Raw genomic sequence first — 144,179 nt, 5'->3', positions numbered from 1 at the left:
TCTTTTCTAAGAGCTACATAGTACTCCATTGTGTAGATGTACCAAAGTTTCTTTAACCAGTCATCTGTTCTTGGGCATTCAGGTTTCTTCCAGTTTCTGGCTATTGTAAAGAGGGCTGCAATGAACAAACAAGTGCAGATGTCACTTCGACTATACATTTTTGCCTCTCTGGGATATATTCCCAGGAGTGGTATTGCTGGGTCAAATGGGAGCTCAATTTCTAATTTTTTGAGAATCGTCCATATGGTTTTCCAGAAGGGCTGAACCAGTCGACATTCCCACCAACAGTGAAGGAGTGTCCCTTTCTCGCCACATCCACGCCAGCATCGGTTGCTTTTGTTCTTTTGAATTTGGGCCAGTCTCTGAGGTGTGAGATGGTATCTCATTGTGGTTTTGATCTGCATCTCCCTGATGATTAATGATGTAGAGCATTTTCTCATGTGCTTTTTTGCCATTCGGATTTCTTCTTTGAGAAAGTTTCTGTTCATTTCATTGCCCCATTTTTGGATGGGGTTGGATGTTTTCTTCTTGTGGAGTTTAACCAGTATTTTGTATATCCTGGATATCAACCCCTTGTCAGATGTGTATTCGGTGAATATCCTTTCCCATTCTGTAGACTGTCTTTGTATTTTGGTCACTGTTTCTTTGGAGGTGCAGAAGCTTCTTAGTTTAAGATAGTCCCATTTATCTATCTCTGTTTTCACTTGCTCGGCCAGTGGCGTGGCATTTTTGAAGATACCATTAGCTTCAATGTCATGGAGGGTTTTGCCAACTTTATCTTCAATGTACCTTATGGTTTCTGGTCTGATGTTGAGGTCTTTAATCCATTTTGATCTTACTTTTGTACATGGTGTTAGGCAGAGTTCTGAGCCTATTTTTTTGCATGTAGCCGTCCAGTGATGCCAACACAATTTATTAAAGAGGCTTTCCTTACTCCACTTCACATTACTTGCACCTTTATCAAAGATTAGATGAGCATATGATTGAGGAGAGATGTCAGTGTATTCAACCCTGTTCCATTGGTCTGCAGTTCTGCCTTTGTTCCAGTACCATGCTGTTTTAATTATTACTGCTTTGTAGTACAGTTTGAAGTTCGGGAGGTTGATTCCTCCCATTTTCTTTTTCCCAAGAATTGCTTTAGCTATTCGTGGGGGCTTATTGTTCCATATAAATTTCAAGAGTGTTTGCTCCATTTCTTTGAAGAATGTCATGGGTATCCTTATAGGGATTGCATTGAATTTATACAATGCTTTCGGTAGTATTGCCATTTTGACAATGTTAAGTCTCCCGACCCATGAGCAGGGGATATCTTTCCATTTCCTCATGTCCTCTTTTATTTCCTGAAGTAGCGTTTTGTAGTTTTCTTTGTACAGGTCCTTTACTTCCTTAGTTAAGCTGATTCCTAGGTACTTGATTTTCTGGGGCACAATTGTGAATGGGATTGTTTTTTTCATGTTGCTTTCTTCTCTCTCACTGTTTGCGTATAGGAAAGCCATGGACTTTTGGGTATTGATTTTATAACCTGCAACTTTACTATACGAGTCTATTGTTTCTAAGAGTTTTTTGGTGGAAGATATTGGGTTCTCTAAGTAGAGTATCATATCATCTGCGAATAGTGAGAGCTTGATTTCTTCCTTTCCTACCTGAATGCCCTTAATATCTTTTTCCTGCCTAATCGCTATTGCAAGTACTTCCAGTACTATATTGAACAGCAGTGGAGAGAGTGGGCATCCCTGTCTCGTCCCTGATCTTAGAGGGAAGGCTCTCAGTTTTTCCCCATTGAGGATGATGCTTGCTGTAGGCTTGTGGTAGATGGCTTTAATTATGTTGAGGAAGGTCCCCTCTATACCCATTTTGGCTAGGGTTTTCATCATAAAGGGGTGCTGGATCTTATCAAATGCTTTCTCTGCATCTATTGATATGATCATATGCTTTTTATCTTTTCTTTTGTTGATATGGTGGATTATGTTGATTGATTTCCGAATGTTGAACCATCCTTGCATCCCTGGGATGAATCCTACTTGGTCATGGTGTATGATCTTTTTGATGAGTAGTTGGATTCTATTTGCTAGTAGTTTGTTGAGGATCTTTGCATCTGTGTTCATCAGGGATATCGGCCTGTAATTCTCTTTCTTTGTGGTATCTCTGTCTGCTTTTGGTATCAGTGTGATATTTGCTTCGTAGAAACTGTTTGGAAGTGTTTTTGATATTTCAATTTCGTGGAAAAGCTTAAAGAGTATTGGGAGTAAGTCCTCTTTAAAGATTTGGAAGAATTCACTAGTGAATCCATCCGGGCCAGGACTTTTGTGCTTGGGGAGACTTTTTATTACCATTTCAATTTCCTTGATGGTGATAGGTCTGTTCAGGTATTCCAGGTCTTCTTGGTTCAGCCTTGGGAGTCTGTAGGAGTCTAGGAATTTATCCATTTCCTCGAGGTTTTGATGTTCCGTGGCATAAAGCTTCTCAAAGTACTCCCTGAGGATCCTCTGAATTTCTGTGGTTTCTGTTGTAATGACCCCCTTTTCATTTCTGATTCGGTTTATTAGGGTTTTCTCTCTCCCTTTCTTTGTGAGTTTTGCTAGAGGCTTATCGATCTTGTTAATTTTCTCAAAGAACCAGCTCTTGGTTTCATTGATCTTTCGGATTGTTTTTTGGGTTTCCATCTCGTTGATCTCTGCTCTGAGTTTTATTATTTCCTTTCTCCTGTTCGGGTTGTGCTCCTTTTTTTGGTCCTTCTCCAAGCTCTTAAGCTGTGACGTTAGGTTACTTATGTGTGCTCGCTCCTCCTTCCTGAGGAATGCTTGTAGAGCTATAAACTTTCCTCTTAACACAGCCTTTGCTGTGTCCCATAAGTTTTGGTAACTCGTGTTCTCATTTTCATTCGTTTCTAGGAATCTTTTGATTTCCTCTTTGATTTCCTGCCTAATCCACTCGTTGTTCAATAGTGCACTGTTTAATTTCCAGGTGTTTGATTTAGTTTTCTGTTTTTGTGTGTGATTTACTTCTAATTTCAGCGCATTATGGTCTGAGAAGATTGTTGATACAATCTCTACCTTCTTAATTTTATGGAGGCATGTTTTGTGGCTCAGCATGTGGTCTATCTTGGAGAATGTTCCATGTACGCTTGAGAAGAATGTGTATTCAGCTTTTTGTGGATGAAGTGTCCTGTATATATCTACTAAGTCCCTTTCTTCCATTGTTTCCCTCAACTGAAGTATGTCCTTGCTAAGCTTGAGTCTGGTTGATCTATCAAGAGGTGACAAAGCAGTGTTGAAGTCTCCCACTAGTATTGTGTTGCTATTGATGTCTTTTTCCAAATCTATGAGTAGTTGTTTTAAGTACTTTGCTGGTCTCTCATTAGGTGCATATACATTTATTATTGTAAGTTCTTCCTGTTGTACAGATCCTCTGATCAATAAGTAATGGCCTTCACTGTCTCTTATGACCTTCCTCACTCTGAAATCAATGTGGTCTGATATAAGGATGGCTACCCCAGCTTTTTTATGGGAGCTGTTTGCCTGTAGGATTGTTTTCCAGCCTTTGACTCTGAGTCTGTGTTTGCTTTGACTATTGAGATGCGTTTCTTGCAGGCAGCAGAATGTTGGGTTCAATTTTCTAATCCATCCTGCCACTCTATGTCTTTTAATTGGTGCGTTTAGCCCATTGACATTGAGAGAGATTATTGTTATGGGATTTTGTCCCATTGTTATGTTAAAATTGGGTGTATTTGAGGGGCCTTTCTTGCCTTAAAGTAGCCCATTTAGTTGTTCTTGTAACCATGGTTTTGAGTCTATGAAGTTCCTGAGCTGTTGTTTGTCTGTGAAACTGTGTGTTGTTCCTTCTATTATGAATGAGAGTCTTGCTGGGAAAAGTATTTTGGGGGAGGCATTTATTTCATTGAGTTTTTTTACTATGTCCCACCACTGTTTTCGGGCCATGAGGGTTTCATCAGAAAAATCAGCTGTGAATTTTAAGGATGCTCCTTTGTAAGAGATTTCTTTCTTCGATCTTGCTGCTTTCAGAATTTTGTCTCTGTCTAAGGTTTTGGTCATTTTGATCAGAATGTGTCTTGGGGTATTTTTATTCGGATTTCTTCTAGCTGGTACCCTTCGGGCCTCCTGAATGTGGTCACAAGTTTTCTTCAGCTCTGGAAATGTTGTAGCAATGATGTCTTTGACAGTTTCTTCTTCATCGAGGTTTTCTTCCTGTCCCTCTGGGACTCCAATAATTCTTATGTTACCCCTCTTGGCTTCATCACGATCTTCTCTTGCCATCTGTTCCCGAATTGTGAGTCTCTTTTCCATTTTCTGCTCTTTTCGGGAGAGTCTCTGAACTTCATCTTCGAGCTCACTGATTCTGTTCTCAGCCGCTGTTACTCTGCTGCTGAGGCCTTCCACTGAGCTTTTCAATTCGCCTACGAGATTTTTCAGGTCTGACATTTCTGATTGCATTTTCCTCATTTCTGCCTTTAGATCCTCTTGTCTTCTATTGGCATTGCTTTCCATTGTTTCTTTTAATTCCCTAAGCATCCTAAGTAGCTCCCTTCTGAATTCCTTGTCAGAGAGGTTGTCTAACACTACAGTACTGTTGGTGTCATCTGGGCTAGACTCTTCAATATGAATGTTTGGTGGACTTCTGCGTTGCTTTACCATTGTGAGAGGTGTGGTTTAGTCCTTCACGTTCAGTGTTACTATTCTGCTTGATATGCAGTGTGAGTTAAGATAGGCTTATGAGTTATTGGCAACTGTATTTCTAGTGGCTGAGCTAAAATAGAGAAGTTTCCATCTAAGAAGTTAGCTTATGGTTCCTATGGCATATGTAGTGGGAAAATATTTCGCGGCCGCGTTAGCGGCCGCGGCTCCGGAAAGAGTCCCTGGCACTGGGCGAGGAGTTGGGAATGTCTCCTGTTTGGAATTGGAGCCGTTCAGCTTTGTTGCCCAGAGCTGGGCCTCTGTGCCCGTCCCACGCGGCTCAGGGGTTGAAAACCGGCTGTCTCGGGGCTGTTTCTAGCTGCGCGTGCCCAGAGAGGAACCCAGGCCCTTGGGGGCGGGCTGTACCTGTTGGAATTGGAGCCGTTCAGCTTTGTTGCCCAGAGCTGGGCCTCTGTGCCCGTCCCACGCGGCTCAGGGGTTGAAAACCGGCTGTCTCGGGGCTGTTTCTAGCTGCGCGTGCCCAGAGAGGAACCCAGGCCCTTGGGGGCGGGCTGTACCTGTTGGAATTGGAGCCGTTCAGCTTTGTTGCCCAGAGCTGGGCCTCTGTGCCCGTCCCACGCGGCTCAGGGGTTGAAAACCGGCTGTCTCGGGGCTGTTTCTAGCTGCGCGTGCCCAGAGAGGAACCCAGGCCCTTGGGGGCGGGCTGTACCTGTTGGAATTGGAGCCGTTCAGCTTTGTTGCCCAGAGCTGGGCCTCTGTGCCCGTCCCACGCGGCTCAGGGGTTGAAAACCCGCTTGTGGAAGCTCTTGGTCACCCGGATTCCATCTGTAGTAGGCGAACTCACAGCATTTTAAATATAAATGATTTTTTTCTCTTAAAGACAAATTTACTTGCAATTTAGAAGTGATTCAACACTATCCGGAGGAAGTATGATGGTTGGAGTGGGGGAAAATAAACCTTATCTAACACTGAACTCAATGGGAGTCAGGGGATATGCGGTGTTGTCCCAGAACTCCTGATAATTCACTGTGTCAAATATTCACATGTTGCTTCCCCAATTTCATCATCTCCATAGATGAGCGTTGGATGATTCTGGATAATTCCCTTTATCTCTGAAAACTCCCCAAATTTCTTATGTTTATTTTAAGCAGGTTCTTGTCCTCCTGCACAGCGGTAGGGCGTTTGCCTTGCACGCAGCCAACATGGCCGACCCGAGTTCGATTCCTCCTTCCCTCTCGGAGAGCCCGGCAAGCTACCGAGTATTCGATATGCCAGACACAGTAACAACAAAGTCTCCAATGGAGACTTTACTGGGCCCGCTCGAGCCTTTTATTTTAAGCAAATTTTCCCTCCAAACATTGTCAGGAGGGACCAATTCATGTACTAGCTACATGCTAAGACCACACAGTTCTTGGGAACTAAGCAGGGCATATTAAAGACATCCAGTAAAGATTTTTTTTTTTTGCTTTTTGGGTCACACCCGGCAATGCACAGGGGTTACTCCAGGCTCTGTGCTCAGGAATTACCCTTGGCGATGCTCAGGGGACAATATGGGATGCTGGGAATCGAACCTGGGTTGGCCGCGTGTAAGGCAGACACCCTACCTGCTGTGCTATTGCTCCAGCCCCTCAGTAAAGATTTTTGGATGTATGGCTGGGAAGTATTCTCATTGGTGCTGAGATTAGAAATTAAAAAAAAGCCCTAGGATTCCCTTGTTATTTATTTATTCATTTATTTATTTTTGATTCCTTTGTTTTAAAATTCATGAGAAACAGACTGGTCCCTGATGTAGTCCCTATTTGCTCTCAATGAAACAAACATCTCTGAATGCAGCAGTTATGTGTACCTAGGTTGAGAACTCAATATGACAAATGACCTGGCACCTGAGCTGCACAGGAGGAAGAGAGTGGTGTGAAACACCTTCCTTCAAGAGTGTTGAAGAAGTTGTTAAGAGGATGAAGAACCTCCGGCTCTGGGCACATCTTTTTGACTCCACCATTCTTCCTGCACTAACATATGCCTCAGAGATCTGGGACCTACAAAAACAGGACGAGAACGCTATTTGAATATACCAAAGTGGAATTGAAAGAGCTCTGCTTGGAGTATCACACTTCACTCAAATGAGAGAAGGAATCCGGAGTTCTGACCTCCGTCAACGATCGAAGATCAGGAATGCTGCCTTGTTTGCCAAAGCATCAAAATCAGATGGGCCAGACACGTAATGTTATTTGGAGACGACTGCTGGACTACAGCCATTTACCGACTGGATTCTGTGGGATGTCCAAAGAATCCCTGGTCGCCCACCTATGATATGGTTGGACTTCTTTGTTAAGATCCTGAACGAACAGTTTGATGCTCTTCGTGTTCTTGGAGCAAGCAGATGCCACTGGTCTATACTAGCACACGAAAGGGATAAATAGAGATGTTACTTGTGCTCGCTCGAGCAAATCAATGAAACAGTGGGACGACAAGTGATTACAAGTGATTGTTTTAAAGGGGAGATTCCCTGATTGACCTTGGTCTCAGAATATAGTGAAGAGAAGGAAAGAAAGAGTGGAGGGAAGGGGGAGAAGAGAACATAGAGGAGATGCAATGGAGGCCAGGCCAGGGGAATCAGTTACAAAGATGGTGTTATAAAGGTAAAGGTAAAGGCCCTCCCGTTGATCGTCGATTTGCTCGAGCGGGCCCAGTAACGTCTCCATTGGAGACTTTGTTGTTACTGTGTCTGGCATATCCAATACTCTCGGTAGCTTGCCGGGCTCTCCGATAGCACAAAGATGGTGTTAAGGAATGATAAAGTCAAATATCCAAACCAGAGTCTACAACACTGAAATCTAGTGATCCAAACTTTACCAACCAAACTTAGGTGCCTGTCAAGAGGGCAGACTTGGGGGGAGGGGAAATAGGGGAGGATATGAGAGGGATAGTTGGAACCTTGGTGGAGGGAAGTGACACTGGTGGTGCAATAGGTCTTGCAATATTGTATGGCTGAAACTAAACTATGAGTAATTTTGTAATCATGGTGCTTTAATTAAAAAACGTGAAAAAAACCCAAATAGCACCCCTAAGATTCCAGAAAAAAGGAAAATAATTGTAATGCAGAGTGACAAACATTTGTTATAGTTATGAGGAACTTTCAAGTGGATTTCTTTTTTTTTTCTCCCTAAATTTTTATTAGTGAAATACCATGAGGTACAGTTGTAGACTTACAAATTTTTGTGCTTGGGTTTCAGTTATACAATGATCGAATACCCATCCCTCCACCAGTGCCCATTCTCCACCACCACCAGTTCCAGTATCCCTCCCACCCCCTTCCCCCTACCTCCCATCCCACCCTACCACTGTGGCAGGGCATTCCCTTTTGTTATCTCTCTCCTTTTGAGTGCTGTAGTTTGCGAAAGAGGCATTGAGTGGCAATCTTGTTCGGACTATAGTCTTTTCTCATCACGCATTTCCCATCCTGAGAGGAACCTCCCAACACCCTTTATTTGGTGCTCCCTTCTCTATCTGAACTGCCTTTTCCCCTAGCATGTGCGGTTGTCCTCAAAGCCATGGAGTACTTATCTTGGCTATTCTTGGGTGTTAGTCTCCTATTTTGTTACTTTATGTTCCCCAGATGAATGCAATCTTTCTATGTCTATCCCTCTCTTTCTGACTCATTTCTCAAGTGGATTTCTTGAGGAGTGTGTGTGTGTGTGTGTGTGTGTGTGTGTGTGTGTGTGTTATAAGAGAAAGGGAGGAAAGGGGAAGTTATTATAGAAGAGGTGAACTTTATTCTGGAGAAATTAAAGCAGGTAATCTCAGATAAAAGGGCCCCCAAATCACGGAAGGCAATAAGCAACTCAACATGACTGAACGCATGGCTGGTGGGATGAGACATGGTTTGGATCCCATGGGGCTAACTAGCAAAAATTATGACGGTTAGACCCTCTTGTGACAAATGTGAGTTAAAGGGTTTTTAATGTTGAATTAGGTCAAATTGTTCAGCAGAGTGATCCTTTCCAGCTATCAATGCCATAGTATTCCTTTTTCTGTTCTAACTGCATTTCCACCCCATCTTTGTGGCAAGCTTTCTATCATGGACCAGTCCTCCTGTTTCTACTGTCTTTGGGTATCAGTCTCATACTATGTATTTTTATATTCGCAAATGAGTGTAATCATTCTATGTCTGTCCTTCTCCCTCTGAGTTACTTAGGTCAGCATGATACTTTCCATGTCTATCCACGTATAAACAAATTTTATGACTTCATTTTTCCTACTGGCTGTGTAGAATTCCACTGTGTAGATATACCATAGTTTCTTTATCCAGTCATTTGTTGTTGTGTACTTGGGTTGTTTCCAGATTCTGGCTATTGTGAGTAGAGCTGCAACGAACATAGGGTGCAGATGACTTTTCTGCATTGAGATTTTGGGCCTCTAAGATATATTCTCAGGAGTAGAATTGCTGAGTCATACGGAAGCTCAGTTTCTAGTTTTTTGAGGAGTGTTTATATTGTTTTCCGAAAGACTGGATCAGTCAGCATTCCCACCAGCAGTGAACGGGAGTCCCTTATTCCCCATATCTACAACCGAGTGCTGAAAGGAGATAAAGTGATACACACAATACTCCTTCGGTAACAGTATTGCAAATCACAGTGCCTGAAAAGAAAAAAAAGGAAAGAGAGCTAGAGAGATAAAAGTGACTGCCATAGAGGCAGGCTAGGAAGGGGGAGAGGTAGTAAGGGTGGGAAACTAGGAACATTGGTGGTGGGACATGTTCTCTGGTGAATGGATGAGTGTTGGAATATTACATGACTGAAACCCAATCATGAACAACTTTGTAACTGTGTATCTCAAGATGATAAAATATAATATTATAATAAAAATAGTGAAGAAAAAGACACAACCACCACAATCCTCCCCTCACCCTCCCCATCGCTTGTTACCCTTGTACTGCAAAAACGATGAACAACAGCAACATGAAACAAACGAACAAACACAAACATAGGGTTGTTGCTGTTGTTAACTCACTAATGGTGGAGGGGAATCTTTTTCCTCTTGTAGCCCAGATAAGGAGGTCATTTTGGGGTCATGTCAGAACAGAACATTGAAAAGTGACCAAGAGCTGTCTCTTTAGAAAAAGCTAGATTCAAATTTAGAAGCTCCAAAGGATTAAGGAGCTTCATGAAATGAGATTACCAAGTTCTGTTGGTACAGGTACATGTTTTATTGCCTTTTTTGTGAAGTTGAGACTAAGAAGAAAATGAATGAAAGTATCAAATATTCTAAAGCATGTGTGAATTAAGTTGATGAAAGGTAAAATTTCTTTCATGGGTTAGTGTCAATTGTTAAAAAAATAAGCTTTGCTAGCAGGTTTTTGAATACTTAAATGCCCCAAAACGCATGGCCCAAGTGACAAAAGACATTTTTTAAAATCTGAATGCAATGACATCTTAAAACGGTTTCTTTTGTTATATTTAGACTTGCTTGTCAAAAATTATTCTCCATATACAATTTATTCTCTGTTTATTCAGTGTTACTGTATAGCAGTGCTTATATAAAACAAGACAGCATACCTTTAAGTTCTAAACTGTGATTATTGGACAAGAATCTTGACAATGCCAGACTAATCTCTTCTGATTGGTGCTGTATTGATAGGAGTTGACAACATAAACCCACATTGGAATATTCTAATCTATCATTGGTGTAAGATACATTTTACCTTGGGCTTTATGGGAAGGGAATCCACTTGCATCTGTATTTCAAAGTGAATTTTTCTAGGGGCATGAGTGTCCCAACTAGACACCCTCTGTTTATGAAGTGGGGTCACAACTGGAAACTAGAAATAAAAGAAATATTTCTATAGAGCACTCTGTTCTTCAGTTCTGAGCCACATTTACCGTTGCCGTCTTTGAAATCTTTCCTTGTATTCTGCTTCACAACTTGATCTCATCACACGGAAAAAATATTTACAAAAGGACTCTCACAAGAACAATATAATTTTTCTGCTAAAAGTCCTTTGTTTTCTGGAAATGAAAGAAATCAAATATAATTGAGTAGACAATGTTCTGTCAGTTCTTACCTATAGAATTTGATCTGCAGACCTGTAGGATCTATGGGAATAAAGAAATGGTGGTGGTTTCATTCATCTCACAAGAGTGAGAAAATTTATTATGTAAGGTATGTAATTAAATAGGTATTAACACTGATATCTGGGGTCTGGAGAAATAGTCCAGTGGGTAAGGTGCTTGCCTTGCACGCAGCCGATCTGAGTTCTATCATGACACCTTAAATACTCTCCAGAGCACTTTAGGGCTCAGGAGTGATCCCAGAGTGCAGGGCCAGGGGTAAGCTCTGAGCACAAAAGGGTGTGTTACTCAAACCAATAAAAAGGAACTGGTATCCGGATGATTTTGAACAAAACATTTAATTGGTATCTCGTTGATCTTGAATAAATATTTAACATTATCAAAATTAGTTACTTTAAGTAGGAGTAACAATAGTAGTGTTGGTCATCTGTTGACTACTTTTACTTGCCAGGAAATGATGTGCACATAAAAATATGTGATTGGGGGCTGGAGTGATAGAACAGTGGGTGAGGCATTTGCCTTGCACGCAGCTGACCTGGGTTTGATTCCCAGCATCCCATATGGTCCCCTGAGCACCGCCAGGAGTAATTTCTGAGTGCAGAGCCAGAAGTAACCCCTGTGCATCACAAGGTATGACCCAAAAAGCAAAAAAAAAAAAAAGTGATTGACTTAGACTTTCAGTTATCATGAGAACTGTTTCTAGAAAGCTTCTATAAACATCAAATTCACTGTCACTGTCCTCCAGTCGTTCATCGATTTGCTCAAGTGGGCCCAGTAACATCTCCATCGTGAGACTTGTTGTTACTGTGTTTGGCATATTGAATACGTCACATGAATACATCACATGCAGCTTGCCAAGCTTTGCCGTGCAGGCGAGATACTCTCAGTAGCTTGCTGGGGTCTCTGAGAGGGGCGGAGGAATCGAAGCCAGCTCAGCCAGGCCAGCCGCGTGCAAGGCAAACCCTCTACCCCTGTGCTATCGTTCTAGCCCAACGTCAAATTAGCAAATATTAAACTTTGCTACTAGGGGAAGTACAGGATACATCCTGTGATTCTCTGGTGACTTAACTTTCATCAACAGATCAGTAATATCCATGTTTCATGTTTCTGCTAAAAACTTGTTTAATATATATTGTTGATTCATCAACATCTGTTCGATATGGTAAGAAAAAACGAAAAATTTTTGTAGAAAGGAGAATTGTAAAAGACAACACTGTACAAAGCAAAATTGTCACTGTGGTGGGATTAGGCAGAGAGAAAGATGGTATCTGAGTCAGGGAAACAGATGACACTGTTCAGTTTTCCTGCTCTCACTTAGGCTTTGGAGATACTTTGTCCTGATGTGTTGTGATTTTCAGTAGGCCCGGTCTGAAATGGCTCTATGAAGACTGTCTTGGCTTCTGTGTGTAGAATGGAAACGTCCAAGTATTTCCCTGTGCTTTGTGGAGGTACATGGACAGTAACTGAGATGCCTAGCAGATAGTACTCACTACCGGAATGGGTCTTCTGACTTGATGAATTAGGAACAAGGGGTTCAGGATAACTTCCTGCAGTTGAAATGAAACAGGAGTCCTAAGTATAGAGCACTAAATAGGGCCCGTCCCATGAAAGGGCCTGGTAGGTCTGATACAGCTGAGAAAAGGTATCCTCGACTCTTAATTGTTTGATCTCACTTCAAAAAAGAATCATCTGGCATTTCACTGGCTTTTCACTGGCTTCTAAAACTAAGGTTTCCAGAGCGGAGTGTTGGGGAAGAGATGGAAAAATAGTTAGGAGGAAAAGACTTTGAGTGGAGATCCTCACTCATTCACAGGAGTCCCAAGTTAGTTCTTACCTTAAAGCAAACAAGTTTTAGAATGATTTCTGTTCACCTGGAAAAGGGATGATAAAGCAAACGTCAAAAGCTCGGCCTCTAGGATTTACCCTGCTGTTAACTTTGGAGGCTGGACCCACTCTTTTGTAATCCCCCAAGGGCCAAGTGATGTAAAAAAACGCAAGGTTCGTACAAATGGAGAGGACGGAAAGGAAGACTATTGATTTATTACATCAGGAATGTGTTAAATTGTACCCTCGTGGCCTAAGAGAGTCAATACATCTTCCAAAGCAGTTTATTTATTGGCCAGGAACCTATAATAAAGAACATGGGATCATAAGATGTCAGTACTGGAGCAGGTGTTTTATTTATTAATTTTTTAGGTTAATTTTATTTGTATGCTTGGGCCACACCTGGTGATACTCAGGGGTTACTCGTGTCTCTGCACTTAGGAATTTCTCCTGACGGTGCTTGGGGACCACATGGAATGCGTGGGATTAAACCTGGGTCAGGTGTGTGCCAGGCAACCATCCTACCCACTGTACTCTCTCTCCAGCCCTGAAGCAGGTGTTTTGAGTGCATGCTTGGAATCATGTAACTAACTGTATTTTTTGTGGTATACTTTGTGTGTGTGTGTGTGTGTGTGTGTGTGTGTGTGTGTGTGTGTTTTACTGGAGACTATACCTAGGGCCTGAAACAGTAGAGTCAGGGGTGTGTCCTCTATTGCTGAGTCAGACCCTTGTTTCGGGTGTAGCAAAGTCTTTTAAATTTACTTTTTGCTTATTGGGCCACTCCGCCCCTCTTGGAGAGCCCGGCAAGCTACCGAGAGGATCTCGCCCGCACGGCAAAGCCTGGCAAGCTCCCCATGATGTATTCAATATGCCAAACACAGTAACAACAACTCTCACAAAGGAGACGTTACTGGGCCCGCTCGAGCAAATCGATGAATAACGGGAGGACAGTGCTACAGAGCTACAGTACATTGGGCCACACCCAGAGATGCTCAGGTATTACTCCTGTCTCTGCACTCAGAGATCAGTCCTGGCAGTGCTTGGGGAACCATAAGGTACGCCGGAAATGGAACCTGGATCGGTGGTGTGCAAGGCAAATGAGCTACCCACTGTTCGGCCCCATCAATATAGCAAACTCTTAACACACTATAGAAAGCATATACTCAAGCCATGAGTAATTGCTCAGAGTAATGGAGTTGCTTGCTTATTTCCAGAGCAGGAGTTGATTCAGGTTCCCTGGCATCAAGGCCAATGCTTGTCTGGTTTTTCTTCGTCAGAGTTCCTAAAACAAATAACAATGATTTTAGGATAACTTTGGTTTGTTCTTTCTGCCTAAGCTTAGGTTTATTGGGTTATTCTCATCACAGTGCTCCCATTCCTTTGTGTTTACTTGTAACCTCTTTTTTTTGTGCTCGGATTCCCTAACTGGCCAGTTACCTTTATCTCCTAATCAGCCTCTGTTAACTTGTAAATATTGCTTTTTCTCTTCTCATTAAGTCTTCTGCAGAGTTAATTCAGAGCAATGTTCTTTTTTTGTGTAGACACAGAAAGACAGTTAATGCTATGCTTTTGTAAATTGGCAGTTAATTGACTCTGAATGATATTCACTCCTGGGCATCTGTTCTCTTAACTTAAGCCTCAGTTGCCCTTACTTCCTAGAACCCCAAAAGCAGGGTTTCCATGAGGGACTTGGATGGACCCCGGGCAAGCTGTGAGCTACCCTGGCATCGAAATGGGCCAGGGCAAAGTACCATAATACTTAACTATAAAGTTAAGAGCATGGTCGTGAACAAATTCTGTCAAGATTCAAAAAGGAACAGCTGTATTAGGACCCTGCTAGGATTAGGAAAGACTAATCTGGTTTGAGCACTATAGTCTGAGATCAATAGTGATATGTCCCCAGGAGAGCCACCTTCCAAGCCTGATGTATCTCTTACTGTGTCCATACAAAATAACTAATACTAAGAAATAGAATTAAGATGTTAATTAAGATGTTATTTAAATTATTGGACTAAGGAGAGGAGAAACACCCCGAAGTGATATTCTGCCCTTGAGTGGAAGAACATTTTTCATATGTTAATTGTGCAACAGGGTGGGGTGTGGAGTCCATTCCCAATGCGGGGAGTTGGAGAGAGACTAGAGAGAGACCTAGGTGGTGAGTGGGAGCATGGAGAGATGAGTGGGAGAGACAGGAGAGGACAGGAATGAGGGGCAGTGTGAGACTAGAAGGGGGAGCTTAGTGAGATTGGAACAGGCCCTTGGGGAGAATGGAATAAATGGCAACTGATCACCAACCGGGAGCTGGTTTTTATAGTCTCTGAGTCTTGGCCGCTGATGGGATTACATGGTGCCAGGGGGCCAGTTGGTGGGTGTGACCCCCTGCCTACTGGAATTTGGAGGATCTGGGTGGAGAATGCTCGGCCCCGATCCGAGTTGGCTTGGAGATCTCGGCCCCGGAACCCGCGTGGCTTTGTCCCTCTGCCAGTACCTTCATGTTTGCGGAGAGTGGTCTCAGCATGGTGGTGGCTGGTCCTGGAGGTCTTCGGCTGCCGGAGCCCTGGTCGGGGCGGGGAGGAAAGCTCAACCCACTCCCCTCCAAGGGGCCCCGGTGAGGACAGCCAGGCGTGGGGGCAGGAGACTGCACTGTTCTCTTCCGGGAGCTGGTTTTTATAGTCTCTGACATCTTATTATGACATCTTATTATCTCATTCCTACTTTGGACAAACTGGCAGCTTACCGAATGTTGCCTGCCCACACGGCAGAGTCTGGCAAACTCCCCCTGGCGTACCCAATATGCCAAATACCAGTAACAATGATGGGTCTCATTCTCCTAAAGAGCCTTGAATATAATCTCAGGGCTAGGACGAAGGAGACGTTACTGGGGCCTGCTTGAGGCAATCGACGACTAACAGGATGATTTGTGATTTGTGATTTGTGAATTTGTGATCACCAACCAGCCTGGTGGCCCTTGTTTCCTTTTCATCCGCTCATGACCTTGGCCATCCCGGGTGGGGAAGCGGCTCAAGACCACCAAACGCAGTCAGTGAGAGAGAGCCATGGGGTTTTCCTTAGCCACCTGGAGATTACACAAATGATCATACATCTTGGGACAAAAAACTTATTCCACAGTTGTGTAGCACTGTATACTTGTAACTGCAGGATGATTGTTTTTGCCCTCCTCTCTTTCTGCTTAAAATCTTGACAGGTTGATTTTTACAGCACACAGCAGCAAAGAAGAAAACCCGCTGGGAGGCTCCACAGCTCCCGGAGAATGCTCCAGATCCCAAACAGAGCCGAGATCACCGGGAAGTCCCAGATGGGGTAGGTGCCGCATCCCGCCTTCTCCAGACAGAACCCTGGTGACCATGAGCCTCTACCAGCATAGCTCGGGCATGCGGGAACCAGGACTTTTATTCCAAACCGTGTGGCCACTTATGCGGCCATGCGACATCTCCTTATATACAAAGTGATCAACGGAAAGTAAATCATCCAACGTTTCTCCCTGAAAATCGGACTTAACCCTTTTACATAAACCACAACACCCAAAAGGAGAGAGAGAACAAAAGGGAATGCCCTGCCACAGAGGCAGGGTGGGGTGAGGGGGTGGGGGCGGGGAGGGATACTGGGATCCATGGTGGTGGGAAATGGTTACTGGTGGAGGGACGGGTATTCAAAATAAATAAATAAATAAATAAAATTAAAAAAATATTGACAGGTTAATATCTATGCTGATCTATTTTTTTTTAGGGTAAAAGCTATAATGAGGTATATAAAACTTGTCCCCGTCAGCAGTGTTTCTTAGCCTGGACTTGAACACCACTAGTAGAAATGCAGAATCCTCACCTCGGAGTTTGATAGTCTGAGTTTAGCAGAATCTGCTGCATCTTGATTCACTGAACTAGCCTGATTACTTGAAGTTAGATCTAAGGTTTTGGTGGAATGAGCATGGAAAGAGATGAGAAAGTCACAAATCTTCCTGGACGGGTAATTCAAGAGAGAGAACATTCTGGTAAATCATCACATTCCTGAATGTTGTATATTTTTATTACCAGGTATAGTTTTGTATGCTGTGTGAGGGTCACTGTTTCCATTCGTTAGGTAAAAATAAATGTTTGGAGCAAAATTCCTCCACACGCGCTAGGGGAAAAGGAAGCTCAGATAGAGAAGAGAGCACCAAATAAAGGGTATTGTGAGGATCCTCGCAGGGTGGGAGAAGCATGCTGAAAGTAGACCTATAGATCAAACAAGACTGCCACTCAATGCCTCTCTTGCAAAACACAGGACCCAAAAGAAGAGAGAGAGAACAAGGGGGAATGCCCTGCCACAGAGGCAGGGTGGGATGGGGGAACGGGGGGTGGGAGGGATGCTGGGACCCGTGGTGGTGGAGGATGGGCGCTGGTGGAGGGATGGGTACTTGATCATTGTATAACTGAAACCCAAGCACAAAAATTTGTAAGTCTATAACTGTACCTCATGGTGTTTCACTAATAAAAAATTAAAATAAATAAATAAAGAAAGAACTAAATGTTTGAAACCATGAAAATAGACTTTGAAGTCCCAACACAGAGAGTGGTGAATGATACAGTAATTTAGCACACTTTGCAAGGTGCTGGAGTAGATTTTTCTAAAAGAGTGGTCTTCCCCCACAAACTGTGTGAATTAATGAGCACTTTGTAACTCTTTTTTTTTCTTTTTGGGTCACACCCAGTGATGCACAGGGGTTACTCCTGGATCCACACTCAGAAATTACCCCTGGCGGGCTGGAGCGATAGCACAGCGGTAGGGCGTTTGCCTTGCGCGCAGCCAGCCCGGCTGAGCCGGGTTACATTCCTCCGCCCCTCTCGGAGAGCCCGGCAGGCTACCGAGAGTATCTCGCCCGCACAGCAAAGCCTGGCAAGCTCCCAGTGACGTATTCAGTATGCCAAACACAGTACCAACAAAGTCTCCAATGGAGACGTTACTGGGCCCGCTTGAGCAAATCGATGAACAACGGGAGGACAGTGACCGTGACTGGTGCCCAGGGGACCATATGGGATGCTGGGAATCGAACCCAGGTTGGCTGTGTGCAAGGCAAATGCCCTACCCGCTGTGCTATTGCTCCAGCCCCAACTTTGTAACTCTTAATGACATAGAACATATTGCTTATGTTTTTACATACTTTGATTGTTGGGCTAATTTCTGAGCTGATACTTGGAAAGAAGTGCATATGAATTTTGGGGATAATTAATTATATTCTCTGCCCCACTCAATGTTCTCAACCCATCACTTGCAGTCTGTGCTGAGTCTTGCATTTTAGATAGAATCCTAGAGTGTTATATCTTGGACGAGTCTTGGTGTTCTGTGGATCAATATATAGATAATATATAAAGAGGAAAACCGGGAACAAATAAGTTTATTACAGGCAACCCAGTTTGTTAGTGGCACATATAGGAGTAGAGCACATAAAAAAATTATTATCTTTTCTAGAAACCTGCCGATAGTATATAAAAATTTCTGGAGATTCTTAGAAATATTCAACAAGGTTTTTTTTCTTTTTTTTTTTTTTGCTTTTTGGGTCACACTCGGCGATGCTCAGGGGTTACTCCTGGCTCATGCACTCAGGAATTGCTCCTGGCGGTGCTTGGGGAACCATATGCTGGCTCATGCACTCAGGAATTGCTCCTGGCGGTGCTTGGGGAACCATATGGGATGCTGGGAATCGAACCTGTGTTGGCCATGTTGGCTGTGTGCAAGGCAAACAGCCCTACCCGCTGTGCTATCGCTCCAGCCCCAGAAATATTCAACAAGGTTTTTAAGAACAGGGTTTCAATGAATACTTTGAAGGTCTGTTTGGAATAGTTTCTCATCAACTCTGGTTCTGAAAGTTATAATATCCTTTAGATCCATGTCAGGAGATTGTTATGCATGCGAACTGGTATGTTGGCTTGATTTGTTAAATTTCTAGTTATTAGAAAATAGACATCTTTTTTTCAAGGACAGGATCTCATTTTACCCATGAACATCCCAATGCCTAGAAAATGACTAGAGTAAACTTATCACTCAGGGCCTTTTTGAACTTCCGGGGTAGGTCAGCAAATAGTTTATCACATTTTCATTATCACTACTTACGTGCTATAAATTATAAGACAATCTATTGATTGCATGGCATGTCATAGAAAAATAGAATATCTGAAAAAATATGGCTTACTGCCCTTTGATATTAAGAATCTTGGGGACATTGGTGTTGGGTTTGAGGTTGGAACATTGTATGCCTGAACCAGCTCTGTTATGAACACCTTTGTAAATCAAAAGATATCTTAATTAAAAAATTGGGATAAAGTAAAACAACAAGAAATGAAATAGAAGAAATTTGATGATGTAGAGATAAGGCATAAGTGGAAAAAAATACAAAGCTCTGATAGAAAAAAAAAGAATCTAACACTTGTGAGTTTGCATTTTCTCAACTGTAAAAGAGTAGACTCAGGATATATTATTTTGTTTCCTTTCTGTAATAAAATTATGTGACCCTCACTTCCCCTTTCCCCCTATATCTCCACTCCCAAGCATAGACTTTTCATAAATAAGAATTTTAATTGAGACATTGTGATTTTGTGTATGTGTGTGTGGTGTGTGTTTTAGCTAACTACATAGACATATATATGGGAGTTAGTTTTTCAGTTCTGAAAATTAGATGCATATGGGTTTAAATGACTTTCAAATTGTCTAGGCTAATTATTATTATTATTATTATTATTATTATTATTATTGCTTGCTGAACAGTGCCAATACCACCATAAAATAAAAAAAAAGTTTTTTAGTGGCTCATAGAAAAAAAAAACAAAAGTAATTGTCCTTTAAATTACAACAAAATTTGAGGATGGTATTTGTTTAGTTTGAAAGGCACGTCATGTTTATTTATTTGGTGACCCTTAAACTTATTTCTGGGGCTGGGGTGATAGCACAGCGGTAGGATGTTTGCCTTGCACGCAGCCGGCCCGGCCAACCCAAGTTTGATTCCTCCACCCCTCTTGGAAAGCCGGCAAGCTACCGAGAGTATCTCGCCCGCACAGCAAAGCCTGGCAAGCTCCCCGTGACGTATTCGATATGCCAAACACAGTAACAACAAGTCTCACAACGGAGACGTTACTGGACCGGCTCGAACAAATCGATGAGCAACGGAGGACAGTGCTACAGTGCTAAGCTTATTTCTGTGTGTGCTGTAAACTACTGTAAATTGATGACTAGGATACTGTATTGCTTATGTGCTAAAGCTTGAAGATACTGTAACTTGCATTCAGAGTGTTGGATGTGCTTAAGATCCAGGAATTGATTTATAACTTGAGGTGAAACCATGAAACCACATGGGCTGTTGTCTGAGAATAAGTATGACCAATTGCACCTGTATTCCTCAAAGCAAATGCTACTAAAATCTCAATTCGGCATACTTTTACTCTCAGAAGTATTCAAAGGTTATTAATCATACAGTTCTCAATGGAAAGAATTTACTTAAGGGAAATTGACCACATTTTTATATATTTCTCCAAAGTTTAAGCAATAGGGGTCCCAGAGTCAGAGATGCTTAAGAGTGGGAAGAGACCACTTACTTCAACTTTCTTATTTTATAGATAAGAAAACTGAGACCCTGAGAGGTTAATGACTTGCCAAGGGCACATATCTAGTTTGAAACATACTCATAAATAAAACATGTGTCTCCTATCTCCGGTCCTGTACTTTTTCCCTCCTCATCTCTGAACTCCCTAGTGTGACCATTACTTAAATCCCGAGGTTCATCTGCCATTTATTATTTCAACTGTTCTGAGAGATATGCCCAGCATTTTACGTGCATTTAGTCATTTAATCCTCAAAATAACACTTTACCAGGAAATGAGAGAGCTGGGCTTAGGGTGGTGGTTCCTAATATGGTGAGGTCCCGTGGCCACTAAGAAATTGTCACCAGGATAGAAATTCAGGAAACTAATTTGGACCGTTCGATATAGTATTTAGGGGATTCTTAACTTTGAATTTCAGATAAGCAATGACATTTCTCATAGTACAATTAGGATGCCCCAAATTTTGCATGGAATGATTCAAATGAAAACTGATACCCTGATACCTTGGGTTTTTATTTGTTAAATAAGTCAAGCTTTTGGCTCAAAGTATCCCACAGTTTTGTATTTTTCTATGGCAGCTTTATCTCCAGGGCTTCGAGAAGTATGCTGGCGTCATCTTTCAGTTACCATTTCGTTGACCTCATCATATCTTGAAATTGAAAGAATCCTTTATCACAAGTTCACAATTTGATTTCTTGCACTTAGAATTTGATCCAAATCAGTTAGGAAGTTGGTACAGAGAAGAGATTTGATTGGGAGTCAAACGGGTAGAGTGTTTCTGGATATAGTATTTCACAGGTACTTGTCACAGGACTGAAGACAGCTGTGCAAGCAGTGTTCTAAGTCGGTGATTTCTCCCCCCAGATATAATTTCTGTTGGTTTAAGTTTTCCACCAGTTTTACTTTTCCTCCTTGTTTTCTTCAAGATAATACTTTGTGTGGTGAACTCGACGCGTGACCTCTTTGTTATTCAGCTTTACTCTTGAACCTGGAGCTGAGAGAGGCATATGTGAGAAACCTACAGACAAAGGGCTTGAAGACGGCCCTTTCACCATATCTCTGGTAGTGCGTATTCCTGAAGGTGAGGGGGTTAATTTTCTCCTGATCTCGTCTTTTCTTGTTCACTCTCTGTGGACCTCTGTACCGAGTCAGAAGCCAATGCAAACATATCCTAGGAATGCAGGGAGGTTTCTCCATTAGGAAACTTCTTTTATGTAATTCACGGTGCTTTCCCTCATGAGGTTACCTCAATAGACATAAACTGAAGCATTTGTTAATATGAAAGACCAGAACTGCTAGAGTAAACATTCAGTAATCTAATAGAAGGAAGTTATCTTAGCAAAAAGAATAAGACGACTCGTCACCAAGTACTTAATTCTAAAATATTAGAGGCATATCCTTAAAGTGGATTCCACGGGATGTCAAAAGACCGCGTGACCACCCACCTACCAGATGGTCAGACTTCTTCATCAAGATCATGAAAGATCGGTTTGAGGCTCTTCATGTTCCCAGAGCGAACAGATGCCATTGGGCTACACTAGCACGCGACAAGGACAAATGGAGACGTTACTGGTGCCCGCTTGAGCAAATCGATGACTAACGGGAAGTTAAGTGATTAAGTGATTAAGTGATCCTTAAAGTAATTTTTTTATTAAAAATTTTTTTAATAGTGAGGCATCATGAGGTACAGTTGCAGACTTACACATTTTTGTGCTCGGGTTTCAATTATACAATGATCAAACACCCATCCCTCCACCAGTGCCCATTTCCCACCACCCTGGATCCCAGTATCCCTCCCAACCCCCATCCCCCCATCCCACCCTGTCTCTGTGGCAGGACATTCCCCTTTGTTCTCTCTCTCTTATTGGGTGTTTTGGTTTGCAAAAGAGGCAATGGGTGACAATCATGTTTGGTCTAGAGTCTATGCCTTAAAGTAATTTTAAGGAAAATATTTTTCAATATTTCTTGGGAGGTACCAATACCAATCAATGTTAGGAGCATAAAACAAAGTGATAAATGCTTTATTTACACATTCGCTTACTGCTTAACACAAAGAACCTGGAAAATGAATGAATTAAAGAATTAAAGGAAGAATTAAAGGAAGTTAAAGAAAATGCCTGCATTAAAGATGAATGTGTACAGTGAGGTACTATCCAAGGCCAAGGAAAACAGGGGACAGGAGGACTGGTCAGTGGTTGGAATCTACCACAAGTGTGTGGAAAGCTGAGGGTAGGTCAGACAGAAAAGGGGCCGGTATGACAATAATAGTTGAAAAGAATCATGCTGGATGAGAACTGAGTATTGAAAGCAGGTAAAGTCAAATAATATATAAAACAAAATATGATAACATTTCAGTTTTTGTATTGTGAATCACAGTGTCCAAAAGGAGGGAGAAGGAGAGGGAAAAGAAGGAGAGGGAGAGCGAGAGCAAGGGGAAAAAGAGAGAGGGAGGAGGAGGGGGAGAAAGAAAGGGGAGAGAGAGTGGAGAGAAGGGGGGAGGGGGGAAGGGAGAGAGAGAGTTTCCCATAGAGTAGAATGGGTGGGTGGTGGGTGGGAGGGACACTGGGGATATTGGTTGTGGGAAATATACACTGGTGGAGGGATGGGTGTTGGAACACGGTATGACCGAAACCCAATCACGAGTAGCTTTGTAATGGACTATTTTATGGTGATTCAATTAAAAAAATGATTAATGTGTATAACGTGGCTAGGGTTCTTGTATTTTAAAATAACTAGGAAAATTATAAGGAAGTGTCTCGCCCGGGCCCCGCGGGCATTCGCGGCCATGCGACATCTTATTATGTCATCTTATTATCTTATTCCTACTTTGGACAAACTGGCAGGCTACCGAAGTAGCCTGCCCACACGGCAGAGTCTGGCAAACTCCCCGTGGCGTACCCAATATGCCAGATACCAGTAACAATGATGGGTCTCATTCTCCTAAAGAGCCTTGAATATAATCTCAGGGCTAGGATGAAGGAGACGTTACTGGGGCCTGCTCGAGGCAATCGACGATTAACAGGATGATTTGTGATTTATTTATTTATTTTTTGCTTTTTGGGTCACACCCAGCTATGCACAGTGGTCACTCCTGGCTCATGGACTCAGGCATTACTCCTAGCAGAGCTCGGGGGACCATATGGGACGCTGGGAACCAAACCCAGGTCGGCCGCATGCAAGGCAAATGCCCTACCCGCCATGCTATCGCTCTAGACCAGAAGGAGGTGTCTTTTAATATATCAAGAATGTTACTTTGAAGTGTTGGAATAAACTGAACAGGGCTTTATGAATAAAATGCCACAATTTTACAGAACTACCCAAAAAGTCCTGAATAAAATACTTAAATAGAAGAAGCACAGATTTCCAGTTGAGAATACAGTATACACATCGATGTTCTTTCCACTTAAAGTAAACTTGAACATTCCAACAAGACCCCCAAGAGGATTCTTTGTATAATACCACAAACTGACATAATGCATCTCTACAAACCAACAAGAAAGCTTAACAATTTAGGAGACAGCTAAAGCAAAGTACCTCATGTATGTCTGTCAGATGGTGACTGTGGAGGAAAATGGCAAATCAAACATTACAGTTCAGGTAGCTGCCAGTTGCTTCAGATTTTTAGAAGTTTGGCTTGATCGTGGCAATATTCTTGCTTTCGGACTGCTCTTGGATCCGTGTTCAGGGTTCACTCCTTGTACTTCTGAGGGGACCACGTGGTGCCAGGAATTAATCCTCTGCTGCCATCATGTAAAACTGACCATAGATTAAGATATAAATGTATGAGGAAAACTAGTGTTGACGGACAAAAAAAAGAAAGCGATGTCTTGTCGTAAACCACTCACAAAATTTAACTCAAACCGAATCAATGACAAATGTAATACTTGAAATCAAAGCCAGTAGAAAACATAGAGCAAAGTGTGATCGACAAAGTGGTAGCAACTATTTGTTGTTTTCTACACCGAAAGCATAAAGAGCAAAGATTAAACAAGTGTACTATAACAAACAAAAGCTATTACAAGTAAAGGAAGCCACCAATAAGATGAGAAGACAACTGAGATAATGGGAGAAATATTTGTAAATAATACCTATTAGGGAGATCATCGACAAAATATATACGGAAATCACACATTCAAAATAAAACTTAGTTATAAAATGAAGAGAGGAACAAAATAGATGTTCTCTCAAAGCAGGCATCCGTGTGTTGTGGGCACATATAAAGGTCAGTACCACGAATAGTCAGGAAATGCAAATGAAAACAACACTGACAAATCTCTGAGCATCTAGCAGAATTACTAGACAAATACAGTCAAGGGTGTCCGCAAAAGGGAACCATGCTAAGTGAAATGAGTCAGAAAGAGAGGGATAGACATAGAAAGATTGCATTCGTCTGGGGAACATAAAGTAACAAAATAGGAGACTAATACTCAAGAGTGGCCGAGATAAGTACCAGGAGGATTACTCCATGGCTTGAGGCCAGCCGCACACGCTAGGGGAAAAGGCAGCTCAGATAGAGAAGGGAGCACCAAATAAAGGGTGTTGGGAGGTTCCTCTCAGGATGGGAAATGCGCAATTAGAGTAGACTATAGTCTGAACAAGATTGGCACTCAATGTCTCTTTTGCAAACCACAACACTCAAAAGGAGAGAGATAACAAAAGGGAATGCCCTGCCAAAGTGGTAGGGTGGGATGGGGGGAAGAGGGGTGGGAGGGATACTGGGACTGGTGGTGGTGGAGAATGGGCACTGGTGGAGGGATGGGTATTCGATCATTGTATAATTGAAACCCAAGCACAAAAATTTGTAAGTCTACAACTGTACCTCATGGTGTCTAACTAATAAAAATTTAAAAAAAAAGGGAACCATTATGCACAGTTAGTGTCTCCCCATGTTAAACTCAGCATTAATCGCTATAGATCTGGAAACAAATGAAAAGTCCAGTTACAGGTTAATGGATAAAAGAATATGGTATATAAGCAGTGGAATATTATCCAGTAATAAAAGTGATTTACAAACAAAGTGAAGGACATCTTGAAGATTGTCACAACATGAATGAGTGTTGGGGGCATTATCCTAAGTGAAGAATGTATAAAAAAGCTGACTATTATATTATCTTACTTATAGGGAAATTTTTAAACGTACAGTCCCCAAAGAGTGGAATGGTAGTTCTGAGGGACTAGGGGTTGTGGAAAGGGGAAAATATTCATTAAATGGCACAAGTTTTCAGTTATGAGATGGGCAGGTTTGGGAGATCTAATATATAGCATGGTTATGATAATTAACAAAATTGCATATAAACTCAAAATATATTAAATATTTTCACCACAAAAATTCTAATTATTGGATGTGATGGAGGAGTTAAATAATGTTATTGTGTTAATCATTCATCAGTATGTGTATCCAAGAATCTTGTTGTAAGTCTTATACTTACACAGTATTTTATGTGAACTGTATCTCAATCACATTGAAAATATAGAAAAATATGGATTAAATATCTTGTCTTACAATGTAAAAATTTAAATACATTATACAGGCTTGAAACAAATGACAAGTTTAGGAACACTTGATGAAAATTATGAGTGTCGTATATAAAATACACACATATGGAAGTAGATAAGCAGACAAATTTGGAAAGATAGTCTCAACTATTTATAGTGATTTTTCGGAGTCAAGGATTCCTGTGGGATGGTTCCCACCATTTTTTTCCCCTTTTCTATTAAACAACTGTGATTTACAAAGCTATAGACAATTGCATTTTAGGTATATACTGTTTTCATGGCAGAGCCTGGCAAGTTACCCATGGCGTATTTGATATGCCAAAAAGAGTAACAACAAGTCTCACTATGGAGATGTTACTGGTGCCCTCTCGAGCACATCGATGAACAATGGGAGGATGGTGCAGTTCTACAGTGCTACTATTGCCATATCAATCCTGCCACAGTGTCAACTTTCCTTAATTAGTTCCCATATTCCCTTTCCACCCCCAACCTCTGCCCCATCCCCAGCTGTCAACTTGATAGGCACATTGCAAAGTTTTAGTGGTTGAAGCTTAGATCTCATATTTTTATATTTTTCTGAGTCTGTGTTTTGGATGTATGGCTATACCACTCACCCATATCACTTCTATAATTGAAGCTCTGATGCCTGTTCACCCGTTATTCCCGTTCTCTTTTCTCGCCTTTGATTCTTTCCTTCTTTGCCCTTATCCTCTAAAAACTGGGGTCAAGGGTGATCTAGCCACCCCTCCGATTTTCTTATGTATTTCTATACTGTTTGAATTTTTTTTTTCTACAGTCATAGAGTGGTACTTTGAAGGAAACCACGTTGTATCTTCACATTCATGATCTCAAGGATTGTAGTGGCGAATTCTCTTTACACCAAAATTCTCTTTACAGGGGCTGGAGCGATAGCACAGCAGGTAGGGCGTTTGCCTTGCATGCAGCCAACATGGCCAACACAGGTTCGGTTCCCAGCATCCCATATGGTCCCCCGAGCACCGTTAGGAGTGATTCCTGAGAGCATGAGCCAGGAGTAACCCCTGAGCATCACTGAGTGTGACCCAAAACGCAAAAAAAAAGTTCTCTTTACATGTGACTACCTTAATTAAAAAAATCTTTATTAAAAAGCATCATTATTTACAAAGTTATTCATAGCTGAGTTTTAGATATAAAATGTTTCAGCACTAATCCCACCACCAGTGTCAACTTCTTTCCTCCAGATTCCTTCTTTAACTCCCTCTGCCTCCGAGACTACCATCTTGATAGGCATTTATTTAAGTTCAGTCTCATGATATAAGTTTTTTTTTTTGCTTTTTGGGTCACACCCGGCGATGCACAGGGGTTACTCCTGGCTCTGCACTCAGGAATTATCCCTGTCTGTGCTCAGGGGACCATATGGGATGCTGGGAATCGAACCAGGGTCAGCCGTGCGCAAGGCAGACGCCCTACCCACTGTGCTATTGTTCTAGCCCCTCATGATATAAGTTTTGTTGACTCTGCGATTTGGTTATTTAGCTCTGTGATTCCTTAATAGCACCTTTGTACCTGAATCCCCTTGACCCCTGACCCCTGTTGCTTCTCATAAAGTGTGCCAGAAGAAGAAGAAGAAACACAGGATGATGTAGGTTATATGTGGTATTTAGAATAACTGAATGAGGGAAGGCAATGGCTTAAAGGGGAGATGCTTAGATCGCCCTTGACCCTAGAGTATAAAGAGAAGAAATACATGTGAGTTCTTTAAAAACTTGATTATGCCACTGACCAGTAAGAGAGGTGTGAAGAATATACTTGATTTTAAGTAATGGTGAAAAATCTGATATGAAATTTATCTCTCCGAGTGCTAATTTCTTATCAGGACCTGGTAAAAAAATAGAAGTCTTCATGGATTCTTCTCAAAAGAAGAGGGATCAGAATTTCTTACAAACTCTTGGTGAACCTTTTAAAATATTTCCTTTCCTGTAGATTCAGAAAGCTGTTGCTTCCATTTATCTTTCAGATTCTAAAGATTTTCTGTGATTTAATGCATTCATTGTTTCATTTTGCTGTCAAGGAAATGAAGTAAGCTCATTTCAGTAGCACTTTCCTGAATACACTTATCTCTAGCTACTGCTATAAATATGTAGCGATCAGATTCTCCCAGCCTCCAATAAATCAAGATCTTTGGCCTGAACTTTACTTGTGTCCTGTGAAGAAGTAGTCTCTTCACCCTCCACACCCTGGTTTTATTGTGAGTTCTATGGTATCTCCTTTCCCTAAGAATAGAAATTAGGCGAAAGTAAATGTGAGTTCAGAAATGTAAATTTTATGGCTTGATTTGCAACAGATTGTGGAATTGTTGTGTGATCTCATAGCTGGTGGGTACAAAATATTTTAGAGTCATTCAGTAAGGACTTACTGAGAACCAACTCTAAGCCAGGTAATTTTGGGTGCAAAAATATAGAGAAAACAAGTCATAGCTTGAGCTCTGGAACTTAAAATCTTGAGAGAAAGAAACTATGTTTGAATCAAATATGAGAAGTTACAATGAATAAACTTAGTCTAAATAGTGAGGAGATTTGTTCTTATTCCACTGGGTTCTTGGGATGTTCAAGCAATAAAATGGACATTACTAGGGGAAAGGTAAAAGGTAAAGGCCCTCCCGTTGGTCGTCGATTTGCTCGAGCGGGCCCAGTAACGTCTCCATTGGAGACTTTTGTTGTTACTGTGTCTGGCATATCGAATACTCTCGGTAGCTTGCCGGGCTCTCCGAGAGGGGCGGAGGAATCGAACTCGGGTCGGCCATGTTGGCCGCTTGTAAGGCGAACGCCCTACCCGCTGTGCTATCGCTCCAGCCCCCTACATATATATTTTAATGTTATCAAGAAATCTGCTCTTTTAAATATTTGTCCCAATATATGTTTCTGTGACGTCTACTGAAGTTCTTGAGGGACCATGATGCAAACCTTATTGAAGCCCTACATTCATACTTTGGCACAGTTTTGAATAGATTCTCTGGTTTCTCTTCAGGTCGTATACTAGGGGAAAAATAACAAAATTTTAACTTTTGCATATGGTAAATCAGCACGGTTCTAAATCTTACAGGAAATGGGATACATCAATATTTTTGTCTTGTTTTAAGGAATGGGATGGGGTCTGGGGCTTCAAAGAAAGGTGAGTGAGCCATGTGAGAAAAAATAGATTCCTGTTACTAGTTTGCCCTGCCATATAGACAGACTTTCTGATAAGAATATTTCTGTATATAACCTCGGGTCTGGATAATATCCACCAATCTTCATTCTTTTAGGTAATTAAGGTAGCACTGCACACGTAACACTGTCCTCCCGATTGTTCATTGGTTTGCTCGAGGGGGCACCAGTAATGTCTCCATTGTGAGACTTGTTGTTACTGCTTTTGGCGTACCTAATACACCACGGGGAGCTTGCCAGGCTCTGCCATGCGGGCGGGATACTCTTGGTAGCTTGCCGAGCTCTCTGAGAGGGACAGAGGAATTGATCCCTGGTCGGCCGCGTGCAAGGCAAATGCCCTATCTGTTGTGCTTTCACTCCAGCCCCTAATTAAGGTAAAGGTCAAAATTTCTCTTGAAATTTGCAGGGCCTAGATGTATCTTAACTGGAGCTACCGTATATATACACATCCCAAGGTGATGTGTCTTGGAAGGCCTGTAATGAATATATTACCTGAAAATCTTAAACTGAGAATTCCAGATTAAGAACATATAAATTATTTTATTTATTTATTTTTTAAATTTAATTTTTATTTGTGACAAACCATGAGGTACAGTTGTAGACTTATAAATTTTTGTGCTTGGGTTTCAATGATACAATGATCGAGTCCCCATCCCTCCACCAGTGCCCATTTCCCACCACCATGGATCCCAGTATCCCTCCCACCCCCCATCCCCCCATCCCACCCTGCCTCTGTGGCAGGGCATTCCCTTTTGTTCTCTCTCTCCTTTTGAGTGCTGTGGTTTGCAAAAGAGACATTGAGTGGCAATCAAGGAACATAAAAATTATTAAAAATTTCTCTATATTTTTGTAGTCGTCTTCAATAAAAACATTAGGATTACATTGTCAATGATGTTTTGTTCCTTTTGTGAGATTTTTGATTACCTATGCACTATACAAGGTCTTCCGGCACTGATGGATGGCAGTGACAGGCACTCTTGAAAATACTCCAGTCACTCCCTTGCTCACTCCATCTCTGAGGTCTCCTTAGAAAGTTCCTTTTACACTAAATACTAGGAGTCAGTTAAAAGGTTCTCAGAAATAGTGATAGAATGTCCCCAGTCTTAATTATGGGAGCTAAGCGCCCCAAGGTGGCTGATTTTAGAATGACTCTAGAGAGTTGTCAAATCAGAGATTGTTGGGGCCCATCTCTGGAGTTTCAGATACCCCATAGGCCCAAGATGAAATGGAGGGTATGTATTTCTAACAAGTTCTTGGAGGTTCACTGGTACTGCTAGTCTGTGGATCATAACTAAAGACCCTAGCCAAAGGGCAAGCTGTTTGAAAGAAGAGGTTGAGTAATCTGAGAAAGATGATAGTCTGATGCTAATAAAATCCATTTAAAATTATGTGTCATTATCTATAGTCAACACCACCATTTCCATCACTTTGGAAGCGTAATGGGAAAGGCTGCTAATGACCATGCAGTTCCCATAGCCTGGGGTGGAGTCTTGTCTCAGACCTTCAGTAGCTGTGCAAACGTATGGCATTGGTCCCTGAGTTTCTCTGCTTTTAAAGTGTGGTCTATAATAGTGCTATGTCAAAGATGGCTGTGACGATTATATGAGTTACTATATGTAAATTCTTTGGCAAGTATGGTGGGACATGATACTGGGACTGGGACATAAACTGGGACATTAGATTTTATTATTTTTATGCTGTGATAGCACAGCGGGTAGGGCGTTCGCCTTACAAGCGGCCAACATGGCCGACCCGAGTTCGATTCCTCCACCCCTCTCGGAGAGACCGGCAAGCTACCGAGAGTATTGGATATGCCAGACACAGTAACAACAAAGTCTCCAATGGAGATGTTACTGGGCCCGCTTGAGCAAATCGACTATCAACGGGAGGGCCTTTACCTTTACCTTACCTTATTCTTATGCAAGTGCTGCATCCTGCTATGTGGTCGTGACCCAGGGGATTTTCATCTTCAAATTTAGCTGAATGCTTGATTTGGGTAGCCAAAAATGGATTTACTTCCCTAAATTGACTGGAGTCTACATATATATTTTATTTATTTATTTATTTATTTGCTTTTTGGGTCACACCTGGCGATGCACAGGGGTTACTCCTGGCTCATGCACTCAGGAATTACCCCTGGCGGTGCCCGGGGGACCATATGGGATGCTGGGAATCGAACCCGGGTCGGCCGAGTGCAAGGCAAACGCCCTACCCGCTGTGCTATCACTCCAGCCCCCTACATATATATTTTAATGTTATCAAGAAATCTGCTGTTTTAAATATTTGTCCCAATATATGTTTCTGTGAAGTCTACTGAAGTTCTTGAGGGACCATGATGCAAACCTTACTGAAGCCCTGCATTCATACTTTGGCACAGTTTTGAATAGATTCTCCATTTTTCTAGATTGAGAATCTTTTGCATACAGTGTATATTCCCATAATAAAATTTTATTTATTTTTAATTTACCTTTGGTTTTGGAACCATACCTACGGTGCTCAGAGTTGACTTCTGACTCTGCACTCAGGGATCAATCCTGGTGAGCTCAGGTGACCTGGGTTGCTAGGGCTCAAATGCATCTCAGGAACCATCTGGGGTGCAAGTGCCATGTCTGCTGTCCTATCACTCTGGCCTCTGTCACTGTCACTGTCCTCGCGTTGTTCATCGATTTTCTCGAGCGGGCCCAGTAACGTCTCCATTGGAGACTTTGTTGCTACTGTGTTTGGCATATCGAATACATCACGGGGAGCTTGCCAGGCTCTGCCATGCGGGTGAGATACTCTTGGTAGCTGGCCGGGCTCTCCGAGAGGGGTGGAGGAATCGAACTCGGGTGAGTCATGTTGGCCGCTTGTAAGGCAAACGCCCTACCACTGTGGAGCAATAGCACAGTGGTAAGGCATTTGCCTTACAAGCGGCCAACATGGCCGACCATGATAACAGTAGTATCAATATTAATGTTTTAGGTAGACATTAATATATAATACATAACGATAGCACCATACCACCTACCAGAGTCTGACACTACTCTAACATTGCCCCTAGATATCTGCTTGTCCGTGGATTTCCTACCTTGCTTGACAGACTCAATTCTCTTGGGAGAATCTCAAGGTTTTTTAAAAAAAAATTGGTATTTGCATATTTCCTTGCTTTTTACTTTTAATACTCCACATATTAGAGAGATCATCTGCTCTTCCACTTTCTTTCTTTTTTTTTAAAGAAGTAAACTCTATATTTATTTATTTATTTATTTTTTGCTCTCTGGGTCACACCCAGCAATGCTCAGGGGTTATTCTTGTCTCTGCACTCAGGAATCACTCCTGGTGGTGCTTGGGGGACCATATGGGATGCAGGGGATTGAACTCAGGTCGGCCGCATGCAAGGCAAACGCCCTACCCACTGTGCTATCACTCCGGCCCCTTTCCACTTTCTCTTTATGATTCGCATGGCTCTGTCTGCTGCTATCCAGTTTCATCCAACCATGAGAAATTTTTTCTCATAGTTGAATAGCATTCCTTTGTGTATATATTCCACATTTCTTTTTTGGCTGATAGAGGCCACCTGGAGGTGATCATCGCTTGCTTCTGACTCTGCACTCAGGGATTACACCTAGAAGGGCTCAGGGGGTCATATGGCATTCGAGGTCTTGAACCTGCATTATCCACATGTAAGGCATGGAAGGGAGGGTTACTGGCTAGATTCTCTCTCTGATCAATATACTCCAATTTATCTGTTGTTGGGTACTTGGGTTATTTTCAGACCTTGGCTATTGTAAACAAAATTACACTGAAAATTGGTGGGCAAATACCTTGAATTGGTGTTTTTTTTTGTGTGTTCGTGGATAGATGCCAAGGAATAAAATAGACGGAGCATAGAGAAATTAAATTTTTAATCTTTTTTTAGAATCTCCACATAATTTCAATAGAGGCTGAACCAGATGAAAATTCTACCAAGACTTAAAATACACAGCACAGAGGCAGCAATTATACAAAGGCAACATAATGGGAGAACTGATCCACACAATTGAGTTGAGGGAGGTAAAAGCGAGGGCTATTGGGATCCTTGAGCAGGGAGGTGCTTTATGTAATTTGTATATTAACTGGTGCTTTATATATTTTGGATATTAGGTCCTTTTCAGATGAATGGTATGCAAATATTACATCCTGTTTAGTAGGATGTCTTTTTGTTTTAGCTGTTTTTCACATTGCAGAGAATTTTTAGTTAGATGTAGTCCCATTAAAATATTTTTGCTTTTGGTGCCTTTCATGGAAGCAGGCAAGGGGTGAAGGGTCCGGGATGGGACGGAGGTGATGGGAGGGAACTTGAAGACACTGGTGCTGGGAAATGTACACTGGTGGAGGGATGGGTTGTTGGAATACTGTATGACTGAAATCTAATCATGAACAGCTTGTAAGGGTCTATCTCACAGTGATTCAATCAAAAAGTTAAAAACAAAACCCAACCCACAATAATAAATAGATAAATTTTGTTTTTGGTTTCTTAGCCAGTGGTCTCAAATATAAGCAGAACTCTCAATATTATGCATACTTCTGCCTATATTTTATTGATCTATTTTATTAGCTTACACCTAACATTAAGGTCTTTGATTAATTTAGAACTAACTTTCATCTATAGTGGCAGATAGGGGTCTAGTTTCATAATTTTATATATTGCTAACCAGTTTTCTGAGTACTATTTCATGAAGAGACCTTCCTATTTCACATTATGCACCTAGATTGTTTGTCATAAACTCATGTTCATATACTCTGTGCTTTCAATTTTATTCCACTGTCTGTATAAGATTTTAGTTGAAGTACGCACAGTTTTAATTCTTTTATTCTGTCACTGTCACTGTCCTCCCGTTATTCATCAATTTGCTCGAGCAGGCCCAGTAACATCTCCATTGGAGACTTTGTTGTTTTTTATTGAATATCCATGAGATAAACCATTACAAAGCTATTCATGATTGTGTTTCAGTCATACAATGATCAAACACCCATCCCCTCTGCCAGTGTACATTTCCCAACACAAATGTCCCCTGCTTCCCTTCAACCATCCCCACCCACCTCCCTCCTCTTTTCCCCCTTCAGCCTGCCTCTATAAAAGGCACTTTTTATCTTTCTTGCTCTTCTTTTGTGCATTATAGTTTGCAATACAGGTGCTAAGAGGTCTTCGTGTTTTTTCAGGGTGTTCAGAATTTTTTTTCCTTTTTTTGGTCACACCCAGTGATGCACAGGGGTTACTCCTGCCTCATGCACTCAGGAATTACTCCTGGCGGTGCTTGAAGGACCATATGAGATGCTGGGAATCGAACCTGGGTTGGCTGTGTGCAAGGCAATTGCCCTACCTGATGTGCTATCACTCTGGCCCCAGTGTTCAGTAAGTTTATTGGGCAGGTAAAGTTGGAGTAGCTTTTTTAACTGGATTGGCAGCTTAGGGGTGTGGGCGTGACTATTGAGGTTTCTGGAAGTACAAGGAGGTGGGGGAAAGTAGCACACCCTGACCCGAGAAAGCCTGGAGATTTCGGTCACAAAACCCACATACCGGAATTTTTAGCAGATTTTATCTTGGTGAGGTCCGTCCCAAGACAGTAGAGTCCAGTCAGGGGCATGGTAGTGATTTTGGATCGTGGAGGAAAGTGGCAGCTGGGGCCTCTGCTTGGGTGTGCACCAGGCTGACCCACCCCCCTCTAATTTACCCTGGTCTGTGTTCAGCTTTGGTGGGTCCGAGATTAACTGTGTCTTTTGGTCTCTTTCGAGATTTATTTATGACTCTCTCTCTTTTTTTTTTGTAATGTAGGAGTACTGCTATTTATTCAGCCATTGGTTAGGCTGTTTGAATTGGGAATGAACTCCACATTACTTTTTTAAAAAAATTCTTATTAGTTAAACACCATGAGGTACAGTTGTAGACTTACAAATTTTTGTGCTTGGGTTTTAGTTATACAATGATTGAGCACCCATACCTACACCAGTGCCCATTCCCCACCTCCAATGCTCCCAGCATCCCTCCCACCCCCCACCCCACCCCGGTGTCAGGGCATTCCCTTTTGTTCTCTCTCTCCTTTTGGGTGCTGTGGTTTGCAAAAGAGGCATTGAGTGGCAATCATGTTTGGTCTATAGTCTACTTTCAGCATGCATCTCTCATCTTGGGAGGATCCTCCCAACACTCTTTATTTGGTGCTCACTCAATATCTGAGCTTCCTTCTCCCCCACCATGTGCAGCTGGCCTCCAAGCCATGGAGTGAACCTCCTGATACTTATCTCGGCTCTTCTTGGGTGTTAGTCTCCTATTTTGTTAATTTATATTCCCCAGATGAATGCAATCTTTCTATGTCTGTCCCTCTCTTTCTGACTCATTTCACTTAGCATGATACTTTCTATATAGTACCACTTGTATGTAAGTTTCATGACTTCATCTTTTCTAACAGCTACATAGTACTCCATTGTGTAGATGTACCAAAGTTTCTTTAACCAGTCATCTGTTCTCGGGCACTCAGGTTTTTTCCAGATTTTGGCTATTGTGAGTAGTCCAGCAATAAACATAGAAGTGCAGATGTTATTTCGACTGTACTTTTTTTTGCCTCTCTGGGATATATTCCCAGGGGTGATATTACTGGGTCAAATGGGAGCTCAATTTCTAATTTTTTGAGAATCGTCCATACTGTTTTCCAAAAGGGCTGAACCAGTTGGCATTTCAAACAGCAGTGAAGGAGAGTCCCTTTCTTGCCACATCCACACCAACACAGGTTGCTTTTGTTCTTTTGGATGTGGGTCAGTCGCTGTGGTGTGAGATGATATCTCATTGTTGTTTTGATCTGCATCTCCCTGATGAATAGTGATGTAGAGCATTCTCTCATGTGCCTTTTAGCCATTCGGATTTCTTCTTTGGGAAAGTTTCTGTTCATTTCATCACCCCATTTTTTGATGAGGTTAGATGTTTTCTTCTTGTAGAGTTCAACCAGTGCTTTGTATATTCTTGATATCAACCCCTTATCAGATGGGTATTGGATAAATATCCTTTTCCATTCTGTAGATTGTCTTTTTGTACAGTAAATTCGCAGGCTATAAAATCAATGCCCAAAAATCCATGGCCTTCCTATGCACAAGTAATGAGAGAGTGAGGAAAGTGACATGAAAAAAATAATCCCGTTCACATTTGTGCTCCAGAAAATCAAATACCTTGGAATCAGCCTAACTAAAGAGGTAAAGGACTTCTACAATAAAAACTACAAAACTCAAGTCCATGAAATAAAAGAGGACACGAGGAAATGGAAACATATCCCCTGTTCATGGATAAGAAGAATCAACATCATCAAAATGGCAATACACCTAAAAGCATTATACAGACTCAACGCGATCCCTATAAGGATACCCATGAAATTCTTCAAAGAAATAGATCAAGCACTCCTGAAATTCATATGGAACAACAAACACCCACAAATAGCTAAAGCAATTCTTGGGAAAAAGACGTGGGGAGGCATTACCCTCCCCAACCTCAAACTCTACTACAAAGCGGTAATAATTAAAACAGCATGGTACTGGAACAAAGCCAGGGCCACAGACCAATGGAACAGGGTGGAATACCCGTACACAAAACCCCAAATGTATGAACATCTAATCTTTGATAAGGGAGCAAGAAATGTGAAGTGGAACAAGGAAAGCCTCTTCAACAAATGGAGCTGGCATAACTGGACAACCACATGCAAAAAAACTGGCTTTGACCTCGACCTACCACCATGCACAAAAGTCAGCTCAAAATGGATTAAAGATCTCAACATCAGGCCAAAATCCATAAGGTTCATTGAAGAGAAGATCGGCAAAACCCTCCACGATATTGAGGCTATTGGTATCTTCAAAGACAACACTCCACTGACCAACAAGTGGAAACGGAGATAAACAAATAGGACTATCTTAAATTAAGAAGTTTCTGCACTTCAAAAGATCCAGTAACCACATTGCTTTTCTTTTTAACTTGAATCACCGTGAGATATTTACAAAGCTTTTATGTTTGAGATTCAGCTGTACAATGATCGAACACCCATCCTTCCACCAGGGCACACTTTCCCCACCATTTCTCCAGAGTATCAACCTGTCTTCCCATCTCAGTCCTCAACCTGCCTTCATTGACAGGCAATTTCCCTAATACTATTTGTGTATTTTTGGGCATTATGTTTTACTCAAATTTTTCCATTCAAGTCTGCCAGGGGCAGATGCTAGATAATTTATTGTCCATTGCTCATTTTTTAATATCTTGGGTGCCACAGCCCCATGCTTCTGGAATTCTAGACCGTAAATGGTTGGGTTCCAGAGACATTTCTGTAGGGCACTAATTCATTTTGGGATTCAATGGACCAGGGCTGTTGGTGTGCTAAGATGGAGCCTGGAGGCACATTGTGGGGTTATAGTCCGACTGACAAGCAGACGAGAAGCTAGGGAAGGACAGCCTGGCACCACTGTTACCATGCAGCCTGGAGATTTAATACTGGAACCCGCATACCTGGGCCTTGCTTGTGGAAGCTCTTGGTCACTGGGATTCCATCTGGTATTGGCGGGAGATTGTACCTGCTCCATCTGGGTGGCCCGTGTGAAATCGGCTCGGTATGGGCCCCGGAGAGATCTCTGGCTCTGTGGTGTCTTCCAGGAATCACTGCTGTGCCTATGGCTTTTGATCTCTTTCGAGATTTATTTATGGTTCTCTTCAGACCCTGGCTTCAGCAAGGCCAGTAATAGAGTTTACAGGGTGGTCCTGGTGTTGGTTCGTGGGGGTGACTACCAGTGCTTCCATGTGTATTGGGAAGTGGGGGAGGTAGCCCACCCCAAATCCGTGAAAGCCTGGAGATTTCAGTCATAAAACCCGCATATCCGAATTTTCAGCAGATGATGCCTTGGTGAGGTCCGTCCTCAGATGGTGGAGTCAGATTGGGGGTATGGCGGTGATTTTGGATTGTGGAAGCAAGTGGCTGCTGGGGGCTCTGCTTGGGCAGGCACAGACCAATCTGCCCTCCTCTGATTTACCGCAGTCTGTTCAGCCATGTACGAACCCGAGATTAACTGTGGCTTTTGGTCTCTTCGAGATTTACCTCTGGGTCTCTGAGATAGGCCAATAAATGAGCTTATATTGGAGGCGGTTTATGGGCATGGCTCTCACATACCTAACTTTTGGCCATTTGATTTCTTGGTGAACTTGATCCCAAGTTGCTGGGGTCTGGCCAAAGGCACTGCAGCAATTTGAGAGTATCAGGAAGCCTGAAGGCACCATCAGGCAGCTGATGCAGGTACTAGCCCCGCAGGTACAGGTTGACCAGTTGGCGACAACATACCCCCTATTTATGAGTCTCTGAAGCAAAGCTGGTAGAAGAACTTACATGGTGGATTTGGTTCATGAGGGTGACTGGCGGTGCTTCTGAGAGAAGGTAGCCCATACTAATTCCAAGAAAGCCTGGATATTTCAGTCACAAGACCTGCATACATTGAATATCAGGTCCATCCTCAGACGGTGGATTCTGGCTTGGGGCATGGTGGCGATTTTGGGAGCAAATGGCTGCCAGAGGTTCTGCTTCCATCCAATTTACCCTGCTCTGGTCAGCCTTGCTTGGGTCGAAGATTAACTGTGGCTTTTGATGTCTTTCGAGATTTATTTACGGGTCTCTGAAACAAGGCTGATAAATGAGCTGGTATCATTGAGCCAGAGGTGGTTTATTGTGCTGATTGCCACATACCATCTTTCGGCTGTTTAATTTCTTGGAACACTTGGTCCCGAGTTGTTGGGTCTAGCCAGAAGCACAGCAGCAATTTTGGGGTATCAGGAAGCCTGAAGGCACCATCAGGCTGCTGATGCACTTGCCCTGCAGGTATAGGTTGACCTGTTGGCGCCACTGCATGCCCTTGCCCACAGTGTTTAAGATATAACTTCATGGTATGATTTAACACCAGGAAATTTTCTCTCATTGTATCTTTTTTCTCAAAATTGGTTTGGCTGTTTGTGCTATTGTATGGTTCCATAAAAATTATAGCAGTATTTGTTTTATGTACTTGAAGAATACCAAGGGAATTTTGATGGGGATTACATTGATTATATTGTGCTTTGGATAGAATGGTCATTTTAATGATGTTACTTCTTCCAAGTCCCAGTCGTGAAATATGGTTTTGTTTTCTTATATCTTTTCCTATTTTTAACAGAGATTTATAGTTTTCATTAACTAAAACTTAAATTGTTACATTGTTTCCTGTGCACCTGATTACTTCCACATAAGTGGAATTTTAAAAAATTAAAAAAAAATTCTCCTCTACCTCACTTTGGGTTCAACGGGACTGGGAACGAAGATCCTCTGTCCATATACCCATCCCCCTCACCCCCTCACCCCAGTCTCAGGTGACTCAACAGTCATGCTCATAAGCCACCACTGGTTGGTGCCAGATAAATCTTGTCATTAGCCACCATCCAGATTACGCGTCCTTCTCTCCCAGAAGGGAGCAACATAACGCTCACCATAACCATGCCGCCAGACCCCGCACCAGGATGTTTCACTAGGGGTGCCCCAGAGGGGATCGGGTGAGACCCCTCTCCGCACCAAGGGACCCAGCCCCAGCAGTTGAAAACCTCCAGAACCCAACCACCACCCTGTTCATAGTCCCTCTTCACATGCTCTGGCCGTGCCTCACCCATGAGTGAACCTTTCCCTGGACACTTTATAGGATACACTCTACCCCCAGCCCAAGAGTACGGCACCACATTTGATGGAATTCAAAGTAGGAAGCAACCAACCTTAGAGCGAAATATTATATTATTTCGTTTCTGCTTTCGGGTAGGGATTGGAGTTCGGAATGGAAACACCCGAAATATGGTGTTGGGAAGGTGTAATAGTGGTGGGATTGGTGTTTGAATATTAAACATAATCAAATATTATGAACAGCTTTATAAAATTAAAAAAAGAAAAAAATTCTCCTCTACTTCATTGTATATAAAAATGGCTAGTTTGTAGCCTGCATTGGTTTATTGTATAGGTTTATTGTTTCATCAAGGCCTTTCCCTTTATCATTTCTTTCTTGACGAATTTCTCTGGAAGGACTTCCAACACTGTGTTAAAAATTAGCAGTGGGAGTGGGCATCCTTGTCTGGTGCTTGGTCTTAATGGAAAAACTTAGAGTATTCCACCATTGAATGTGATGTTAGTTGTGACTTTATTGTGCTGGGATTAGTTCCTTCTGTCCCAATTTTGTGCTTTATTATGAATGGATGTTGAATCTTGTAGAATTATTTATTTGCAGCTATAGATAATTATCATGTGGTTTTTATCTTTTAAAGTATGTCTCTGCCTACCCTTTGGTATCAGGTTAATGTTGGCCTCATAAAAACTGTTCAGAAGAATTTCTGTTTGAATTTTTGGAAGAACTTCAGAATGTTAGGAACTAGGCTCTCTTTGAACAGTTGAAGAAAGTCCCTCTTGCACACATCTGGCTGGTGGTTCTTTTGGAAAGACTTTTGATTACTGTTATGATTTCCATTGTACTAATTGGTCTGTTTTGGTTGTCGTCTTCTTCCTAATCTGGTTTTAAGAAGATACATAATTCTAAAGATGTATCTACTCCCTGGGTTTTCCAATATAGTGGCATAAACTTATTCCTAGTAACCACCCATGATAGCTCATATTTCTGTGGTATCTGTTGTAATGTCTCTCATTTCTTATTTGATTTATAAGTTTTATCTTTTTTCTTCACGAGTCTGGATAATGGTGTGTAGATTTTATTTATTTAATTTTTTTTGAAAACTCAGCTTTTAGTTTCATTGCTCTTTTTTGCTTATATTGCATTAATTTTTTGTCTAAGTTTGATTATTTCCTTCTGCTTACTTTAGCCATATGTTGCCATTTTTCTAGTTTCTAAGATGTGAAGTTAGTTTTTTTCTTGCCTTTTTTTTTTTGGTTTATTGATGTACACTGTATTGCTGTTAACTTCCCTTATTTAGAAGAACCTTTGCTATTTCCAGTTGTTCAGGTAGCTTGTGGCATGATTCTCATTTGTTTTAAGGAATATTTGTTTCTTTTTTTAATTTAATATTTGACCCTCTGTTTTTTTTTCCCAGTAGTATGTTGTTTAGTTTCCAAGTGTTTAGCTTTCCCCAGTTTTCTGTTTGTGGTTTCTTTCAATTTTCAAAGCACTGTAGAAGACACTTGATATGACTGCTATGTTCTTGATTTTATGGACATATGTTTTGTGTCCCAGAATTGTGGTCTGTTTTGGAGAATGTCCCATTGTGGTATATTTTGGAGAATATCCCATATACACTATAAAATAATGCATACTCAGCTTTATTGGGGAAAGGGAGGGTGGTTACTCAATTCATGTCTTCCATTTCTTTCGTCAAGGCCAATATTTACCGATTGATGTTGTTTTCTGTTTGTTTGTTTGGGGGCCATTTCTGTAGTGCTCAGGTGTTACTCCTGGCTCTGCACTCAGGAATTACTCCTGTCAGTGCTTGGAGAACTGTATGAGATGATGGGGACTGAACCTGAGTTGGCCATGTGAAGGCAAAAGCCCTACCCATTGTATTCGTGCTTTGCCCACCATTGACGTTTTCTTGGTTGTTAGTAGTTGCTTTAAACATTTTCATGATCCTTTGTTGCATATATATTAATTGGTCTTACAGCTTTCTGATTTGTAGATCTCTTAATCATTATATAATAGCACTGTAGCACTGTCCTCCCATTGTTCATCGATTTGCTAGAGAAGCACCAGTTACGTCTCCGTTGTGAGACTTGTTGTTACTGTTTTTAGCATATCAAATATACCACGGGAAGCTTGCCAGGTTCTGCCATGCTGGTGGGATACTCTCAGTAGCTTGCTGGGCTCTCCAAGAGGGACAGAGGAATTGAACCCGGGTCGGCCACGTGCAAGGCAAACGCTCTACCCGCTGTGCTATCGCTCCAGCCCAATCATTATATAATAACCCTTATAAATATCCATTTCTGTCCCTTATAACGTTTTAAATTTTGAGGTTTATTTTGTCTAATATCATTACCCCAGTATTTTTTAGGTTTCTGTCTGCATGATTGTTTCCTAAATTTTTACTTTGAGACTATGTTTATTATAATAGTTCAGTTGAATCTCTGATAGGCAGCAGAAAGTTGTGTTCAGTTTTCTGATCCATCTGACCACTGTTTCCTTTTATTATTGTTAAAACATTTTTCTTTGGACTATACCTGGAATTTACTAGAGTTTATTCCTGGCTCTACTTTCAGAGATCACTCCTGGTGCTTCCCAGGGGATTACGTGTGGTGCTGGGTATTGAACTAGGGTCAGCCACATGTAAGATAAGGGCTTGACCCCATGTACTATGGGTCCCACTCTGCTTTTAAATGTTGAGTTCAGACTTTGACATTAAGCAAACTTATTTGCATAAAGGAATTTATTGTCATCTTTTATATAGACTGGGAATTCTGAAAAGTTTGTTTTTGTTACTTTTCCCTTTTAAAATTTTCTTTTCTTTTCTTCCCTGCACTTTGATGGTTGTTATGTAGTCATCAGGTTCCATTTGCCCTCTTGATTTTGTTTTTTAAGTATGTTTGTCTTGAAATTATCACGAAGTTTAGCTCTGAAGTCTTGAGTATCTCCTCATTCAGAGCAAGTAAACCTTGAGTTCATCTATGAGAGTGTTATTGCTTTCTTTCTTCCCCAAATTTTATGTTTTTAGTGTCATATTGCATCCAAGTACAGTTTTTGTTTTTTATACAAGATCGTTTATGCTTCTTGCAGAGCTGGCTTTATGCCCATGAACTTCTTTACCTTTTGTTTGTAATGCTTTGTATTACTCTTTCAAATTTGAGTCATGACCTAGTTAATTCTTGGATTTTAGTCTGGATATTTATTTTATTCAAGATATTGGCTCTATCATATGTTCCTTTCAGATCTATAGAGTTCCATTTTACCTTCTGTGAGTCTTATAGCAGTACTTTCATTTGTGAATTTTTAGTTTGATCCTGATATTTCAGGATTCTATATCTTTGACTTTCGCATTTAATTTATAATGTGCTTTGGTGTTCTTCTATTTGGGTTTGTTCTGTTTGGAATTCTGATATTCTTGAGATCAGGGTTTATACCTGGGTACTCAGATTGAGAAAGTTCTTAGCAATTATTTGCTTAATGTAGGCACCATGATCTGTAAAGTTGACAATAGAGTTTCAGACATAAAATGCTTCAACTAGAATTCCACCACCAGTGTCAACATCCCTCCATTAAAGTTCCCAGGTTCCCTCCAATCCCCCAATTTGTTTCCTCGACAGTCACATTTTAAAATTTAATTATTACTGTTTGGGTCCTATGTTTACAGCAGTGTTAGCACTACTGGTTTAGAAACATACAGATATTTTTCTTCCATACCCCAGCTCAGTCCTAGGCCCTTGATCCTTGTGCCTCTGTTACGTCCAGACCATTTCTTCTTGCCCTTTCCTGCCATTTCTCTAGTGCCAAAGGTGTGCCAAGAGAGATTCCAGTAGGTATTTGAAAAAATGTTCATTGTCACGTATTATCAGGGAAGTCCAAACTAAGACAACAAAGCAATCTCACACCAGTGAGAATATCATATGTCAGTAAAGTCATAGAAACAATCTGTGTTGGCAGGGTTTCAGTATAAAAGAAACTCACATGCACTGCTGATGGGCATATGAATTGGTTTATGGAGATTCAAAAAAGTAAGAATAGGGTCCAGAGTGATAGTACAGTGGATAGGATTCTTATTTGAAGCATGGCCAATGCAGGTTCTACCTCTGGCACCCCATCTGTTACTCTTTTTTTTTTACTTTTTGGGTCACACCCAGCGATGCACAAGGGTTATTCCTGGTTCATGCACTCATGGCTGTGCTTGAGGGACCATATGGGATGCTGGGAATCGAACCTGGGTTGGGCCATGTGCAAGGCAAACACCCTACCCTCTGTGCTATCACTCCAGTCCCCCATCTGTTACTCTTAACCTCACCACGAACAACCCCTGAGTCCAGAGCCAGGAGTTATCCCCAAGCACTACCAGATATGACACAAAACCCAAAAACCAAACCAAAACAAAAGAGCTCCCACATGACCCAGTGATTCCGCATTTTGGTATTTCTCCCAAGACACAAAACAATATGCACACACTTCTGTTCATTGCAACATTTAGTTGAACAGCCAGGAAATGGAAGCAAACCAGCTGTCTAACAGTGGATGAGTGGATAATGAAGCTGTGGTACATATAGACAATGAGATACTATGCAGCCACGAGAAATGATGAAATTATGCAATTCACTGCAATTTGGATGAAACTAGAGGATACCATGTTAAGTAAGGACAGAAGGACAAAGACCAATACTGGATTTTCTCACTATTCTGTAGTATAAAGAATAACCTGACATGGGAATAGGAGATATCCAATTGATTGTAGTTTATTTATTAAAAAAATTCTTCCCCATTTTCTCTTTCTCCTCCTGGAATGCATATAATTTGGATATTGTTTCTCTTGACACTGTCCAATAGTTCCTGGTATTTTCTTCATTTTTGTTGATTTTTTCCTGTATTTGTTTGTTGATGGCTTTCCATATCTTGTTTTAAAGCACCCTGATTCATGCCTTGATTTTTGTCTTTTGCTTCTGGGCCCATTCATTGTGTTTTTTCTTTAGTTTTCTTTTTGGGTCACACGTGGAGATGCACAGGGGTTACTCCTGGCTCATGCACTCAGGAATTACTCCTGGTGGTGCTCAGGGGACCATATGGGATGCTGGGAATCGAACCTGGGTCGGGCCATGTGCAAGGCAAACACCCTACCCTCTGTGCTATCACTCCAGTCCCCCATCTGTTACTCTTAACCTCACCAGGAACAACCCCTGAGTGTAGAGCCAGGAGTTATCCCCAAGCACTACCAGGTCTGACACAAAACCCAAAAACCAAACCAAAACAAAAGAGCTCCCACATGACTCAGTGATTCCGCATTTTGGTATTTCTCCCAAGACACAAAACAATATGCACACACTTCTGTTCATTGCAACATTCAGTTGAACAGCCAGGAAATGGAAGCAAACCAGCTGTCTAACAGTGGATGAGTGGATAATGAAGCTGTGGTACATATAGACAATGAGATACTATGCAGCCATGAGAAATGATGAAATTATGCAATTCACTGCAATTTGGATGAAACTAGAGGATACCATGTTAAGTAAGGACAGAAGGACAAAGACCAATACTGGATTTTCTCACTATTCTGTAGTATAAAGAATAACCTGACATGGGAATAGGAGATATCCAATTGATTGTAGTTTATTTATTAAAAAAATTCTTCCCCATTTTCTCTTTCTCCTCCTGGAATGCATATAATTTGGATATTGTTTCTCTTGACACTGTCCAATAGTTCCTGGTATTTTCTTCATTTTTGTTGATTTTTTCCTGTATTTGTTTGTTGATGGCTTTCCATATCTTGTTTTAAAGCACCCTGATTCATGCCTTGATTTTTGTCTTTTGCTTCTGGGCCCATTCATTGTGTTTTTTTTTCATTTTCTTTTTGGGTCACACCCGGAGGTGCACAGAGGTTACTCCTGGCTCATGCACTCAGGAATTACTCCTGGAGGTGCTCAGGGGACCATATAGAATTCAGGGAATCGAACCTGGGTGGGCCGCATGCAAGGCAAACGCCCTACCCGCTGTGCTACTGCCCAGACCCTCATTGTGTTTGTTAATTCGTCTGTATGATTTTCAATTCAATCTTATACTTTATTTTTCCTTGTTGTTTCTCTTTTCTATTGCTTAACTCAATTGATAAACATTTTTACTTTAGTCTTTTACTTCTTTAGTCATTTTGAAGTCATCATTAGGGAGCTCAGTGGGCTCTTTTGTCTGTTGGGGACCTTCCTGGGATTTTTTCTTTGCCTACGAATACAGGTGAGTTATTTTACTTTTTCACTATGTCTGGTGTACTGTGATGGTTAAGAATAAGGTGCAGGGGCCAGCGAAAAAGTACACTGGGTAGGGTGATTGCCTGGCATGTGACCAACCCCCATTAGATTTCCAGCGTCCAATATGGTACCCTGATCACTATGAAAGTCATACCTGAGTGAAGAACTAGAAGTAACCCTGAGCATCACCGGGTGAGGCCCCCAAACAGAACAAAACCAAAAAATGAGATGCAGGCCTGGGTGGCAATGTAGGCTTTACAATTCAAACAGAGATGTGGCATTGAGTTGAGTTGCTCTGGACTGCTGCTGTATTTTGTGGTCATAAGTTTATTGCAGCATCTGTGCCCTTAAGAATGGACAGATGAATGGTGCCCCCCAGCATTCATAGTTGCTGGTTTCTACCATGGTATAGTCAAAGGCCCATAACTTTTGGCAGAAGTTCATGGTAGAGCATGTTTTATTTAGTCTTTGGAGAATATTGCCTTTCTAAAGGTAAATTCTTACAGTAAGATTCCATGGGTGCGGGAAGTTGATTTCAGGCAAATCAAAGCAGCTGCTCTCCTGCCTGCTCCACTCTTGTCTTGCAAGGGCAGCAGTTTGTTTGCCTGTCTTGCTGGGCTTATATACCCGAGGTAAATGTGAGCCTTGGACATCTTGTTTGGCGTAGGTATTGCCTACTGATCTGGTTTTGTGAGACCAGAGTTTTAAAACACTTGAACACCAGCTTCCAGCTTCCTTTGCTTGGACAATGTTCTTTTTCTTAGCATCTTCTTCACTGCTCCTTCCCTTTTTGGGAATGACCCTTATCTGTCCCACTGTTCCCAATTCCATCTTGAAGAATCTTGTGGTGCTGATTGCTGGTTTTTTTTTAAATGCATTTCTTCTGTGGAGCTGCACATCTACGATCCTTTTAATGTACTGCTGAATTTGGTTTCCTAAGGTTTTGTTTAGGATCGTCTTCCTAGGATCATAGAAAAGGCATCACCAACCCATAGTCCGGTTTGTTTGAGAGACACATGCATCTCTATAGCTGAAGGATGGTGACCATAATATTAAATTGGAGTTGGGGAGAGATTGGTGAAAAACTGACCATAAGTGATGCCTGCTATGGTCAGCTGACTTGATCATGTTGAGGAAAGTAAATGATACCCCATTAAGCCAGTGATCTGGATGGAAGTGAAAAACTGTACTGCTGATGGAAACTGAGCTCTGGGATAGTGGGAATGAAAGGGATTGGCATTGTTCTCCATAGTTAAAACATTGAATTTACCCAGATTCTCACTGAAAGACTACCAGATGAAGAATCGCTAGTGTATTTACTCTACCACCTTGCTATTAAAAAAAGATGAATCTTTCCTTTTGGAACAAAACAGATGGAACTTGAGATTATGCTAAATGAAATCAGGAGGTGGATCAGATAAACTCTTAAAAGCAACAAATTAAATCTTAGACTCAATGAGCACTGTGGTGATTATCAAAAGGGAAAGCTGGGTGTGGGAGGAATGGATAGAGGGTTTATTTTGGTGGTGATTGGGGCAGTAAGATCAAATATTCAACAGTCCATATTATAACTCAACCAATGAATTGATTGTATTAAAGAACAAAGAAGGAAATTCATTAGATTATTTTTATAAATGAATAAAACACATTTAATTAAAAATTAATTAATTGTCTTGGAGAGCCCGGCAAGCTACTGAGAGTATTTGATATGCCAAACACAGTAACAACAAAGTCTCCAATGGAGACGTTACTGGGCCCGCTCGAGCAAATCGACGATCAACGGGAGGGCCTTTACCTTTACCAATTAAAATTAGCATCATTTATAATGACAAAACTTTAGCATTGTAAATAGGAGATTTTCTTAATCTGATAGAGTAGCAATCAATAGTCTTTAAAACATTTAATTACTGGTGAAGTAGGGAAACCCTTTTTTGAAGTCAGAAAAAGAAAAAGACAAGTAATATCCAATCATTATTTTCTATTCAATAATTGGATTGGAAAGTCCAGATATCCAGTGCAATAAAGACAAGGAGAAAGAACAATGCCTGTCGTGTAGCAATGACTTAGTTATTCTTGTAAGCGATGCTTTCATAAGCCTGTTACCAGTTGTAGTCATATTCCAAGGATAAAGTCAGCTTGTATTGTAATTAATGAAACATGTATTTGTGAAACAATAAACACATGCCCAAATATTGGCAGAGCAAATGAATAAGCTTCTGGAGCTTTTAGTCTTTTAGTGTTAATTTTTTTTAAACAAACCACTGTTAGATTTAAACTAAGAATTTTTTTTCAGTGAGACATAACAAGATCATTACTAGGAGGATGTGTAGATTTTCTCTCCGAATGGATACCTATCCACCATCTCCAATGCCAAAACTCCTTGTAAGTTACTTATAATACATTTCTGCATTAGTTCCATGTTTATGCCTACTTCTTTTTTTTTTTTAAATTTTTATTAGTGAAACACCATGAGGTACAGTTGTAGACTTACAAATTTTTCTGCTTGGGTTTCAGTTATACAATGATTGAGTACCCATCCCTCCACCAGTGCCCATTCTCCACCACCACGGATCCCAGTATCCCTCCCACCCCCCACCCTCCCATCCAACCCCACCCCTGTGGCAGGGCATTCCCTTTTGTTTTCTCTCTCATTTTGAGTGCTGTGGTTTGCAAAAAAAGGCATTGAGTGGCAATCATGTTTGGTCTATAGTCTACTTTCAGCATGCTTCTCCCAACCTGGGAGGATCCTCCCAACACCCTTTATTTGGTGCTCCCTTCTCTATCTGAGCAGCCTTTTCCCCTAGCATGTGTGGCTGGCCTCCAAGTCATGGAGTAAACCTCTTGGTACTAATCTCGGCTATTCTTGGGTGTTAGTCTCCTATTTTGTTACTTTATGTTCCCCAGATGAATGCAATCTTTTTATGTCTGTCCCTCTCTTTCTGACTCGTTTCGCTTAGCATGATACTTTCCATGTAGTACCACTTGTATGTAAATTTCATGACTTCATCTTTTCTAACAGCTCCATTGTGTAGATGTGCCAAAGTTTCTTTAACCAGTCATCTGTTCTCGGGCACTCGGATTTTTTTTCCCAGATTTTGGTTATCGTGAATAGTGCAGCAATGAACATAGAAGTGCTGATGTCATTTTGACTGTACTTTTTTTTGCCTCTCTGGGATATATTCCCAGGGGTGGTATTACTGGGTCAAGTGGGAGCTCAATTTCTAATTTTTTGAGAATCGTCCATACTGTTCTCCAAAAGGGCTGAACCAGTCGACATTCCAAGCAGCAGTGAAGGAGAGTCCTTTTCTTGCCACGTCCACGCCAACACTGGTTGCTTTTGTTCTTTCAATCTCTGGTGTGAGATGATATTTCATTGTGGTTTTGACCTGCATCTCCCTGATGATTAGTGATGTAGAGCATTTTCTCATGTGCCTTTTAGCCATTCGGATTTCTTCTTTGGGAAAGTTTTTGTTCATTTCATCACCCCATTTTTTGATTGGGTTAGACGTTTTCTTCTTGTAGGGCTTCAGTGCTCTGTTTATCCTGCATATCAACCACTTATCAGATGGGTATTGGGTAAATATCCTTTTCCATTCTGTAGATTGTCTTTGTATTCTGGTCACTGTATCTTTTGAGGTGCAGAAGCTTCTTAATTTAAGGTAGTCCCATTTGTTTATCTCTGTTTCCACTTGTTGGTCAGTGGAGTGTTGTCTTTGAAGATACTGATAGCCTCAATATCGTGGAGGGTTTTGCCGATCTTCTCTTCATTGTATCTTATAGATTTTGGCCTATTGTTGAGATATTTAATCCATTCTGATCTGACTTTTGTGCATGGTTTTAGGTCGAGGTCAAAGCCCATTTTTTTGCATGTGGTTGTCCAGTTATGCCAGCACCATTTGTTGAAGAGGATTTCCTTGTTCCATTTCACATTTCTTGCTCCCTTATCAAAGATTAGATGTTCATACATTTGGGGTTTTGTGTACAGGTATTCCACCCTGTTCCATTGGTCTGCGGCCCTGGCTTTGTTCCAGTACTATGCTGTTTTAATTATTACCGCCTTGTAGTAGAGTTTGAGATTGGAGAGGATAATGCCTCCCCACGTCTTTTCCCCAAGAATTGCTTTAGCTATTCGTGGGCGTTTGTAGTTCCATATGAATTTCAGGAGTACTTGATCTATTTCTTTGAAGAATTTCATGGATATCCTTATAGGGATTGCGTTGAGTCTGTTTAATGCTTTTGAGAGTATTGCCATTGTAATGATGAGCAGGGGATATGTTTCCATTTCCTTGTGTCCTTTTTTATTTCATGGAGTAGCGTTTTGTAGTTTTCATTGTAGAGATCCTTTGCCTCTTCAGTTAGGCTGATTCCAGGTATTTGATTTTCTGGGGCACAATTGTGAATGGGATTATTTTTTAATGTCACTTTCCTCTCTCTCATTATTTGCGTATAGGAATGCAATGGGTTTTTGGGCATTGATTTAATAGCCTGTGACTTTACTGTACAAGTCTATTGTTTCCAGAGGTTTCTTGGTAGAGGATTAAGAATTCTCGAGATATAGTATCATATCATCTGCAAATAGTGAGATCTTGATTTCTTCCTTTCCTACCTGAATGCCCTTAATATCTTTTTCTTGCCTAATCGCTATTGCAAGTACTTCCAGTACTATGTTAAACAGAAGTGGTGATCGTGGGCATCCTTTTCTTGTCCCTGATGGGCTTTGACTATCTTGAGGAAAGTTCCTTCAAAACCCATTTTGGTGAGAGTTTTCATCATAAACGGGTGCTGGATCTTGTCAAAAGCTTTCTCTGCATCTATTTATATGATCATATGGTTTTTATCTTTACTTTTGTTGATATGATGGATTATGTTGATTGATTTCCAAATGTTAAACCATCCTTGCATCCCTGGTATGAATCCCACTTGGTCGTGGTGTATGATCTTTTTGTTGAGTTTTTGGATTCTATTTGCTAATATTTTGTTGAGGATCTTAGCATCCGTGTTCTTCAGGGATATTGGCCTATAGTTTTCTTTGGTGGTGGTGTCTTTGTTTGCTTTAGGTATTAGGGAGATATGTGCCTCATAGAAGCTGTTTGGGAGAGTTGCTTTTTTTTCAATTTCCTGGAAAAGCTTCAGGAGAACTGGCAAAAGGTCTTCTTTAAATGTTTGGAAGAATTCACTAATGAATTTGTCTGGGTCTGGGCTTTTGTTTTTGGGAAGACTTTTGATTACTGCTTCAATTTCCTTGATATGAATGGGTCTATTCGGTATTCCAAGTCTTACTGGTTGAATCTTGGGAGATTATAGAAACTCAGGAATTTATCAATTTCTTCTAGTTTCTCTTGTTTCGTGGCATACAGACTTTCAAAGTAGTCTCTAATGATCTTTTTGAATTTCATTGGTTTTTGTTGTGATGTCCCATTTTTCATTTCTGATTCAGTTTATTATTCTCTTTCTTTGTGAGGCTGGCTAGTGGTTTATAGATCTTATTTATTTATTTATTTATTTATATTTTATTTTTTATTTATTGAATCACCGTGAGAACAGTCACAAAGCCTTTCAGTTCAAGTCTTGGTCGGTCACACAATGATCAAACACCCGTCCCTTCAGCAGTGCACATTTTCCACCACCAAGATCCCCAGGATATCCTTCCTCCCATTCACCCCCTGCCTGTGTGGCAAATTTCCACTTTCTTTATGATGACCACATTCAATATTACGACAAGAGACCCTACATTGTTATTTGGAATTTTCCCCAACATTCAGACCTGCCACAAAGGCATCATTAGATAATTTGTTTTCTGTTGCTGATTATGAAGAGCATATGATGTCGTGTGGCTACAATAGTGGCCACGCGAATTTGGATTTCTGGTATTTTAGTAATAAACCTAGAGGGATTACTGCCAGAAGCCCCTGAATTCTGAGATTAGTATGTGTGCCTCTTGGTTCATGGTCAGTCAGAAGCTGGAGGAGGCGTTTGAGGGTGGCAACCTGGAGCATTGTCATGGTGGGGAGCAGGGCCGATTTCACCTCCCATCCTATGAATCCCCATGTGCCTCGTCAATACAGTCTCATACCAGGCTGTTCACTAGGCTGTAAAAGATGCAGGCCACCATGCCACCGCCGCAAGAGGGGACAGGCAGAGGGACAGACACCCTTCTCCTCCCAAGGCGTCATAGTACCATAGTTAAATGCACAGTCTAGATGCATTTCGGTTGGGTATTATATTTTGCTCAGATTTTCCTACCACCATTCGAGCCTGTTTTTCAGGGACAAACGCTAAATCATTTACTTTCCATTGCTCACTTTGCATATCAGGAAATGTCACGTGGCCACATAAGCGGTCTTGTGGTTCAGAAAATAGTCCTGGTACCCGCATGCCAGAGCCATGCTTGTAGAAGTTTATGGTCACTGAGATTCCATCTGGAGAAGGTGGGGGGACAGCACCTATCCCATCTGGGACCTCCCGGTGATATCGGCTCTGTATGGGGCCCGGAGAATTCTCTGGGAGTTGTGGAGTCCTCCAGCCAGTTTTCTTTGCTGCTGTGTGCTATAAGATCATCAATCTTATTTATTTTCTCAAAGAACCAGCTCTTGGTTTCATTGACCTATTGGATTGTTTTTTGGGTTTTCATGTCGTTAATTTCTGCTCTAAGTTTTATTATTTCTTTCCTTTGGCTGAGCTTGGGTTCCTTTTGTTGGTCTTTTTCTAAGATCTTGAGCTGTGTGGTTAGGTTATCTATATAGGCCCTTTCTTCTTTCCTTAGGAATGCTTGCAGTGCTATAAATTTTCCTCTTAGCATGGCTTTAGCTGCGTCTCATAGTTCCTGGTAGCTCATGCCTTCATTCTCGTTTGTTTCCAGGTATTTTTTGATTTTGTCTTTGACTTCCTTCCTGACCCACTCATTGTTCCACATTGAGTTGTTTAATTTCCAGGTGTTTGATTTGTTTTTCGATGTCTTTGTGTGATTCACTTTTACCTTCGGCACACTGTGGTCTGAAAAGATTGTTGATACTATTTCTATCTTCCTGATTCTATTGAGGTATGTTTTGTGGCCTAGTATGTGGTCTATTTTGGAAAATGTTCAGTGTGCACTGGAGAAGAATGTGTATTCTTTCTTTTTGGGCTGTAAAGCCCTGTATAAGCCTGTTAGTCCTCTCTCTCTTCTATTTCTTCCTTCAAAGACAAAGTTTCCTTGTTGAGTTTTGTTCTTGTTGATCTATCCAGAGGTGATAAGGCGATGTGGAAGTCTCCAACTGCAATTGTGTTGCTAGAAATATCCTCCTTAAAATCTGTTAGCAGTTGTTTTAAGTATTTAGCTGTTCCCTCATTAGGTGCGTATACATTTAAGAGTGTGATTTCTTCTTGTTGTACGTATCCATTGATAAATAGAAAATGGCCTCCGCTGTCCCTTCTAATCTTTTTCAACCTGAAATTTATGTTGTCGGATACTAGTATGGCCCACCCCAGCTTTTCTGAGGGAGCTGTTTGCTTGCAGGATTGTTTTCAATCCTTTAACTTTGAGTCTGCATTTGCTATGGTTGTTCAGATTAGTTTTTTTGTAGACAGCAGAATGTTAGTTTCAGTTTCTGGATCCAGTTTGCCACTCTGTGTCTCTTGATTGGTACATTTAGACCATTGACATTGACATTATTGTCATGGGGTTTTGTGCCATCTTTCTGTAGGGGTTGGTTGTGTTTATAAGTGTTTTCCTTCTTATCTTACAGGAGCCCCTTTAATCCTTCTTTTAGATCTGGTTTTGAGTCTATGAAGTTCCTGAGCTGTTGTTTATCTACAAAATGGTGTATCGTTCCATTGAGTTTAAGTGAAAGTTTAGCTGGATAAAGTATTCTTGGTGAGGCATTCAGTTCATTGAGTGTTTTCACTATATCCCACCATTGTCTTTGGGCTTGGAGGTTTTCCTCTGATAGGTCTGCTGTAAATCTAAGGGGTGCTCCTTTGTATGTGGTTTCCTTCTTTGACCTTGCTGCTTACAGTATTGTGTCTCTGTCCACAGCATCCATCATTCTGACTATGAGATGCCCTGGAGTGTTTTTTATTAGAGTCTCTTTTAGCTGGCACCCTTCTGGCCTCTTGGATCTGCATTTCTGCATTCTTTAACTCTGGGAACTTTTCAGCAATGATTTCTTTGACTGTGGCTTTTTCATTGGACTTGCCTCCCTGTCCTTCTAGTACTCTGATGATTCTAATGTTGTTCCTCTTGGCATCATTCCCTAGTTTCTGATTCTCCTTAGAACTATTTTGAGGTCTTTTCCCATTGTTTGTTGTTCCCTATGTAATTTCTGTTGCTCATCTTCAAGCTCACTGAACCTGTCTTCAACTCTATTCATCCTACTGCTGAGGGCACCTACTGAGTTTTTAATTTTGTTTACTGAATCCTTTATTTGTGACACTTCTTTTTGTCGCTTTTTTATTTCTGATCTCATTTCTTCCTGTATTTTCTTGACTATCCGTTCTACTGTTTCTTTCGTTTTAGTTTAGTTTTCTGGATATCTCCTCCATTGATTCTTTGAGCAGTTCCTTGACCATCTTCTGCATTTTGTTTCGGAATTCCTTATCGAAAAGAGCATATTTGTGGATAACCCCTTTTGAGGATTGAGGACTCTTTTCTTTGTCCTCTCCTTGTAGTGGAGATTTGTGCTGTTTCTTCATGTTGTTTTGGTTGTCTAGTGATAAAACCCTGAAACTCACTAGCACTGTTCCTTCTTATCATGGGAAAGGATTCTGGATAAGGTCGGTGGATGGTGGTCACCCTTCTCCCTTTCTAGAGTCTGACCTTCCTCTCAGACATTATTCTTTGGCTTATGACGGGCATTTAGTGAAGCTTTGGAGGAGGTGCTCTTTAATATTGGGCTTGTACAGCTTCTTGCATACTGGTCTTTTGTTAGAATTGGAGTAGGCCAGTGGATTATTATTGTATTGTAGTTGAGGTGGCCAGGAATTTTTCCACAGAATTAGATGATAAAGGTTGGGATGAAAGTCAAGAGTGCTGGGAGTGGGAAATATAAGTGTGGCCAGGTAAGCAGCTGCCCCCTTGGAGGAGGCCACGCCCACTTTTGAGGAGGCCAAGCCCCCAACAGTGGTGACCACACCCCCAGCCAGATTAGATGCTAGTCCACAGACCTGTTGGGATGGGGACTATTTGGACTGGGGCTCACTGCGGAAGTGGAAGCAGGTGCCCCAGGTTGGGTTCCCAGGGGCGACTGGCTTTCAGGGTTGCGAGTTTAGGTGGGGAGGGGGTGCCAAGCGGGTACAGACCTGTTGGGGAGGGGCAGCGACTAGTTGGGCTGGCGCTCGCTGCAGAAGTGGAGGCAGGTGCCCGGGTATGCCTACTTCTTTCTTAGGAGTCAAATTACCTTCTTGGCTTGAGGGAATTTATTTAATCCCCTAGCTAAACACTTACTAAAAAAGAAAGCAAATGAATTTTCAAAGTAAAATGTGAACCGTCACACCATCCATCCTCCCGTTGTTCATGGATTTGCTCGAGTGGGCCCAGTAATGTCTCCATTTTTGAGACTTGTTGTTATTGTGTTTGGCATATTGAATACGTCATGGGTAGCTTGCCAGGCTTTGCCGTTCGGGCAAGATGCTCTCAGTAGCTTGCCAGGCTCTCCGAGAGGGGCGGAGGAATTGAACCCGGCTCTGCCAGGCTGGCTGCGTGCAAGGCAAACGCCCTACCGTTGTGCTATCACTCCAGACCAAAATGTGAAAAGATTATTTAAATTCTTTAGGTTAATAAGTGAATTTTGAAAGCATTCCAAATAAAAGGTCAATATACAAAATAAAATATTGAATGTTAGCAATTACTAAATGTAAAATAGACAAAATTGATTAAATATTAAATAGAAATGTATCTAATTAAAATTTTAATTTTTTTTAAGAAAGCAAAAAATTATTATAAGAAAATGTGAAAACTCAAACAAATGGGGAGAGGTAAATATCTGATTTCTGGGTCGGAATACTCAACATTACATAGAGACAATCCCTATTAGAGTTCCAGATTAATGTGCAAATAGAAATTGACAAGCTAATTTTAGAAACTATATGGAAATATGAAGATCAGTAATAGTTAAGATCCCTTCAGGAATAAAATTAACAGAATTAACTACTAGCTATCAGGATTTATTATAAAGTAGCATGATCCTGGTATGAGGATAAACATACATATAAAATGCAATATTGAGAATATACATATCTTATCATTTATAGCAAACGAAGCACTGAAGGTATAGCAAAAGAAGCACCCTTTCCAAAATGTGTGCTCTTTCCCCATAGTTAAAATTATTTTACTTAAATATTATTACTTAAGACAATATAGTTTACAGGGAAAAAAGATACCAAATTTAATATGAAAAGCTAAAAATAAAACCATTTCACCAAACTTTTTTTTTTTTGTTTTTGTATTACACCAGGCAGTCCATGGGACTCATTTCTGGCTCTGTGCTCAGGGCACCTCTGGGGGGCGGGTTGGGAGATTAAGTGGTGCCAGATACTGAACCAGTTGGTGGTGTGCATGGAAAGTGCCTTAAGTATTATACTTTCTCTCTTGCACTGATAGATGAAATTTTTGTTTTTCACCCAATAGGAGAAAGAGAACAAAAGGGAATGCCCTGCCACAGAGGCAGAGTGGGGTGGGGGGATGGGGGTGGGAGGGATACTGGTACCCGTGGTGGTGGGAAATGGGCACTGGTGGAGGGATGGGTATTTGATCATTGTATAATTGAAAACCAAGCACAAAAATTTGTAAGTCTACAACTGTACCTCATGGTGTCTCACTAATAAAAAAAATTAAAAAAAAAGAAATTTTTGTTTTTATGTGTTTTATATTTCTATATTTTATTTTACACTCTGGTGTTTGTCTTTATAAAGTCATGTTTTCCCATTGTTCTTAAAACTCTTGTTATTAATATACCAACTTAATAAGAGAAGTATGCTTACATTTATTCCAATGCTTTTAGTTTCATCTGCATCATATTGGTATCATCTAGAAGTTTATTTCTAATTTGTTACAGATGGACTTTATTTTTCAAAATCGTTTGGAAAATTATACATCTTAGCAAGAAATTTGGCAATCCATTACTTCCCATATCTCTTACACTTATGAATGTTCTTCCTTAATATATGGATTTTTTGTGTAATAAAATACCTAGAGTTTATGTATCCAAGAATATTTCATTTTGTCCTCACTTTTGAATGACAATTTTGTTTCTTAGAAAAATCTAGTTTTAAGAACTTCTTTCTTCAACACTATAATAACACTGAGTCACAATATTAGAATTGATAGGTATATTTAAAATAAGATTCCTATTCTCTCTCTCTCTTTGTTTTACTTTTTAAACTTTGGGACCACATCCAGTGGTGCTTAGGGCTTACTCCTGGCTCTCCACTGAGTGGTCACTTCTGATGGGCTCATATAGGGTACTGGGGATTGAAGCCGGGTTGGCTATATATATATACATATATATATATATACAAAGCAAGTGTATATCTATTTATCTATATCTATCTATCTATCTATCTATCTATATGTATATATATGTACACTCTACCTGCTGTACTAGTTCTCTGGCCCAGATACTTGTTCTCTTGTTAGTAATCTGCCCCTGTAAGCAAGTTTTAAAAGTTTTTGCTTTTTCATTACCTTCAATTTCACTTATAGATGGAGGCATAACTTTCTTTATATTTTTGTTTGGAATTCTGTAGGTTTTTACAATGTCAAGTCCTTATCTAGCTTTATTTCTAGGGATCTATCAAACATTTTATTTTGTCTTTTAGTAGTCAGGTTGTGGGTGGACATATGTTCTGATAGCTAACGTCTTTATTGTTGTTACTGTTTTTGGCATATCTAATACTTCATGGGGAGCTTGCCAGGCTCCGCTATGCGGGTGGGATACTCTCAGTAGCTTGCCGGACTCTGTGAGAGGGATGGAAGAATCAAACCCAAGTCGGCCACGTGCAAGGCAAATGCCCTACCCACTGTGCAGTTTATTTATTAAAATAATACATTTATTATTTTAATATTTATAATATTTAAAAGTAATAATACTATGTTGAATTGTGAACATAATACTATATTCCATTGTCTATATCGACACAATTGCTGTAGCTACTTACCTGAATTGAACTTGCATCGTTTTCACATCTTGGTTATGGTAAACAGCCTTGCAATGAACTTAGGTGAAGAAGTATTTTTCCAGATTAGATTTTTATTGTGTGTTTTGGTATGCATCTCTTGGAGTGGAATAGCTGGATAATTTGTATTTCTATTTTTAATTTTTTGGAGGAGGAATCAAACCCGGCTCTGCCGGGCTGGTTGGCTCTGTGCAAGGCAAACGCCCTACCACTGTGCTATCGCTCCAGCCCTTACTCTAGTACTACACTGTTTTTACTAGTATAGCTTAATACTATAGTTTGAAGTTTGGGAAAGAGAAGCCTCCCATCATCTTCTTGTTTCCTAGGATTACTTTGATTATTCAGGGGATTTCATTGCTCCATATGAATTTCAACAACAGGTTATTTGTTATTAAAAGTTGCCATGGGTATTTTTATAGGGAATGCATTGAATTTGTATAAAGCCTTGAAGATTGTCATTTTGACAATGTTAATCCTTCTACTCCATGAATAGGGTATGTGTTTCCATTTCCTTATGTCCTCTTTTGTTTATTTCAGTAGTGATTTGTCGATTTCTTTGTGTAAGTCTTTCATTTATTTTGTTAAGCTGATTTCCAGGTACTTGATTTTCTTAGGCATGATGGAATGTAAATTTTTAACTTCTTTCTTTTCTATTTCCTTATTTGCATACAAAAGAGCCATGAATTTCTATGTGTTGATTTTGTAGCCTGCCACATAACTATTCAAGTCTTGTTTCTAGTAGTTGTTTTGTAGTCTCTAGGATTTTCTTAGTATCATGTTATGCACAAATAGAGAGAACTTGCCTTCTTTTATGATCTGCATGCCCTTAATATTTCTTTCTTGTCTAATTGCTTTGGCAGGACTTCCAATACTGCGTTGAATAGTAGAGGTAAGAGTTGGCAACTCTGTAATGGTAAACATTGTAAACCATTGAGTACAGTGTTTACTAAAGATCTGTGGTCAATGACTGTAACTAGGTTAAGGGAAGTTCCTTGAACTCTCACTTTATTGAGAATTTTTAATATGAATGGGTGTTGAATTTTGTCAAATGCTTTATCTGAATTAGATTGACTCGATTATAAGCTTTAAATTTTTCCTTGTGTTCATATGGTATATTGTGCTGATTAACTAGAATATATTAAACCACCCTTGCAGTTCAGGATGAATCCTATGTAGTCATGGTGTGTAATCTTTAAAAAAATTGTTTTTATTGAGTCACCATGAGATACAGAGTTACAAAGCTGATCATGGTCTGCTTTCAGTAATACAGTGTTCCAACACCCATTTCTCCACCAGGTACATTTCCCATCACCAGTGTTTCCAGTTTACCTTCCACAATCCTGTCCCTGTCTCTATGGCAGGCACTTACCTTCTTTCTCTCTTTGTCTGTCTCTATGTCTCTGTATCTCTGTCTCTCTACCATTTGGGGTATTGTGGTTTGCAGTACAGGTCCTGAAAGGTGATCTTTTTGATGTATTGTTAGATTTTATTTGCTAATATTTTGTTGAGGATCTTTGTGCTTATGTTCATCAGGGATATAGGTCGATAGTACCAATGCTACATCATACCCACCATCAGTGTGACTAGTTCTCACCACCATTATTCCGCTCTGTTTAACGTTCATTGATTTAAAGAAGGCCTTTGATTCTGTTGAGACGGAAGCGGTCATTGAAGCCCTAGCCAATCAGGGCATTCAAGCCCAATACATCAGGATCCTCCGTGAGCTGTATTGCGGATTCACTACCAGGATCTCACCATTCTACAAAGAAGTGATCGTTGATGTCAAGAGAGGGGTGCGGCAGGGTGATACCATTTCACCGAAACTCTTCAGTGCCACCCTCGAGAACATCATGCGACGACTGGAATGGGAAGGAATGGGAGTGAAGATAGATGGTCGGCAACTACACCACCTCCGCTTTGCTGATGACATTGTTTTAATAACACCAAACATCAGCCAAGCGGCACAAATGCTGGCCGACTTTGACCGTGAGTGTGGAAAGGTAGGACTACAGCTGAATCTTACGAAGACAATGTTTATGAGAAACAGCCTTGTTCCTGACGCCCCATTCGCTCTCAATGGAACGACCATCTCCGAATGCAACAGCTATGTGTACCTAGGTCGAGAGGTCAACATGAGAAATGACCTGGCACCCGAGCTGCGCAGGAGGAAGAGAGCGGCTTGGAACGCCTTCAAGAACGTCGAAGAAATAGCTAAGAGGACGAAGAACCTCCGGCTCCGGGCACATCTCTTTGATTCCACTGTTCTTCCTGCATTAACATATGCCTCAGAGACCTGGGCCCTACGCAAACAAGATGAGAACGTCATTCAGGTCTCCCAAAGAAGAATAGAAAGAGCTATGCTTGGAATATCACGTTTCACTCAAATGAGAGAATGAATCCGGAGTTCTGACATCCGTCGACGATCAAGGATCAGGGACGCTGTCTCATATGCCAAGGTGTCGAAAATCAGATGGGCTGGTCACGTAATGAGATTTAAAGACGACCGTTGGACTAGAGCTGTTACTGATTGGATTCCACGGGATGTCAAGAGACCGCGTGGCCGCCCACCTACCAGATGGTCAGACTTCTTTGTCAAGATCATGAACGATCGGTTTGAGGCCCTCCATGTTCCCGGAGCGAAGAGATGCCATTGGGCTACACTAGCACGCGACAGGGACAAATGGAGACGTTACTGGCGCCCGCTCGAGCAAATCGACGACTAACGGGAAGTTAAGTGATTAAGTGATTATTCCTATTTAGTTCATTTTCACTCTGATTCTTATGATTTCCTTCCATAAACTGACTTCTGGGTTCATTTATTGTTCTTTGTTCTAGTTTGGATTATGTGAATTTTATGTCTTGTATATTTCCTAGGAGAGTGATTTGGGCTTTGCTTGGGGTGCTGCTCAGGGTCAGTGCTCAGGAGTGATCTTGGTGGTACTTGGGGACCAAACGTGGTGTTAGGAATCAAATTTGGGATGGCTACATGCATAAAAGCATCTTATGTCTGTGCTGTCTCTTCAGCTAGTCCTTTTCACTTTTTTTTTTTTTGCTTTTTGGGTCACACCCAGCGATACACAGGGGTTACTCCTGGTTCATGCACTCAGGAATGACTCCTGGCAGTGCTCAGGGGACCATCTGGGATGCTGGGAATTGAACCTAGGTCGGCTGCGTGCAAGGCAAACGCCCTACCCACTGTGCTATTGCTCCAATCCCTCATTTTTTTTGGATGTAAACTTGTATTGCTATGAACTTCACTCTTAGTACTACTTTTTCTGTGCCCATGTGTTCTGATAGATCATGTTATCAGTCTCATTTGTTTCCAGGAATTCTCGGACTTCTTTGATTTTCTCGTTGATCTTTAATAGCATGTTGTTTAATGTGCAAATGTTTGAGTGCCCCCGTATTTCTTTTTATTGTTAATGTCTATATAGCATGGTGATTTGTAAAGATACATGATCTCATATCAACCTTTATTACTTTACTATCACTTTGTTTATCCTAGCTTCATCTTGTGATCTGTCCTGGAGAATATCTCATGTGCTACAGAAAATGAATATGCATTTATCTTTGCTTATTTGTTTTTGGTCCACAACCAATGGTGCTCAGGAGCTACTCCTGGCTTTGTACTCTAGGGTTGCTACTGGCAGTGCTTGTGAGACCCTAAGGTGCTGATACCTGAACCTAGGTCCAACATATGCAAGGCAAATGCTTTGCTGCTGAGCCAAATTCCTAAAGCTGTGGCTGAATCCCAATATACTGCTATTTTGGGGGTGTATAGTCTATTTTTGGTTTTTTTTTTTTTGGGTCTCCTGCCCCCGCGCCTGGATGTTCTCTCCGGGGCCCCTTGGAGGGGAGCGGGTTGAGTTTTCCTCCCTGCCCCGACCAGGGCTCCGGCAGCCGAAGACCTCCACAACCAGCCACCACCATGCTGAGACCACTCTCTGCACACATGAAGGTACCGGCAGAGGAATAAAGGCACGTGGGTCCCAGGACTGAGATCTCCAAGCCTACTCGGATCGGGGCTGAGCATCCTCCACCCAGATCCTCCAAATTCCAGTAGGCAAGGCTCACACCCACCAACTGGCCCCCTGTAGCTGTGTAATCCCTTCAACGGCCAAGATCCAGAGACTATAAAACCCAGCTCCTGGAAGCGTGCAGCCGCAAATCATCTCATTACTACTTCGGACAAACTGGCAGGCTACCGAATGTAACCTGCTCACACAGCAGAGTCTGGCAGACTCCCCGTGGCGTACCCAATATGCCAAATACCAGTAACAATGATGGGTCTCATTCTCCTAACTCTGAAAGAGCCTTGAATATGGCACTTTTTAAAAAAATCTCAGGGCTAGGACGAAGGAGACGTTACTGGGGCCTGCTCGAGGCAATGGACAAATTTGTTGTGTTTTGTGATTTTTGGGTCACACCCGGAGATGCACAGGGGTTACTCCTGGCTCTGCACTCAGGAATTATTCCTGGCAGTGCTTAGGTATGGGATGCTGGGAATCAAACCTGGGTCGGCTGCATGCAAGGCAAATGCCCTACTCGCTGTGCTATCACTCCAGCCCCTGTAGAGTATATTCCATCTTCTTCTTTTAGCTCTTAATATAAGGTTATTTCCTTATTGGTTTTCTGTCTGATTGAACTATCCAACGTTGAGTCAGAGGTGTTACAGTGTCCGCCTATTATTAAGAAGTTACTTTATATAGCTTTTTTTACGGCCCATTAATTTATTTGTTTTGATGCCTCTTCGTTTAATTCTTACATATTCTTAAGTATTAAATACTCTTTTTTGCTTGATTTTGGCTCACACCCAGCAATGCTCAGGGCTTACTCTTGGCTCTGTACTCAGTGATCTCTCCCTAATTTGAGAACTATATGTGGTGCTGGGGATTGAACCGGGGTTGGTCAAACATGCAAGGCAAATACCCTAGCCACTGTACTATGGCCCTGGTGCTGAGTGTTACATCCTCTTGGTATATAGATTTCTTAATCATTATAAAATGCTCATACATATCCCTTACAACCTTTTTGAATCTGAAATTTATTTTGTTTAATATAACTTTGATTGAAGTTTTAGACTACAATTTGCTTGACAGATTGTCTTACAGCCATTTACTTTGAGCCTGTGTTTGTTATTGAAGTTCAAGTGTGTGCCCTTCCTCTAAGCAGCACAATGTTGTTATGACTTCCTTACTCTTCTAGGCATTCTCTGCCTTCTGATTGGCGAATTCAGGCTAAGGGTGCTATGGGAAACAAATTGGCCAAATAACATTCCTTACTGATATATTTTCCAGAAATACTATAAACAGAGAAAGCTGTTTATATCTCAGTTATATTGTCTATTTTCCTGGAGCGAATCTTTAAGAGGTTCATCCTTATTGAATATACTCACTTCGTCACAGCAACTACAAAGCTGTCATAAAGACTGAAGTTCTAAGGAGCTCAGTAATGAGCTCGAAGTTCAGCAAAGGAGCTGGAAGCCTGTATGAATAATGAGAAAACCAAATGGGACGAGAGGAACAGTGACAACAGATAGCTCTGTCTTGTGTAAATTAGGTTTGTCTGGAGCAACAGAAGCTAGAATAAACTCGAAAGTGAAATTCCATCTTCAGGATCGTGTTACTTTCAAAAGCGATTGAAAAAGCTAAAACAGTACCCTAAGCAATTTTCTAATCAGAATTATTACTATTATTTTGAGTAAAGTTATCAACAAGAGCAAAGTCCAAAGCTCTTTCCTCTAGTAAGCTTTATTTTGCTGGTGCTTCCATTCTCCGTCCTACCTCCTCATTCCTGGATGGCTAAAGAAACTATTCACACTATTTCGCTATTTTTCCTGCAGACCCGACTTGGTTTCTGCTCCTCACTTCTTTGGGTAAACATCACACTTTAACTTTGACAGGCATTTGGTTTCACTTCACACTCAAGCCTCAGAGTACTGTCAGATCTTAAGTGAAAGCATAGTTTATTTAAGCCTTATTTGGAATAAGTGGAAAGAAAAGGTGGTCTATGGGTGTTCAGAATTACTTACTTTTCCTTTCTTTCTGCTCTCAGAAGAATTTTCATTGGATGATATAATTCCTGGCAAAACACACAAAATTAGTTCCCAATGTAGTAAGAAAAAAAACTGTGTGTGTGTGTGTGTGTGTTTTGCATCTGAATTGTGTTTTGACCCCAGCAATCCAGAATACCAGTATTTAAGGACCTGAGATTATAATTTAAGTATTTAATTCTCCTTCCTTTTTTTGAAAATAGAAGAGTAGGACACATGACTCTTCAGGCTGAGACTATATTTCACAGACCCTTTGCCCTTTGCGTGGGCAAATGGACTATACTCTCAAATGAATGTGAGTGGAAGTGCTCTGTGAAATATCAATATCACCTCTTTACAGGAAATCATCCGTCCTTCACTTATTTTCTTCACTCTTAGGTTAAAACACTGATGCATCACCAAGAACCCAATTCCCACAAGGCTGGTGAGGATGGTAATGTGAAGAGTGGTAGAGGAAACTGCATCCCCCATGTGACCACAGGAAACGCATTGTTCACTTATCCTTGCCTGTCGACTAACTTTATAGTAATCATTGAGAAGATAAACTGTGTTTGAGTCATTGCATTATTTGTTTGAGCTTAAGTTTCAGTCAATAAATTGAATTTGGGATAGTTTATCTGCTTATCACCTTATCATCTGCAAAAAAGGAAAATAGATTCACTTTCCTTATAAACTTATTGTGAGTCTATCATGAATTTTAGCGTGTTTGAGGTGTTTTCTGTTTGACTAGACCATTTGGTGTTTACACATGCATATAAGTGCACAAGGAAAGCACAGACTTTAAAATAGATAAAATAAAGCCCTATAACACATGTTTATATTCTACGTACTACCATGAGAGTGAACAAATATTTTGATTTATCTAAGGCTGAAGATTTTTATTTCTGGATATTTTAAACTGATACAATTTTAGATCAATAAGTCAAATTAGTTAACTTACCTGGAATTTCAGAATTTGGGACTTTCACTACTAAAACCAATGCGGTGCCAGGAAAACTGGAAAGTTCGGGAAGTCATCACAGAACATCAACTAGAAAAACAACTTCAAATAAATCACAATGATAAATTTGAAGTAACAGCGTTGGACTTTCTTTGGCTCTGATGGAAATTTAACCCACTGATGCCACGTCTAAAATTAACTTAATTGGAGGCTAAGGTGCTAGCTTTGCACATGGCTGATTTGAGTTCCATCCCTTGTCCTGCATACTGGTGTTGTGGTCCAAAACAAAACAAAACAAAACGCTATTTATATGTCTTTTATCACTAAATAGCTATTGCTACCCCAAAGAATTAGATGTCAACATTTGAATCTCAAGCGATGTGCAGAGGGCCCTAGTGTCTTTCCTTGTGATACTCAATCAGCTTAGATGGTTCAGTGTTAGGACCTGAAGATGCAGTGCTACTCTGACTCCATCAGGGTCATCCCAGAAGTGCTCAGGGTCACCAGAGTCGTGCCTGGTGGTGCTTGCGGACCACACAGTGACAGGGATTGAACTGGGGTCAGATCCTTTACCTCTTACGTATTTTTGCAGTGAGAAAACATTAGGCAATAGCAACACAAAAATGGCAACAGAGTTTGAGTTTGTCTCGGTAACTTGGTAATGAAACCTAATTGACTACTGAGTGAATGTATTGATTGTTGGGCACTTTGGAAAAGAACTGAAATATTTATTTGCTTTTCTTGGGCAATATGGTTCACTTACTACAAACGTGGCTTCTGAGGGAGTGAAGACCAGAGTACACCTTACTTATCCATAAGTACATTGTTATGCTCTACCTATGTAGTTTTAGTAGGGAAATTCAAAATTCAGATTTTGAATTCATCTACTTGTAACGTGGCTTGGTAAGCTTTGACATAGAATTAAACAGGACAAACTGTTGCATATTTTTCTTAAACTTTCCTTTTTTTTTGCTCATTTTTCCATGAACTTCCAATAATTCGCCATAATTTAGATCAAAGCTGAGCTTAGTCTTCAAAAATATGACTCTGTACCTTTTGACCACCTGAGTGAACACATACTATGTTCTGGAAGGGAGAGACTACATAGCGGTGTGGTGGCAGGATTGCATGTCTTCTGGAGTTACCATTTGCTTTGATCTGGGAAATTTTGGGTTGCTTTTTCTATCTATTATAATAACTAGATAGTGATATTTTCCAGGTTTTACTGGCACCATATCTAGAAATACCTGGAAGAAATCTACATAGTTAAGTGAAATCATATGAGAATGATAACTCTCCTGGCAGCAGGTATAATTGATATTTAGTGCAAAACCAGTGTCACTGTGGGCTGTGAGGGTCACCATGGTTGATTCAGTTGGACTGGCTAGCTATTGGAGGTCCTCCACCTCTCACTTTTCCTAAACTTTATGCTAGACCACAAAGACTGCTTTTTCCCCCAAAAGAAGAAAATCATGAGATTTCCAAAGTCTGACTACTTTAAGTAGGCACTCCGATTTTGTCTAGGAAAGACGTTACCTGGCTTCAGATATACAATTGCATTTGATTTCCAAAAGTCATCGTTTACTGGGGGTATGGTGCCGCCAACAGGTCAACCTGTACTTGCGGGGCTAGTGCATCAGCAGCCTGATGTTGCCTTCAGGCTTCCTGATACCCCAAAATTGCCACTGTATCATACCTTTGGCCAGACCCCAACAACTTGGGATCAAGTTTACCAAGAAATTAAATGACCAAAAGTTAGGTATGTGGGAGTCACACCCACAAACCACCTTCGGCTCAACTATACAAGCTCACTCAGAGTTGGGATGGGCCACCTCCCCCCACTTCTCATTACACATGGAAGCACTGATAGTCACTCCACAAACCAACTCCAGCACCAAACTGTAAACTCTACTATTGGCCTTGCCTCAATAAATAAATCTCAAAAGAGATAAAAATCTGCAGTTAAGCTCGGACGCATACATGGTTTAACAGACCGGAATAAATTGGAGGAAGTGGGTTGGCCTGTGCCCTCCCAAGCGTCATCCAAAATTGTCTCCTTACCCCAAGCCTGACTCTACCATCTCAGGATGGACCTCACCAAGATATAATCTGCTGAAAAATTTGTAATGTGGATCTTAGTGCACCAGCAGCCCTGGCCCAGAGACAAGAGAAGCAAGTCCCAGATGACACCACAGTGTCGGAGATCTGTCTGGATCCCATATCAAGCCAATTTCACCAGGGAACCCCAGGTACAGTCTCCCTGCTTACTCCAGATGGAATCCAGGTGACTAAGAGCTTCCACAAGCAAGGCCCAGGTATGTGGGTTCCAGGACTAAATCTCCAAGCCGCATGGCAGCAGAGAACCTGGGCTGTCCCTCCCTGGGTCCCCGCCTGCCCAGAAGACTGGCTGTCATGACCACAATTAGCCTCTGGGCACTATCTTAGCACACCAACAGACCCGGCCCAGTGACTCCCAAAATGGATTAGTGTCATACAGAGATGTCTCTGGAACCCAACCATTTACAATCTAGAAATTTACATTTACAATTGTGGCCATGAAAGCTCTCCTGATATTCGAAATGAGCTATGGAAAATATAATATCTAGCGTCTGCCCCGGGCAGATAGGATTGAATGGTGGTGGGAAAATTCGAGAAAAATTAATGCCCAAAATAAGAGAGTATTGGAGAAATGTCTGCCATAGAGACAGGGTGAGGACTGCGATGTGTGTGTGTGTGTGTGTGTGTGTGTGTGTGTGTGTGTGTGTGAGATGTTGAGTATCTTGCCGTGGTGTACTGGCCATCTGTATGTAACAATTTTGTAAACCGCTCTTTTTAAAATGAAAAAAATTGTGACCACAACTCCCTTCGATGGAATTTGCAGACTGAATCCATTGCTTTAGTGGACTAACAAAACCTTATAATTTGAAGCTGTTGCAGACTAGTAAGTCCCCTCCCTCCCCTAATCTCAGGCTTCTGGCACAAGTGAATGTAAATGCAGATGCAATATGTTCAGAAGGAAACCACTTTCATTTCACTTAGGAAAATAGCAATTTATGGTCACGATTTACTAAACATGTAGGGAAAAAGTCATCATAAATTTAGCACTGTGGCACTGTCCTCCTGTTGTTCATCGATTGGCTCCAGAGGGCACCAGTAACGTCTCACAACAAATTGTGAGACTTGTTGTTACTGTTTTTTTTTCCCTTGCTGTAAAATACTTTATTAATGTTGTAGAAGGAAAATACAATAAGGAACTAACAATCTGTAATGCTTAAGTAACTTTTTTTTTTCAAGTTGATTAGTTTTTTTTTTTAAATTTTTACTTTTTTTGGCATATCAAATACGCCACGGGGAGCTTGCCAGGCTCTGCAGTGCGGGCGAGATACTCTTGGTAGCTTGCTGGGCTCTCTGAGAGGGGCAGAGGAATCAAATCCTTGTCAGCTGTCACGGTCATGGTCACGGTCCTCCCGTTATTCATCGATTTTCTCGAGAGGGCCCAGTAATGTCTCCATCATGAGACTTGTTGTTACTGTGTTTGGCATATTAAATATGTCACGGGGAGCTTGCCAGGCTCTGCCGTGCGGGCGAGATACTCTCGGTAGCTTGCCGGGCTCTCTGAGAGGGGCAGAGGAATCGAACCCGGCTCAGCCGGGCTGGATGCACGCAAGGCAAATGTTCTACTGCTGTGCTATCGCTCCAGCCCATCATAAATGAAAAAGAAAATATAACAAAAACTCCACAAAAGTTTCATATACTGATATATATTAAATTAAATGTTTAAAATTAAATGTTTCTCCTGTTTATTTTTATTTAAAAAGTTTTCAATTTTATTTTAAGCACCATGAGTACAATACTGTGAATGATGGGATTTCTTGCATGAAACATTACATCACCACGCCCTGCACCAGAGTGTTTGCTTCCCTTCACACTGTCCCCTCCAACTCTCCTTCCCCATCAACCGCCCAAACCCCTGCCGACTTCTGACCCCCATGGTAAAGCTTTTTACAGAAGAAGAGATCTCAGCTTCTGTTGCCTTTGGACATTTGTTAATTTTCTACTATGTCTCTTTACATCCTGCGTTGGAGAGGGATCATTCTGTGTCTGTCTCTCTTTTTTTGACTCACTCCAGTCAGCCTGACGCTCCCCAGACCTATCCATGAAGCACAATATTGCATGATTTTGTCTTTTCTTACAGATGAATGGCATTCCATTGTCTATATGGACCACAGTTTCTTCATCCGCTCATCTGTTCTTGGACACAGGTTGTTTCCAGGTTCTGGCTATGGTAAATAGTGCTGCAAAGAACATAGGAAAGTAAATGTATTTTTCTAAATAGGGTTTTTGTACCCCCCCTTTTGGGTTGGGGGCACATCTGGCTGTTCTTGGTGCTTTACTCTGTGCTCTCTGACTCTGTCATCTTTCCTGGAAGTGCTCAGTGGTCCATTTGCGTGCCGGGATAGAATTAAAATTGATTGAGTTCATGGAAAGCGCTTTAACCTGTGTACTATTTATCTACCTCTATACATCATAATATCATGCTCTTTCTAATAAATTTTATTTTGGAGTTTTGGGGCTACTCTTGGAGAGTCACATGCAGTGCCAGGGATTGAACCAGGGTCAGTTGCATGCAAGGCAAGCACCTCATACTCTGTTGGATAACATTGGGTTGTCCTTGTTCCTCCCTCAGGTATCTTAGATTTATTGAGTTACTCCCACAACAAAGCCCCTGAGTCACACCCAATTTCATCAAGCTAATAATCCTATGTTGCTTTTCTCTTTCCTTTATGTCACTTGGTTTAGCAATGTCCTTTTTTTATAGACACAGGAAGAGAGTTGATGCTATGCTTTTGTTCATGGGAGTTAATTGACACCAAATAATATTTACTCCTGGACATCCTCCACCCAGATCCTCCAAATTCCAGTAGGCAGGAGTCACACCCACCAACTGGCCCCCTGTCGCTGTGTAATCCCATCAACGGCCAAGACCCAGAGATTATAAAACCCAGCTCCCGGAAGCGACATCTTATCTCATTCTTACTTTGGACTAAATGGCAGGCTACCAAATGTAACCTGCTAACACGGCAGAGTCTGGCAAACTCCCCGTGGCGTACCCAATATGCCAAATATCAGTAAGAATGATGGGTCTCATTCTCCTAACCCTGGAAGAGCCTTTAATATGGCACTTTTTAAAAAATCTCAGGGCTAGGACGAAGGAGATGTTACTGGGGCAATTGACAAACAACAGGATGGTCGTGATTGTCATGATCCCTCATATTTACCTGACTTAAACCCCAGTTCAACCCGCTCCCCGCCAAGGGAGGATGTCCAGGAGTAAATATTATTTGGACATTTTATCAGGACATCTTTTTATGACATCTTATTATCTCATTCCTACTTTGGACAAACCTGCAGTCTATCAAATGTAGCCTGCCCACAGGGCAGAGTCTGGCAAACTCCCCGTGGCGTACCAAATATGCCAAATACCAGTAACAATGATGGGTCTCTTTCTCCTAAAGAGCCTTGAATATAATCTCAGGGCTAGGATGAAAGAGACGTTACTGGGGCCTGCTCAAGGCAATCGACGAATAACAGGATGATGAAATGAAAAAAATGAAAAACCCCAGTTGCCCTTGTTTCCTAACACCCCCCAAAGGAGGGTCCCGATGAAGGGACTGGATGGGCCCAGGGCCAGCTGTAAGCTACCCTGGCATCAAAAGGGGACAAGCTAAGCACCCTAAGTATAATAAGTTAAGAGCATGGTCATGGGACAAACTCTGTCATGATCCAAAAAGAAGTAACTGAATAAGGACCCTTCTGGGATTAGGAAAGACCAACCTGGCCTGAGGACTTGAGTCTGGAATATATAATGAGATGTCCCCAGGGAGAGCCAACCTTTAAGCTTAGTATATCTCAAAGTGACTAGAAATATTATAAGAAGTTTGTGATTGGTTAAATGGATGACTAGCTGAGGAAAGAATAAAGCAATACACCCTAGATGAAGTTCTGCCCTTGAGCGGATCTAGTAATCTGGAGTGCTGATCCCTCAGATGAGATTTTGTCCTTGAGTTAATCTCCTAGGACCTCCCCTGAAGGATTGGCTTTACATCTGTTTGTTGTTATGATAATGTTCAGCCCCACTTTTGTGTATCCCCCACCCTTCATGATTTCTTTGTTTTTTTTTTTTTTTTGCTTTTAGGGTCACACTTGGCGATGCGCACTTGGCGATGCACAGGAGTTACTCCTGGCTCATGCACTCAGGAATTACTCCTGGCGGTGCTCGAGGGACCCTATGGGATGCTGGGAATCGAACCTAGGTCGGCTGCATGCAAGGCAAATGCCCTGCCCGCTGTGCTATTGCTCCAGCCCCACCCTTCATGATTTCTACATAACTATGCTGTAAGTGGGGACTATGGTGAAGATAAGGACTAGAGGAGGACTCGGAGGACCAGGAGGTCTACAAGGAGACTAGGATGATGGAACTGTGATGACTGGGACTAGGACCAAAACTACGACTATGACTGCCGCTGTCAGGGAGAGATCAGACTACCCTGGGGAGGAGAGAGAAATAAACTGACGACTCACCAGTGGGGGGCTCTGTTTCTCAGTTCCTCAGTGCTTCGTCAATCTGTCGCTGTGGACTGGCTAGGGGAACAGTTCTCGGCTCACTGGCGTCCTGTGTATGCCTGCGCCTTCCTTTGAAACCCACAATATTCTGTATTATCTTTCTGCCCCATACAGTTTTTCTTTCTGATACAAATCCCGGAGAATTAGATATGGGCAAAGAATTGTGGCTGGAGAGATACGGCAGGCAGGGTGTTTGCCTTGCATGCGGCCAACCCTGATTCGATTCTTCCACCCCTCTGGGAGAGCCTGGCAAGTTACTGAGAGTATCCTGCCCACACGGCAGAGCCTGGCAAGCTCCCTGTGACGTATTCGATATGCCAAAAACAGTAACAAGAAATCTCACAATGGAGACATTACTGGTGCCTGCTTGAGCAAATTGATGAACAATGGAAGGACAGTGCTACAGAGCTACTTTAAGATGGTATAAAAAATGTATAGGAGGTGCATATGCTGCCTGAGCCCATGTGCTGCTTGCGCCCACGTGGCCGAGCACGTGTGGTGCCTGAGCACATGTGTTGCCCAAATCTCCCCTCTTGAGATGTGGACTTTCATGCTTTTCTGTCTAATGTTAGGATGTGTGTAGGGGCTCTCTCTCTGCCCTTGGAGAAGCCCGTGTTCTCTCTTGAGTACGTTACTCTCTCTCCCTCTCTCTCCCTCCATACCTAAAAATGCTCCAAATAAAATCTATTTACTTAAAAAAATGTATAGGAAAGTTTGTGTTGTAGATATTCTCCCAAATGAAATAGGGCACATAGATTACAAACTTAATATAAGATAGACTATATGTAGAACATTTGTGAGAATCCAGGGTATTTTGGTTCTTTGTATGGGAGTTTGAGAGAGATATTGAAGACAACTTTAGTGGTAATGTTTTTCAGATAAATTTTATTTTTGGCCTTTTTTTCAAGATAAATATCTCTACAAGTTAATGTGAATGGGAGTGAGATCCCTAGAGCCTTGAATTAGTTGCCTTATAATGCTATTTGGGTCTCCCAAAGAGGAATTGAAAGAGCTATGCTTGGAATATCACGTTTCGCTTGAGTGAGAGATGGAATCCGGAGTTCCGGACTGCCATCAATGATCAAGAATCAAGGACTCTATCTTGTTTGCCTAGTGTTGAAAATCAGATGGGCCGGACACATAATGCAATTTAGAGACAACCACTCGACTAGAGCTGTTACAGACTGGATTCTATGGAAAGTCAAAAGAATGCCTGGCCTCCCTCCTATGAGATGGTCAAGCTTCTTCATCAAAACCCTGAAAGATCGGTTTGAGACGCTTCGTGTTCCTGGAGTGAGCAGACACCATTGGGCTACACTAGCACGTGACAGGGATGAATGGGGACATTACTGGCGCCCACTCGAGCAAATTGATGAGCAACGGGATGCTAAGTGACAAGTGACAATAAGTAAGAAACCATTGGTTGTGGTAGGGTCAGGGGAATGGAAGAGGAAGGAGAGAATGAAGGAAGGAGAGGAAGGAAAAGAGGAAGAGGAAAGTTTGAGATGGACCAGAAGGTAACATTAGGTTATGTGCCCCCCCCCTGTAATTCCTAAGAGCAGCTAAATCTTCAACAATGCCTACAAATATATTAAGTGCTTAATGAAGTTATCTTCTCTACATTGAGTTGTATATCCTGATTCCAGTAATGCAGAATGGGGGACACAGTCAGTAGAGTATAATGGGAATTTACCAGCCACCACCATGCTGAGATCACTCTCCACATGCATGAAGGTACCGGCAGAGGAACCCAAGCATGCAGGTCCCGGGGCTGAGATCTCCAAGCCTGCTCGGATCAGGGCTGAGCATCCTCCACCCAGATCCTCCATCTTCCAGTAGGCAGGAGTCACACCCACCAACTGGTCCCCTGGCGCTGTGTAATCCCATCAACGACCAAGACCCAGAGACTATAAAACTCAGCTCCCAGAAGAGAACAGTGCAGAGTCTTTGGAAAACCTGGCAGACTACTGAATATAACCTGCCCACACGGCAGAGTCTGGCAAACTCCCTGTGGCATTCCCAATATGCCAACTACCAGTAACAATGATGGGTCTCATTCTCCTAACCCTGAAAGAGCCTTGAATATGGCAGGGCTAGGATGAAGGAGACATTACTGGGGCCTGCTCGAGGCAATTGATGACCAACAGGATGGTCGTGATCGTGATGACAAGTGATAGGAACTCACGAATATCAGGAAGAGAACTTGTAGCCTGGATATTTCTGAACTAGAAACTGGGCCAATTTAACAATATCTCTGAGAAGTATATGGAGCCAATTGACATCTGGGGGATGGTGAGAAAAAACCCGAGAAGACAATGGATTTGAACTAGTACTTGGAACTAGGGATTGAATTTTAAAATGATACTGGCAGAGGTTTTGGAGGTAGGGTAGGAAGAAGACGATATTCCAACGGGAGGAGATATCAGGAGCACAGAGGATGGAAGATGCAGGAGCTTGTAATAGGTGCTTGGACTAAGAGGAAAGAGAGCAGAAACCAATTCAACTTGTCCAGTGCTGACTAGGACAGAAGCTAGTTTTTCTACAATTAGCCGGTACAGTATAGCTGGTCCTTTTCTTTCTATTGTTCTTTTGTATCCTGACTCTTTGTGGGCTCTTCCCTCCAAGGCTCACTCCTATGGGTTTGCTTTCTGCCTCCTGCAAACAACAGTGGGGGTTTGACTGGATTTGAGAGATGGGGTGCCCACAGTGGCCAACGGCACGATGCTGTGTCTCCTGGTTATGATTAAGTTGTCGTTTGGCACATTTTTGCTTGGCTATGGCTTTCTGGAGCACCTCGGGAGATGTCAAACTCCATAACTGAGCCCTGGGACCAAAGCATTCATGCACAAATAAGTGAAAGCAGACCCGTCACTTGGGCTTGGCCCCTGAAATATGGCAGCCCCCTCTTTGAAAGTTACAAGCGTCTCTGTCTATCATCCCCTCTAGACTCCGTTGCTGATGCTTGGCAGTTCACATGCAACCTGAATCTCTTGACACTGGGGAAAAGGTGAAGTAAAAGTGCAGTTAAAACCCGCTGTCGACTGGCCGCGCACTTGAACGTGATACTGTAGTTCAAAGAACAATGTTGGAAACAGCCTCGAGTTTCTGACAAACGTGTAATTAATGACCATCAAATGCTTTTGATTATAAAGAGCATGAGTCTGAAACCACAGAGAAGACAATATCTCCAATTTTCTTTTTTTTTTTTTAAGTCAGCAGAGGTCCTTCCATCTTTGAGGGCTGCTTAATGACCGTAGAACTTTGGGTCAGGGATTTGGAAATGTATTTAATGCTACATCACATTCTGTATTTGATTTGAAAACACAGTTGCTGTTCCACCAAGTGGCCCTCAACTCAAGTCCAGTTATCTGATTACAGGGAAATAGCATGATCATTCTGGTTACAGTCAATATTTAGTGAGCTGGTTCCAACCAAACGCCCTCAGAAAACTTCCATGATTTCATTTTATTGTGTATATACAACTTGGGTTATATTCCTCCAGTTTTGGAAAGAGCTGCAATTTGAGAAGTTGGCATTATGGTCTCTTGAAACATTTTGCATTTCCCCCACTGTATTAAAGAATTGCAGACCATCGCAGTATGGCCCCAGTCTAATATGATAAATTAGTGATGCACGCTGTGTTTAGAGGTAAGGTATGGAAAAGTTCCTTCATGCTAATTTCCTGGCCATTTGTAATCGTTAGGTCTTAAAATTCCCCATATATCTCTGTCAGGTAGATAAAAGGCCTCGATTACTTAACTTCTGGTTAGACGTTTCACACACCTGGTTTTGGGTAATAGTTTTAGAGTAGAAAGAGAGGACAGTCTAACTAAACAAAATGAGGAAAATGTTTCCAGTTTGCAACATCAAATTTTATTATATTAGGTCATAAACAACCTTAATTAGCAAAGCATGTTCACAGTTAAAGTTTCCTTTTGAAAAGTTGTTACATGTATTTTTCCCTGGGAGCAGATGGCAATTGTGTAGAATATTGCACTGTCCTACATTATGGAGATTTATAAGGGGAGGTGGGGACATATTTACCAAGCCTTCTGCTTTCCTCACCAAATCAGTTCCTTGTCAGGGTCCAGCCAGGCTTCTGGAAGGGTTAAGTAGGTGTCCAGTGGGACCACTTGACATTTGCTGCACTTATGGCTTTTTGAGCTTGCTTTTGGTCTTTGAAGGGCAGGTTCTTATTGAATTCTTATTGAAGTGTGTGTGTGTGTGTGTGTGTGTGTGTGTGTTTGTGTGCGCGCATGCATGTGCGTGTGAGAGAGAGAGAGAGAGAGAGACCCCCACAGAGAAAGAGACAGAGAAAGGAGGGAGGGAGGGAGAGAGAGAGAGAGAGAGAGAGAGAGAGAGAGAGAGAGAGAGAGAGAGAGAGAGAGAGAGAGAGAGACTAGGCTTTGCTGTGATCAAGAAAGAGAAGGAAAAAAACCCCTCATGATTCTAGTTCAAAATGAAGGCAAAATAACTTTTATAAATTGAGTGGGATTTTATGCCATCAAATGATGATAATAGGGGAAAAAGAGCATGGGGGTCCCATGTGAAACTCTATGGGAAGAGTATAAGAAATTTTGTGGTTTGTTTTATTATCATCAACCATAATTTTAACCAGGGTGTCAGTTGAAACCCAGTGAACCCATATCGTGTTCAGAGTAATGGCCTCTCAAGTTGATTGAGTCTCCTGGCTATTTTATTTTTCTCCCTACTGAAAAAAACCCCCAAAATAATAATAATAATAAAAAAGAATTTGGGAGAAATTGGCAGAGGTAGCGGATACTCATGCTAGCGTCTCAGTAGCCTATAGGCTGCTGCTTGCATCCAGGCCTGCTCCTCTCAGGCTGTTAAGATGTCACACAATAGATGTCTTACAAACAAAAGCAATCTGCAACTGGAGAGATAGGATGGAAGTTAAAACATTTGCCGTGCATGTAGTCAACCCTGGTTCGATCAGCACCACACAAGCACCTCCAGGAGTGGCCCCTGAGCATAGAGCTAGGAGCAGCTTCTGGGCACTGTTGGGTATCGCCCCAAATCCAAAGAAATAAATGATAGAAATTCATTTTTCACAGTTTGAGAGGCAGAGGCATCTAAAGTCAAGATGCCCGCAAAAGCTCACCTCTGTGTGCTCACGCGATGAAAGGAATAGAGGATCTCTCTGGCGCTTCTTTTATCATAGGACTAATTTTATTCTTGAGGACTCTACTCTTACGGCCTAGTCACCTCACAAATGCCCACCTCTGGGTATTCTATCATATTTGGGGGTGGGGAGGAAAGAGACAGAGACAGAGTGAGAGAGAGAGGAGAGAGAAGAGAAGAGAAGAGAAGAGAGCAAGAGAGAGAGAGAGATTTAGTCTCTGAGACACTCCTAAATTTCTCATCCTCTTGGTCAGATTTGTTACTGGTATTTGGCATATTGGGTACGCCACAGGGAGTTTGCTTTGAATATAATCTCAGGGCTAGGATGAAGGAGACGTTACTGGGGCCTGCTCGAGGCAATCGACGATTAACAGGATGATTTGTGATTTGTGATTTGGTCAGATATGGGGAGAGAAATGAAGGGGCGGGAGTTTGGACAGGAAAAATAAGTTGCATGAGGTGTCCAAAAGCCTGAAGATTTGGGTTATTGTTTTATGGTTATAGTGCTCAGAGATTCCTTCTGACAAGGTTTAGGGGACCATATGGCATGCCAGGGATCAAACCCAGGTCAGCTGTATGCCAGGCAAGTGCCCTACCCAATGTACAAAGCCTGGGGTTTTTTGGAACGTCTTGAAAAGTAGGGTTCCTACTTTGGACAAACTGGCAGGCTACCGAATGTAGCCTGCCCACACGGCAGAGTCTGGCAAACTCCCCGTGGCGTACCCAATATGCCAAATACCAGTAACAATGATGGGTCTCATTCTCCTAAAGAGCCTTGAATATAATCTCAGGGCTAGGATGAAGGAGACGTTACTGGGGCCTGCTCGAGGCAATTGACGAAAAGTAGGGTAGAAGAAGGCAGGAGTGGTCATGCTATGCAAACTCTCTCTTTCTCTCTCTGGATTTGGATGCCAGTGCAGCAGTTACCTCCGCCTTGGTCTCCTCCTTTTTTTTTCTTTGGGTCACACCCAGAGATGCACAGGGGTTACTCCTGGCTCTGCACTCAGGAGTTATTCCTGGCGGTGCTCAGGGGACCATGTGGGATGCTGGGAATCGAACCCAGGTCGGCCGCGTGCAAGGCAAACGCCCTACCTGCTGTGCTATGGCTCCAACCCCCGGTCTCCTCCTTTTATAGCCTTTCTCTGGATCTCAGAAGGGTTCTAAGAGGAAAGTCTGGGTGGAGCGAATGTAGATGCTAGGACTCAGAATTTTGTTCTTCTTGTTGTTTTTATTTATTTTTTTATAATGACTCTTTCACCCTATCTAGATCCATTCTCAAATACAATCCCTGATTATTGTCTGCTTTTGACCCAAAGACTGACACAGCAGAACCTGAAAAAAGTTCTCAGAAAGCTTTCATGTCCCTGAGAATGTCCTCTTTTGCCTCTAGTTAGAGACAGAAACTGAGCGTGTTCAGTTTGAGGGTTTAAGGTTGCTCTTGAGGTATGTACTGCAAACATGGGGCTTAGTTCTTCTCTGAGATTAACAGAATTAGTTCTTCTCAGTGTTTTGGACACAAGACACTTCTTCCTAACAAAGAGTGAGAAGAAGCTGAATTCGATCGCACAGAACTGGGACAGATCAATCTAAGTTTGGCAACAGGAGGGCTTATACAGTGGGAAGATCAAGTAACTTCATGAGAAGGTTGTCAGGGGCAGGCAGGAAAGCCCAGCACTTGCTGGAACTTGGTTGTATGAAAAGTTTGCCATAATGTGCTGAGCGAGAGATCATGAAATTGACTTTTGGCAGATACCAGTCTAGATAGTAGAGGTGAGTCTGGGATCCAAGTTCTCTCTCTCTTTCTCTCTCTCTCTCTTTCTCTCTCTGCTTTTCGGGTCACACCCAACGTTGCTCAGGGGTTACTTCTGGCTTCTGGCTCTTTACTCAGGAATCATTCCTGGCGGTGCTTGGGGGACCATATGGGATGCTGGGAATCGAACCCAAATTGGCCACATGCAAGACAAATATCCTACCTGCTGTGCTATCGCTCCAGCCCATTGGGACCCAAGTTCTCTAACTCTCAGAACAACGATCTCAAATTCTATTCCTTGTTCCTAAGAGAATGGTTGATTAAAGGATTTCTCGATGTGTCCCTACAAGTTCAAATCTCACCAGAGGAGGAATTCTGGCTTCAGAATCAACTCCCTTCTATATCTAGAGAGGAGAATTTGTTTTCAGGTCAATCATTTTGTGTGTCTGTGAGTGTGTGTGTGTAGGTGGGTGTGGTACATGTGTCTGCTATTAGGTAGAACCTAACTTGGCACCCTTTTTGTGATCCAGCTGACCTGAATTTCCATCTCCACACCCTGTAGCATCTGGGGCCAAACTACTGCTCCTCCCCTGCTTTTCATGTCACCTGGACTCTACACAGCTAGGTCTACTGTGAGGCCTTAAAAGTAATCTCCCATAGTTTACGAGCCCAAATCTGTTTACAATGAGGAAGGCCCCAGCTGACCAGTGGCTTAAGCATTTCCTTGCTAAAGGGGCATTCCTATGACGAGATTGGAGTTCCATGCGCATGATGTAGAAGGGAGCCGAGGCAGGTCCTTCTCCCATGCGTGGCTCAGAAATCATCGACAAAGCACGCTGAAAAGACAGTCCCGGGCAGGCAAGTGTTTCTTTTGCTCTTGGCCAGGCCTGTGCTCATATGGAGGGCTCCACGGAGGGCTTGTCTGATCTGAAGGTATGATTGAAAACAGGTGTCTAACCAATGCCTATAAAACAAATACTGGCAATGGGGGAGATCCTAGGAGATTCTTTCAACTGGTAGAAATATGGAGACAATTCCCATTTTACTGTGCCTAGATCTTTCCAGGCCTCCAACCCCATATCTCTTTAAAAAAAAAATTCCCAAAAACCTTTCAGGGAAACTGGGAGCATATGGTTCCACAATCCTGTTCTGTTGGAAGCAATGTGAAAAAGATTACAGACTGTCAGAATGTCAGACTGAACACTGAGCTGCTGGAAAAATGCTCTTGTCCTCTGCCTTGGGCCTTCCCCAGAGAGGGTGACCCAAGTGACCTTGGATTACACAGGCAAAGGGTCGACCCTGATTTGGATGCCAGATTTACCCAATTTCTATTTAGCAAATAAATTGAATGTGCTGCTGCTTGTGTTTGGGATAAATACCTGCTTGGAGTCTCCTAACATACGGTTACTACTGCCCATAAAGGGAAGGAATTTCAGCTGGACAGTGTCTGCCGGGGTGTGAGGATTGGGTTTCCTCTTTATTTGTTGTCAGCAAGTGCTCCTGATGTTGCCTACCTTGCAAGCTCATTAAGCAGATGCTTGAACATGGGGACACTGACAATGCAGCTGTATTTCATCTGTAGATAATTGATGCAATAAATGTAATAACCAAACGAAGAAATGTTGACTCATGAGCTAATTTGGGTGTAGATGTTACAGCACTTGTGCAGCTGGAACTGTTTCCATCACACAAATCTGTTTCAGATGAAAGTGCCCCAGTTCTGTTCTAAGACATACATACACACACACAATATCAAGCCATCTTGTATATATAAAAATATCTGTTCATAAGTTATGGCCAGTTTAAATACTGTTTGAATAACCAGATGACATTAACCCTGTTCACACCAGAGGCCAAAGAATGGTGCTCAGACCTGACTTCCTTAGACCCTTAGACACATTTGGTTTGGGAACCCGAAAAACCTTAGTTGCAAAGATCTTTGGCTTTTGATCCCTTTTACTGCATGTGGGAGATCTTTTCCATGTATTTCTAGAGGTTCCTCACCTTGTATCTCTGATATTTTGGCTGAAGAGGTGTGAGTAGTTGTGTGTGAGAGACAAAGTAACTTTGAAGCAGTGGTTCTTCAGGTGGATAGGCTTAGCAAAAAAGCAACTGTGATACATGGGTGACCCAATTGTCAGAGAAACTCATAGACCTTGAACCCATTAACGGAACATAGAAACAGAGAATGTTCCTATTTGGTAGCTTATATCTTGGGTTTTGGAATACTTTTACCATTAATTTATGTGAGAAAAGAGACAATTCTCAGTTCTCCCAAATGGCCTCCCAAGTAGGGATGTTCTGCTTTTCATATAGTTAGAAAACTTTAATTATCTACTAGGAGCCTAGAACGGAAGTTGATAAAGTTATGGCTTACCACATGTTTTTATAGTTCTCTGGAACTGAGTTGTTTTGTATTTTTAAGTGGTTGCAAGCAATCAAAACACTATTCTGTTGCACGTGAAAATTATGTCGCACATGAATTTCAGCATCCATATACATAATTTTACTAGAATCTAGACACAATCATTTATTTCCTCTTTTCTATGGCTGCCTAGTTCCGGCATTTACTGTTTGTCTCTAGCCCTTGCAGGAAGAGTTGTCAACCTTTGACTCAGATCAAAACACCACTAGTGTTATGTGATAAACTTAACTGCAATGTATTTTATAATTAATTTTTGCATTTTTTAGTTTTGTTTCGTTTGGGGTCACACCTGGAGATGGTCAGAAACTGCTCTTGTTTCTGTGCTCAGGGAACCATGTAGTTCTGGGGATCAAACTCTTCAGTGAAAATCCTGTTGTGCTATCTCTCTGACTTGCAATATATTTTAAATGGAAGTTTTCTTACTTTCAACTTGAAGCACACACACAAAAAAGGAGTAGATTAATCACTGGTTGTTGGCATGGATTTCCCTTGAAAGAAGTATTTCATTAGCATATGTTGGTAATAGCCTTTGCTCCTTATACTGACCTTTCTGTGGACTAGATTGTGTCCATGCAAACAGCTTGTAATCTTCCCGAAAGATTAATCTTCTGCAATCTTGTTTTTTGATGAAAAAATTTTCAACAAATTGTTTTCCCAGAAGATCGTTTTAGAAGTTAGGTTTATTAAAACATAATTTTCACACGGAGCGATAGCACAGCGCTAGTGCATTTGCCTTGCTCCCGGCCGACCCGCCCGACCCGGGTTCAATTCCTCCACCCCTCTCGGAGAGCCTGGCAAGCTACTGAGAGTATCGCGCCCACGCAGCAAAGCCTGGCAAGCTACCCATGATGTATTCAATATGCCAAACACAGTAACAAGAAGTCTCACAATGGAGATGTTACTGGGCCTGCTCGAGCAAATCGATGAACAATAGGAGGATAGTGACAGTGATATGAAATTAGGGTTCTACAAGTACAGACAAAAATGTTTATTCATTTGAACATGACCACAATCAAGATGGCAAACAATTCTGTTGCCATAAGAAACTTCTGTGTACCTTTGTGATTAATTTTTTTTTCTTTCTCCTATCCCCTGGCTATGACTAACAGTGTTTTCCATTCCTATTGTTTTGCATCTTATACAATATTGATAAATGGAATTATGTTAGGTATAATAGAATTTTAAAATTACACCCCAAACTGCAGTTTACACACAAGTGAACTCTCAATTGATAAGATTCTACTATATAGGCAACAAACATTTAATAATTAAGATTAGATCTGTTTTCTTTATGAAGATGAGAAATTAAAAGTCTGCTATGCTTTGGAACTGTTTTCAAGGTGGAGAATTAGCGCAGAACATAAGGCAAGGTCAGCCTTGCACAGGCTGGCCCAGGTTTGGTCCCTGGCATGTCGTATGAGCCCTTGAGCACTTCCAGGAGTGATTCCTGAGTGCACAGTTAGGAATAACTCCTGAGCACCACCAGGTGTGACCACCACTCCCCACCCCCTCTAAGAAAAGCACTGTAGCACTGTCCTCCCATTGTTCATCAATTTGCTCAAGTGGGCACCAGTGACGTCTCCATTGTGAGACTTGTTGTTATTGTTTTTGGCATATAGAATAAGCCACCGGAAGCATGCCAGGCTCTGCTGTGTGGGCAGGATACTCTTGGTAGCTTGCTGGGATCTCCAAGAGGGACGGAGGAATCAAACCTGGGTCGGCCACGTGCAAGGCAAACGCCCTACCGGCTGTGCTATTGCTCCAGCCCTCTAAGAAAAGAAGTTTGTATATACTGCCTTCTAAACCAATACATGAAAGTTATGGGATAGAATTACGTAGTTTATGGAAGAAACCTGAGTGCCCAAGAACAGATGACTGGTTAAAGAAACTTTGGTACATCTACCCAATGGAGTACTATGTAGCTGTTAGAAAAGATGAAGTCATGAAATTTACATACAAGTGGTACAACATGGAAAGTATCATGCTAAGTGAAATGAGTCAGAAAGAGAGGGACAGACATAGAAAGATTGTATTCATCTGGGGAAGATAAAGTAACAAAATAGGAGACTAACACCCAAGAATAGCCAAGATAAGTACCAGGAAGTTTACTCCATCACTTGGAGGCCAACCGCACGTGCTAGGGGAAATGGCAGCTCAGATAGAGAAGGGAGCACCAAATAAAGGGTGTTGGGAAGATCCTCCCAGGATAGGAGATGCATGCTGAAAGTAGACTATGGACCAAACATGATTGCCACTCAAAGCCTCTTTTGCAGACCACAACACCCAAAAGGAGAGAGAGAACATAGGGGATCACCCTGCCACAGAGGCAGGGGGTGAGATGGGAGGGATGGGGGTGGGAGGGATGTTATCCATGGTGGTGGAAAATGGGCACTGGTGGAGGGATGGGTATTTGATCATTGTATAATCGAAACCCACTTATCACTTATCACTTAACTTCCCGTTAGTCGTCGATTTGCTCGAGCGGGCGCCAGTAACGTCTCCATTTGTCCCTGTCGCGTGCTAGTGTAGCCCAATGGCATCTCTTCGCTCCGGGAACATGGAAGGCCTCAAACCGATCGTTCATGACCTTGACAAAGAAGTCTGACCATCTGGTAGGTGGGCGGCCACGCGGTCTCTTGACATCCCGTGGAATCCAATCAGTAACAGCTCTAGTCCAACAGTCGTCTTTAAATCTCATTACGTGACCAGCCCATCTGATTTTCGACACCTTGGCATATGAGACAGCGTCCCTGATCCTTGATCGTCGACGGATGTCAGAACTCCGGATTCTTTCTCTCATTTGAGTGAAACGTGATATTCCAAGCATAGCTCTTTCTATTCTTCTTTGGGAGACCTGAATGGCGTTCTCATCTTGTTTGCGTAGGGCCCAGGTCTCTGAGGCATTTGTTAATGCAGGAAGAACAGTGGAATCAAAGAGATGTGCCCGGAGCCGGAGGTTCTTCGTCCTCTTAGCTATTTCTTCGACATTCTTGAAGGCGTTCCAAGCCGCTCTCTTCCTCCTGCGCAGCTCGGGTGCCAGGTCATTTGTCATGTTGACCTCTCGACCTAGGTACACATAGCTGTTGCATTCGGAGATGGTCGTTCCATTGAGAGCGAATGGGGCGTCAGGAACAAGGCTGTTTCTCATAAACATTGTCTTCGTAAGATTCAGCTGTAGTCCTACCTTTCCACACTCACGGTCAAAGTCGGCCAGCATTTGTGCCGCTTGGCTGATGTTTGGTGTTATTAAAACAATGTCATCAGCAAAGCGGAGGTGGTGTAGTTTCCGACCATCTATCTTCACTCCCATTCCTTCCCATTCCAGTCGTCGCATGATGTTCTCGAGGGTGGCACTGAAGAGTTTTGGTGAAATGGTATCACCCTGCCGCACCCCTCTCTTGACATCAACGATCACTTCTTTGTAGAATGGTGAGATCCTGGTAGTGAATCCGCAATACAGCTCATGGAGGATCCTGATGTATTGGGCTTGAATGCCCTGATTGGCTAGGGCTTCAATGACCGCTTCCGTCTCAACAGAATCAAAGGCCTTCTTTAAATCAATGAACGTTAAGCAGAGCGGCATCTTGAACTCCCGAGAAACCTCAATGAGTTTGGTTATCGTGTGGATATGGTCGATGGTGCTGAATCCTTTGCGGAACCCTGCTTGCTCACATGGTTGTCCTTCATCTAGTGTTCTGCCAATCCTATTCAGGATGACTCGAGTGAACAACTTGTAGATGACAGACAATAGGCAGATCGGGCGATAGTTGCCAATGTCATGGATGTCTCCCTTCTTGAACAGTAGTACGGTCCTGCTGGTTTTCCATTGAGATGGAACCTTGCATTCAGACAGGTAGCGAGTGAAGAGCCGAGCCAGTGTATTGATGAGTACTGACGGCAGGTTCTTCAGGTGTTCAGGTCTGACCTTGTCTGGGCCGGGTGCTGTTTGCTTCTTTACTGACGAAATGGCGTGTCGGATTTCGGAAGGGAGAACGTTGGGAACGACATACCCATCCTGTGGAATTTGGTATGTCGGCAAGTGGACATGGCTATCGAAGAGATTTGAGTAGAAGTCATGGATAATCTTCTCCATTGCCGTTCTGGAGGATGTGATGGATCCATCAGGACGTCGGAGGGCAGTCATCTTGGTCTTATAGTTGGCGAAGGACAGGCGGGCGTTACGAATACTTTTCCCGGCTTCTGCCGCATCTACCAGTACTTCTGCTCTTCTCTCTTTGAGGTCTTCCCTGATCGCATCTCTGCACTGCTTTGCAAGCTCGGACGTTAGCTTGCGGTTGCCTGAGGCATGCGCCAAACCACGCTGGCGAATTAGCTCAAGAGTTTTCGAAGATAGGCGACTTTTTGTGGCTATCTCTCTCTTGGCGTTCCTCGCACATGCCAAAACCAGTAACTACAACTGGTCTCATTCACCTGACCCTGAAGGCTTCACCGACATGGCAGCACTGAGAAGGATGAGAAAGGAGAGGCCGACAAAATCTCAAGGCCGACCTAGGCTGCCACAACGAAGGAAGACAAAAATGATCGTCTGTACTTTCAATGCACGTACGCTAGCATCAGATGCATCCATCGAGGACCTGATGGTACAAGCGCGAATGATCAAGTACGACATCATTGGTCTGACCGAGACAAGAAGACACGAATCTCACCATGCCGTTTTCGACACTGGAGAAGAATTGTTCCTTGGAACATGCGATAAAAGAGGTGTTGGAGGCGTCGGTATCCTTATCAACACAAACTTGGCCAAGAGCATTGATTCATTCGAATGCCTAACAACCCGAATCGGACGTTTACATTTGAATAGATGTGGCTCACTGCCTGCAGTTTCTATCTTCGTTGTCTACGCACCAACATCTCATTATGATGAAAGAGAAATCGAGAAGTTCTACATGGAGCTAGAGAAATTCTATAAAGAAGACCACACCTTCTACAAGATCATTGTGGGTGATTTTAATGCCAAGATAGGACCGAGAAGATCAGCTGAAGAACTTCACATCGGAACCCATGGCCTAGAATGGAACGAACAGGGTGAGAGACTGTCTGAGTTCATCATGTCGACCAAGACCATTCATGGTAACTCACAGTTCCAGAAGGCAGAATCTAAACGATGGACATGGGAGTCTCCCGGTGGACGATTCCACAACGAAATAGACCACATCATATTCAATCGACGGTTTTGCCTGACTGATGTCGCTGTTGTCCCAAAATTTCGAACGGGATCGGACCACCGTCTCCTTCGTGCAAAATTCTACTTCACAGAGCGGGGAGAAAGGGCTGCAAAGTTCAAAAAGAGAACTCCCAGAACGACCACCAACTGGGAACTCTTTGGTACTATTGCGGCAACATGGGAAGATGCCATTGTTGACAACATTGACGAGGAATACGATTGACTGGTTCAGCACCTCCATGAATGTGCGAGGAACGCCAATCGAAACCCAAGCACAAAAAATTGTAAATCTACAACTGTACCTCATAGTGTTTCACTAATAAAAAAAAGGAAAAAAATAAAAATAAAATTAAAAAAAGGAGTAGAAAAAAAAGAATTATGTAGCTTATATAAAATACTTTTCCTGGGAAGAAGAGATAATCTTGATATAAACGTATGAAATATTTCAACATAGATGTTTTTGCTTATCTAATATTTTCCTTTAACAGGCCCGGAATGATTTTTAAGATTTCTTGGAATGAAAATGAAGGAACTTTATATAGTCATAATTTCTCTTTTTAAAGCTATTTCAACTTTTATATTACATCTTAAAAAGCAAAAATATGTTTCAAGTGTAGGATTATTATCTAGAAATGGGAGTTGAGGGATATCTTGTTTACTATGTGTATAAACAAAAGGAAGGAGAATGAACATGTGCTGGTAGCTAAAAAAAAAGGAAAAGAAAGTGTGTATTTCCCGTGTTTTTAGATTGTGCTGATTTTTTACTAAGTTAAATTGGCTCTAGAAAAATCGTAGTCAGTCTTTCTGATTTTCAGAGCTGAAGAGATGGCCCAGAGGTAAGGTTCTTGCCTTGCACTCAGCAAACCCAGGTTGGGTCCTCAGCAACCCATGTGATCCTTTGAGCCATTCCAGAGCGTTCTCTGAGTGCAGAGACAGGAGTAAGTCCTGAGCACCTCTGAATTTGGCTCCAAAAGTAAAACAATGCTCATTTTCTTTAGACTTCTCCCTCAAGCTTCTTTTAACTGAAATCTGACTTTCCAAAAACACTATTCTATATGATGCCATAACCACCAGAGATTCTTATATGCAAACTATATTATTGCAAATAAGTGGTATAAAGTTATACTCAAGGGGCCAGAGTAGTAGTCCCGGGGCTAAAGTGCTTGTCTTGAATGGTTTTGACGCTAGTTGGATCTTTGGCACGACCAGAAATGGGTGATCTCTGAGTACAGAGACAGGAGCATCCCCTAAGTAACATACGGCATGGCTGAAAAACACAAACACACACAAAAGAAAAGAAGAGGGTATACTCTAAAGTAAGAGCCTCAAGCTTGCCTTTCCTATATACACCACTCCTCCCCCACCATGAGGTACAGTTGTAGACTTACACATTTTTTTTTTTTTTGCTTTTTGGGTCACACCCGGCGATGCTCAGGGGTTACTCCTGGTTCATGCACTCAGGAATCAGGTCCTGGCGGTGCTCAGGGGACCCTATGGGATGCTGGGAATCGAACCCGGGTTGGCCGCGTGCAAGGCAAACGCCCTATCCGCTGTGCTATCACTCCAGCCCCAGGAAGAAGTGGTTTCTCTCTTTCTTTTTTTTTTTTTTTTTTTTTTTTTTTTTGCTTTTTGGGTCACACCCGGAGATGCACAGGAGTTACTCCTGGTTCATGCACTCAGGAACTACTCCTCGCGGTGCTCGGGGGACCATATGGGATGCTTGGAATCGAACCCGGGTTGGCTGCGTGCAAGGCAAACGCCCTACCCGCTGTGCTATTGCTCCAGCCCGACTTGCAAATTTTTGTGCTTGGGTTTCAGTTATACAATGATCAAGTACCCATCCCTCCACCAGTGCCCATTCTCCACCACCGCGGGTCCCAGCATCCCTCCCACCCCCCCATGCTCCCATTCCACCCTGCCTCTGTGGCAGGGCATTCCCTTTTGCTCTCTCTCTCTCTCTCTCTTCTTTTGGGTGTTGTGGTTTGCAAAAGAGGTTTTAGAATATTTTGTAATTTTGTTTGGTGATGTTTTCCTATTAGGATGAGGAATAATCAAAGAACCCCTTTCATGGAAGCCAAGGAAGAACTTGAATAATGCAGTAGGTATTTGAGCATACCACAGGCGTTGCTAGATCTGGCTCTCTACCTTAATATGTTTATGCTTTTGTATATTTTTCTTCCAGCTCTCCAGAGAGTGCAAAAAGTAGATGAATTGCAGCATAAGCGTCTTTCCCAGTGGTCAGATTTTATCCAAGATATCTAGAATTTTTCCTTCCCTTTCTACATGACCGGTCTTTGGATTAAAACTCAAGGTAGCAAGTTCAGAAATTGATTTGAAGTTTTCATTTTATTTCAAACTGAACTCATGTTACTCCTGTTGAAAATTGTACTGACAGGCCTATACATATAATTTATGATATTTCCTATCGAGATGTTTAACTGAATTAGAAACACTTGTGAGCAAGTCCTTCTGCAGTTGCTTAAAAGCAGGTTTTTTTTTCCCCTGCTGGGGAAGACAGGCGTATGTGGAGAATCCAGAATACCCTTTTATTCCAACCACTGTTGATCTAGTAATTGACCGTAAACTGCTTATAACCATGACCCTTGCTACAACCACAGAGGAGGTGTTTATGGATAGACATTAAACCTTTTTTGTCTAGAAGTTCTTCACAAAGTGCTGTTTACTGTGAACATTTCCTTAAACATGGTATTTTTCTCTGAAACATCACATAGATAAATAAGTGGTTTAGTTTGTAGTCATTTCTACAATCCCAATTTTATTTGACTATATTTAAAAAATTATAATTGCTTTTAAAGTCTTTTCATTAAGGTCCTATGGTTGACAAGGTTACTCATAGTTGAGTTTCAGATATACAATGTTGTAGCATCAATCTTGCTACCAGTGTCAACTTCCTTCCGCCATTGTCACCAATTTCCTTCCCACCCCTAGACTGCCTACTTAACAGGAACATTTAAACTTTAGTTCAGGGTAAACCTAAGATCCATTAGAAACATATAAAAATGTAAAACAAATGTTAGCACTTCAGAAGTTTTTGTATTGGATTTTTAAACGTTTATTTTGGTTGGGGGCAGGACTCCCCAGTGATGGTCAAGAAGCCCAGGGGATGCTCTGATAATTCTCAGCTAGTTAAAAGATGCTGCTGCTCAGGTCCTGTGGTGTCAGGGACTACCAGGGGTGACACACAGCTGAGCTGGGGTGTGGGTCCTTTGGGACAATACCCAAAGATGTTTGGAGGCTATGTGATGCTGGCAGGATAGAGCTGTGACATGCATCCTAACCCCTGTACTATTTCCCAGGTGGCTTGTTACAACTCTTAAAGATGAAAAGGATGAAAAGAGATGTTGATCACGTTGGTTCTCATGTGCATTGATAAAACTTAGCAACGAAAAGAAGTAATTTAGTTGTCAAAGAATCTATTTAAATCAATATTTTCAGGGGAATAAAATAAGATAGTACCAGCTTACTAACATTTTGTGCCAAGGATTGTATCAAGAGATTTTGAAAGTTTCAAAAATTGTTTTTGAAATAAAAGAAAGACATTATTTGAAAATAATTCAGTTGTGGGAGGTATGATTGTGGCTTTCTGAACAAACTTTTGGGCAGAGAATAGAGCCCTAGAAAGAGCAGTTCCACAGTCTCAATACATGCCTAACCTCATGTGGATGGAATAGTGATGCCAACTGATTTGTATTTCTTGACGGCCTTCTCTGTCTCTGCATGTGGTAGAAGCAGCTAAAACATAGACATTTTCCTTCCTTCTGGGGAGCCTCGAGAGTATTATGAGTAGAGAGATGGAAAATCTTTATGAGCTACAGAATGTTAGGAAGTACAGGGAACAGGGCATTTGTCTTGCATGCGGTCGACCTGGGTTCAGTCCTGGCATCCCATATGGTCCCCTGAGCACCACCAGGACTGGTTCTTGAGTACAGAACCAGGAGTAACCCCTTATCACCGGGTGTGATGCACAAAGTACAAAAAAAAAATAACAAAAAAAAAAAATTCAATGTACCTTATGAGACTGCCTAAGGGGTCAGGGAGAAACTGAGGACACTGGAAGAAAGAAATTGACTCTGATGGTGAGATTGGTGTTGGAACATTGTATGTCTAAAACTCAGCTGTGAAGAACTGTGTAAAATACAGTGTAAATATTTGTAATATTTAATTTTTTTAAAAATGAATAAAACCAAAAGACAAGAATCTTTTAAAAAATCAAGAAAATGTCAGTTTTATTTCATTTAAAAAATATTCCAGGTTTGATTCCTCTACACCTCTCGGAGAGCCCGGAAAGCTACTGAGAGTATCTCGCCCTCATGGCAAAGCCTGGCAAGCTACCCGTGAGGGATTCAATATGCCAAACACAGTAACATTAAGTTTCACGATGGAGACATTACTGGGCCCACTCGAGCAAATCGATGAACAATGGGAGGACAGTGACAGTGACAGTGAAAAAATATTCTGGGGACTGGAGCAATAGCACAGCGGGTAGGCATTTGCTTTGCACGTGGCCGACAGGGGTTCAATTTTCAGCATCCTATAAGGTCCCCCAAGCCCCGCCAGGAATAATTCCTGAGTGCATGAGCCAGAAGTAACCCTTGAGCATCGCTTGGTGTGACCCAAAAAGCAAACAACAACAACAACAAAAAAAAAAAAAACTATTGGAACATTGAATTGAAAGACAATACTATGTCTTTCAAAGGAATCCAAAGTCAAAGTCCTTGGAAGAAAGAAAACAGACAGGAAAACAAATACTTATGGAGGACTACCAAATCCTACTCAATGGGCTCATGCTATTTTACAGATTTGTTTATTTTAATCTTCATTATAATGGACCCTCCTCTGAGATAAGTGACATGTGCTAATCAGAGATGCTTAAGCTTTTATACCGATTTTACCAGTGCGGGAGAAAAATATCAGAGAGAGTCAATTATTTCCAGACTGAAATTAAGAGAACATCTTACTGATTTCTGAAATCTATGTACTTTCCCCAGTGTTATAAAACTGACCTTATCTGATCTCTATTTGTTTTCCCATCTCACTTGTGGATTTTAATATTTTTCCCCACCATTCTTTTTAGTATTTTTAAATAAATTTTCTTTAGGTTTAACTTTTTAATTTTCATTATTATTTTTCTTTTTTGGGTCACACCCAGCGATGCATACATAGGGCTTACTACTGGCTCATGCGCTCAGGAATCACCCCTGGCGGTGCTCAGGGAACCATATGGGATGCTGGGAATCGAACCTGGGTCGGCCGCGTGTAAGGCAAATGCCCTACCCACTGTGCTATTGCTCCAGCCATTTAGTTTTAACTTTTTAAACCTCTTGTTAGGACATTGCTTGTTACTTACAATCACGTTCAAGAAAACCTGGTTGTCCCAAATATGATGGCTGCTTAGTGCGTCTATTGCAAACCATAACATCCAAAAGGAGAAAGAGAGTAAGAGGGAATGTGTCTGCTGCAGAGGCAGGGGGTGGAAAGGGGTGGGAGAGGTAGGAGGGAGACTGGGATACTTTGGTGGTGGAGAATGGGCACTGGTGGAGGGATGGGTAGTCGAACATTGTTTGATTGAAATGTAATCTTGAAAATTTCTAAGTCTGTAGCTGTATCTCACGGTGATTCATTAAAATAATAAAAAAAAACAAGAACCTGGTTGTATCAATTCAACGGTACCATTTCAGACAACTTATGTTTCAGAAAACATATGTTTTCCCCACTTCCCACTTAAATAACTAAGCAAAACTTGATCCATATTGGAAGAACAGGACTTATTCAAGATCTCATGAAGAGCGTTTATTGAATAGTTACTATGCTGATAACATCAGCTTAGGCATAAAAAACAAAGTGCCTTCTAGAAGAATTTGGAGCTTCTCCCTGGAGTGTGACACATGGCACACACATGCAGCAAGTAAACTTTGTTGAGACTTATTTTCGTAACTTTCTTGAATTTTCCTTTCATCTGATTTTGAGTCCTATATAGGTCTTAAAGTAAAGATTGACTTCAAGTCACACCTTTCACTGCCTTTTCTTTTCTTAGAAGCCAATGGAGTGGATGAGGATTTTTTTTTTTCTTTTTGGGTCACACCCGGCGATGCTCAGGGGTTACTCCTGGCTCATGCACTCAGGAATTGCTCCTGGCGGTGCTCAGGGGACCATGTGGGATGCTGGGAATCGAACCTGTGTTGGCCATGTTGGCTGCGTGCAAGGCAAATGCCCTACCCTCTGTGCCATCGCTCCAGCCCCGAGGATTTTTTTTTTATGCTCTGCTTGTATGTTTGTTTAGTTCCATTCAGTTTTATAGTATTTTTTCATTTAAAAATTACGTTAAAGCACCATGATTACAAAGTTATTCATAGCTGAACCTTAGGCTTACAACATTGCAACACCGATCCAATCACCAGTACCAACTTCCCTCTGCCAATGTTCCCAGATTCCCTGTCATATTTCCCACCCCCATCCTGTCACCCCTCTAATCTTATTCCCCAGTCTACCCTTTTTTTTTCTCTCTCTCTCTTTTTTGTTGCTTTTTTGGGTCACATCAGGCCATGCACAGGGGTTACTCCTGGCTCCGCACTCAGGAATTACCCCTGGCGGTACTCAGGGGACCATATAGGATGCTGGGAATCAAAGACGGGTCAGCCACGTGCAAGGCAAATGCTCTACCCGCTGTGCTATTGATCCAGCCCCTTCAGTCTCCCCTCTTAACAGGCATATTTCTAATTTTTTTTCTTTTTTTGGGTCACACCCGGCGATGCACAGGGGTTACTCCTGGCTCTGCACTCAGGAATTACTTCTGGCGGTGCTCAGGGGACCATATGGGATGCTGGGACTCGAACTTGGGCCGGCCGCGTGCAAGGCAAACGCCCTACCCGCTGTGCTATCACTCCAGTCCCAACAGGCATATTTCTAAGTTTGGTTGCTAAAGTTTGGATCTCTTGATCTCAGTGTTGTTGACTCTGTGGTTTGGATACGTGGCTCTGGCATTCCTTAACCACCTCGGTACTTAAATCCCCTGTCCTGGCCCCCATTGCTTCTCATTTGTTTCTTCTCCTCCTACCCTTGATTCTTTCTTTCCTTCTCCTCCCTATACTCTGGGGCCAATCTTGATCTGGGAATCCCCCCTTTAAGATATTGCATTCCCTCATACAGTTATTCTGAATATAACTCATTTTCAGAATAACTGTGTTTATCCTCCTTCTTCTGGATTACTTCGTTTAACATGATATTTTCCAGTTACATCCATGTTGTGGTGAATTGTATGATTTCATCACTTTTTACAGCTATCTACTATTCCGTTGTGTATCTTATACCACATCTTCACAATTCACTTCCCTGTCATTGGGCATCTAGGTTGATTCCAAATCTTCGCTATTGTACTGAGTGCTACAAATAAAAATGGTGTGCATATATTCTTTTGAATGAATGCTTTCCTGTCCTGGGGAGAGATACCCAAAAGTGGAATTGTTGGGTAAAAATTAACTTCTGTAGTGAACACAATGTGAAGCAATGCAACACAATGTGATACAAATGTTAAATTATGGTGGATTACCCCAGTTATATACTTTTTTATAAAGCTCTTTTATATCAACAAGTTTTCATTTTTAAGAAAAAGAATCCCAAGTACAATCAGTAATGGCCCTCATGGTCCCTTGTTCACAGGGCATGAACAATATTGCATGGCCAGGACCAAAACTTGAAATGTCCAACCCAGTTGATTGAGTATCACCGAGATTATCCACCCAAAACCCTCTGAGCTTGGGATACCTCCAACCCCCTAATAAACATATGACTCAACAGGTCCACTTTTGGAAGTATAAGTGAATGAAATGAGATCACTATATCAAAGAGGCATCTACATCCCATATACATTGCAGCAATATTTATTTATCTTACATTTTTTAATAGTTAATGGGTTTATTTATAGCTTTTGTTTCAGTGATAAAATACTGTAATAATTTTACACTTAATTTTCTGATTGTAAGGAAGAATTTGGCATAAAGTTACAATGGCAAGAGTAGAATTTTAAAGAATGATGGGGTTATACTTAGGGTTTAGTGATATTCTGAACTGCTTCTTTATTAAACAAGAATAAGTTTGCTTCTCTTTTCTAAGACTACCTCAGCATTTTGTATTATTTGATTTTTATTAGGAATTAGCGTTCAGGTTAGTTTTTTTATTTTTTATTTTTTATTAGTGAAACACCATGAGGTACAGTTGTAGACTTACAAACTTTTGTGCTTGGGTTTCAGTTATACAATGATTGAGTACCCATCCCTCCACCAGTGCCCATTCTCCACCACCAATGATCCTAGTAGCCCTCCCACCCCCCACCGCATCCCCCCACCCCACCTCTGTGTCAGGGCATTCCCTTTTGCTCACTCTTTCCTTTAGGGTGTTGTAGTTTGCAATAGAGGTTTTAAGTGGCCATCGTTTTAAGTCTATAGTCTACTTTCAGCATGAATCTTGCATCCTGAGCGAGTCCTTCAAACAACCTTTACTTGGTGTTCTCTTCTCTGAGCTGTCTTTTCCCTCATCATGTGAGGCTGGTTTCCAAGCCCTGGAATAGACCTCCTGGTAGTTATCTCAATTATTCTTGGGTGTTTGACTCCCATTCTGTTACTTTATATTCCCCAGATGAGTGCAGTCTTTCTATGTCTGTCCCTCTCTTTCTGGCTCATCTCACTTTTAGCACGATACTTTCCATGTAGACCCACTTGTATGTAAATTTCATGACTTCATCTTTTCTAACAGCTGCATAGTATTCCATTGTGTAGAAGCTTCTGCACCTCAAAAAAAAGTGACCAACATATAAAGACAGTCTTGTAGACATTTGCCCAATGCCCAACTGATAAAGGGTTGATATCAAGGATATACAAAGTACTGGTTGAACTCCATAAGAAGAAAACATCCAACCCCATAAAAAAAATCAGGCAACGAAATGAACAGAAACTTTCCCAAAGGAGAAATCTGAATGGCAAAAAGGCGCATGAAAAAATGCTCTACATCACTAATCATCAGGGAGATGCAGATCAAAACAACAATGAGATAACATTTCACACCACAGAGACTGGCCCACATCCACAAGAACAACAGCAACTGGTGTTGGCCCAGATGTGGTGAGAAAGGAACCTTCATTCACTGCTGGTGGGAATGCCGACTGGTTCAGCCCTTTGGGAAAACAGTATGGATGATTCTGAAAACGTTAGAAATTGAGCCCCCATTTGACCCAGCAATACCACTCCTAGGAATATATCCCGGAGAGACAAAAAAAATACAGTTGAAATGACATCTGCACTTGTATGTTCATTGCTGCACCGTTCACAAGAGCCAAAATTTGGAAAAAAACCCGAGTGCCCAAGAACAGAAGACCGGTTATCTTACATTTTTTATTGAATCACAATGATAAACACACTTACAAAGTTGTTCATGATTGGATTTCAGTCGTATAATGTTTTAACACCTGTCCCTTCACCAGTGTACTTTTCCCACCACTAATGGTCCTAGTTTCCCTCCTGCTCTCTCTCTCTCTCTCTCTCTCTCTCTCTCTCTCTCTCTCTCTCTCTCTCTATTTTTCTCTTTCTTTCTTCTGTATTTTTTTTTTAGGCCTTTGCTGTGAGGGCAAGATACTCTCGGTAGCTTGCCAGGCTCTCCGAGAGGGGTGGAGGAATCGAACTTGGGTCGACCATGTTGGCTGCGTGCAAGGCAAATGCCCTACCCGCTGGGCTTAGGCCCGGCCCGGGAGAGCACACGATTTACAAATTTGAGATAACACGATTTACAAATTTGTTCATAATAAATGGCTGGAGCGATAGCACAGCGGGTAGGGCGTTCGCCTTACAAGCGGCCAACATGGCCAATCCGAGTTCAATTCCTCCGCCCCTCTCGAAGAGCCTGGCAAGCTACCGAGAGTATTCAATATGCCAGACACAGTAACAACAAAGTCTCCAATGGAGACGTTACTGGGCCCGCTCGAGCAAATCGACGATCAACGGGAGGGCCTTTTCATAATAAAATTATTTCAGGCATACAATGTTGCAACACTAAGCCCACTACCATCAGTGTCCCCAGGGTCCTTGACATTCCCCAGCCTGTCCTCTTGACAGACATATAACACATTTATTTCATATTGCTTGCTTCAACAAAGCTTAAAGAAATAGCAAATGGTATTATCAGAAGATAAATCAACAAAAGTCAAGTTGTGATGAACAATATAATTTTAACCTATGTAAATAAGAAAATTCAAGTCATTTAACACAATATAGTACACAGCCTATTCTCATTTACATAACTGCTTTTCAACTCTGGAATGTAAAACATAAGCATTAAATTTTATTTTGCACTTGAACTTTATTATGGTAATCATCATATATATATTTCCTGTCTTAAATGAGACAAAGCAATGTCTTTGATGGGGTATTGGAATTAAAATACTAATGTGAATGCTTCTGCAGTATATCCAAGTGGGAGATGATTTGGCCTTGGACCACTGTTATCTTAGTAAAGGTGATGATGAGAAATGGTCAGGTTGTAGTTATCTTTTGAAAGAAAAGCTGCAGGATTTGATGGCATTGTAGAAAAAAAAACAAAATAAAGCAACCACTGATTAATTATAACTCCCAGGAAATTTTTTTTGGGGGAGGGGATCACACCCGGTGATGCACAGGGCTTACTTCTGGCTCTGCACTCAGGAATTACTCCCAGCGGTGCTCAGGGGACCATATGGGATGCTGGGAATCGAACCCGGTCAGCCACATGCAAGGCAAATGCCCTACCCGCTGTGCTATCGCTCCAGCCCCTAACTCCCAGGAAATTTTTAGCCTGAGCAGTTCATCAATGGAAAAGACTATAGGAAAGGCCCAGAGGTATGGCACAGTGGCTGAGAGCAACCTGTCAGGCCTGTGGATGTCGCAAGTTCAAGTCCCTGATGTCCCACATGTGCAAAACGCAACCCTGAAGCTTTGGTCTTTGAGCTTGACAGCTCTGTCACTGTAATCCCCAGTACTGCAGGTGACTTTCAGCTGCATCCTATTGAGGTATGCATAAGCGCCATAAAAAAAGGGGTTGCAATCCCTTGCAAGCATTGTGACTAAACTGACGTGTTAGTGCCACAGCTGTGAAGGTTGCCTTCTGGCAGAGCAGTTGTGAGTGTCTCAGTGACCCTTGGTGGCTACCACAACCATAACTTCTAGCCTCAGTTAAGAACGTGAATTCCACATTTGTGGCATATGTGATTGTGTGACACTTCCAGATTCCACAATCCTAACAGCCCAGGAGGAGCACACCAAATTAGATGGAAAAGTAAAAAATATAGAAGCCAATGAAGCACAATTTAAAAGAACAATAACCCAGAAGACTCAACTAGTAACAAACAGCTTAGTAAACCCCCAGACAAGGAATTCAGTGACCCCCATAGTGAGATATAACAATTTCCACATTTTTTCTTTCACTATTTTTTTAAAATCCCATCAGTAATATTTTTTTGTAACTAGTAATCACTGTTACTGTCCTCCCGTTGTTCATCGATTTGCTCAAGTGGGCCCAATAACATTGTGAGACTTGTTACTGTGTTTGACATATCGAATACGTCATGGAAAGCTTGCCAGGTTTTGCCGTGCTGGCGAGACACTCGGTGGTTTGCCAGGCTCTCCGAGAGGGGCGGAGGTATCGAACTCGGGTCAGCTGGGTCGGCCGCATGCAAGGCAAAGTTTTCCCTACCGGCTGTGCTATTGCTCCAGTCCGTAACTATTTTATTTATTTATTTATTTATTTAAAAAACAACAACAATGTCTACCCATTGTTCATCGATTTGCTCGAGCGGGCCCAGTAACATTTCCATTGTGAAACTTCTTGTTACTGTGTTTGGCATATTGACTACTCTCGGTAGCTTGCCAGGCTCTCCGAGAGGGGCGGAGGAATTGAACCCGGCTTGGCCGGGCTGGCTGTGTGCAAGGCAAACACCCTACCACTGTGCTACCACTTCAGACCATAACTAGTAATATAAAATAAATTATTTTGTGCCTGATAAGGGGGCAGGCTTGGTGGGGGGTGTGTGTTGGGAAATTGGGGTCAATGATGGCTGAAAGATTACACTGATGGTGGGATTGGTGTTGGAACGTGGACTGCCTGAAATAACTGTGTTATGACAATTTTGTAAACCATGGTGTTTAAATCAAGAGAAAAAAAGACTGAGCTCCAGTGAACACGTGTGCTTGTGCGACAGGAAAAGGAGTCCAGCCAAGGGCACAAACACTACAACATGATGTATGTGTGGCCACTTGGGAGCACCACCACTAAAAGTGACTGAACACTACAGCCAACTGATTTGTGCATGTTAAGAGTAAAAACCAGGTGAACATGCAAGTTGGCAATCTGGGGTTCAGAGAATAGGTCTATGCTAAAGATACTAATTTGTGAAATATCAGTATATCACTGTCACTGTCCTCCAATTGTTCATCAATATTCTCGAGCAGGCCCAGTAACGTCTCCAGTGTGAGACTTTGTTGTTACAGTGTTGGCATATCGAATACGTCACGGGGAGCTTGCCAGGCTCTGCCGTGCGGGTGAGATACTCTCGGTAGCTTGCCGGGCTCTCCGAGAGGGTGGAGGAATCAAACTTGGGTTGGCCATATTGGCTGCGTGCAAGGCAAACGCCCTACTGCTGTGCTATCGCTCCAGCCCATCAGTATATAAGTGGTATTTAAAGTTCCGAGAGGCTGATTGAGATCAGCTTGGAAGTGAGAGTTGATGGAAGAGAAAAGAGGCCTGAGGCTAGGGATGCGGGAGGCTGGGTGTTGAAGTGAGATGTCTCATTGGACCAGCTTGTATCTTCTGGCTACACCTGGGTCTGGAAGGGGGTCAGTCTCACTTGTTGATAGTCTTACCTATAAGCAATGGTGAAGGCGTTTCCCCAGAGTCATCAAAAGAATGAACGAATGACTCTTGTGCAGGCATAAAAGACTTGGGATCACCATATTCCTACTTCCAGAATTTATTAATTTAGACTTTTTGCGAAAAGTGTCATGTGGACTGAGTTGTCTATTAAGTACAAAGACACATTGCTCTGAACTAAATAAAATTGCTAGACCTTTTAAATTAATTCAGATGATTTCTCCCCCCACCTTTTGGTGGGGGACTTTGAACCACACTCAGCAGTGCTCAGGGCTTATTCCTGTGAGACACAGATCTAGGGGACCACATGCAGTGCTGGTGACGGTATCTAATTTGTCCCTATAAACTCGTTATAGTGCAGGGTGTACATTGGGAATCCAATAATTGATTTTTAGAATAAATCAAAGTGTGAATCATTTAGGATAGATGACATCTTTCCTTTCCTTGAAGTTATTGAATTATTTATTAAAATGCTAATTTTCAAGAAAGAAGCCCAATTAAAAGTACCTTAAGCCAGAAAGAAAATTAGATTAAAACGTGACTGTGACTTATGGAATGACTGGATCCAGTTGTTAAACAATGTGACCATTAATGTATCTCACTTTCTCCAAGAGCACCATCTCTATTTAATTTTAGTTGAATCACCATGAGACACAGTTACAAAGCTTTCATAACTGAGTTTCAGTCATACAATGATCAAACACCCATCCCTCCACCAGTGTACACTTTCCACTACCAATTTCTCTAGTGTCCCTCATGCCACCCCCACCTCACCACTCCCCCTGCCTCTATGCAGACAATTTCCTTCTTAATCTCTTTGTATTTTTGGTCATTGCAATACAGACACTGCGAGGCCATAATGTTTGGTCCCCTTGTCTACTGTCAGCACACATCTCCCATTCCGAATGATCCCTCCACCATCATTGACTTAGTGATCCCTTCTCTATCCAAGCTACCTTTTCCCCCAGCTCATGAGGCAGGCTTCCAACCTTGGAGCAATCTTCCTGGCCCTGGTCTCTACTGTCCTTGGGTGTTAGTCTCATATTATGTTGTTGTATATTCCATAAATGAGTGCAGTTATTTGATGTTTGTCCTCTTTTTAACTCATTTCACTTAGCATGATGCTCTCCATGACCTTCCACTTACAAGCAAATTTCATGACTTCCTCTTTCCTAACAGCCGCAGAGTATTCCATTGTGTAGATGTACCAACATTTCTTTAACCAGTCATCTGTTCTCGGGCACTCGGGTTGTTTCCAGATTCTGGCTATTGTGAATAGTACTGCAATGAATATACAGGTGCAGAAGTAACTTATATGTTCCTTCAAGTTATTGTATTATTTGTACCCTTGGGATATATTTCCAGAAGTGATATTGCTGGGTCATTTGGAAGCTCCATTTCTATTTTTTGAGGAATGCCCATATTGTTTTCCGGAAAGGCTGCAACAGTTGGCATTCCCACTAACAGTGAATAAAGTCCCTGTCTCCCCACATCCATGCCAGCACTGGTTGTTCTTTTTTTATATTTTTATTAGTGAAACACCATGAGGTACAGTTGTAGACTTACAAATTTTTGTGCTTGGGTTTCGATTATACAATGATCAAATACCGATCCCTCCACCAGTGCCCGTTTCCCACCACCACGGATCCCAGTATCCCTCCCACCCCCCATCCCCCCATCACACCCTGCCTCTGTGGCAGGGCAATCCCCTGTGTTCTCTCTCTCCTCTTGGGTGTTCTGGTCTGCAAAAGAGGCATTGAGTGGCAATTATGTTCGGTCTATAGTCTACTTTCAACATGCATCTCCCATCCTGGGAGTATCCTCCAAACACCCTTTATTTGGTGCTCCCTTTTGGTTGTTCTTTTTTAATGTGTGCCAGTCTCTGTGGTGTGCAATGATATCTCATTGTTATTTTGATTTTCATCTTCCTGATGATTAGTGATGTGGAGCATTTTTTCATGTACCTCTTCGCCATTTGTATTTCTTTTTTGAGCAAGTTTTGTTCATTTCTTCTCCCCATTTTTTCATGGGATTGGGGTTTTTTTCTTAGAGTTCTACTAATTGTCTTTTATATCCTGGATATTAACTAATAATCATTAATTAACTATTAACTAATGGATATTAACTAATATTAACTTATCTAATAAGCACCATCTTTTAAGGGTGTCCCTTTCCACTACCTTATCTTTTGGAGTCAAGATGTCCCACCAAATGTCGACTGGTTCAGCCTTTCTGGAAAACAGTATGGACGATTCTCAAAAAATTAGAAATTGGGCTCCCATTTGACCCAGCAATACCACTCCTGGGAATATATCCCAGAGAGGCAAAAATGTATAGTCGAAGTGACATCTGCACTTGTTTGTTCATTGCAGCACTCTTTACAATAGCCAGAAACTGGAAGAAACCTGAATGCCCAAGAACAGATGACTGGTTACAAAAACTTTGGTACATCTACACAATGGAGTACTATGTAGCTGTTAGAAAAGATGAAGTCATGAAATTTACATACAAGTGGTACAACATGGAAAGTATCATACTAAGCGAAATGAGTCAGAAAGAGAGGGATAGACATAGAAAGATTGCATTCATCTGGGGAATATAAAGAAACGAAATATGAGATTAATACCCAAGAATAGCTGAGATCAACACCAGGAGGATTAGTCCATAGCTTAGAGGCCAGCCAGGCATTCTAGGGGAAAGGGCAGTTCAGATAGAGAAGGGAGCACCAAATAAAGGGTGTTTGGAGGATCCTCCCAGGAGGGGAGATGCATGTTGAAAGTAGACTATGGACTGAACATGTTTGCCACTCGATGCCTCTTTTGCAGACCACAACATCCAAGAGGAGAGAGAACACAAGGGATTGCCCTGCCACAGAGGCAGGGTGAGATGGGAGGGATGGGGGTGGGAGGGATATTATCCATGGTGGTGGAAAATGGGCACTGGTGGAGGGATGGGCATTTGATCATTGTATAATCGAAACCCAAGCACAAAAAATTGTAAGTCTACAACTGTACCTCATGGTGTTTCACTTAAAAAAAAAATAAAAAGAAAAATTAAAAAAAAAAAGATGTCCCACCAGTAGATCCAGACTTCATTGATCAGTTTAGTATGCTGGTGGAGAGAGATCAGTACTTTCTCACTGGTTTCTCAGCTTCTCAGACTTGAGTGCCTGTCTGTCCCTGTCAGCGATGGTGGCTAGGTTGTCTTCTTGTTGGCTTGCCAAATCAAATTTCACACGAGTGCTAGGACCTTGGGATGGCTCCCCTCTCCACCCCACAATTATACCAACCAAAGCACAATCTTCCAGGAGAAATTAGACAGAACTATAATAAACAAGGCAAAGGGACAGATAATAAATTCCCAGAAACAATAGATGGCCATTACAAGTGTGCAGCAGATTATCAGTACTCTTGGTGGAATCAGTCACTTGGATTCTTGTTGAGCTATTTATGCAAAGACTTTTGCATCTGGTTGTGTTTGGTCTGACCATGGGTTGAGATGAGTTGCCAAATCAAGAGCAGTTGTGCTCTCATTTAGTAATCTTCAGATCTACTAGGATGATGCTGACGATCTGTTTCCCATCTCTCTCTGCACCTAACCCCTGGGAGGGCAGCCGAGACTTTCTTTGCTCTTCCTCTGAAGGCACACAAGGCTGAGGCTGCCTGGAGCTCTGCCCAGAGGACACTGTTCAACTTGGAAATGAAGTTATCACAGGCTTGGCAAATTCTCCTCTGGCTGTTTATGATAATACCTTCAGCCAAGGAGCTGATGCAAGGCGTGGTGCTTCAGAACAAGGAAGCCTCTTGGGTGGAACACCACCGACCATGGCAAAAAGAACTTTGATACCCCTTGGGGAAAGTTGCTATAATTTTGAAGGGGTTTCACTCAGGAAAGGAGCCTGTGATTTGTGAAGCAAGACTAATCTGCTCATGGGAAGCTGCAGCATGAAATGACACAAGGTGTGATAACCTGTCAAGTTCCAAAGAGAGATGATTTAGGGGGAGATTGGGGCTTGCAAATGTGAGGATGGGTGTTACTAACTTAATCCATATGATGCCTTCAAAACAAAAAGTATATTAGGGCAGAAAAGCATGAAACAGACATTATTCATTGTCTCCAGGTGATATTTCTCCTGTGAGTTTACAAGCAAGTGTTGGCATGCTGTGCGCAGACATTTGTACAATAGATTAGAGCCCCGGATGGCCACAGATGAGAAGTAGGGGGAGACACCTTTGACTTTTCCCCTTCCCCCTCAAATTCATCTATCTCATTTATTCCAGACAAGACTCTTTGGCTTTGTAAAAATTAGAGACATCTGTAGTCGTGCAATCTGAATGGAGGACAATCAAAGCTCACGCTGCCAGGTGTGAACAGATTGCTTGTTGGGTCAGAAGGTGACTTTCCTTCTCCTTCTCCTCCTTTCATGGTACAAGCCATGGTCTTTAGAAGGTGTTTTCCTTGGAGGGGAAGAAGAATCTATTTTCTGATGGGAGAAGCAGTTACCACCTGGACTAGGATGATTCATGTGATGGGCAAGATGCTTCCCCTTCTGGAAGACAGCTCCATAGGCTCCTCTGATAGAATTGGGGTTCAGAGTGACGCTACAAAGGAAGAGCATGTAGCTCTGAGTGGTTCAATGTTTGTGTAATGTTCTAATTGTAAGAGCTCACTTTTGCTAGGATGTTTGTGTATAAGAGTTGGCCTGGGGAAAGACTTTCAAAATCTAGGGAGCAGAGTTCGGAATTGTTTTCTTCACCCCTACGAAGACGGTACTGTAAGAATCCTCACATTATAAATCAGGAAAAATGATTTATGGTGACTCCAAAAATATATATATATTTCAATTGGGGTAACATGATTTACAATAATATTGATATTCATGCTTTAGGCTGCAATACTACCTTACCACACCCACTGCCACAATCCCAATATCCCTCTATCACTGTCCTTATGTGGCCATTTTATTTTATTTTATAATTTTATTTTATTAATTTTTTTGGTGGGAGGGGTTGGCTACACCTGGCAGTGCTCAGGTCTTACACCTGAACCTGTGCTTGGTATCACTCCTGGTGGTGCTTAGGGGATCACATATGGTACCAGTGACTTGAACTGGGTTTGGTCGCATGATAAGAAAGCCACTTAATCCCTATGACTATCTCTCTGTCCCAGATTTGATTTATTTTTTAATTAATTTAAATTTAAAAACACATGGAAGTCCGTCACTGGAGAAATTTTTAAGTGTGTATAATAATGAGGTTGCATGAGCTTACATTTTTTTTATTTTTTAAACTAATTCATAGCAAAATGTATGAGAAGTGCAATAATTTGATACAGACTCTCTGAACAATTACAAAACCACCAACCACCCCCCACATAATTGATAGAATAGCTATAGATGACAAGCCTACATTCACTCATCATAACCCAAAGTCTACTGTTTACATTAGGGTTATACATTTTTAGGTGTTTTAACAGATGCATAGTGACATAGATTCACCATTATAGTATCACACAGAATAATTTTATTGCCCCAAAGACCCCCTTCTGTTCTGGCTTTTTTGTTTGTTTCCTTCCAGCCCACCAATATTTTTATTATCTGCATAGTTTTGTTTTGCTTTTTGGGTCACATCCAGCGATGCTCAAGGGTTACTCCTGGCTTTGCACTCAGGAATCACTCCTGGCGGTGCTTGGAGGACCATAGGGGATGCTGGGAATTGAACCCAGGTTGGCCGCGTGCAAGGCAAACGCCCTACCCGCTGTGCTATTGCTCCAGCCCCTGATCTGCTTAGTTTTTTTACTTTTCAAAAATGCCATGTTGTTGGTTGTATTACATTACAACAGTCCTTTCAGACTGGCTTCTCTCACTTAATGTTATGTATTGTTTTATGGTTTGATAGGACTTTTTTTCTTTTCTTTTTTAAAATGAGTTTTATTGGATCACAGTTACAAACTTGCATGATTGCATTGCAGTCATACAGTGCTCGAGTAACCATCCCTCCACCAGTGCAAATTCTTCTCCACCATTGTTTGAGTCTCCCACCTACCACCCCCATGCCATCCCACTCCCTGCCTCTGTGGAGAGCAATCCTTCTTGCTCTCTGTCTAATTTTGGGCATTATGCCCATGACGTATTCAATATGCCAAACACAGTAACAACAAGTCTCATGATGGAGACGTTACTGGGCCTGCTCGAGCAAATCGATGAACAATGGGAGGACCATGATGATTAATAGCACTTTTTTCTTTTTAGTTTTTTGGGCCACACTGGCAATTTTCAGAGGTTACTCCTCACTCTGCACTCAGGAATCAATCCTGGTGGTGCGCAGGAGACCATATGGGATGCTGGGGATTGAACCTGGGTAGACTGTGTGTCAGGCAAGCACTTACCCACTGGACTTTTGCTCCGGATCCAGCACATTTGTTTTTAATGATGAATAATATTCCATTATCTCAATGCATCACTTCCAAAGAATTTCAAGAGTCTTTGGGAACAAGAGCTTTATACAGAGCAGATTGGCTCTGGAGAACTGGGTGAGCCATGAATGGATAAGATATTTCTTTTGTTTTCTGACTAGAACATCACTTGCTTTAGTGCTTTTGTGTACATAGGAAACCTTTTCTGTTTTTCCACACGTAATTTTTGGCTGGACTTCTTTCAACAACCTATTGACCAGAAATACTAAGTGGTAGGAAGAGGAAAAGAACATAGAATTTGGATTCAGAAGAATCAGTCCTGGTTCTAAACATGTATGAATTTTGGGATTGTGTAAAAATTCTTACCTCTACCTCTGACCTGGGGTTTCTCCATCTATTAAAAAAAAGATAGGGATACTAGCTCAAAATAAAATGGGAATAATTGTGTATGTGATATTATTTCAAAAACTGCAGAGCACATTTTCAAATTTTCATTTACTAATTGTTGCAAACTCAGTTTTTCAACTAGTCCAGTGATGAATTATTGTGGAATATTTATTGTATCTTGACACACTGAAGGGCAGATTTCAGGGGCCAGATCTTCACTGTGTTTATAACTCCTGAATAAATTTTCTGCACTCTTACAAACCTTCATCAACCCTAAAAGTCACTGAAGTTTTCATAGGCTGTGAAAGGATTTCCCCAAACTCATTCAGGATCACCCCAAATTCAGTTCAAATTCTCCCAAACTGAAAAATTTCAGATAAGTATCCCACGTTTTCTTTCTAGGTTATATTCTCAACTTAAATTATTTTTTCCTAAATTCTTCTGAAAGCAAACTAGTTTGGCTGAATTTAAACAAAGCATGTTCCTCTGCCCCTCTTGGAGAGTTCGGCAAGTTACCGAGAGTATCTCACCAGCAAGGCAAAGCCTGGCAAGCTACCCGTGACATATTCATTATGCCAAACATAGTAACAAGTCTCACAATGTTACTGGGCCCACTCGAGCAAATCGATGAACAATGGGAAGACAGTGATAGTGACAGTGATTGTTCATAAAGATGTTCAGGAATGCGAACATTCCATATTTACTGAGTTAGGCCATTGGTTCTAGAGGTTCAACAATATCCCTGATGCCTGGAGATCTAATGTGTCCATTACTCATCCCTGACAGAGGTCGTTGTTGCTTTGGGAACATATTAATCTTTCCCCTAAGCTGTTCCACTAAAAATGTAATGCAGAATAGTAATTGAAAGATGAAGGAAAAACTCTCATATCACTTGTCACAGAATTTGTTTGTAAATACCGAGCTTTTCTGTACTTTCATGTGATTATAGATGTGGATCTTCCAGTGAGAGATTAGCTCCATGAGATGATGATATATGTGTCTTATACAAACTTTGCAACTCTTACAGCCTATAGAACAGTTAAAAGGTATCCATTTGCAAAGTATGAAAATGGAAAGGGGAGATAGATTGTTCCCAGGACATGATCACTTAAAGCAAAGTACATGTAGAATAAGGAAATGGGTACCAAAAGAAAGCATTTGGATGGTATACACACATGAAAAGGTGCTGAACATATTGATCATCAGCAAAAAAAAATATCAAAACCACAATGAAATGTAATCTCACAAATGTCAGGATGACTGTCATTAAAAAAGGGACAGTAAGTGTTGATGAGGATGTGGAGGAAAGGGCACCTGTGCGCACTGTTAATGGGAATCTAAGTTGGTACGTTCACACAGAGAGACACAACAGAGAGACAGTAGAGACTCCGACAATAAAGAGGTAGTATGCAGGTTTCTCACAAAAAACAAAAACCACCATGTAATTCAAGAATACACTTCTGGGCACAGATCCAAAGAAAATGAAATTATTTTCTCAAGGAGCGAAAATGTACCACCATGCTTATAGTAACACTAGTCGCAGCTGTCAAGATATAGAAAAAGCTTAAATGTTCATCAGTAAATGCAAAGATAAAGGAGAACTTCCTGCCATGTATGACAATATGGATGGATCCTGAGGACATTGTGTAAAATAAAATAAGTCAGAGAAGGCTGATACGTACTGCATACTGCCACTTCAATATGTGATCTTAAAAAGCTGAACTAATTACAAGCACAGATTAGAATGATGCTTACCAGAGGATGGAGGTGGGAGACTACATGGAAATTCTAGTTAAAGAATACAGATGTTCAGCTGTAAGACTAATAAGTTCAGGGACTCTAATATGTAGCACAATTAGAGTTAATAAGTTCAGGGACTCTAACATGTAGCACAATTAGAGTTAATAATACTGTATTACATGCTTGAAAGTTGCTGAGAATGAATGTTCAGGGTTCTTACCATGGAAAAGAAAGGTGATTTGCAGCATGATCAAGGTGTTAATAAATACTATGTTGATAATTATTTTGCAATATGTGAGCATCAAATCATCCTGTGCACATTAAACTTATAGGAAGTTGCACGTATGCCAATTATAGCTCAATAAAAGTAGGAAAAGAGGAAGTGAATATGAACATTGATTATGAAAATTTTCAATGTATTTGGGGGAAGAAAATAGTGGAGGTGAAGGCTGAGGTTTATAGTCTCTAGAGAAATTAATTTCTTTGACCTTGTTAGCATTTTTTCTTATCTATCTCCTCTTTTTTTGGTGGGTTGGAGACTAACCCACCTCTGCTCAGGGCTTACTTCTGCCTCTGTTCAGGGATCACCCTTGGCATGGTTTGGAGGACTATATCAGGTGCCAGGGATTGAACCTGCATTGGCCATGTACAAGGAAATCGTCCTATCTGCTGTATTGCCCTGCCTGCTTAATCTACCTTTAAAAGGAAAGAAGGAAGGAAGGAAGGAAGGAAGGAAGGAAGGAAGGAAGGAAGGAAAGAAGGAAGGAAGGAAGGAAGAGAGAGAGAGAAAGAAGTGGGGAGCAAAAGTAAATATTTTGAGCAAGTAAACTGGCAATCCCTACAAGAAGTGTTTTCCAAAATATATTTACAAAAATGGCTGATGTGCAGAATTCAGATGCATGTTTCTAATAATAGGAGATTTGTGGACAAATATCCCAGTTAATATATAATAAACTCAATTAGGAGGCTAATCTATATTGTAAATTTCCAAGAGGTTATCTATAGGGTGGATAAGTTCTCAGGACTCTCATAAAAGACCCAACCTAGTGCTGAACCTCTCACTGTATGTCTTTTTTTTTCCTTTTTCATTTTTTTTTATTAGTGAGACACCATGAGGTACAGTTGTAGGCTTACAAACTTTCGTGTTTGGGTTTCAGTTATACAAGGATCAAGTACCCATCCCTCCACCAGTGCCCATTCTCCACCACAAATGAAACCAGTTGCTCTTGTCTTTTGAGGACTATGATTCAGGAAAAGTTTCTGCAGGGCAGTCTGAGTCCACTGGGGATTCCCAACAAGGAAGCATTTCAGACAGATTCAAATTCAAATTCTGTTCTGCCACTTCCTAGATGTATGGCCTGGGAAATTGTTGTAACTTCTCTTAGACACAAGGATGTCATCGAGAAGGTCAATGGGAGGATTACATGAAACAGAAAACGTTGTCATTTCACTTACAAAGAAGTATACACTGGCCCTGGTGTACACATCTGAGGCCCTCTTGAGACTTCTGCGCTTGGCTGCCCCCAGGGGTCTGGAGCTTCCAAGAGATGGTGATCGAGGATCCAGACTGTTCTGACTGTGGGACTCTGGCTGATCATTTTTTCATCATGCTTAAGCTGATGAGTGGCTATGAAACAGAGGGTCTTCTGCAATACCACTCCCGGGAATATATCCCAGAGACGCAAAAAAAATACAGAAGAAATGATATCTGCACTTGTATGTTTTTTTGCAGCACAATTTACAAAAGCCAGAATCTGGGAAAAACCCAAGTGCCCGAGAACAGATGATGGGTTGAAGAAACTCTGGTACATGTACACAATGGAATATTATGCAGCTGTTAGAAGAGATGAAATCATGAAATTCGCATATAAGTGGTTGGACATGGAGAGTATCATGCTAAGTGAAATTAGTGAGAAAGAGAAGGACAGACATAGAATGACTGCACTCATTTGTGGACTATAAAGTAGCGTGATATGAGACTAACACCTAAGGATAGTAGAGATAAGGGCCAGGAAGATCACACCATGGTTTGGAAGCCGGTCCCACGTGCTGGGGAAAAAGCAGTTGGGACGGAGAGTGGACGGCTATGTAAATGATGATAGGAGGGATGGCCCAGGTTGGGATATGTCTGCTGAAAGTAGACCAAAGACCAAACATGATGGCCTCTTAGTATCTGTATCAAAAATCACAATGCCCAAAATTAGAGAGAAAGGAGGACTGTACCTGCCACAGACGCAGGGAGTGGGGTAGGGTGTGAGTGGTGGATGGGACACTGGTAACAATGGTGGTGGAAAATGTGAACTGGTGGAGGGATGGGTGCTCAAGCATTGTGCAAATGAAATGCTATTATGCAGGTTTGTAACTGTATCTCATGGTGATCCAATAAAACTTGTTCAATAAAATCAGCTGAAATTCAAAGAAAAAAAAGAAAAGAAAGCAGTGGGTGTTTCCTAAAAATCCATTTCAGAAAGAGCTTTATGCTGGAGGTGTGGAATATTTTCTTGAAGCAACCCCTAGAGCCCCCAGACTTGTTTATCTCCTGATGCCTATGAAAATCTAGTTTGATCTAGCTGCCACTTTACCATATTAGAACCCTAGCCAAGTCATTATCTCCCATCCCCTGCACCACAACTGCCTCTGAGTTTCAACATCTGAGAACTCCATTGAACTCAGGATGGCCATAAGCTGCAAAGTATATAGCATGAGGGTCTTCCTCAAATGTTCCAGATCTCTCTCTCTCTCTCTCTTTCACACACACACACACACACACACACACACACACACACACACACACACACACATGCATGTGCTCCTGTGCCAGGTATTGTGATGATTTCTAGTCAGTTGGCATTGACAAGACCTCATGGAACAATTAGCGCTATTTCATGGACCATGATGTCCACACATGCTGGTGCATTCAGATGGGTAAGGGTTAGAGAAGCCTGTGTGAAGTAACAAGTCTGTGTGTAGGCACGCAGCCTGGCCTGCCTAACTGTAAGCATGAGTGAGCGGTACAGCCATTTACCCCAAACACAGATCCAACAGAACTGAAAATGTGAGATCTAAGTGGCATCCGCTGAAACTTTGTAATGTGCCTGTCAAGTTGACAGGTGGGGGAGCAGCAGAGGTTGGGATAGGGAAGGAATCTGTGAAGACTGGTGGAGGGAAGTTGACACTGGCCGAGGGATTGGTGTTGGATTATTGTATGCTTAAAATGCTTCTATCAGTAACCTTGTAAATAATGGCTCGTCAATAAAAAATTTTAAAAAAGAGACTGGCCCATATCCACAAGAACAAAAGCACCCGGTGCTGGCGCAGATGTGGTGAGAAAGGGACACTCCTCCACTGCTGGTGGGAATGCCGACTGGTTCAGCCCTTTTGGAAAACAGTATGGACGATTCTCAAAAAATTAGAAATTGAGCTCCCATTTGACCCAGCAATACCACTTCTGGGAATATATCCCGGAGAGGAAAAATGTATAGTCGAAGTGACACCTGCAATTGTTTGTTCATTGCAGCACTCTTTAAATAGCCAGAATCTGGAAATAACCTGAGAGCCCAAGAATAGGTGACTGGTTAAAGAAACTTTGGTACATCTACACAATGGAGTACTATGTAGCTGTTAGAAAAGATGAAGTCATGAAATTTACATACAAGTGGTATACTACATGGAAAGTATCATGCTAAGTGAAATGAGTCAGAAAGAGAGGGATAGACATAGAAAGATTGCATTCATCTGGGGTCCATAAAGTAACAAAATAGGAGATTAATACCCAAGAATAGCCGAGATAAGTACCAGGAAGATTACTCCATGGCTTAGAGGCCAGCCGGGCTTGCTAGGGGAAAAGGCAGCTCAGATAGAGAAGGGAGCACCAAATAAAGGGTGTTTGGAGGATCCTCCCAGGATGGAAGAGGCATGTTGAAAGTAGACTATAGACCAAAAATGATTGCCACTCAATGCCTATTTTGCAGACCACAGAACCCAAAAGGAGAGAGAAAACAAAAGGGAATACCCTGCCACAGGGGTGGGGTGGGGTGGGGGGAATGGGTGATGGGAGGGATACTGGGATTCGTGGTGGTGGGAAATGGGCACTGGTGGAGGGATGGGTATTTGATCGTTGTATAATTGAAACCCAAGCATAAAAATTTGTAAGTCTACAACTGTACCTCATGATGTCTCACTAATAAAATAAATAAATAAATAAATAAATAAAAAGAATGCTGGGAAGCGCAAGGAGGCAGAAGCCAGATTATTTAGTACAGTGCTTAGGAAGCCATTTGCACTTGGCAGGATTATTATTATTGTTTTCTTCTAGTGAAGTCAGAGGTGTGATGCAGGAATACTCTGAGGCTGTGAGGGAGGCTCCTTCCATAAGAGCATCTCATGCCAGCTTCTTGAAGGCTATCCTTATTCGCTGGTCCTTGTTCAAGTGTGTAGTTCTAGGGCTGAAGTGCTCCGCACTCTTTTGAGAAATGGTAGCAGCCAGAAAGCCAGTGGACTCTCTGTTGCCACTTAGCAAGGCACTACCCTTCAGCACCCAGTTAATGCTGATTTTTCTGTGTGAAGGGTTGACTGTGGTGGGTGGTTTCCATTTACAGATTTGCCTAGGCAAGCATCTTATAAAATATTGTTTCCCAAGGCATTTATCAAAGAGAAAGACGCAAGTCCAAAGGTGGAAGGAAGCAAGGGAGGGAGAGGAGGTGAGAGTGAGACCCCAACACGTGCTTTTCAGCCTCTCTGGCCCGGGCAGCCTTGCTCCTGGGGGAGAGGAGGTGCCTCAGGTGGCAGCATGGGTCTGATTGATGCCCAGCACACCACATATGTTGATGGCTCTCTGTGGCACAGTTTTGAAAAGGTGATTATGGACCTTCCATGAAAGAATATTTTATATGAAATTGCTGAAAGATCTCTGGGCACTAAGCAGTAATCTCCTCCATGCTTTAAAAAGTGTTCCAATTTGTTTCCCATTGCCTTGATGGCATTTGGGATTTACATTGCCACTTAATATCCAATCCTGGGCATCCTGCGTATAGCCATGCTAAGAAGACCTCCCCACCCCACAAAAAAATGTTCTCCAGTTTGTGAATAAATCCCAGTGGATTAAAAACGTGCATAGACTTGAAATCTGTAATTTCGCCTTGTGGAATATTAAAAAAAAAACACAAAGGAGTAAAAGATGGTCATTGAAGAAGTGTGTGTTCAATAGTCTTATCACCATATCATACCTTCAGTATCTGTCATTGCAGGATTTAATGCCATCCATGTATGTGAGTATGTGTCTATATGTGTGTGTCTGTGTGTGCACATACACACGTACACTTTTAATATTAAAAAGTTTAAAAGAGGGGCTGGAGTGATAGCACAGCGGATAGGGGATTTGCCTTGCACACTGCCGACCCAGGTTCGATTCCCAGCATCCCATATGGTCCCCTGTGCACTACCAGGAGTAATTCCTGGGTGCAGAGCCAGGAGTAACCCCTGAGCACCGCCGGGTGTGACCTGAAAAGCAAAATAAATAAATAAATAAAGGTAAAGGCCCTCCCGTTGATCGTCGATTTGCTTGAGCAGGCCCAGTAACGTCTCCATTGGAGACTTTGTTGTTACTGTGTCTGGCATATCGAATACTCTCGGTAGCTTGCCGGGCTCTCCGAGAGGGGCGGAGGAATCGAACTCGGGTCGGCCATGTTGGCCGCTTGTAAGGCAAACGCCCTACCACTGTGCTATCGCTCCAGCTCTAAATAAATAAATAAATAAAATAAAATAAAATAAAAATAAAAATAAAGGTTAAAAGACATTAGATGTACCAACTTTGGGGATTTGATGTTTTCAAAGTAATGTAGAATATTATATATTCTTTAGTCTGAAAAATAAGTTGTAGAATAAGGCATCCGTTCTCCATGTGATCTTGTTTTTACTTTTTTTTTTGCGGGGAGGGGGCATATCTGGTGATGCTCAGGGGTTACTACAGGCTATATGCTCAGAAATTACTCCTGGCAGTGCTTTGGGGACCATATGGGATGCTGAGGATTGAACCTGCTTGTAAGGCAAAGCCCTACCTGCTCGCCATGCCATCACTCCGGCCCCTCAATATTATTCTATATTTATTTATTTATTGCTTTTTGGGTCACACCCGGCAATGCACAGGGGTTCCTCCTGGCTCTGCGCTCAGGAATTACCCCTGGCAGTGATCAGGGGACCATATGGGATGCTGGGAATCGAACCTGGGTTGGCCGCGTGCAAGGAAAATGCCCTACCCGCTGTGCTATTGCTCCAACCCCAATATTATTCTATTTTTAATAAAACATTTGTACATATACATTTGTGTGGGGATGAATTCCCAAAGGGTATATACAAAACTTGCCACCTCTGGGTGATGAGGAGATGGGTAATTTTATTTTTTAAATCATTAACTTATCTGTCTCTGTGTTTGTTGTGGATGGAGCGAGAGCAAAGATGGTAGGGCATTTTCCTTGCACGCGGCCAACCCGGGTTCGATTTCTCCCTCCCTCTTGGAGAGTCCGGCAAGCTACCAAGAATATCCCCTCGGCACAGCAGAGCCTGGCAAGCTCCCCATGGCTTATTCAATATGCCAAAAACAGTAACAACAAGTCTCACAATGCAGACGTTCCTGGTGACCACTCAAGCAAATGATGAACAAAGGGAGGACAGTGCTCCAGGGCTCCAGGGTTTGTTGCAACACACAAAAATTGTGGAAGTTGAAAAGAGCAGCTATATGCTGTCAACATGAGGCTCTTCCTTGTCCTTTTTTTTTCTTTTAGTCTATTATTTAGGTTCTCTCCTCGCTTGTGCTCTGTTCTGCAGAGGGCAGGAAATACTCACCACTATTTTGGGGGTTATTCCTGACAGTGCCTGGGGTTCATACAGTGTTAGGGATAAACCTTGGGGCTTCTTGGGACTGGAGTGATAGCACAGCGGGTAGGGCCTTTGCCTTGCACACAGCCAACCCGGGTTTGATTCCCAGCATTCCATGCGGTCCCCCGAGCACCGCCAGGAGTAATTCCTGAGTGCATGAGCCAGGAATAACCCCTGTGCATCGCCGGGTGTGACCCAAAAAGAAAAAAAAAAACCTGGGACTTCTACATGCAAAAGATGTGCTCCAACATCTCGAGCCATCCCCCGGCTCCTATATTTATTTATTTATTTATTTATTTATTCACGGAATGAAGTGATTGGAAATAGGCTAAGGCTTGTAGATCATAAGCAGATGCTCTTAAATTTTAGTCAATGTCATTGGTTAATTGATATCTTTCATCAGCTGACTTTGGGTTACCGTATCACACTTATGGGGAGAACAGAGTTTACTTTATCATTGCTATGAATGATGGTGTCTGGCCTGGGGCCACATGTCAGCCTACTTTTTTTTTTTTTAAATGTATGAATCTACTTTTTTTCCTACTGGTTTCTTGGCTTCTTTGTAAAATTGTGTGATTCATTTGAGATTGGTTTCCTGAGGATTGTAAGTCTTTGCCTGTGAATTCGTGTCAAGGAATCAAAAGCTGCTGGAGGCTGACGTGTGTGCTTTATAATTTGTTACCTATTCAACAGGTTGGCCTGGAATTTTGGGTGTAATGAGTCAGACATTGAACCGCTTCATTACCGTAGTGAAGTAGCTATCAGAACAGGCTGTGCTGATTTCTTTTTTCTTTCTTCTCTTTAGAGGCCTGAAAGGACTCAATTTTTAATATACCTGGCCTGCAAAATGATGCCTATTTTGAGTAGTTTCCTCTATCCTCCATATTTCTACTTCTAGAAAAATGAAATTTGGGCATAAAGAAAAGGTCCAAGATTTTCCCCAAGACAAAAAAAAAAAACTCTTTACATTGTGTTTCTTACCATTTCTTTTTATCCTGGAGATGAATAATTTTAGCTAATTTTGCTATTTCTAAGCAAAGAGATCAATGCTAATCTTGTTCAGAGGGAAAATGATGATGAAAATATAGATCTCAGTTTCTATATCATGAGGCAAGGAAGCAATGACTGTTGATAGAATATGCATTAAAACTGGAATTTTGTGGCGGTATTGATGACTTTACAGGCGTGATAATGTGTTTCTTTTTTTTTTCTTTTTGGGTCACACCCAGCGATGTACAGGAGTTACTCCTGGTTCTGCACTCAGGAATTACTCCTGGCAGTGCTCAGGGGACCATATGGGATGCTGGGAATCAAACCCGGGTCGGTCTCTTGCAAGGCAAATGCCCTACTAGCTGTGCTGTTGCTCCAGCCTTGATAATGTGTTTCTGAAAGCAGATAGTTGGACAATCTCACTTTAAAAAGAAGTATTAGTAATACACGGCATAACCTGGCAGAGGCTATATAAGGGGAGATAACATTTGTTTGGTGCTGACCAGATATAGATGCTTTAAATTTATGTTTTATTGCAGAGTTACACCAAGCATTCTGATCCTAAAGTCCACCATGATTGACACACAATGAAAAGAAACAGTTTTACAATTCCCAACACATGGTTTGTTTTTTTTTCCTTCTATTTTTCCTAAAGTAATAATATTTTTTTCTTTTGGGGTAAATAATAAAATAAGTCTGATCAGAGATCAAAATATTTTAACTTTGCTCAATACAGTTAATCCTGAAAATTACTGGGTAGAATTTTGGGATTAGAAAGTCACCATTTCAGTCTTCTGCCCCCATGCCTGGCTGTTCCTCGCTGGGGCCCATTGGAGGGGAGCGGGTTGAGCTTTCCTCCCCGCCCCGACCAGGGCTCCGGCAGCCGAAGACCTCCAGGACCAGCCACCACCATGCTGAGACCACTCTCCGCACACATGAAGGTACTGGCAGAGGGACAAAGCCACACGGGTTCCGGGACCGAGATCTCCCAGCCTACTCGGATTGGAGTCGAGCATCCTCCACCCAGATCCTCCAAATTCCAGTAGGCGGGGGTCACACCCACCACCTGGCCCCCTGGCGCCGTGTAATCCCATCAACGGCCAAGACTCAGAGACTATAAAATCCAGCTCCCAGACCACATCTTATCAGTACATCTTTTTATGACATCTTATTATCTCATTCCTACTTTGGACAAACTTGCAGGCTATCGAATGTAGCCTGCCCATAGGGCAGAGTCTGGCAAACTCCCCGTGGCGTACCAAATATGCCAAATACCAGTAACAATGATGGGTCTCATTCTCCTAAAGAGCCTTGAATATAATCTCAGGGTTAGGATGAAAGAGACGTTACTGGGGCCTGCTCGAGGCAATCGACAACAGGATGATGAAATGAAAATGAAATGAATAATATTTTTTTTCTTTTGGGGTAAATAATAAAATAAGTCTGATCAGAGATCAAAATATTTTAACTTTGCTCAATACAGTTAATCCTGAAAATTACTGGGTAGAATTTTGGGATTAGAAAGTCACCATTTCATTGACTCCCATAATTGTACAAAGGGGAACAACAAAGTGAGAATTAAGGGACTTGTCAAGGCCACAGGGCCAGTTTCAGATTAAGTCCTGGAAGTCCAGAACACAGATATTCCACAGCTCACAGATGCTATCTGAGAACATTTTTTTTCCCATTTAGCTGGTTATCAGTTCACCTTTTTCTTCATCCTAATCTCTGTTCTCTTCCTTCCTTCCTTCCTTCCTTCCTTCCTTCCTTCCTTCCTTCCTTCCTTCCTTCCGTTTTCTTCTTATCCTTCTCCTCCTCCTCCTCCTCCTTTTTTCCCTTCCTTCCTTCCTTCCTTCCTTCCTTCCTTCCTTCCTTCCTTCCTTCCTTCCTTCTTTTCTTCCCTTCATTCGTGACTTGGAGAGCAAATATTCCCACCTGGAATCAACAGATAAGGTGAGAAGAGTTGTTTTCTGATGATGCTATAATCTATAATCTGATTTCTTACATTAGGTTCATGGCTATTGTAAGCTCCCAAATGAGTGATGGCAAACGGAAATTAACCACACTGGCCTGGAAGAATGCTTTGTTTTACTTATTATTTATTTATTTTTTTGGTATTTCATATCCTTTGGATGTTTCCAAGGAAACCTCAATACTTTGGATGGTCCTAGCAGAGGAGGGCTAAGACTACAGTAAAGGGACTCAACTACTGTTCCTGAATAATTGGCAGGTGAATCAATGAACCGTTGTAATTAGTGACCCTTGAAGCTGTTGATGAATGTGAGTGACCTTTGGGTAAAGAGAAGTAAACTTCACAAGAGTCTTAGTTTTTAATTTTTTTCTTGGCCTTGGAATAAACAGTTGACAATTATTACATCAAATAAAATAGCATAGAAAATGTTAATATATAGGAAACAATACAAGAGTTTTTATGCCATGAATCACTTCTTTTTCTGTCTTGACTTTAATGTTCACATTCTCTTTCTTAGTAGTGTATTATCAAACACTATATCATCCCACACCTTTGTAGAGATTTTAGATGGTTGATAATGGCAGGATGCTTTTGCCTTGACCAAGTTCTCAAGAGACTGAATATCAATCATTTCCAAATTTATCTCAGAGATGCTATGTTTTTCCACATTACCTGGTTTTGAAAAGCTGTGTTGAAAAATAACAATATTTTTATCCATATAAAGTATACTTTTATACATTTTTTGTACAACTCTCAGCTTTTTTGTATTAGTCCTATTTTATCATTTGAAAGCTGAGGAAACTGAGGATTAAGGAGCTGATAGGACATTGTCAGGTCACACAGCTCACAGATGTGGGATTTAAATCAAGATTCAGACTCAGTCTTCAGTGGTCTTCTTTCCATATCAGAGTTGATCTGATGTTGTGGTGGACACCTGCTGAGCCAACATTGCTGTTTTACAAAAATTTAGGCTAGACATTGCTGTTAGCTCTATTGATTGTCCATAGTTGTCTTAAAGAGGCATCAATTATTTACGTATTAGCAAAATTGATTATAATGACTATTTAGTAACCACTATGTTATTATAAAAGAATAGCTGTACTCTTCTGACCCTAATTATTAGCTAAACTCTTCAACTCTCCCATTACTACATAAGTTTAAATGCCTACCTGTGATCTAGAGAGAGTATCTGAATTAAGGGTCTATCTTTGCATGCACTTGACTATTGTTTGATCCCCAGAACTGTTGGGAGTAAACCCTGACCACAGAGCTAGGAGTCAGCCTTAAGCACCTCCAGGTGTGGTCCAATAAAAGGTAAAGGTAAAGGCCCTCCCGTTGATCGTCGATTTGCTCGAGCGGGCCCAGTAACGTCTCCATTGGAGACTTTGTTGTTATTGTGTCTGGCATATCGAATACTCTCGGTAGCTTGCCGGGCTCTCCGAGAGGGGCGGAGGAATCGAACTCGGGTTGGCCATGTTGCGTGCGTGCAAGGCAAATGCCCTACGAAATAAAAAATATAAATGCTCAGCTATGCCATTTGCTGTTTGTGTGATATTAGGCAAATGCAACCTCAGTTTTTTAAATGAACAGTCTACTTTAAAAGATTGCAATGATATTAAATGAGATCATGCATGTCAAATGCCCAGCATAATGTTGGCTAATGATTAAATATTGGTATTGTTACTTCAGAAGTTATAAGGGTGAGATAATGAAATAAATTGGGTCATTGTTAAATAATGTTTAAAACACTAGTAATCACAAGATCATTTATTAGTCACTATTTATATCATTGGGCTGGAGCGATAGCACAGCGGGTAGGGCGTTCGCCTTACAAGTGGCCAACATGGCCGACCCGAGTTCGATTCCTCCGCCCCTCTCGGAGAGCCCGGCAAACTACCGAGAGTATTCGATATGCCAGACACAGTAACAACAAAGTCTCCAATGGAGACGTTACTGGGCCCGCTCGAGCAAAAATCGACGATCAACGGGAGGGCCTTTACCTTTACCTTTTACCTATTTATATCATTGGGTCATTCTGCTAATTTGAAACTCAATCCATAAAATCCAATATAGTAGATCATCAATAAAAGAAACAAGTATTAGGTGTCATGTAACATATTGTACTGGATAAATAGCATTTCATTTGATTTTCTGAACATCTCTACAATATGTGATTGTGTACATTTTCCAGGTAAAGAAATAGACTTTTAGGGGCTGGAGAGATAGCACAGTAGGTAGGGCATTTGCCTTGCATGCTGCTAACCCGGGTTCGATTCCCAGCATCCCCTATGGTCCCCTGAGCACCGCCAGGAGTAATGGAGTAATTCCTGAGTGCATGAGCCAGGAGTCACCCCTGTGCATCGCCAGGTGTGACCCGAAAAGCAAAAAAAAAAAAAAAAAGGAAAAAGAAATAGTCTTCTAGGGGAAAGCAACTATCATGTAAAGTAGGGATTTCAACACATATTGACTTGAATATGATAACTACTGTCTGGGTTCTGTAACATGCCGCAGTATCTTTGTGATACTAAAGAAAGAAAACCCTAATAGCCCCCCTTGACAGTTAGAAGATTTACAATGGTGCATATTAAAAATCAGGATGTACATTCATCTGTTTAATAGAGTATGAAAGTTCTACTACTTGTTAAAAGATAGATTTTTTTTTGGTCAGCCTTAAACATTTTGAATGGACATATTTTGAAGTCCTTATGTATTTTTGTAATTGTTGCAAGTGAAATGCAAACTATATGCAAATGAATGAGTTACAGGTGTATTGTTGTTTAAGTAACTTGTTTTTGGTAATGATGTTTTATGAAGAATTTATGAAGAAGGTTGGCACTAAGGAAATTAATTCTAAAAATTAAATTTTGAGCTACATTAATAGCTTTGACAAATAGTTTTAAAGGAATGTAATTGGCAGTTTTACTTCCTCATTAACTGATCATGGCTCCCCTGTAAAATCCTCATTTTTCAAGTGGATGTCTTACCTCTACCTCTACAGAATTATATATATATATATATATATATTCCTTTAGCAATTTTCATTGTATACAAGCACTGGGGAGCTTACACTTTGAATATAAGTTTATCTCCATTGGATTATAAATACAAATTTCACATTCCGTATTTCTGTATACATAGTAAAAACCAGTTATATTTCATGTTAGCATGAACCTATTACATGTTACATGAAAAGTTTCTTTGTAAAGTACCAGGGACTGTGAGATAAGACAGAAGAAAGAATAAAGGACAAAAGACGGAAAATAAAGAATGAGACATGTGAGTGATGAGAAGAGATGAGAAGAGAAAAATGAAAAGAAGAAAGAGATAGAGAGACAGATAATGAGAGATGGAGAAGAACTGACGGAAAGAAAGGAATGAGGACCATGGAGAGAGAAATAGAAAGGAGAGAGAGGAGAGTAAAAGGAGAGAGAGAGGGAGAGAGAGAGAGAAAAGGAAAGGGAAAGAGAGAGAGGAAACCTAGAAGGCCAGACCCCTGACTCCTCCTGAGCCCAGCAGGGAGCTGGCAAGAAAGAATTTGAAGCCAGAAGGACATATTATCCAGAACCAGGAATTGAATCTAATTGTAAGCAGACCCTGCCCGCCCCTTCAGATGAGTGATGGACTCCTGGCATGTGACCTGGCTTGGCAATCTCCACCCCCTGTCCAGGCTGCCATAAGGAGATACGTAATGTCTAGAGTGATGGGAAAGTGATGCCTGCAGATGGTACAGATGGAGCTGCCTCATAAAATGACTCACTGTGAATCCTCACTGAAATCTCCACTATAAAACTGATAATGGAAAAAGCACAAGAAAGCCTCAAAAGAGCCCGAGAGAAATTCGTTCCAGCTTGTGTAGCTCCTTTCACATTTTGAAACAAGGAAAGATTAAAAAAAAAAAAAGACACGATTAGTAAAATGTTAGGACGATACTGTATCTTGCCTAGTGACCACAGTTTTTTTTTTTTCTCAGCCTCACTTTTCTCATTCACCCATCAATACGTTAATGAATGCAACAAAGGAAAACAGAGGAAACATTTTGGAGCAAGATGGAAGAATTATTTATTATGTAGGAAGGAGGATGTTCTGGAGAGGAAGGGTTTGGATGGCTTGGAAGAGAGGGAGTGGTGTTTTGGAGAGCGAAGAGAGGCTTTCAAGGAGCCAAGGAAGTTGCATTTTGGTTGGTGTGTGGGTAGGTATTGTCTGGATGGAGCCAGCCAGTGACATCAGTACAGGATAAGAAATGAAAATAGCATCAGTTGATCATGAGGACCTTGGTAACAAGCAGCATTTTGAATTCTAAAATCACAGAATTCTAAGAGTAATCACTACTGGCTCTTTCAAAGTCATTCAACACTGTGATGATTTACATCACTTAATCACTTATCACTTAACTTCCCGTTAATTGTCGATTTGCTCGAGCGGGCGCCAGTAACGTCTCCATTTGTCCCTGTCGCGTGCTAGTATAGCCCAATGGTGTCTGTTCGCTCTGGGAACACGAAGAGCCTCAAACCGATCGTTCATGATCTTGATGAAGTAGTCTGACCATCTGGTAGGTGGGCGGCCACGCCGTCTTTTGACAGCCCGTGGAATCCAGTTGGTAACAGCTCTAGTCCAGCGGTCCTAATTTTTGAATTATATGTAAATCATCAGCTCTAAATCATCTAGAGCTGATGACTTACATATAATTCAAAATATAACTCAATTTTTGGGACATTAAATTTGCTAGAATTGGAGGACCTTTCAATGGAAGGACAATTATTTAATTTCCTTCTCCCTGCCGACTCTTCTCCCCATCTTAGTCCCCAATAGAGCTGGGGCTGGAGTTGGTTTCAAGGAGAAGGTGCTAGTTGGAACAGAGAGGGTGGAAAGGCACATACAGCCCAGATCTTGAGCAGCACTTGAAAACCGGAGTTTAGGGTGGAGCTGAGCTTCAGTACAAGAAGAGCCCAGAATGAAACAGATCCACTGACGCATGATGAGTGCGAATTGGGTTAGAAACAGGGCAAAAGGATGCACTTATTGAGAAATAGTTCAGGGATACAGTAAAGTCAGTGGGGCTGTTTTTCTTGTTTAGTCAGTACGGAGACCTCAGGGCAGTATCCTGGGTAGGAGAAAGCCTAAAGAAAAAGGGCGTGTAGCATGTTTGAGACATGATAGGATGATAGGATGCAGAGGCTGGGAAAGCCTTGCCACTTGGACAGTGGTAGCTTAGCTACGAGGTAGGGAACACACTGGGTAGGATGGGATGGCTGTAAGGACCTGAGATGCAAGATACAGAATTCAGTGTAAGAGTCTATGATGCAAGGATAATTTAGACATGTGTGGCTGAGATTAAGAGAGACAAAAAAAGCAAACAAACAAACAAAAACAAACAAACAAACAAAAACAACCCAAAGAGGAACGTGAAAGTTCTCAAGGACTAATAACAACTGAGTGCTGCTCCCACCCAAAGTCTGAAGGAACAAGCTGGATGATATTTCTGTAGCCCAGGTAAAGTGGACGTTTTATGGAGGAGGAGCGCCCTGGCCAGTGTTGGGGACACAAAACCCCCAAAGCAGGCAGGAAAAATGTCTTAATTCAATCAAGACATGCACTAAATGGCTTATAAGAACAGATATTTATTTCTGTCCGTTCTGGAGGCTGTGAGGCCAAGATCTGGATGCCAGCATGATCCAAAAGGTGTTCTTTAGAAGAGGGTATTTCTTTCTGAGCTCTCACCTGAAAGAAGATTTCTCATTGGGGTCTCTTATCAAAAGGCCCACCCTCAAATGCAGCCGTATCACAGCTGCTCAGGCTCTTATGCCCAGACCATGATGGGCACGATTCCAGTGATGAAGACCAATGAGAACGCTAATGAGGGAAACTGACCTGCATTTCCCCGTCCCAACGATCCTCAGCCCTGCTATGGAGGGTTGCAATCTACTTAAAGATCAGAGATGAACTGGAAATGTCATAGTTCAAAAGAAGACTCACTAAGTGTTTTTTATTAACTGGGGCAGGATGGGTCACATCCAGGGGTACTTAGAGCTTACTCCTGGTCCTGTGCTCCGGACCAGATTTGGTAGATTTGGAGAGCTGTATGTGGTACTGGGCATTGAACCCCAGTCAGCTATGTGCAAGGCAGGTACCTTACCCTTGGTCTATTTGGCACCTATGATTCTTTTTTTTTTTTTTTCAAACTCCTAATGTATTTTTATTTTTTATTTATTTTTATTTAAATTTTTATTAGTGAAACACCATGAGGTACAGTTGTAGACTTACAGATTTTTGTACTTGGGTTTTAGTTATACATGAACAAATACCCATCCCTCCACCAGTGCCCATTTCCCACCACCACGGATCCCAGTATCCCTCCCATCCCCCATCCCCCCATCCCACCCTGCCTCTGTGGCAGGGCATTCCCTTTTGTTCTCTCTCTCCTTCTGGATGCTGTGGTTTGCAAAAGAGGCATTGAGTGGCAATCATGTTTGGTTTATAATCTACTCTCAGCACGCATCTCCCATCCTGGGAGGATCCTCCCAACTCCCTTTATTTGGTGCTCCCTCCTCTATCTGGGCTGCCTTTTCCCTAGCGTGTGAGGCTGGCCTCCAAGCCATGGAGTGAACCTCCTGGTGCTTATCTTGGCTATTCTTGGGTGTTAGTCTCCTATTTTGTTTATGTTCCCCAGATGAATGCAATATTTTTATGTCTATCCCTCTCTTTCTGACTCATTTCGCTTAACATGATACTTTCCATGTAGTACCACTTGTATATAAATTTCATGACTTCATCTTTTCTAAGAGCTACATAGTACTCCATTGTGTAGATGTACCAAAGTTTCTTTAACCAGTCATCTGTTCTTGGGCATTCAGGTTTCTTCCAGTTTCTGGCTATTGTAAAGAGTGCTGCAATGAACAAACAAGTGCAGACGTCACTTCGACTATACTTTTTTTGCCTCTCTGGGATATATTCCCAGGAGTGGCACCTACGATTCTTGATTATCTACAACTACCTGTTCTCTCATCTATCAGCTGGGAATAGAGGGGTTAGAGACAAGGGTGCTGATATGTTAGTCCTCTTCCAGATGGGTTCAAGAATTGGTCTGGGACCTCTCAGAGTTTCGGTAGTTGGAGTTGCTGTGGAGTATCATCAGAAAACCTTCTGTGATCTTGAGAGTGGTTTCTTTACTAGCTTGCTAGTAGACTCCCCCCACCCCATATATTTGTCGAGGCACCAATATTTATAGTACATTAATGATAACATTTTACATGGAATTTTAAACACACACAAAATAAGAAAACGAGCTTGTAGTAATATAGTCATATGAATAGGATAAAGGTCAAAGTGACATCTACACCAAGAAGATCCCTAAAAACAAGATATGTGCCTTGTAATTTTTATTTTGTTTTGGTTCTAATAAAGGTCAGTTTCTGTGTTGTCACTCTGGGTCCTGTGTAGCAAGGCAGGATTTCTAATAACTTGATGGAAGGTGTGGTAGAATTGGAGGAAGTGTTAATTTTAGGGAAAAAGAAGTTTACATTCCCTGCATTTTCTCAAAAAGTCTCTCAGATATATCTTTTTTAAAATGAAGATTCCATCTTTTGATTTCTACTACTATGCATGCATGGGGTAGATTGTTTATTTCAGACATTCAAAAATATTAAGAAAGATTTTTAAAGATTTAGTTCAAAATGAACCTTCAGTTAAATGCTGTGGTTTTTTTTGGGGGGGTAGAAAGAATATGTAATTTGTAGTTATATCATAAAGCAGAGGTTCTCAAACTTTCCTTATTTGAATCACTTGGAGAGTTTTACAAATTCCTAATATTGTCTTAATATTCCTAATAATGTAGTTGAGGGTCAGACCACAATCATAACAGTTACATTAGAATAATCTCCGAGAGTGGAACCCAGTAATTTGAAGTCTGATCAGGTAACTCTTGTGGGCAGTCAACTTTAAGAATCACTGGTGTAGAGTGCTTTGGGGGTCCTGGACCCAATTTCAGTGACAGATGTGGAAGTTTCTCCACATCAACAAGCATTGCTTAGACATCTGCTAGTGTCTTGAGAATTCCACTCAAATTTCAAACCACTTTTGCAGAGAGAGCACCAAATTCCAGAGGCTAAGGGCTCAGTCTCACAAGACTGTCCCGTGTTTTTGACACCAGTCGCAAACCCAGACAATTACCTGTACTTCCGACCAACCACATTCAGATTGGAAGTTCACATGACACCCTCTCAGACTAAAGGCAACAGTCGAAGTTCCAAGTTCATTACTTATGCATCTGATCACCTGCCCAGAGGCTCCCAGGATTTCCCCCTCACTTTAAACATCATTAAGAAAAAACTGTATTCAGGCAATACAGATGCATTGGTGTTTGTTTGTAGTATTGATATACAGAGTTACTGTAAATTACACCATCAAAGTAACCTTACATTGCTAGAGTGGTTTGTGGAATTCAGGAAGCCTATTTACTGACTGGATCAATAATTTGTTACAAAGAAAATAACTCAGGGATGCCTTCACCTGGCTTACTGAGAAAACTCAGACTGAGACATGGAGAAAAGCTCTGGACTTCAGTATCCTCTCAGAAACACTACTCCCCCCAAGTCTCCAAGTGATCACTAACTCAGAAGCTCTCTGAAGTCCATCCTTTCTGGTTTTTTTTTCTTTTTTCTTTTTATTTTTCTTAAACTAGTGTTATTTCTTAGGCATTTCTTAGGTCAATGAAATTGAAGTCACTGGGCATTGACAACTGAATTCAATCTCCCGCCTCCCATTCCGCTCATCAGTGGGTAGGACTAGATTCTCTAATTCTTTAATCACAGTACTGGTTCTTCTGGCAAATAGTTCCCATTCTCAGATGTTTTCTAGAAGTTTCTTTCATTAATATAGCAAGAGACATCTTTTTTTTAATGTAGGAGTACTGCTATTTATTCAGCCGCTGATTAGTTGATTGAATTGGGCATGAACTCCACGCAAGAGACATTTTTAACACTCTCAACACATAGGGCATTCCAAAGTTTTGGGAGAGACGTGAGCAGTGAACTGTAAATAAAGACTGAACTATGAACGCAGTCCAAATATGTATAAGAAATATATTTGATCATCTCAATGACTACGCATATGTATATATGTATAACTTATATTCATATATACATGTATAGCATATATACACACACATATATGTACATATTCTGTAAGATACAGTCTTAAAGACTAATTTTGAATCATGGCTGTCTCTTTCTTGAAATAGTTCTGCATTGTCAGTTTTTGCCACTCTTTATTTTTTTGTCTTATTTTTTGTCAGGTGGATGATCTGTATGTAGCTAATTTCCTTGGAAGCAACCTTTGTTTCTACCCTGGAATTGAACAGAGATATTTCCTCTATGATTTCTTGTCAGCAGCGGTTGTATTGTAGGCATAATGACTCCCATTAAAAGGTAATTATATAACTTTTATCTTCCTAGCTTGAGCTCATTCAGAATTGGAAAACTTACAATTGCCAGAATGAGTAAGACAATAATACTATAAGCTTTCCCGAATATGTCTTTTATATTCAGAGGATGTTAAATATCTTCTTGGTGTTAGTTTTTGTTCATGTACATGTGATTGAAAAAATGGGCACTGTACATATCCTTTTTTTTTTTTGTGGAGAGAAGTTCCAAACCGATGGGTCAGTCACTCTGTGGTGTGTGTCCACCTTCCAATTTCACCCATCTCCGACTTCTGCCCTTTGCATCTTGGGACCATTATGTGCTGGTTTTGTCTGCTTCATGCTGTTTTGTGGCATTTTGAAAATGGTTAACCCAGACCAGACTTCTCAGTTAACTTTAAACTGAGGTGATACTTAAAAACAATGATGTGAGAATTATAAATGGGGGTGAAAGTGAAAAACTTACTAAGAGTGTGTAAAATCATCCAAAACTCAAGTATATAGTTCTTGAAATAAGTAACTTCCAGCTTCCAGAAACACAATTCCAACGGTTTGAGTCAAGTCTGTCAATACAAACCCAAGCAAAGAGTCATTATTCTATATTTTTGTTATCTTTTTTTGATGTGCTGTATTCAGAATTCTGTACTTATTTCTCCTAAAATTTTATATTAAAATTTGGATTTTCCTCTCTTAATTATATGAGACTAAAATAAGTCAGTGGTTCTATAATCATGAGCATGAATCGTCTAAACTATTCCCACTTACCCTAATGTAAATCCCTTTCAAGGGTCATTTTATAAATATCAGAAGACATCAAAGTCACACATGACCATCTGATTGAGTATTCTGGAATAGTGCCAATATTCATGCTCTGCTTTTCAGTCCTAGGAAGTGGGAATTATTAGATAAATGTCCTCAATTTGAATTTAAAATATAATTTACATTTTTTTCCTGATACCCTTGACACGTAGAGTGTATGTCCTGAAATACATTTTGAGCTCCTGGTCTGACATCATGCTGAAATCACTGTGTCTTTCTTACCCTTGAGTTCCCATTTGTTCCAGGGAGGATTTTTTTTTCTTGGTACCAGAGAGGATTTGTTGTCTTGGCCATGTAAAAAGTAGGTTTGCCATAATGATAATGATGATGATGATGATATTTTTTCTATAGTAAGTGGTGGGCTAGAGCGATAGCATAGCAGTAGGGCGTTTGCCTTGCACACAGCCAGTATGGCCGATTCAAGTTCGATTCCTCCGCCCCTCTCAGAGAGCCCGGCAAGCTACCGAGAGTATCTCGCCCGCACGGCAGAGCCTGGCAAGCTCCCCGTGACGTATTTGATATGCCAGACACAGTAACAACAAGGTCTCCAATGGAGACGTTACTGGGCCCTCTCGAGCAAATCGATGATCAATGGGAGGGCCTTTACTTTACTTTACTTTTAGTAGGTGGTGCTCAGGGTTTACTCTTTGCTCTGTGTTCAGAGATGACTTTTGACAATGCTTTGGGGACCAAATGTGGTAATGGGGTGGGAGGCAAGGGGAGGCGATTGTAAAATCAGGGTGTGTTTCATACACGGAAAGTGTCTTATCCTCTGCCCCAGTTTGGGATTTTTATTTTAGAAAAAGGAAATTGTCATATTAATTAAATTCTCATATTATTAAATTCTCATATTCTCATCGCTGATTTTCTTTAGTCTTCAATCTGTCCTCACCCCATTTTTATTGAAGCATCGTGATTTACAATACGGCTAATAGTAATTTTATGAACACATTGTTCATAAACAGCTCACCCACCACCAGACTGCCTGTTTCCCTCCACCAGTGTTCCAAGGACCCCTTCCAACTCCTCTCTCCCTCCCCCACAGGTAAGCTGAGCTTTGTAGACCAACAATCAAGTTCTATTACCTTTGACCAGGTTTTGCAACTTACGATGTACCTTTATAGCTCAGTAGTGAGAGATATCATTCGGCATCTGTTCCTCTTCTTCTTACAGCTTGTCTTTAATCTATTTTGAGTTAATTTTTATATAGTGTAAATTAATGATCTAGTTTTATTGTTTTGTGTGTGGCTATCCAGTTTTCCTAGTACCATTTCTTTGACGAGACTGTCCTTATCCCATTTTATATTATTGGTTCTTTTGCTGTATATCAACTGACCTTATATTCATGGGTTTATTTATGAACTTTCTATACTGTTTCATTGATCCTGATCTCTATTTTTATATCAGTGTTATCTCCATTGGTTACTATATCAAGTTTTGTAGCCTGTCTGAAATTAGGGCTCATTTGCCTTCAATTTTATTCTAGTTTAAGATTCATGAGATCATTAGAGATCTTTTGTAGGTCCATAAAATATTTAATTTTGTGCTGTTTTTGTGAAAAATGCTGTTGAATATGGGGGTGGAGAGATAGTACAGTGGGTTTGTGCTTGTCTTGCATGCAGCATCCGTGGCATCCCACACGGTCCCCAGAGACTGCTAGGAGTGACCCCTGAACACAGAGCCAGGAGTAAGCCCTGAGTCCTCCTGGGTATTACTCCTCAAAGAAAATAGGAAGAAGAAAAAAGAAAAGTGATGAGTATTGCATCAAATCTGTAGATAGTTCTAGGTAGTATGGGTATTTAACAATATTAATTCTTTTACTCCACGTACATGGTAGAATATGCATAAATATACTTAATATATGAATAAGAAAATTGTATTCTAGAATGTTTATGCCAATTTGTGTTCCTGCAATTGAGTAAATAAAATTCTACTAGAAGTGAGTGTATTCTTATTAACAGAATCTTTGCTAACACAAACCCAGAAAACCAGAACAATGAGCTTCAGCCCTACTTTTCCTCATCATTTGGATTGGGATAGGGATAGAGTTGGTAATTAAAAGCGATAATGCCCTAGGCTGGAGCAATAGCACAGCGGGTAGGGCGTTCGCCTTACATGCGGCCAACATGGCCGACCCGAGTTTGATTCCTCCGCCCCTCTCGGACAGCCCGGCAAGCTACCGAGAGTATTCGATATGCCAAACACAGTAACAACAAAGTCTCCAATGGAGACGTTACTGGGCCCGCTCGAGCAAATCGATGATCAACGGGAGGGCCTTTACCTTTACCTTTTTATCCTGCCATCTTATCTTACATTACATTGTATTTGGTGAGGGGGTGGCTTTGACCACACCTGGTGATGATTGGGAACTACTCTGTGCCCTGTGCTCAGGAGTCATTTCATTATTGATGGTGCTCAGGGGGTGATGTGGTGCCAGGGATCATCCTTGTGTTTCATCTATGGAAAGCAGATTGAACTATTTCTCTGGTCCATGCTTTTGTATTTTCTAAGTAGGGACCACTCCATCAATGCTGGGGGCTCAGGGGTCAATCCAGGTGACCTTAACCCTGTGGGTGTGCCTGACAGTTTGGTAGTATGCCTGGTCATTCAGAGCTTCTCAGGCCAGAAGAGCTTGAAGGTCACTGGAGCCTGTGTCACACACTCCTGTGTGCTTGGGCGTCACCCGGGCTGTATGTGACAGTTCTCAAGGGAGGTATGTGGTGCTGTGTCAGGAATTGGACACAGGATGTCCAACATGCAAGGCTTGTACACTGTTACCTGAACTCTCTCCCAAGTTCTGCATCTGCAATAAAAAAATATATAGTAAGATCAATGCTATATGTTTTTATATTATGCTCATGTCATAATTGTTTTTTACTTTGTTATATTTTAACCTCTGTTGGTATATATATGTATATATATATATCACCTTTCATTTATTCAAAAGTTTTTTCATTGAATTACTGTGACATAGACCCTTACAAATATGTTCATGATTGGATTTTGTCACACAGCATTCGAACACACATCCCTCCACCAGTGTACATTTCCCAGCACCAGGTTCCTCCTCCTCTCATCCTCCTCCTCCTCCTCCTCCTCCTCTTCTTCCTCCTTCTCCTCCTCCTCCTCTCCTCCTCCTCCTCTCTCCTCCTCCTCTTCTCCTCCTCCTCCTCCTTCCTCCTCCTTCTCTTCCTCTCCTCCTCCTCCTCCTCCTCCTCCTCCTCTTCCTCCTCCTCTTCCTTCTCCTCCTCCTTCCTCCTCCTTCTCTTCCTCTTCTCCTCCTCCTCCTCCTCCTCCTCCTCCTCTTTCTTCCTCCCCCTCTCTCCCTCCCTCCCCCCATCTCTCTTTCTCCTTTTGGGCATTGTGGTTTGCAATATTGATTCTGAAATCACCTTTCGTTTTATTCTTAGTTGTGTTGGCCTTCCTAGGCCCTACTTTCAGATGAACTTTCAGATCACTCAATGAAGTTAAAAAATAACTTAAAGAGACCTTTTGATTGGAATTACATTGTCTTCACATTGATTTGATAGCCTGGCTAAAATGTTCATTCTTTCCATCCTACTATGTGGTATACATTTTTATCCAGTCCAAAAATTTACTGTTTGTCCATAAAATTCTGTAGTTTTCTTTTTAAGGCGATTCATATTTTCCCACTAAAGTTATCCTGAAGTGTATATTGTCATTAACATCACAATCACAACCATCCTGTTGTTCGTCGATTGCCTCGAGCAGGCCCCAGTAAGTCTCCTTCATCCTAGTCCTGAGATTTTTAAAAAGTGCCATATTCAAGGCTCTTTCAGGCTTAGAAGAATGAAACCCATCATTGTTACCGGTATTTGGCATATTGGGTACGCCACGGGGAGTTTGCCAGACTCTGCTGTGTGGACAGGTAACATTCGGTAACCTGCCAGGTTGTCCAAAGCAAGAATGAGATAATAAGATGTCAGCTTCCGGAAGCTGGGTTTTATAGTCTCTGGGTCTTGACCGTTGATGGGATTACATGGTGCTGGGGGTCAGATGGTGGGTGTGACCCCTGCCTACTGGAAGGTGGAGGATCTGGGTGGAGGATGCTCAGCCCCGATCTGCACAGGCTTGGAGATCTCAGCCCCGGGACCCGCATGCCTTTGTTCCTCTGCCGGTACCTTCATGCGTGTGGAGAGTGGTCTCAGCATGGTTGTGGCTGGTTCTGGAGGTCTTCAGCTGCTGGAATAATAAATAGTGTCAATTTTCATTTCTCTCCTTTTTTTGAGGGAAGGACATACTTGGTGGTGCTCAGGGCTGACTCCTGATTCTGTGCTCAGGGCTCACTCCTGGAGGTGTTCTGGGGGTCACATGCAGTACGGGGGACTGAACCGGGGTCTGCTGTAAGACTTTAACCCCGGTACTCTCTCTTTAGCCTGCACTTCTCTTTTCTTCTTCTTAGACTTTCTAAGAGATTTTCTGGTGTACTTCGCTCATATATATTTTTTGCTAGATACTTAGAACTTTCCTAGTTCTGAAAAAGCTTCACGTTTGTTAGACTTTGGAAGAGTACAAAGCCTCTTTATGTAAGATATATATATATATATATATATATATATATATATATATATATACAAATAGCATCAATTTTGGAACATGATAAAGCAGACAAGTCTTTAAAAGAAAAATGAAAAATGATTTATGCATAATTAATTCAATAAGCTAGGTGTAAAAATACCCTGGAAGGGGAGATGGTTCTAATAATGTCATTGCTTGCAGATATTCTGTGCAGATATTCTAAGTAACATGTGTAAAACTGGTGATTTATAGCATCCAGACATGATCTTTAAAGTCAACCACATGCCTGCCTCGGTTTCCTTGTCAATCTAAACCACATATCCCAACACAGATGTTTTTTTTTCCCCTCCCCAAATGCAAGTGCTTAAACTCAACATTCAGATTCTGGGTAGCAGCGACGCATTAATTCAAGCAGATCGATGCCTTGAGAAATCGCTGCATCCTGGCTTCTCCACTGACTTCAAGGTGGAGAGTCGACATTGAGTGGAAACATACCAGGGCTCACTCAGTTCAGTTCTCCTGCCCCAAGTCACTTGCTTCCACAACCAAGCCAGGTGTTCCGAGAACGTGTGTAGGTAGGATTTGTGGAATGCTACACTTGGCAAGTTAAAAACAAAAATCAGTAAATAAGCTCGAATAAGTGGAAATAATTTGGTGAATGTCTGTTTTTAAGATTTCAGAGACTTCACATGAACCGTCTTTTCCAAGCAAGCTAACAACTAACAAAAGGGCATTTAGCTACATAGAAAGTTTTCATTGAAAAGCCAGGGGAATATTAGGCCTGAGGTTTACAACAGGCATCACTTGATTCTGTCTTCTAATTCCAGACGGAGACAAGCATGTCCTAAGTTGGCACAGTATTCTGCTGAAGAGATTTTCCCTAGGACTTTTAAAATTGTGTGTGTGTGTGTGTGTGTGTGTGTGTGTGTGTGTACATATATATGTTGATTAGTCAATTAATCATCCTAAATTGTGTCTGTAATTTTGCTGTTCAGAGTAATAATAAAGAAGAGAAGCACACTGGAGGGGGTACACTTATCTGCCTTTATTCCTTCCAAGATGCACAGGAGAAGGTGGGAGTTGGGGTTTTGTTTTGTTGTTTTGTTTCTCTCTGTGAGACAACTGAAGGTCCTGTCTGTTATTTCCCTAGGTTTTTAACTTCTGGGCCTCTTTTATCGTTGGTCATTTTAGGGTGGCTCTTAATGAATTCACGAATTTAGTTCTGAGCTAATGCAGCATAGCTCCGGTTTGGCTCTTTCTGATCAGAAATGGAGCAGTGTGATGGGATTTGGGAAGGTCTTTGTGGGGAAAATACGGAGATATGTTAAGTCGAACATGTTAAAAGGCCAAGGCAGGAGCTCTCTTAATACTTGAAGGATTACAGGATATTTGAGGTTGGAGGAGGTTGCGTTTACAGCAGGAAATGCAGGGATTCCTGTCACATCTTGAGGTAGCTCGACAGGGGCTGAAAATTCTCCTGCTGGGCTTCGATATTAGAATCCTTACGCTGCCCTTTCATGCTCCCTTCAAAGTCTTCTGGGGCTGAAGTCCCTAGTGCCCCCAAACAATGCTCCACACATTTCTTGCTTGACTGTGAAAGACTGAGACAGCACAATTACTGAAATATGAAAAAAAAGTCAATTTGATATGTGTGTGTGTGTGTGTGTAAAATATCTTGTGGAGATACTGCTTTACAAAATCTATGTCCCTACCTGTTTTTGCTGTTATAAAATATTGCAAACTGATCTGGACAAAAGTTAAAAAAAATCTCCTTAAAGCTTTATGTTTATTTATAAAATTAAGTAGAAATCCAATACAACAATAGTTAAGAGGTCAATGATCTAACGTTCAATTATTATGAATAATCAGTTTCATAATAAAATTTTGCCTTTTTTGTCTTTTCAGTCACACCCGGCTATGCACAGGGGTTGCTCCTGGCTCTGCACTCAGGAATTACTCCTGGCGGTGCTCAGGGGACCATATGGGATGCTGGGAATCGAACCCAGATTGGCCACGTGCAAGGCAAACGCCCTACCCGCTGTGCTATTGCTCCAGCCCCAAATTTTGCCTTCTTGAAAAGGGAGAGTAACTTCATTTTGGTTTTAAAAAAAAGAACTCTTGGGGGCTGGAGCAATAGCACAGCGGGTAGGGCGTTTGCCTTGCACGCAGCCGACCCGGGTTCAATTCCGAGCATCCCATATGGTCCCCTGAGCACCACCAGGGGTAATTCCTGAGTGCAGAGCAGGGAGTAACCCCTGTGCATCGCCAGGTGTGACCCAAAAAGCCAAAAAAAAAGAGCTCTTAATAATTTGATTTCAATGAGAAGGGATTCAAGTGTTTCAAGTTGTGAACCTAAGGGTTTTTTTTTTTGCTTAAATTAAAATATCTTTCATGATGAAATAAAAAGACTAAGTGCTGGCAGCTTAAATCCTTTAAAATTTAAAGTAACATAAAATTATATTTTTAAGTAGGAAATGATCCTAATTAAGCAGAACAATATTGATCTGTACAGCTGTATCATCTCTTGATTTTATGATAGGACCACAAAGTTGAGCTGCTACCATCTACTTGGGGATGCCCAGTATGGCAGAGTAAATTCTATCGTATCCATATAAACTCAATGTTGGTACTGAGAGCAAAGTCAGTGACATGATAATTCTGTCCTCCTTGTATGGACTGGTATTCATCCTATAGCAACATGTACTTTTATTATTTATTTTTAATTTTTTGCTTTTTGGGCACTCAGGGTTTATTGCTGGCTCTGTGCTCAGGGATCACTCTTGGTTCAGTGGGATCCTGGGGATCAAATTGGAGTTGCCTGCATGCGAGGTAATAGTCCTCTCCACTGTACTATCTGGTCTCAGCAACATGTCTTTCTCAATGTTTCTCGCTGAATGAGATTTTTCTCCTTGTTCTCTCATGTATCTTCACACTTCCTAGTTGCAGGCCCAATCTCATTGACTTGATTTTCTGTTAGTTGGTCCTTACCCATATAGTGAGGCAGTTCCTTGATGCAGTTTTTGTTTTGTCTACATCTATTTGAGTCCACGCACTTTCAGAATGACCTTCACAGTAAGGTATTTTTCTATAGGGTGTTGAGGGATCTTATCATCAACATCTGGTCTTTTATATTTTGCCTTCTCTCACCTTGAGCCAGATCAGTCTTTGGTTCTCAACTGCTCATGTTCCCCCATGAATTTGATTATATCAAAAATATAGTTTGCACAATGACAACATCCAGCAATGTTCTCTTTTCTAGATTTAAGTTGCTCTGCGGTCTAAATGTGGTGATTCTCTTGTTATCAGAGGTCACTTTTTTAACACATTAGGCAGTCTTTTTCTAAGAACTTTATGAGAAGAAAGCGCCCACCCAGACTAGCTTATATTGCAAATTCCACAGTCCTAACTAATAAGTTTCCACTTTTATTAAGAAGGAGAGAGGGAACTGAAGAGATGGTACAGTATACAGGGGCTTGCTTTGTATACAGCTGACCCGAGTTCTATTCCTGGCACTACACAAGGTTCCCTGAGGCTGCCAGAAGTGGTCCCTGAGCATAGAGCTGGAAGTAGGGTGTGGTCCCCCCAAAGAAGAAAGGAACATAACACTATTTATTCTGACAACTGATAAGAGAGCGATAACAAATTTTGTATGTCCCATGGTAGAATACTATTTCTAATAAAATAATAAAATATAATAAAATATTTTAAAATTTATATTTGTACTGAATATTTACATTCAAAATATTTTATTATATTTTTGAATATTTTTGAATATTTTATTATGTTTTTGAATATAAATATTTACTACAAATATACCTAGATGTGGGTCAATGAGAGTTCTTGGCACTTATCACTTAAGAGATCTAGGACTTCATGAAATTTACATATAAGTGGATCATCATGGAAATTATCATGCTAAGTGAAATAAGTTCAGAAAGAGATGGACAGACATAGAAAGATTGCACTCATCTGTGGAATATAAAGTAATTGAATGGGAAACTAATACCCAAAAACAGTAGAGATAAGTACCAGGAGGTTTGCCCCACAGCTTAGAAGCCGGCCTCACATGCTGGAGGAAAAGGCAGCTTAGATAGAGAAGGGAACACCAAGTAAAGGGTGTTTGGAGGACCCGCTCGGGATGAGAGATGCATGCTGAAAGTAGACTATAGACCGTACATGATGGCCACTCAATACCTCAATTGCAAACCACAACACCCAAAAGGAGATAGAGAACAGAAGGGAATTCCCTGCCACAGAAGCGGGGTGGGGTGGGGGTGGTGGGAGGGATACTGGGATCATTGGTTGTGGAGAATGGGCACTGGTGGAGAATGAGTATTCAATCATTGTATGACTGAAATGCAAGCACGAAAGTTTGTAAGTCTGTAACTGTACCTCAAGGTGATTCACTAATAAAAAATTTAAAAAGATCTAGGACTTCAGTTATAGCTTTTATTTCAGGATTTGTTAAGGCTTCTAAATATTCTGAGTTTTTATTTGGCTGGAGCGATGGCACAGTGGTAGGGCGTTTGCCTTGCACGCAGTCAGCATGGCCGACCCAAGTTCGATTCCTCCGCCCCTCTCGGAGAGCCCGGCAAGCTACCGAGAGTATCTCGCCCTCACGGCAGAGAGGCAGAGCCTGGCAAGCTCCTCGTGACGTATTCTATATGCCAGACACAGTAACAACAAAGTCTCCAATGGAGACGTTACTGGGCCCGCTCGAGCAAATCGACGATCAACGGGAGGGCCTTTACCTTTACCTTACCTTATTTGGTAGATCTGTGAATGACGGGGTGGTACTGGAATAGAAAGATATTTTCTTACTGTTCTCTTGGGGAGGCTTTAGAAGTGCATCTGATAATCTCAGTGTAATGTATATATTGTTCCATGAAACATGACCAGACTCTACTTTCTTGGCATTTTTCCTATTCTGTTTTGTATAGTTGCCCTCTCTATACAAGGCATAAAGTCACTGAAAAGGTAGAAATAAAATGGCCAGTCAATCAAATTGAGGCATAATTTTAAGGAAAAGATATAGCAGAATACAACTATAATCCATAAAATGTGTGAATAATTGAACAAAGGCTCCATCACTCAGGGAGGACTTTTTTTGTTTATTTTTGGGTTTGAGGGGGACATAGTGGTGCTCAGGGATCACTCCTGGAGATACTTGAGGGAAATCTTATGTGTGGAGGATCAGTAGTGAGCTTTTTAATTTCCAGGTGTTTGATCTGATTTTCTGTTTGTGTCTGTGTGTGATTCACTTCAATTTTCAGCACATCATGGTCTGAGAAGATCATTGGTACAATCTCTATCTCTTAATTTTGTGGAGGTATGTTTTGTGGTTCAGCATGTGGTCTCTCTTGGAGAGTTTCATAAGACCTGAATCCAGAAGGTACACGGAGAAAAATGTAGACAGAACCCTCCGTGACATTGAAGCTAAAAGCATCTTTAAGGACGAAACAGCATTGACCATGCAAGTGGAAACAAACATAAACAAATGGGACTACCTCAAACTAAGAAGCTTCTGCACCTCAAAAGAAACAGTGACCAAAATACAGAGAGAGCCCACAGATTGGGAAAGAATATTTACCCAATACCCATTTGATAAGGGATTAATATCCAGGATATACAAGACAACTAGTAGAATTGTACAATTAAAAACACCTCCAACCCTATCAAAAAATGGGGGAAAGAAATGAACAGAAGCGTCCTCAAAAAAGGAATACAAATGGCCAAAAGGCACATGAAAAAATTCTCCATCTCGCTAATCATCAGGGAGATGCAAATCCAAAAAGCAATAGGACATCATCTCACACTACAGAGACTGGCACATATTCAAAAGAACAAAATTAACCAACGTTGGTGTGGATGTGGGGAAAAAAGGGACGCTCTTTTTTAAAAAAATTTATTGAATCACCGTGAGATAGTTACAAGCTTTCATGTTTGGGTTACAATCACACCATGATCAAACACCCATCCCTCCACCAGTGCACATTCCTCACCACCAATATCCCCGGTATACCCCCCCCCCCCCTTCCCACCTTCCCCTGCCTTCATGGCAGAAAATATTCCCCATACTCTCTCTCTTCTTTTGGGCATCATGACTTGCAACACAGATACTGAGAGGTTATCATGTTTGGTCCATTATCTACCTTCAGCACACATCTCCCATCCTGACCGATTCCTCCAACCATCATTTTCTTAGTGATTCCTTCTCTATTCCAGCTGCCTTCTCCCTCCACTCATGAGGCAGGCTTCCAGCTATGGAGCAATACTCCTGTCCCATGTATCTATTGAGGGACACTCTTTCACTATTGGTCGGAATGCCCACTGGTCCAGCCATTTTGGAAAACAATACAGACATTTCTTCAAAAACTAAAAATTGAGCCTTCATATGACCCAGCAATACCACTTCTGGGAATATATCCCAAGAGTGCAAAAAAGCATGGTAGAAATGACATCTTCACCTGTATATTCATTGCAGCACTTTTTACATTAGCCAGAATCTGGAAACAACCCAAGTGTCTGAGAACAGACAACTGGTTAAAGAAACTTTGGTACATCTACACAGTGGAATACTATGCAGCTGTTAGGAAGGATGAAGTCATGAATTTTGCTTATTAGTGGGTGGACATGGAGAGTGTCATGCTAAATGAAATGAGTCAGAAAGAGAGGGACAGACATAGAATGACTGCACTCATTTGTGGAATATAAAATAACATAACATGAGACTGACAACCAAGGACAGTAGACACAAGGGCCAGAAATATTGCCTTGTAGTTGGAAGCCTCTCTCATAAGCTGGGGGAGAAGGGAGTTTGAATAGAGAAGGGATCACTAAAACAGTGATGGTTGGAGGAATTGTTCAGGATAGGAAGTGTTTGCTGAAAGTAGATAAATGACCAAACATGATAACCTCTCAGTATCTGTATTGCAAACCATAATGCCCAAAGGTATAGAGAGAGAGTATGGGGGAAATTGTCTGCCATGTAGGCAGGGGGAGGGTTATAAAGGGGGGTTTTATGCTGGTGACATTGGTGATGGTGAAGAATGTGCACTGGCGGAGGGATGGGTGTTTAATCATTGTATGACTGAAACTCAAACACAAAAGCTTTGTAAGTGTATCTCACGGTGATATAGTTACATGCTAAAAAAAAAAAAGAGGTGTGGAGGATCAAACCCGGATTTGTAGTGTGCAAGGCAAAAACTTGATCCACTATCTCTCTAACTCCAGAAATTTAATTGACAAAGAAAATGTACTCTTTGAAATAGTTTCTTCCAAGTATGTTTATAGTAGATTTGTGATAAATTTTTAATGTGGTTCTCATTTTACTATAGATGTGATCAAAAGAAAAGAAAAGTTACTGAAGAGACATTGAAATATCTCAAACTTGTTTTCTTTTCTGGCTTCTAGTTCCCTATTTGGGAATTATCGTGGATGTTATTTATTGAGGGATTCAGGAAAAATCAGTGAGCATGTGAGGGGAGGGATCTAGAGGAGAGGGAGAAGCTTGGCTTTAGTCGAAGTCCAGCATCAACTGGATATCCAGGGGCTCTTTAGAGAGAGCCACCAAATAGCCTTCCATACTTGAGTCAAGGGGATTTAACATTATATCAGTTTTTGATTGCAGGCAGTATTTATCGTTAATCTAGATAGGTATATAGTCCTGGTTAAAGAAATAGGCCAGCAACCTTGACATCAAAAGCAGACAGGGACATTACAAAAAATAAAATTCCCCAAACCAAAATATATAAATCAATATCTCTAGGAAACAGAGATGAAACATTTTTCTACAGAGTTTTCTAGGGGATGTGAAAATGTATGTAGAAAACCTTGAAGACTCCACTGAAAAATTATTTGAGGCAAAAATTGTGCAGGGCTGAAGCAATAGTGTAGTGGGTAGGGCCTTTGCCTTGCACACGGTCAACAGGGGGTTGATCTCTGGTATCTCATATGGTCCCTTGATCCTGCTAGGTGTGATTCCTAAGTACAGAGAGTATCTCGCCCGCACGGCAGAGCCTGGCAAACTACCTATGATGTATTCAATATGCCAAACACAGTGACAACAAAGTCTCAGAGTGGAGACATTACTGGGCCCGCTCGAGAAAATTGATGAACAATGGGAGGACAGTGACAGTGAGACTATATCATATAAAATAACAAGCAGAAGTGAATGGTAATATGTTTAGACAGGCATGAATAATAATAAAATACTAAAGAAAAACCAAGAATGATTGTCACAAATTTCAGAGTAGTGGCAGTTCCATAAAGTGGAGTGAGAGGAATTCTATTGGGCAGGAGCATCCCAGTTATGGGTGATGTGGTATTTCTTAAGACAAGAGTTGGGTAAATACTGGTTATTTATTTTTCACGGTTCAACCAGTACACATATATACAGAGGATAATTTTCTGTATGTAGTTCCAAAACAAGCAAATCCACAAATCATGTTGGTAGGATTTGAAAGTGTGAGTAGTTCCATGAGACAACAGATGACCTTTGGGAAATGTGGTGAAGCTAAAACCCATTTGCTGCTTTAATTGCAGCTGGCAGCAGCCTGCCTCACTGTCCTTAGTGAGCTTTCATACTGGACCATACTCTTGCAGTTCCTATAATGCATATAACTCTTGCAAGAGGAAGGAAAGATGGATCTGATTCTTTCTTTATTTTTTAAAAAAAATTATTAATGAAACACCGTGAGGTACAGTTGTAGACTTATAAATTTTTGTGCTTGGGTTTCAGTTATACAATGATCAAGTACCCACCCCTCCACCAGTGCCCATTTTCCACCACCACGGGTCCCAGTATCCCTCCCACCCCCTATACCTCCCAACCCACCCTGCCTCTGTGGCAGGGCATTCCCTTTTGTTCTCTCTCTCCTTTTGGGTGTTGTGGTTTGAAAAAGAGGCATTGAGTGGCAATCATGTTCGGTCTATAGTCTACTTTCAGCATGTTTCTCCCATCCTGGGAGGATCCTCCCAACACCCTTTATTTGGTGCTCCCTTCTCTATCTGAGCTCCCTTTTCCCCTAGCACGTGTGTCTGGCCTCCAAGCCATAGAGCAAAATTCCTGGTACTAATCTCGGTCACTCTTGGGTCTTAGTCTCCTATTTTGTTACTCTATGTTCCCCAGAAGAACGCAATCTTTCTATATCTATCCCTCTCTTTCTGATCTCTTTCTATCAGTCATGAATAAAGCAACAGGATCACCACACCAGCTTTGTGAATAGCTGAAAATAAAAGCCGGGAAGGGCCAAACTTCTTACAACATGGTGCTAGGCTGTGTTCTGATAGCAGGAGAATACATTCTGTGTTGCAGTTGCACCTAAAGTATGTTCTTGAATTGTGCCATAATTCATGTTTTTTTGTTGGTAATAACTGGATTTCCTGTTTCCTAATAGTTTGAAGTTTGAATAAATTTTAGGGATTTGAAAGTACACCCGACATCATGTGTTTCTGTGCACTGTGATTTGGCCATGCCTCCTTGACAGGGAGGAAAACAGGAAGCATTTTACAGGTACTATAAATAGCAATGATGGAATATTAGTATTTGATTTCTCTTTCCTCGACCAGTTATTTAAGGAGGAGGGACAATTCATTTGCTCTGACTTGGCCCATGTGCATGAACTCTTTGATTTGTATCACTATTAAGAATGGATCGAGAATTTCTGGACCTAAAGTAGTATAAAGAACATACAGTACCGATGTCATTTCTACTATACTTTTTTGCTTCTCTGGGATGTATTCCCAGGAGTGGTTTTGCTGGGTCAAATGGGAGCTCAATTTCTAATTTTTTGAGAAGCGTCCATACTGTTTTCCAAAAGGGCTGAACCAGTCGGCATTCCCACCAGCAGTGAAGGAGAGTCCCTTTCTCCCCACATCCGCACCAACACTGGTAGCTTTTGTTCTTTTGGATGTGGACCAGTCTCTGAGGTGTGAGATGGTATCTCATTGTCATTTTGATCTGCACCTCCCTGATGATTAGTGATGAAGAGCATTTTTAAAATAAATTTTATTAGTGAAACACCATGAGGTACAGTTGTAGACTTATGAATTTTTGTGTTTGGGTTTCAGTTATACAATGGTCAAGTACCCATCCCTCCACCAGTGCCCATTTTCCACGACCACGGGTCCCAGTATCCCTCCCACCCCCCATCTCCCCCATCTCACCCTGCCTCTGTGGCGGGACATTCTCTTTTGTTCTCTCTCTCCTTTTGGGTGTTGTGGTACTACATGAAAAGTATCATGCTAAGCGAAGTGAGTCAGGAAGAGCATTTTTTATGTGCCTTTTGGCCATTCGGATATCTTCTTTGAGAAAGTTTCTGTTCATTTCATTGCCTCATTTTCTGATGAGGATGGATGTTTTCTTCTTGTGCAGTTCAACCAGTTCCTTGTATATCCTTGATATAGCACAGCAGTAGGGTGTTTGCCTTGCCCGCAGCCAGCCAGGCCGAGCCAGGTTTGATTCCTCCGCCCCTCTTGGAGAGCCCAACAAGCTACCGAGAGTATTCAATATGCCAAACACAGTAACAAGAAGTCTCATAATGGAGACGTTACTGGGCCCGCTCGAGCAAAATCAATCCCTTATCAGAAGGTGAATATCTTTTCCCATCCTGTAGACTGTCTTTGTGTTCTGGTCATGGTTTCTAAGAGTTGCTACCAGGCCACTTGGAATAATACCTGGATACTTAAAGAACGGGTAATGTCCGCAAGTGGCACTCTATTTCACTAAGCAGCCGGGAAGGTGCAGGAGGTCCTCTGGAAAAGATTCCGCCCTTTGAGCAGCTCAGTTGTTTGTCTGAGGCTCAAAGGCTAAACTGCAAGACAGACACAGCTTTTCCTTGGGCACTTGTTCCTCAGCTTCCCCAAATGCATCTTGAAAACTGCACAGACAACTGTATGCTGTAGATGCCCGAGTTCTTCCTTCCCAATCTTCCTGATGCAAGGGATGAATGGATACCAGCTGGAAAGTGCTTCTGTGCTCATGTCTAAGCGCGCCAATGAGAGTTCCATTGCCCGAGCGTTGCTGGGAGCTTACAAGTCCTGCTGGCTTCCGGCTGGTTGGATCTTGCTCAGAGGCCACATGTGGATGGTGGGCATGTTGGAAATATTTGCGAAGGGAAAGGGGCAGACTCCGAGCACTCTTTTCTTTCTCATTAGCTGGCGTGCAGGCCAACAACGACATCGAAAGTTCATATATTTTCCTTTCTGGGACCCTGGCCAGACTTGTGGAAGACTAATCATAGAAAACTGCTTATGAAATACTCAGGATCTAGGAAGTGGCCTCACGTCTATTCTCATTTCCTCGCCCCAGAAGTCCGGGTTACTTGACATCACTCAGAAGTTTGTGTGCAAAGTACAAACGTCGGTGTCTTTTTCCTATATTCTGAGAATAATATTGCCAGAATATTTTCTACAGAATATTGTTAAGGAAAAGTTTATAAAGACGAAAGAGAAAGAGGGTATATCTTTTTTTAAATTGAATCCCTGTGAGACACCGTACAAAGCTGTTCATGAGTAGGTTTCAGTCATTCAGTGTTTCAACACTCATCCCTCTGCCAGTGTCCATTTCCCAGCACCAGTGTCCCCAGGCTCCCTCCTGTACCGCCTCTTCCTGCCTGCATGGAAGGTGCTTTTCTGCTCTTCTCTCTCTCCTCTCTCTCTCTCTCTTTCTCTCTTTTCCTTTTGGGCATTGTGGTTTGCAAAACAGATAATAGACACTGAAGTGTTATCAGGAATAACCCTTTACCTACTTTTACCACTCAGTTCTTGTCCAACGTGATCATTTCCAGCCATTATTGTCATACTGTTCCCTTCTCTATCTTACCTACCCTTCACACACACACATTGTGGCTGATTCCAACTACTGGCCAGTCCTCCTAGCCCCTGTTTTCTCTGGTCTTGGATATTAGTCTTCTAATATATATATATATATATATATATATATATATACATAGATATTTATTTATACAAGGAGGGTATATCTTAATCTAAATTTCTTACTCTATTTCACAGAATAGTTTTAGGTTCAAATAGCTTACGTAGGAGCTAGAGCGATAGGGCAGTGAGTAGGGTGTTGGCTTTGCATCTGGCTGACCTGGGTTCAATCCCCAGTACCCCACATGGTCTGCTGAG

The sequence above is a fragment of the Sorex fumeus genome, unplaced genomic scaffold (genome assembly GCF_029834395.1).
Source record: "Sorex fumeus unplaced genomic scaffold, SorFum_2.1 ptg000149l, whole genome shotgun sequence".
Classification (NCBI taxonomy): Eukaryota; Metazoa; Chordata; class Mammalia; order Eulipotyphla; family Soricidae; genus Sorex; species Sorex fumeus.
This window is presented reverse-complemented; position numbering follows the sequence as displayed.